Source organism: Aythya marila (genome assembly GCF_965140915.1).
Source record: "Aythya marila genome assembly, chromosome: Z".
NCBI lineage: Eukaryota > Metazoa > Chordata > Aves > Anseriformes > Anatidae > Aythya > Aythya marila.
Window position 1 is genome coordinate 56,708,176 of NC_139080.1, and position 144,179 is coordinate 56,852,354.

Below are 144,179 nucleotides of genomic sequence, written 5' to 3' on the forward strand. Positions count from 1 at the left end.
GCACCATTTTCTGGTTTCAGTGCAGTCATTTATGGCTGGTTATAAGGCTTTGTGAAAAGCCTGGCCATCCATGTCCCTTGAGGAAGCAAGGTCCATCCATGCTAGTGGACGTGCAGTGATAACACCAGTGATGTGTGAAGCACATGTTCCCTACTAGCTGGATCTCTGAAATGCCTTTGCCAGCATGACCCATTTTCTTGGAAATGGCAGTCTGAAAACAGAGAAGAGTGTACCAGCACTGAGCTGAAACTGAGGGCTCCCAGCCTGAAATACACCCAATATCACCTCTGCCTTACAAAATCAATACTCCAGCACCTGCAAGATGATGGCTCTTATGTAGTTTGCATATACTCTACAGATCAGCCTCAGCAGAATGGAAAAAAAAAAAAAATCCTTTAGTAATGCTAGGAAAAAGATCAAGTTTAGAAACTGCATGTGGGACAGGACACCAGTGCGCCCTACATTTGTGTCCAACAGAAGAAGATTCAGGCCTGCCAGCAACCATGATCAAACAAAGTGAGATGCAGTCACTGGAGCCAAAGAGGAAGGGTGAAAGAGACTTATTTTGAAGTGCAAACATGTCATTTGTTTGCTATGTGTCACTATGTCACACCTCCTCAACAGGACCTTGTTCTTCCTATTAATGATGTGATCTTCAGGGGCAGTAGGTGCTTTCAAATATCGTAAAAGGTGAAAAAGTATTTTGTAGGCTGTGCCAATTTGGAGTTCAGATTGAAAGTTTAACCTCATAGTTTTCACAGTATGAAATCTTCAGACAAGTCAGTATTTACTGATCAATGATTTGTCAGTATTTACTGATCAATGATTTGTCAGGAGAAGGGACAGCAGGAGGAATTGAGATGTTTAGATTTCCATCTGAGCCTGAGTGTAGACTAGGAACTGCAGTCTGGTTAAGCTACTGTTTCTGATGCAGTGATCTGTCCATGCAAGCTCTTGTGTCTAAGCAAAACCGATTTGAAGCAGAACCCATAGTAGCAGTTGCCAGGGTACAGGCTGAAGAGAAACACAAGCAGCAGTAGTAGATACACAGTTCTCTAATAACTGTAGAAAATATAGTATAGCAGAACCTATAGTTCTTCTTGAAACTGCCTTGTAACAGGTCCTTAGATTTTTCAATACATTTGCAATAAAAAGAGAGAGAAAGACAGAGAGGAAGTTATGATGAAATAAAAACAAATGATTCCATTCAACCTGAAGTTGAACGGCAGCACAGTCCAATACAGAACTCCCTGCCCAAGATGCTGGTCATCTGAGCTCAAGGCAAGACAAGAGGCTTCCATGATCAATTTTCCAAATGGAAATTTCTACCACATACCAGACCTTAGTCAATTAATCTCACCTATCAAGGATCATCTATATCATTTCTTCCTAGAGAGTGATATTCTTTGTGCTCTATCTCTCTTTCTCTCTCTGTCTGTATTTTTTTCTACTTTATTTCTCCAGTCCAATCTATTCTCTCTTTCTCCTTTCTTCATGCTTTAATAACCTTTTCTGTAAAATGGGGCTATGCCTGAAACTGGATCTTTTAGAGACAAAGCAGCGCAGGCATGAAAAATTTGTAACAGCATAATTGTTTCAATAGTTCTACTGAACAGCAACGATAAACATATCCAGATTTTGCTTCCCTCCTCAAACTGGTGTAGCTCCAGAAGAACTGGTTCAACAGCTTCAGTATAGGACTGGCATAACTGCAAGGAGAATCTCAGCCATAATGCCCGACCTGTCTCAAACCTGTTTGTGGAGCCTATTATGTATTCAATCAAAAGTTATTCTTTATTTGTGCTACCATTACTGCTTTCTGCTTAAATATAATCCAGTGCTTGTCCTGGCTACATTTTTAATAGTAACAGCACATAGTATGAGCACCTGGGTTTTGGCAGTTCATTATTCCTGCAAAATAAAGAGGAAAGTCCAAGTCTCAGTGGTCACTGAGAACTTAACCTTGAGTTCGAGATCTAGGGCTGAATCCAGAACCATCATCTGCTGTCACTCAAAGCATGTAGAAAGAAACAGATAAAATAAGCAAGCTGGCTGTGCTGCGTGGAAGAAAGAACTGAATATTGGGAGCAAGTAACTTCAAGTCAACATTGTACATGGTCAGAAGAGAAAGAAACAAAGTGCAATACTACATGTAAATTTGACGAGTGGTTTGTGTAACTCTTTGGTAGTTCCTCTGTTCAGACAATATCTGATTGATTTATATTTTTATAGCTTTCTTTTAAAGTCAATAGCAAACTGGAGACATTTTAGAGAATAACAAAAGAATCGGAGCTTTGGACAGTTAAAAAGAGAAGTTATTCTAGACAACAGAATCCAAGTAGTCTAAAACCAAGGTGGAATGGAAATACATTAATCTCTTTTATAGCCATACAAAGATGTTAGCGTGTGTTTGGGATTGGGATACCTTCTGTCAATGACCATAGAAGTAATGAGATTTAGGTTACACTATTTAGTTAAGACTATGAAAATAAGAGTTATGCAATGGAGCAACTTACCAATAGAGGCTGCAAAATTGTTGTCTCTGCACATATTCAAGGTGATGCATGGCACCTATCAACTAAAATAGTTTTAAGAACACAGTAGTCAAACACACTGCTGTACAGAGGGGAGGACTGGATGACCACTCCAGGTCTGCTTCCTATAAAGACTTTATGTATTGCTTCCACTGAATGAATAACACATTTACTTTGTTGCATAGAAAATATTAGTATTCGTTGTTTATCTGACATTCACAAACTACTGTTTTCTTAAGTTTATCAATCTGTCCAGGTGTCTGGAGTAGAAAGAGTGGTTTCAGTGTAGTGCAGAGTAGAAACTAAAAATGGCAAATTCTAAATGGGGGTTAAACAGTATGTCATGTATTTTTAGGTCATCTGTCATCAAGTAGCTTTCAATACAAGACTGATCTTGTCACCTACAATGGAAAAATATTTCAAGCTTTGCTGAAATACCTCATTTAAACAAACCAGTACAGAAAAACAAGTGGCAGCAGCAACACGGAAGGGTGTTTTGAATGTAACTATTTCTGTCTCCTTCTAGTCCATTTTATATTTTCCTGCCCCTTAGGCAATGATCTAAACCATTGTTACTCATTTTTCCCTGCCAGGTTAGACGAAATATGGTTCCTCACAGGTTGTTTCTCTGATAAGGAGGTGGGGTCAGTTGCTTCTTTGATGTGGTCTCCTGAACTTACGAGGAAAGTACACAATACCTGCTTCTCTAACCATGGTAGGCTCAAACAATGGGAGAATCTGGAACTCTCATTCCAATTCAGAGGCCTCCTGACAGTTTGCTTTTTTTTTTTTTTTTTGTCTTTCTGTCAGGGCCACACTAGTTGTTCTCTTTCTCTCTTCTGATCTTCTTGTTGCTCTCTGGTTTGCTCTCCCACCCACAGTCAGGGAGCTGCAGCTGATGCTACCTCAGCCTTTGGGAACAGTTTCCACATAATTAACTACTGCTAAACAAAGGGTCACTTTGCTGTTCCCCCATTTAATCTCAATGGCAGGAATGACAGAATTTCTGTCAGGATCAGCACACTGAAGGATCAGGTGTATGCTTTCCATCCAATTGCAAGCATAGCATTAGGGCAAGGTAGCTTCAACAGCACGAAAAGCAAGTTTTCCTCAGGTAAACAGAAATCACACAGCCTCTGCCATATCCTGAAATGCAACTCTTGGAGGTCCAGCGGTGTTTCCACCTATGCACAGTAAGGTGCAGAAAAAGCCTCCTAATATAACCCCTGGTTTATAACCTCAGATCAATGGGCTCCCCCTTAATATTTAGCTTGAAAGACTGTATTCTTCCACGTAGGCCTAAGGACAGGAAGGATTCATAACACAATTGCTCAAAAGGAGTGTACGATTTTTGCTGTTTACCTATCATTAAGGAAGGTTTACCTACCATTTATTTCACCACACAGCATTTCTTAAGAGATACTTTAAAAAAACTAAGGGAATTAAGATCTTGCACTGTCATAATCCAAAGAGAATTGAGGTGTAACTTTCAATCACCTTCTTATATTACATTTTTGCTGGAAGTTCTTTGAAAAACAGATGCACTTCAGAAGTGTATAAGTGTAGCTACACAACAAAATGCATTAGTAATGTGCAATAAATAGGTATGTGGTGTAGGTTTGATCCCAAAAGTGCTTTCCAGGATTAACAGCTGAGAAAAGAGTGACCTGAAGTTTGAAATAGCTTCCTACACTGTTTTGCCAACAATAGACTATCTCCTCAATCCTTTTGTCACACTTCTATTTACAGTCACATTTTTTTTAATGAGGAATTTCTTAATGTTCTCTTGGCTCCCTGTACTATGCTGACAACAAGCTCTCATATGATGTTTATGAAGTAAAAATAAGAAGTTTTTGTATAAGATCAGACTTCTCTCACATAGATCTTCAGCTCTCACGTTGCCACAGGAGTTGTTCGAAATGATGCCCAAACTTATCATTCTACTCCAAGCATACATTGCTTGACTGCTACAAACAAGTACTGTAGGATTTGTTTAAGATTACTCAGACGTGGCCTTCACCGCTTCCATCACACATCATATACATCATTCACTAGACTATATTTACACAGCATGCAGAACTGGCCTGTAGACACAATATTGACATGACTGCTGATTTCTCTACTCGTGGAAAGACATTAGTCAACTGTGGCAAGGAGAACTTTCCTAATGCCCTCCCATTCTGAGTCTCTGCACCTAGGACAAATAGAGCACCCAAATTGTGGAGTTTCCAGATGTGGCTGCAGAAGTTCTGTGTTGGTTCATCACACCCCTACCATTCCCTCAAGAACTTGCTCTTTGCTTTATGAACATTAAAATTATTACATTGAATAGTGGAAAGTAATCATCCTTCCATTCCCAGAGGGTTTCTGGCCACAGAATTTATTCTTTCAGAATATCTCTTATAATAATTCATCATCAAGCTCTGAGAATACTCTAGGTAACAATCTGAGAAGTCATCTATCACATCTCAAAGACGACTCTTGGGAACTGTGACCCACAGAACACTACACAGTCACATTTTCACATGTCCTATAGTGCCTCTGTAAGCTGACAATATTGATTCTGGCATTGAAGCTCTCAGACTTTCATATTCCAGGATCTGCTTTTTTGACGACAGACTCAGTATCCCAAGAAAAAAAGATTATTTTATAACTTTAACCTGGCTTCCTTCATACTTGTTATGTTGTCCCTATAGAAATAACGTTTCTCTGTCATCCAAATCATTGTATTTGATGTTGGAAAGAAATCTAGAAAAAATTAAGTATTTACATTCTGCCAATAGAAAACAATTTAGAAGTTTGGACACTAGTTCTATCTTGATATCTCAGGTATCTATCATATTGGATTTCTAAACCCTTAAAAATCCTTTTTTTTTTTTTTTTCTTTTTTTTTTTCCCCTGCCAATCTCTATCTGATTATCCTTCTCTGCACCTGGCCCTTCTACTGGAAGTCATTCAGTATTTTGCCATCTACAGTCTCTTAATTGCAAAAAGGCTTTCTTCATGTTTCTTCCTGTACTGCAAGAACAAACCTTGCAAAATATCACTGGATATATTCCTGGGTCTCCACTTGAACCCCATATATAAAACCTTTTCTGCTTTTGGAAAGAATGAAAGAAAGAATGAGAGAAAGAAAGAAAAAGAAAGAAAGAAGAAGGAGGGAGGGAAGGAGGGAAGGAGGGAAGGAGGGAAGGAGGGAAGGAAGGAAGGAAGGAAGGAAGGAAGGAAGGAAGGAAGGAAGGAAGGAAGGAAGGAAGGAAGGAAGGAAGGAAGGAAGGAAGGAAGGAAGGAAGGAAGGAAGGAAGGAAGGAAGGAAGGAAGGAAGACAAATACCCAGAATGGCATATATCCACAAAGATAGCCACAAACGCCAGTGGCAGCAGAGTTATGTGTCACGTCACCACCTTTTAGGTCACAGCCTAAGGTATGCATAGGTCACATCCCTATCTGAAGTAACTGCAAGCTTACATCTAAATTAAACACCAATCAAACGTGTTTATCATGCCCATATGATGAACACTGCAAGCCTTGGATGTTGCAGGACGCTAACATTTAACACCAAGAAACCAAAACCCTTCTCACTACAATCTCCGGAAGGAGTGAATCAACCATATTCCTTACAAACGAGGGGTGGTATTTTAGAACTTGTTCTGAGCTCACTGGATGTTGGTGTTATGCCTTGAACAGTCTAGCTTTGACCTGCAGGTGTCAGTCCTCTGCCAGACATAGCAGATTTCCCTCCAAGAGCCACCAAGGCCTTTGTACTAGCTGCTGGCAGGCCATTATTTGGTTCTTCTTTTGGCAGGATTGTGCTGCTGTTTGACTCCAATCACACATCTCAAAAAATAAACGATGGAAGTAGATGCACTCAAAGAAGTAACTTTGTATTATCTGATGGTAGCTGATGGTCAGAAATGCCTTGCCCACCTCCATTTAGTCTGTGTGTCTGTGTTCAGGTGTCAGCCCTGAATTCTCTGGTGGCAACAGGACCTTGATCAGCATTATACATGTATATGTCTGTCATGCCCACTAGCAGAGGGATGCTCAGGATAAGACTCTGCAGATGCCAGCCCCGTATGGACTGTTTCTTCAGTGACAATAATTAGACTCCCTCATCTGGATCAATTTTCTTGGGCTTGTCCTCCACAGGAGGTGGCTACATTGCTTCTGGCTATCAAGCTGGCCCAGCTGCCACTAGCTCTCACCCTCCAGCTTTACGCATCAGAAGACTCTGACAAATTGCCTGTCTTCAAATGCATCGGCTGCCAGGCACAGAGCTAGACCATTTCAGAGACCTCCACCTAATGCCAGGAAACTCCTTAGTTTTAAGCCTTCCTTTAATCTTTCTCTTTTCATTTATTACCCGAGGGGACTGGGCATAACTCTAGCACAAGTGTATCAATGTAACCAAGGACCAAGCTGTTCAAGGAAAAATGTGCTTTGCATAGATCTATGTCAAATAATAACGTCCATAACTTGAAAACCAGTGCACCCTTAGCAGCTGCCACTACAGTCATGGAGCAGTGGGAATTCTGTAGAGAACAGCGTGGACTAAACAGTGACATTATTCAGGACAGTGGCTACATTAGCAATATGGCAATGAAGGATGCCCACCTTCCACCTTTGCCTACAAGAATACCACATTTTCTTTTGCATTTCTTCTCATTTCTTCCTTATTTCAGTGGCATTTAGGAATGCATTAAAATTACACTTTGCTGGAATCTTTTCTATAAACACTGATATTTTGAGGTATGCTCTGCTTCCCTTTCTTATCCCCTTTGCTGACAGCATGTATGTCATGGTACGCTGAGGTTCTGCTCTTGCTGTCCCAACAATTGACGCTTGTTTAAAGACAGCAGCTTGAGAGGAAGGAGGCTGTGTGAAACTGATGGCACATGTTATTGGCAAAAATCCTTCCTCTTAAATGCTCTTCTGCATAATATAAAAGGAGTTTGCATCATTACAATAATTTTCTAAGTTTCAAAAAAATGGAGGGGAAAAATGTTTGTTTGTTTGGTTTTTGTGTGTTGTGGTTTGTTTTGTTTGTGTGTGTGTGTGTGTGTTTGTTGCTTTTTTGTTTGTTTGTTTGTTTGTTTGTTTTGTTTGATGGTTTCTTCCACAGAATCTTCAGACTATTTTGTGTTCTCCCATCTGCAGTGTTTCTGTCACAGCAAAGAAATGAGGTTCAGAGCAGATGGGATATTTCACTTGAAATTTTGAGAGGCCTTAAAATACATATATATATATATATAATATATATATATAAATATATATATTTATAAATATAAATATATATATATATATTTTAACATGGTGTTTTTACATCAAAATATAAAGTTTCATCAGAAAATTTGAACACCTCTCTTTATTTTACTTCCCTCCTCCAGTTTTGCCTCTTAAAAGAGAGGACAGTTATCACTTTCTGCGTGTTGGGACAGTGTTGGCACAGCAGTGTTTCTCTACAGATAAAATGTGTAGGAGCCATGTCTCAGAGAGATATTCCAGAAGTCTGTTCCTCCTTGGGAAACACTTTAAATATCTGTGATATGGAGGTGAAGTATCACTTCCCCTGTCACCAGAGTCACAGTCAGAGGTACTTCTCAACCTGCTAATAATGAGCCTCAGGGTGAAACTACAGAGACGCTGGACTGCTAGGTAAATGATACAATACAGTCACCTCTGAAATGTAATGAAACCAAACAGCTGTCTACTCTTGATATTTATTTTTCCCTTGTTCTCTAGCACCTGAAAAAACCTGCCCTGGAGATAATAATGCTTCTTGGTGTCAAACGGCTCGGGAATCTGACAAATGTCAGAGGTGAAGAGATGTTTTCCCTGCCAGGCCCCTTGTCTTGATAACAGAGGAAAGGTCTGTTTCAGCCCCCATTCAAAGTGTTTATTTAATTACTGCATTTCTTCAACATCGGACAAGCTGGCTTCTACAACACATTGACTAACATATTTGGAAAGAAAAGAGCCGTGTCTGGCTAAATTATGTTTGTTGTGTTGGCACTTACTCAACAAAGAAGAATGGTAAAGGGCTGCAATTGCATCAGAGAACAATATCTAAGGCCAGCTCTCTGGGATCGCTTTGAACTCTCACTCATCGCTATTTTATGCATCCAATCTCCTTTGTGCTTATAGAAGGAAGGGAAGAAATGCACATGAATCTTGCCTTTAGGGCTTTTAATCAAAGCTGCAACTTTCCTGATTGCGACAGTGGATTTTCAAGCTCCAAAGCACTTTGGTAAATTCAAATCCCATGATTCTGTGGGCTGTGAACAGAACTGTCTGAAGCACTCTTTAACAAGAAGAGCCTGCTCCCACTGTCAAGAAAGCGCAGTAAGTTTCAGGGCTTCTGGGCTCCCACGGCGCTGCATGGTGCATGGTGACAAGGCACCACAGGCTGTGGATACAGACTTGTGCATGGACTGAGGCCTCCCTCCTCAACCAAAGTGCCTGTAGCATTTACAGACTTCTCAGCAGGCTTTCTTCAGATTCATCTACCGCTGGACCAAGTAACAGAGCAATTTGTGACTGATGCAGCTGAAGAGGTGAAGGGCTGGTCATCTCAGTATGTCCCTACACACAACATGGCTGCAGCCTCCCAAAACATCAGAGACACACCTGCTCTGAAATTGTGGGTAGCAAACTCAGGGTGAAATTTTGATGAAGTGCAGAAAGAGCAGAAGGTTGGATGTGTAGCTCTACCAGTAACTGAGCCAAAACTTTACTGACCACAAGGCCAAATCTGCAATTTTTTCCCCCTCTCTGCTCCCCTTTCTGCCCTGATGCTACATGTCGCCTCCACCTTTGTGAGTTTAGATCATCTCCAGCCAGATGTTGCATACTGGTCTGTCACTGTTACTGCTACAGGGACAGCCTCTGCGCTGGCTGCCAGACGTAAACCTAAGACCCTCAGCAAGCACAGAGAGAAAAGAATTATAGAATCATCAAATCATGAAGGTCGGAAAGGACCTTCACAATCATCTGGTCCAACCATTTCCATACCACCAATGTCACCCACTAAACTCTGTCTCTAAGCACAGTGTCCAACCTCTCCTTGCACACCCCCAGGGACGGTGACTCCACCACCTCCCTGGGCAACCCGTCCCAGTGCCTGAGCAGAAATGTCTCCTCATTTCCAGCCTGAACCTCCCCTGGCACAACTTGAAGCCATTCCCTCTGGTCCTATCACTGGTTATTTGTGAGAAGAGGCCGACCCCCAGCTCCCCACACCTTCCCTTCAGGCAGCTGCAGAGAGCAATGAGGTCTCCCCTGAGCTTCCTCTTCCCCCGACCAAACACCCCCAGCTCCCTCAGCCGCTCCTCACAGGACTTGTGCTCCAGGCCCTTCACCAGCTCCATAGCCCTGCTCTGGACACGCTCCAGGGCCTCGATGTCCTTCTGGTAGTGAGGGGCCCAAAGCTGAGCACAGCACTGGAGGTGCGCCCTCCCCAGAGCCGAGCCCAAGGGGACGGTGCCAGGGCGAAAGCCCCCCCCAGGGCTCCGCACCCCACCGGGGGGCGCTGTGTCTGCAGCCCGCAGCCGTTACGGCGGTTGGGCGGCAGGGGGCGGGGCCGCGCCGCGGCGGACACGCGACCCCTGACGGCGGCGCGTGGCAGCGCGGGCGCGCGCGTCACGTTCGCAGCGGGGACGGGGCGCGGGCACCAACGCCAGCGCCACGCGCGCGCGCGCGCGCGGGGAGGGCGGGGCGGGGCGGGGCGGGGCTTCCCCGCAGGGGCGGTGCCGCGCGTGGGGGGGGGGAGCGTTGTTCCTTGAGGGACAGCGCGGGCAGCCAATGGGGTGGGGCGACGCGGGGAGGGGCGGGCGCGGGTCGCCATGGCGACGGGCAGAGGGCGGAGGGCGGAGGGGAGGGAGGGGCTCCTCCCTTTGTGCGGGTCCCGGCGCGCCGCCATGCATGGACGGGCATGGGATGGGGAGCGCCGCGCCCGCCCGCGCCGCCGGGGCTCAGCCGCTGCTGGGGCTGCTGCTGGGGCTGGGGGTGCTGCTGCGTGCGGGTACCAGCGGGAGGGGAGGGGAGGGGAGGGCAGGGGAAGGGAAGGGAAAAGGGAAGGGAAGGGAAGGGAAGGGAAGGGAAGGGAAGGGAAGGGAAGGGAAGGGAAGGGAAGGGAAGGGAAGGGAAGGGAAGGGAAGGGAAGGCTGGGTAGCCGTGTAAAGGGCTGAAATGGAGGCTCGCCTGTTGACCAAGTGATTAGCTGAGGCACGGGGTTGCATCATCGCCTTGATAGCATCGGGAGAGAAATGCCGGGCTCGTGCTTTGCTGGGGTTAATGCTTTTAATCTGCTGCTTGCCATTGTCTAGGTGGAAATGAAGTCATGCTTGGGTCATCTCAGCCCTGCAGACCTCTTTTTATTGCTGCCTTTCTGCCTCATAACCCCCTTTTTTTTTTTTTCTCTAATACAGCAGGCGAGCACCGTAATCTGTCTTCAGGATGTTTTCTCCCGCAGGTGTGGGTGTAGAACAGGATTTTGCTGTGCCAGAGGTTCGCTTGATTGCTTTCCACCTTCTGTTTTTTGTGCTTAGGTGACTGCCAGCTGCAAACGCCTTGTCGGATTCAGAAGTGCACCACCGATTTTGTGTCCCTGACTTCACAACTGAACTCAGCCCTCGATGGCTTTGACTTGGAGTTCTGCAAGGCCCTGCGAGCGTACTCTGCCTGCACTTACCGCAACTCCAAAGTATGCCGTGGAAACCTGGTCTACCATTCTGCAGTCCTCGGGATCAGCGACCTCATGAGCCAGAGAAACTGTTCCAAGGACGGACCCACGTCCTCCACCAACCCCGAAGTAACCCACGATCCCTGCAATTACAGTGGCCACACAGGAGCCGGCGAACATCCCGGAGGGGAGAAAACTACCCCCACGTACCTATTTTGTGGCTTGTTTGGTGATCCTCATCTGAGGACTTTTAAGGATCACTTCCAGACATGCAAAGTAGAAGGTGCTTGGCCTCTCATAGACAATAACTACTTATCAGTGCAAGTGACGAATGTGCCTGTGGTCCCAGGATCCAGTGCTACTGCTACAAATAAGGTATGGATTGTTCTTAAACACTGTGTATGCATACAGAAGTAGAAGGCCAGGACAGTAGAGTAAGTGGCTCGGCCTGTAATGGTTAAAGGAGCATTGCAGCTTGAGAATCTTCAATTAAGTTGTCTGAGAAATTAAAAGTGCTAGGCTCCTCTTCTGGAAAAACTGATTATTTTCTCAAAAATAAAACAGCTCCTTTTCTTCCCCAGGCTCCTCCCTCCTTTCCTCTCTCCCCCCCTCCCCCCCAAATTCACCATACATCTCACAATATAAACATTTAAGAATAATAAATTTGATTGTCAAAACAGGTATCAAATTGCAGCATCTGTTTCCCTGCACTAAATAGAAATTCTAGGCAAGGAGAAGGAAAAGACCGTCTTTGCTTTTCTTAAACTCTCTAAGTTGTATAGCCGTAACAGTAGAGAACAAAAATCCATTGACAAAGTGGCAAACCTGTGATTTACCAAGATGTTGAGGATTCAGAGCAGAGAGAAGGAGAGGAACTGCAGAGAACTGAGAGGAGGTAGCAAAAAATGACATTAATGCCAAATGGTTGTTAAAAGGTTTTAGTGCTCTAGAAAGAACCAGCAGCCTGAAAATCCTGCCAAGTGTGTATATATACCTTTTCAGACAGGCGAGGCTTAAAATGGCTATCAGCTGAACCACTTCAAGTGGCTAGAGAAGGAAAATGTGTATTGATGGCATATGTCATTTCCTTCTTTTAAGAAAAATATTTAACTCTCTCTGCCAAAGGCAGGTAGCAGGTATACCTACAGAAAGAAAATGAGATACAAAGCATGAGCCTTGCTGAGATGTCCTGTGATTTACGTGTACCTTGAGTCTGGGGTTAAAAAAATGCTCTGAACTTTTGAAGGTAGCTTTTCATTAGTAAGCAGAATGACTTGAATGTATGTTTGAAGCTGATACTGCCACCTGCCTTGTTTGCTTTTTGTAGTGAAATAGCCTTTGTTTTTGCCGTGGTAGTGTAGCTCTTAGAGACTAATATACCTTGATCCTGCATGTACAAGATTATTTCAAGATTATCTGTACTGGAGAGTTTTCACTGTATTGTTAAGTTCAGAGGTAGGTTGGAGGGAGCACATTTTCCAAGGAGATGACTGTGCAGTATTGTTAATAAGTGAAAATCAGTCATGTCACATGCATTTCTGTTGGGTTCTGAGATGCCAACTTACGTAATGCTTATATCAGTGAAGCAAATTTTGGCATTTGAGAGAGGCCAAAGGTTGGACCGATACACTACGGAAATTCAAAATCACCTTTTCCTAACTTGTTATTGTTCAGCAAACAGTCTGTATTGTCAGTTCTTAAAGACTGTAAGATGAAGGCATGAGGCTAAGCTGAATATGCTTTGCAAAAGAGATTTAGACTTACGTCCCTTGAAATCTATTCTGTGGGTTTCTTGCAAGATGCTGAAGTACAAGAAAGTACAATTTCATATCTCCAGTAAGCTTCTTCCCTCAGTTTTGTTAAGTTTTGCAGGAAGCTCTTTATTTCCTTACTCATAGAGATAAAACTAGAGTCTTTCTGTCCACAGATACTGTGGCTGGCCAGAATGGGATGGTAGTAGATAGATGATATCTTAACATTTAACTGGCCACATTCTAGATGTGATTGACTACAGTAGCATACTATGCTGGTATATGTATTCTCATGCAGATAACTAAGAGGAGAATTTAAGGAGATAAATATCTGTACATACTGAGGAAAAGTGTATGTATCAAAGAATGTACCTTCTGTCTTTGTTTCTACTCTCAAAGTTTTTTGTTTTGTTTTTGTCCTGGCATTCTGGAAAAGGTGATAATGTATTTTTTTCTTTTATAATCATGGTTCGGTACTCCTGCATTTGTACAGATACAGTTGACCACAGAAACAATTAAATGAAATAAGATGTATGACTTAGGATATTAGAATTGTGTCTAATAGTAGTCTCTGTTACCTGGTATACAGTCCTTGAGCATTTTCTTTCTTTGGCAGGTAATCAAAATTGTATCAGTGCACCTGTTTGTAGAAAATGAAGGTTTTTGAATGCACGAGTAATTTAGCAAGATAAATTTCAATACCTCCAGTGCATCGTCATCTTAACTCCCTGATGTCTTTATGAAGCAGACTATTATAACAGATACAGAAAAGGCTTGTTAAAATTGCACTACCACTATTGCACTGATGCCTATAACATTTTCACTGCAAGTGTTCCACTCTGTGATGGTGGAATGTCTGCTGGATGTACTTCCCTTATTTTGGCCATGGGTGTGTAGCTTAAGGTACCCTTAAAGAGCTACCAAGATAATTTCAGTGAATTTTACTTACAGAGTATTTCCTCCTAGCTGAGAGCATGCAGATCCATTGTTTGCCTTCTCCGTAAGAAAAGCTTCCAGAATGCTATGCATCATTAGTCTTGGTTTCGTCATTGCCATTATTTGGATATGTCTTTAATGGGAAATAATAACAAAGGTTTATGCTGATCTTAAATTGTGCAGAAGCCAAAGCAAATACTAAACTGCTAACTAGACTACCTCAACCACCCTAAAGCAGACGTAATGAAAACAGAGATGAGAAGAATAGAGGTTTTAGTTTATCCTGAATGCCTATTTATTAGGGAAAGTAATTTAAGGAGCCATAGGAATGAAATGTTGCACCTTCATCCTATATACAGTATGCTTGTGAAAATGGCTTAACTATCATTTCGCCGTATGGGTGGTTATTGCATTCAGATTTATCATAGCATTCTGGTGTACCATGTTTTAAGGAATCGTCAGCAAAGTGATTATTGTTTGTAGAGTTGTTCTGTCACTCCAAAACCTACGAGACTCAAGTGACCCCAGCAGTCTGAGGGCCATCCAGTAAGTTCATAATGGAGAAGAGAAAGCCAGGAGGACATTTTAAACAAAGAATGCAGAATAAAAATCTGTTTCCCCCCAACTTACTCTGTGCATCTGGCTGGTAAGCGTGGAAAGCTGTAAGACTCCTCCTTTCATTCCTTAATTGGAAAGGTATGTCCTCCAGTGGGAGTTGTGTATATATTCACAAAATGCTCTGGGCAATTTTTTGGTAGGTGTTTTGCATTTTTCTGTTGCCCATAGTGAGGACATCTGTGTATCCAGAGTGAACAAAGCTATTGTATATTCTGTGGTCCAGCTGAAACTTGCAACTTTTTTTTTGTTTGTTTGTTTTGTTGTTGTTTTAGCTGGTCTGTTCTGTTTATGCCTCTTGGCATAGGATTGCAAGGCCTTTCAGATCGATAATAAGGGATTGTCACCAAGTAACTGGACTTAGGTCAATTTCTTTTTCTTTCTGGCAGACTTCTGTATGAGTTTTGTGTAGGTTACTGGCGTCTTTATATCTGATTTCCTCCAGCTTTAGACACAGAACACTGCAGACTTTGAGGGGCTTTCTGAGAATGGATGTAGGGGGCTGTAGAGGGAGCAGGTAGGAAGTATGTTGGAGAATGCATTAAATAGAAGGCATTATTGTGTGCTTCATTTAAGGGTTACAAGGCTTCCATCAGGATGACAGCTGTCCTCTGTATCACTAGTGCAGTTGTCCCAAATAGCAAATGGAGCAGGGGCGCTTGGGCTTCCCTACCCAAAACCTTCCTTGCTTGCAGTAATTGGAAATTAGCTAGTTTTCCTTATTTAGGTGCTTTGTAGTGGACAGCCTGAGAGTGAAAGAGTGAATGGCAGGACAGAGAAAGAAAAACAAATTGGCTGTGGAAAACAAAGAGCTCTTACTGAAGTTGTTTTACTGAGCATATGGATTTTAAACTGACTATTGGCTGTGTTAGCAGGGAAGTGTTCCTTTTCTCAGAGTCAAAACTCTTAAATAGTTCTTTTGCACCATGGTTTCTGTTGTTTTTCAGGAGATCAGTGCAGACTGAATACTATGTACTTACTCTTCAAGCAATATTAAAGAACTTGTCTTCCCGTTACCCTTCAGTTGTTCTTAAGTGGGAACATCAGATAACCAACCACGTGTGATTATTTTTTTCATCTTTATAGACATTCTTCCTAAGCTCAAGTTGAATTTGGCTTTATTTCTCAGAAGTACATGCTTCAGTTTTGTCGGAGGACATCAGTTAAAAGCTGCATTGTCCATGAAGAAAAGCTGATTCCTCTTCCTATTACCTTAGAGTGTTTCATTTCGGTGATTGAAGAGTAGAGAGGACTGCAAGCAGAAGGGTAAAGTTAAGGGCCTGGGGTTTTGCACTCCATGCAAGGTAGTGCCGTGCTTGGGCATGTAGTTGGGCATAAGCCAATCAAATGATTCAGCAGGTAGCTGTGGACAGCTTGAAAATTGCAGGTGCAGGAGCACCTGCAGTGGATTTGGGATATTTCTGAAAGGCAAATGCCTGCCAGTGCCTTTAAGACAAGCCGTCTTTCTCACAGCAAGAGCCTCTTGCCTGTGCCTTGACTAGACTTTCCAAACAGCTAGCTGCTGAATGTCCCCTGAACTGTGTTTGCACTGCAGTTAGGGCAGACTGAAACCTCCTCTCGGGTTTAAACAGTGTGACAGGTTCTAATTTAGAATCCTTTTCATGCATTACAACTATAAATTTACACCTGTTGGTGTGCTTTACTTTTCTATACCTGTTTTTTTCCATGAATAGTCAGCTTCATAGAAGACAAGGTAGAAGAAATAATAAACTTCTACTGTGCAACTGTGGTTAGGGCAAATTGGTGCTTTGGTGCCTAGTAACCTTTTGACCATAACCAAATGATGGTTAGTTCACAGCATGTGAAAATAAGTAGTTTTTTTTTGTTATGAATAGCAATGGGTGATAGAGAAGCTCAGGAGAAAGGGATGTTGGCACCATCCTGGCAGCAAGACAGGCAGTGAATGTAGTTTTGAGGTTAGCTTCTTAGGCAGAGGCTGCAGCAGAAGATACTGTCTGCTGGGTGCTGTGTTTTTTGGTTTGAGGAATTTCCTCTGTGCTCTACAGAAGATGCAGATAAGCTCTTTGGTCTTGTATTTGCTCTTGGAACTCAGACTTGTCAGGGGAATGCAAAGCTTCATTTCTGACACAATTTCTTGCATCTATCTCAAGCCTCAGCTCTGTGCTTGCGCATTCAGCACATTCCTCATGATCCTGTCCATCAGGAAAGCTCATTTAATTCTGTCATGGACACTTTCCCTATGTGCAAAGCTTTCCTAGGGTTACTTTGATGTGCAGCACGGTTTGGGACAGTCTCAGAAGAATAACACAGAAAAACAGCCACAGCTTTCCTGGGCACAGGCGATCTGTTGAGTTTGGTGATTTGCCAGCTTCATGAGTGTGAAGATAAACTGTGCTGTTTCCTGGTGTTCAGAACAACCTGGACGTACTAAAGGGTTTTTGTAGGACAAGCTGTGGCAGTTTGTCAGGCACTAAACTGTTTCTTTGTGTGTTACATCTGTGGAACTGCTGGACAACTGCTACAGGGACTTCACTGGCTTGAACTCCTTCCTTTAGGGAGAGGAAAACAGAGTACGCAGGAGGACTCACCCAGCAGCATCTGTATGAATGCCTTTAAAGCCTTGGGGGTCTTTTAGGCTTTACTTCCTTGCTTGTTTGCTCTCACTGCTTGCTACTCCCTCACTGCTGCGGAGGGAGAGGTCTGCTTGAAAAAAAGAGGTAGAATATTTTAGCTACTATTCACGTTGCTTTAGGAAGTAAAGTTGTAGGTAATTTTTAAATCAATTAACACTAGGTGTGAAATGGTTCTTGAGTGATTTATGAACAGTAACCTTGAGAGAAGCTTTCCTGAGTGATCTTGTCTTTCCTTTTGGAAATTCAGTGCTGAACTCCATCTTGTATTCAGATCGACCTCCTTTTTATTTCTGCTGTGCATGCAATCCATACACCTTCTCCTCTGAAGTAATTAACGTGTCAGGATAAAATGTTACACAGTGCTGCTGTAGGTGACCAGCAGGCTGAAGAGGGATTGCAATATTTTGCTTTGTAATATCCTCAACCCTCACTGATTCCAAGAATTTGGCCCCAGCAGCATCCCTGAAGTAGTCCTTAAGTCTTTCCTGCCCTGCCCCAAGACCTCTTGCCTTCATAGGACTTGCTGGTGTCCTTGAGCTACAGCTACTTCAGTCATGGCACACCACAAAACATGGGGATGTGGAGAGAGAGATTCTGCTGCCTAGTGCTGTCTGATGGGCTGAGCAGTCGTTAGCATTTGTGAAGCACCTTTTGGTTTTGTTTCATCCAGAAGGGCATGCAGTGCATCTTAAAATGCAGTAGCATGTGATGTAACTTGAAATTAGGATATTGAATCCAAATTTTACAATGAATCCTTTTGGTTCTACTTAATAAAGTCTCTCTAGCTCTACCTTTCTGCATGGGCCATTACTCAGGTGGTTTTCTTTGGGTGGTACTTAGTTTCTTAGATCAGTGCGTGATTCACACCTGTTGCGGCCCTCAGGAAAGAAAAGCTGTGGAAATATCTGTTATAGATTGAAAGTTATTTAATGCACTGGGTTTTAAAAAAATATATCCTTTTAATTATATGTATATTTGAACTCTGAAAGCTTTTGGATGTCATTTAAGGCCGTCATGTACACTAGGGAGTTGTCTACCTATGAACTCTTAAAAGCTACCTTACACATACCACATAAAGTCCTTCGCTGCCTTCCCAGGGATATTTGAAGACCACCGATCTAATACCATAAAACTTTCTGCTGAAACATCTACCTATTCTCCAGTGCTTAATTAAATTACTACTAAGCCATCAGGGCTGTATTTTTCTTGAGTTTCCTTCAGATTTTTCCAAAGTCACTGCTTGCTCAGTAGGTAGTGTCACCTTCTTGCATGTGATACTTCATGTGTGTTTTCTAACATCTGGATGAACTCTCTTTTTTTTTTTTTTTTTTTTTTGTCAGCCTCTTTCCTGAGGAATTTTCCTGCAGTAGGCATACAAGTGTGCACATGCTAAACTTGTTTGAGAAAGGCAAAAGTATGACGTAGTCAAAAATGTCACCTTGAAAACTTAAACAGGAAAAGCTTTGCAATTAAACTTGCTTCATCTCCCTTTGCAACAAGGTCTTCAGTATCCCTCAGGACCAAGTTACGAGGTTGAGGTAGGAACTGGTGAGAAGGGAAGGACCTTAGGCTGGGCTGAGAGAGAATGGGTTCAGAGCAGCCTTGATGAGAAGCAGCTGGGGCTGTTTGTTTATGAGGTGCTCAACATGAGCTGTCAATGTGCATCTACAGCCCAGAAAGCCAACTGTGTCCTAGGCTGCATCCGAAGAAATGTGGCCAGCAGGGTGAAGGAGGTGATTCTCCCTGCTCCCATGGGAACACTGCATTCAGCTCTGGAAGATCATGCACAAGAAGGTCGTGGACCTGTTAGAACAAGTCCAGAGGAGAGCCATGAAGATGATCAAGGGGCTGGAGCACCTCTCCAATGAAGACAGGCTGAGGGAGTTGGGGTTGTTCAGCCTGGAGAAGAGAAGGCTCTGGGCAGGCCTTCCAGTACCTATCAGAAAGCTGGAGAGGGACTTTTTGTCAGGGATTGTAGTGATAGGACAAGGAGTAATAGTTTTAAACTGAGAGAGGGTAGGTTTAGATTAGATACAAGGAATAAATTCTGCACACCTAGAACAAGTTGCCCTGGGAAGCTGTGGTTGCCCCATCCCTGGAGGTGTTCAAGGCCAGGTTGGATGGGGCTTCAAGCAACCTGGTCTGGTGGGAGATATCCCAGCCCGTGGTGGAATTAGATGATCTTTAAGGTCCCTTCTAACCCAAACCATTCTGTGATTTGATGACCTTACAGATCTCTGGTTGTATTGATCTAGATTAGAGCAATATGATAGGACAGAAAATGCAACATCCAAACTTCATGTCTAGAGTCACAATGTTTAAATATGGTTGTCCTTGGCAAGTCTTAATGGTCTCTTTGTTGATCCTCTTCAGGAGGTATCCTTGCAAAGTATTTGGGGGCCTTTGTTCACTTAGGTGTTCATCCCTCATTCAGCGTAAAGCTGTGACTGCTGATTTTGCCTTAGGGTGAAGGCTTCTGTTCTCCCTCTCTGTCTCTGAAGTTGTTTGAATTTCATTCTTTCAGAGGTAGGAGTTTTGGAGAGAAGACTTAGATGCTTCCTGGTAAACTTTGCTAGGTCCCTTGCTTAGCTGTTCTGTGAAGCAGCCAGTTCTGTCTGTCATTAAAACCATTGCCTCTTGTTATCTCCAGATTCGCTCTGTTGCTGAGTGGATGCAGAGCTTTACTTCTGCTGAAATGTAAATCATTCTTTCTTTGCAAAGCAACACAGAAGCGTCCCAGGAAGTAGCTTCTTCACCTGAGCAGGCTGAGATAGAAATCTGTTTAATTGAAACTGTTATATAAAATACAACACCTGATTTACTTCACGAGGCTCTGGATTATGTGCAGAAGCACTAATCGCTTTCCAAATCTCAAGTATCTCTTCTCTAGGTTGGTGAGTTTACTTCAACAAGCACAAAGATGTGAGGTGGTCTTTACAACAAGAAGTGTGCTTGAATGTTTTCTGAATCTTCATCACAAGCATTCAAGCCTTGCTTAGCTGTGGCTCACAGATATGCTTACCAGATCACTTGACTGATGATGGTCTCGAACTAGCTGCGTAACTGATTAAAGCAAAGGAAAAACGTTTGAAAATTCCAGACAGCAACTAGCAAGAACATATGGAATGAAAATAGCGAGTGCTGTCAGTGTGGGTGAGAGACAGACACAGACTGAGTGTGTCAACTAACCAGGACGTGCCAAATACTGAAGAACAATGCAGTACTGTTTAGAGTATGTCTGCATACTCCAGAGGAGGAATTATTGCAGAGGAAGGAGGGAAAAGGGTAGACTTTTGTCTTTTATGACTGGCATGGAGAGGTGAGGCTAAAGAGATTAGAGGTTTTATTCAGATTGTCTGTAGTGCAGCTGTTTACTTAACCTCTAGCTCTGACTTCAAAGCAGAGTGGTACGAAACAAAAGCTGTTGAGCAGAAGTGTGCAGGCTAAGTGAAATTATAATGTGAGGTTGCCATAAAGTAGATCTTAAGGAAAATTGTAACGTTAATTTGAAATACCCTCTAATGTGTTTTGGAGTACTCTGAATCTTGTAGCAGAGTGCTTAAATGACAGACTAATTAATTTTGATGTAATCAACCAGTCAAGGATGAAAATAATGAAAAATATTTATTTTTGGTACAAAATATCCTTTGACCTTTTCAAGAAATCATTATTTACTCTGCTTCAAAACTGTAAAGGAAGAAGTATCTCTGTTTGTAACATTTATACGTGATTCCTCGTAATTTTATTTTTTGAAAAAGCCACTAGGCACTCTGAGTTTGGTGTGCCAAATAGCCTGATTATTCCCTTCAAGTAAGACTGGAGGACCTACTCTTCCCTTTGTGGCGTATTCAAATAAGTGCTAAGGTTTAAAAGGCCAGTCATAATCTTAAAAGACTGAGTAATTGCTTTGTACTTGTGGTTTTTGTGCTGGAGCTCACCCTTCAAAGGCATGACTTGGAGTATCTTTCAGTGTTGCTTTGGTTCTCCATCAGCACATTACTGAGCAGCAGCAGACTGAAGTGTCAAATCCCCGAGCTCCTGGGCCAGATGAATCCAGGAGCCATAAGCACTTACATGACTAGCTGTTCTTCGTGCTCGTACATCTCATTTTGGTGCATGTTGTGTTGGTGGCTGATAACAGCACCAAATACATCTGTGCCTTTACAGCAGTCTCACCCTGCTAATCCTGGCAACACCTCCAGGAAGTAACAAGTACCCGACAAAGGTCAGTCACACAGTCACTGTGAGAGAGGTGGTGAGAATATTGTGGGTGAGGGAAGCTGAATTCTTGTGGTCCTTTCTGTGCTTTCACGCAGTTCAATCCAGTTCTGCTCTGGTGGCTAGTAGTGCAGGAATTATTTGGCACATCATTCCACTGTGATTGCAGGATGCATTCCAAAGTGTTAAGAAACCATCAGGCAACAGGGAGTTGTGATGCTTAATTAAATATAAGCCTTTTCCTTTCCTGACCTTGTTGCAGTTACCACATGCTAATACTGTTGCTTCCAGGCCAAGTTAAGAACAAATTTAACAATTGCCACCTGGGAAAATACTGCTTTAAGCATGTGTACAGGCTGTTTTCTGCTTAGGCATGAATGCAGGCAAGTGTCAAAGTCTGGACTAGCGGGTAGTCCCAGAAAATCTCAGCTGCAAAATGGAAAAAAGATTCAAATGACTCTTTTTTTTTTTTTTTTTTTTTTCCCCATGATCACTAACCTTTGTTGTTTTGTTTTTTTTTCTTATCTCTCCCCTCCAGATAACTATTATCTTTAAATCATACCAGGACTGTACGGATCAGAAGGTATACCAAGCAGTGACTGATGACTTGCCTGCAGCTTTTGTTGATGGTACAACAGGTGGAGGCGATGGGAACACCAAGAGCTTGCAAATCGTGGATAAAGTCAGCGGCAAATACATAGAAATGCATGCCAGGCATATTGGGACCATGGTGTACATACGTCAGCTTGGGCGCTACTTAACGCTGGCCATTCGCATGCCTCAAGAGCTGGCCATGGCCTACGAGGAGAGTCAGGATCTGCAGCTGTGTGTGAATGGTTGCCCTTCAAGTGAACGTATAGATGATAGTGGCCACTTGCCTTTACCCGTGAGGGGCCAGTTGCTCCCTCAGGTAGGCACTGCTCATCCCCGGTCTGTGTACACACTGGAATCTGCAACCACCAAATGCAACGAGAAGATGCTGGTGAAGGACATCTATTTTTACTCATGTGTGTTTGACCTGCTTACCACTGGTGATGCTAACTTCACGGCTGCTGCTCACAGTGCCTTGCAGGATGTGGAGGCATTGCACCCCAGAAAGGAGCGCTGGCATATCTTTCCCAGCAGCAGAGGTGGTGCTGTGGGCAAGGGTAGCCAATTCTTTGTCAGTCTTGGACTTGTGTGCTTGATCCTTGTTGTGTTTTTGTAGGTGTTGTTGTTTTTTTCTTTGTCTATAACAAAGTTTTGAAATATATATTGTCATAATATATTGAGTAAAGATGAGTATATATGTATATACAATGTATATGAAGGGATGTTTTGTCTTGGGACACCCACCAGATTGTACATACTGTGTTAACTGTTCTCATGTACGTTGGATGTAGTATTCTTTGTATCTATTTGTTTTGCAGTTGGTGAAATGTTTTATAATGTCCCTACATTGGGACCTGATAGAAAGCACTTTATTTTTTATATATTAAATATTTATGTGTGTATCTGAGTAACTATATTATACATATACACATGTACATACAGTACTCAGTGCTCTGCCTAGCTACTGCTTGGTTTAACAGATTTTTTTACTGTATTAATTCATGGGGATATTTTCTACACTTTCTCTTACTGTAGAGACAGCACCTCTCTTGTCCTGTAACGATGTCTGTATTTTACTGGGTTCCCTAGTTAAAACAATTTAAAAAGGAATCATATTCTGTCCTAATGGTCCTCCCTTCTTTGGAGGGAGAGAGTGAAGTGCTTCCCATTAGCTCAGAAGGCTATCTCAGATAACATGATGTACAGAACCTGCTATGTAATTCTGACATTTCATACTTCCATGGCATGAGTTTGAAAATAAGCTAAGTGAATGTGTTTGAGTGAGACTTACGTAGCTTTGTAGAGCCATTGGAGAGATGATTTTGAAAGACACTAATGGTGTACTTCTGTAAGTGTGTAACATTTCCTCTTCAAAGTAGCTGCTGCAGATGGTTCTGCCCTGGAAGGTTAAGTCATTCTGCACTTACGTGTTAATTATATCAGTATATTAAAAAGTGGGGAGGGAAATGAGGCACCTGACTGCTGTTACTGAGGAACTAGGAGAAGAACAAGTTGGTGGCTTAAAGGCTGGTTTTACATAGTGCCTTAATCTGCTGCAAGAAACTGCAGTGTTTGTGCATGCTACAGTAACTCCAGCTCCAAGACAGGCTTGTTTCCCTCTTGAAACTATTCATCTGAGGTTCATTGTTGGACTGATGCATTAGCCCTGTTCTGGACAAAAGACCTAAGTAGCATTTGCCTTTGCTAAAAAACAAACAAACAAACAAAAAAAAAAAAAACAAAAAAAAACTGAGCTTGTGTTTGCTTTGGTGGAGGGAGATGGACTTCATTCGTACAGCGAAAGCTCATGTTTTTTATGAAGACTGGCAGGGTTTATGAAGTTCTGGCAGCGTTAGGGATTATTGTGTGATATGGACAGCAGTAGTCTTCTCAAATGAACTAATTAATTCCTTTTTTGGATGTGTAACTGCATGCAGGTGTTACTCTGGGAACACATGAGATGAAAATAGTCAGAACTGAGTTAAGGCAGAATGTGAAAATTTGTTCTAGGCTAGATCCATTGGCAGCTTGTTTTGTCGGTCTAACTGTGTGATGGTGCTGCTTGAGCTGAGTTAGACTTGGGGAATTATGCTGTGTCTGATTTTGTGGTTCCCAGAGTTGCACCTGATGGTGACAGGCTTCTCCCTGTTTTGGGTGGCTGAACTTCCTCATCACTGCTCTGAATTTAAAGGTCACATGGCTGAAAGCTGATGGACAAGCCTAGCGTTGCTGCGGTGATGCATGTACTTTCGGGGCAGACACTATAAACTGAATAATGCCTCTCCCTAGATGCTTTGTGTATATACATATATAGTATATATGTATATGAGCATTGATCTGTGAGCCTCTCAGGTAAATAGTATTTCAGAAATGTAGTACTTCCCCTAAAGAGTTTTCAGTTTTCTTCCTCCCACTGTGGGGATTTCTTGAGAAAATGTTATTTGCACATGTTCGTTCTTGACGTCTGCCATCGCCAAGAGAACTTTAGTTAATGCCAAACGTGGATATCTTGAAGCTAGTGAATGTTCTCTGGAGAGAACTTAGGCTTACAGGGAACATTGTTTTTTTCGCATATGCTCCAAATGGCTGTCTTTTAGAAGGCTGCAGTTTTTATTTTCATGCCTGGAAACCCCAAATTGTGTCAGTCCTTATAGAGTCTTTTAGATACGGTTCATAAATGTACCAGTAAATATATGTTAGTGTGAAAGAGTGACTGTGCAGTGTGTAAATACTTTAAATTATTATGGTAGAAGAATAAAGTTGCCTGCCCTGCTGAGGAATGCCTGTGATGTGGTGTTAGTGACCCCTGGTGGGGTGCAGGGAAACTGGGGATATGGGTTAACCCACTGGGCAGGCAATCTGTAAGCAAAGCCCTGATTTGTTTCCTAGCCATCCTTTGTTGCATAGGAATGTGGTGAGTACCATTGCCATACTGCCTGGCAGATGCCTGCTGCCACTCTGTTAGATAAGCTGCATAGTGAAATCTGTGACCAGCCACTGCAATCCACGCCAGTTTATTGAAGACACTGTGTGGGAAGCCAACAGCAGGAACCATCACTTCAGGATCCTGCTTGTACACTTCCTTTGCAGTGTTTGCAGAGGTACGTAGGAGAGCTTTTAACACGGTGGTCCTGATACTGTGTTCATCTTGATGGGTCTTACAAAAATCTGCTTTAAAAGTTGCTGGAGAGCTCTCATATCAGAATAACCTTGGAAGAGAAAATTATCTGCTGTGAAACTGAAGAGGAAACAGGTGTCAAAAGAATTAAAGGTACAGAAGAGTCCATAATACTAGATAACTTTGTGTAACGAGATGATTTGATACATGGGAGCTGTAATATTTCAGCTGCGAGGCTAATCACACAGTTTGATGGAAAACTGAAAGCACCAAAGCTTACAAAGTTATATCAGGCACTAAGAATAAACACAATGAATATTGTTTTGCTAGGCTTCTGTTACAGTTAGAATTTGAGGGGTAGGAGGTAGATAGGTCTTTGAAATGCTTTGTGGAAACAATGGCTGTAGGAAGCGAAGTTCAGTGTAGTTATGTTCAGTGTACATGAGAGAAGGCCTTCATATCTGTAAGAGCTTATTTTCAAATGTCATTTACCACAACTAGCTCTGCAGAAGGCAACATAGCTTTATTATCAGTAATTTAATACAACAACTAGTAAGCTATTGTTGAAGCTTTCTTTGTCTTTAAAAAGGTAGCTGGTGATTTAGATGTCAGTGGCTTACTTAAAAGATTATTTTGAGTCTCTTCTAGAACATTTTAAACCAAAGTATTTCCTAATCCTGTGCTAGCAGAGCTCTTAACAGCAGCTGAGGATAGTTCTCTGTAGTTGGGACTGATGACTTCCCTAGGAAGCCCATCACAGAACTGAGCAGAGTACTGGGTGCTTAATCTTTCATTTTGTATGTACATATGGTTTCTGAAGGAAGCCTCGCCTTACAAAAGGGAATGGTACACTCAACTGACTGTCAAACCAAAAATTCTCTCACTTTTCACATCCTGGAAAACCTGGTTGGAAGAACAGTCTGCACTGAGCACCTAATAAGTGGGACACTGTTTGTTTTACGGATTTTGAGGATGTGGAGTGGCTATTTGCTTACATATACCCTCACTGAAGCAAGCAATGTTGCAAGCTTTGCCCCACCTCATGAGTGTTTTATTAGGGGACATATTTAAGAAAACAAACAAATGGCTAGTGGCTTTCCTCTCTTGTGAGACTCATAGCACAGTTTGAAATCTAGCATTCGTTTTATTCTTCATGTAAGTATAGCTGAAGTTTTACAGTGAAGCGTTCATGCTTTGAGTTCTTTTAATTCCTGTATGTGTCTTGACTGATACAAAGTGTATCCCTTTCTGTCTTTCCCTATTCTGTCTATTCCCTATTCTACAGCTATTAAAGACTGCTACATATAAAAAGCCTAGACGTGACTAGTAATGACTTTTTTTTCTTTTTTGAAAAGTGTTCTATGTTGTTGTTTACAAGCTAAACTTCCTTCTGTGTCATGCTGTTAGTTCTTTTCATCCATATTCCAAACAACTGAAAATTGTGTGGGCCAGTGTTGTTCATTAGATTTTATCATTCTGATTAATTAGCTTGTTTTGGAGAGCAGCATAGCCACAGATCAAGTACAGGTGTGCAGGTAAATTTGTGATGTTGATAGAAAGCAATTGTATCTGATCTGGTTCAGAATTCTTTTAATCTGGCTAAATGTTTGTAAATCAGACTTCATTGAATTAAAAGCTGCTGATTAGTAAATCAACTATGACCAATAAGATTGATTAGAGACTTTGGGTACATGCAGGGGTAATCTTCAGACCTGATAACTAGCTTCAAAAAAGACTTCTACCACATGTGGATTGTCAGTGGTTTTATTTGTAAGAATTATTTTCATGATTATTGTAGTTTTAAAGTTTGATTTCCTTTTTTTTTTTTTTTTTTCCCCTACACCATATCAGTAGAACTGCCCTTTATATATAGGAAATGTGTAGTTTTTACTGATTACAAATGTGATGAGGGCTGGATCTACAAAAGATTCTATACACCTAGATGGTGTGGGAAGTATTTAAATCCAAAGCATATTAACAGCCTTTTCAGCCTGAATCCAGAGTTTTCTCTAAGATCTCTACCTCTCTGTTGTATTAATCCAGTAAAGTCCCTCAGGGTGACTATATTTTTGCCACCAGAGTAAAATAACATGGTCTTGAAGGTGGTGCCTGCACCCTCCCCAGATTCATGTGGTTCATCTGCCTAGTTTACTTACAGGGCTTTTTTGGCAGGTAATTGACCTCCTCACTCCTCATGCTTTGCAGATGACAGTAAGAGTTACTGGCAAGCTGAAATTCCTCCTGTACCTGAACATATTTGATCTTCCACATTTCATGGTATTGCTTATGCGCTAAAAGCCTAAAAGCCGGGAGCTATTCTCAAATAAATGCTGTTCTGCCTTGCTTCAAAGTGACGCTTCTGTCCAAACAAGGTCTTAGGTGCCCTGAGAGAGGCTTGAGGCATACAACACTAGGGAGTTATTTCACCTCAATTCAGCAAACTTAACATGTGCTCAGTGGAGTCAGAGGCCCTGCTGCAGGCTGGCTTGAATTGTCTTCTGGAGTTGCTCATGGGTGTCTTTCCATAGAGATGGAACCTGGACCTGCAGTTTTTGAACAGCTGCAGTCAGTCAAAGTGAATCCAGGCTTGGTATGGTAAGTTCAGATTCCCACCTAGGTCTCTACTCAGGGACCTAATTTTGCTAGAGACAAGCTAGATGACCCAGCATTTCCCACCTGGCACCACACTGATCTCCCATAAGTGAGCGATAAATCTTGGCCTCTGCAATCTTCACAGCTGTCAGGGCATGGAAACCCTGATTTCTCTTCAAAACGCAACTGACGAAGGTAACAGTGGCACCACAAATAAATAAGTAAGCAAACAGATAAATAGAAAAAGCAGAAGCAGCAGAAGTCAGGGGACAAAGAGGAGAGTAGAGATTGTGAGCAGGATCATGGTGGGTAAGGCTTCTAATCTTGGTTTTGGCCTTCAGTTCCCTGATTGCATTTTCCAATGAACAACACAAATGCTGTAATAGGTGCTTGCATAGGAGCAAGGGTTCTGTTCTCAAATTACTGTGTTCTGTCTTTTAGGCTGCCCTTTGCTGTTTCCCATGCTGGCTCTGCTTTCTGCAGTTCAGCACTATGTTTTTGCAGAAATAAGAACATTTTCAGAAAGTGTGATAGCCAAAATCCTTAAAAGCCCTGTAGCCAAAATGACAGAGGATTTGCCTAAGTAAGGGATCCGTGCTGAGATTCCCAGTCTAAATTATGTAAAGAAAGTGTCTAAATAAAAGTTTTCTTCCTGTACTGATCGTTATGTTATTGCTTCTGAGAGCAATAAATGGAAGCCCAAACTCACTTAGCTGTGAGCTCTGGTGGAAGAGGGCACTACTTCAGAGCTGGAGCTGCCCAGTCCCATGAGAATTCACCCTGGCATTTCCTACTGGACAGCTTAAAGCTGCAAAGCCCTGCTGTGGATCCTGACACTCAAAGTATCTCAGTTGAATGTCTGCTGGATAGCAGCGCAACACAAATCTCTGCATGCTATGCTTAAATCACTGTAGTGCCTCATTTAAGGGAATTTATAAATGTATGATACAAGTGATTTTAAAAGCCAGCACACCCCTGAAATCATCGGAGATGGCTGTAATACACTCAGTGTAAAAAGCTTGGTACCTTGGTGACACCTGTGCTGTGGGCTAACACTGGTGGGTGGCTGAGCCCCGCACAGCCACTTGATCACTCCCTCTGGTGGGAAGGGAAGGAAAATCGGAAGGGCAAAAGTTGGAAAATGCATGCGTTGAGATAAAGACAGTTCAATACATACATACATACATACATACATACATACATACATACATACATACATAAAAAAAAAAAAAAAAAAAAAAAAAAAAAAAAAAAAAATTCTCCAAGAAACAGCAGTCTTGGCCAACTTATCTACAAGTTTATATTGTGAAGTTATTATGTGAAGTTTATATTGCTGATAATGACCCCCCATGGCATGTGACATCCCTCTGGCCAGCCTGTGCCAGGTGTCCTGGACGTGTCCCCTCCCAGCTCCTGGTGCACCCCCAGCCTCATTGCTGGCAGGGCAGCACCAGGAGCTGAACAGTCCTGGGCACTGTGAAAGCATTGCTCTGCAACAACTGAAACATCCCTGTGTTATCAGCACTGTTGTGACCACAAATCCAAAGCACAGCACCATAATAACTACAATGAAGAAAATAAATTCCATCTCTGACAAAACAAGCACAATCTGTATTCGATAAAAGTCCTTTAACTTGGCTCCCTTTTATAAGTCTCCCAGATATCTGATCCAGCACCTGTCCTTTACCAGAATTACCACCCAACTTTCCAGTCCACTTGGAAATACTAAGACCTACATTCAAAGACCAGTTAAGGGTTTAGGCATATCTCTCCAACTTTCTGTAGGTGGGATAGAGTCTCATTTTGGAGGAATAATTCTCTCTGTAACCATCAATTTTTGGGTACTACTGAATCAGGAATAGCAATGCGACTCTGAGGACAGTAGTATTGAGTTTAGGTGCCTAAAATCTTCAGTGATTAAAGGATGGAACCTCCATAAATTAACAAACTCTTAACTTTGCACATGGGTCTAGATTTTGCCCCTTGGTGTTCAATGCCAGCAGTTAGTTGGCTGGTAAAACTAGTTGCTGTACATTTTCATTTTGCAAGATTAGATGAGTCATATCCTGATGGTGGGATTCAATTAGAAGATGATAAATTGAAATGAAAACAATATGGGTTCAATAGATGATTTCCCAAATCTGAAAAGTTTTCACAAAACTTTACTATTATTAAAGGAATTAATCAAATCTTTATTTTGGTAAAGACATGGGATTGCATGTATCTTAAATAAAGTTAAGTAATCAGTATCTTTTAATATATGAATCCTGATGACTAATTAGAAGACAACTAATACGGATGAGACACCACAGACAAAATATGGACATAGAAACTTATTTTTCCTGTTTTCATATGTTCATTTCTCAAATTCTGAGTTGGCTTTATCCAAGATAACTTATTTTCTTGTTTTAAGATTAAAGCATTGTGTTTGAACCATATTTGCCACCACTTAGCTGGTACATTTATTTATTTATTTTTGCATTAATTTATTTACTCTACCTGCACCTCTTTCACTCATTTAGTAAAGCTAAATTCTGACAATAGAAGGCAAACAACCACAAAGTGCAGAAATGATGCTTGAGACTGTCATTCTGAGAGTATTGTTCTTGGTTGTATTCCTAATAGCTCTGAGGTAGAGCATGCATAATGAGAAACTTTGAACAACTGTATGAAACAGAGTTAGTTAAAGACAGGCTGGCAGCCATCCACCTGAACTTCCTTGCTTTTGACCACTTAGTAGAATATTAGAGTGTGTCCTTGGCAGCCTCCTAAAGCAACACTCAGGCTAGTAATCAAAATCAATATATCTATTGCCATTTTGAAGCTGGCATTTCAAGCATGAAGGAAAACCTACAGTGAAGGCTGACAAATTCTTCTGAGGGATGGTGGCAAATGAGCTGTAAAACATGACTCCTCTTGGGACAAGCTTTTTTTCTGTTACGTTATTACCGTGTCAAGCTTGTTAATTTAATTTCTCTGGGAAATTTGTAAAATTTGTAACCATATACAAAAAAATTTTAAACAAGAGCCAGGAACAGCCAGAGATTGTGGCCTCATCCAAGGAATCACCTGAAATCCACACCACCCATCTTCTGTCCTTATGCATGGGCAGTTCAAAGTCTGATCTAACCATTAAGTAATTTTGGTAGCATCACTTCCACCCCAGGGGAGACTCCGCTGGCCTTCTTGACACCTTGTCCTCTAGAGAAAAGGGTTTGGTGTGATATTCAGGTGGTTGGTGGATTTGAAAAGTCTCGGTCATGAGGCTGTTGCACAAACCAAATTTTGTCTCAGATGGGGCTGGCCCTGGTCCTGCCATTGCATCAATGAAGTTAAGCTTTTATAACCAACCTAATTTAAGATGATTTTGTTAGAAGTAGCTAAGGAAAAAAAAATAAAATAAAAACACACTGGAACAAAGCCAAACCAACCGAACCAAAACAAAAAATAAAGAAAAAAAAATTTGCAGTTTATTAATTGATTTAACAATTTCATTTATATTAAAAAAAGTGACAGTATGAAAGGGGGCATTGCTTTGTAGAAAGCCCTGGAAAACAGGGTGTGTCAAAATAGACTTTTTCTGAAATGCCTAGTGACACAGTGGGTAATACTAATAAAATTAACTAAATAATGATAAGCTAATGGTAAATATCCAAGCTCAGGGAGTTACCATGAGTGCACTCATGTCCTGCACTTCTGCCTTTCCAGTGAGTATCGGAGGAGTTCAAGTCCCCCATGGGGACCAGAACTTATGGATGTGAGGCTCGTTTCTCTTGCCTGAGTAAGGACTCATCTTCTACCTACTCCTGCTCTGATGGGCCTTTACAGATACACACCTTACATTAAGTCAGCATGGTCTTTGATTCTCATAGATGGTCCTGCAGTCATAAAAGCTGAAACCCTACTGTCAAAACCAGCTGCAAAACATCTGTTGACCTGCAGGGTCCATCCATTTCTCCTCAAGCTCTTCCCTGTCAGTGGTGTGACAGAGGAAACACCACTGGACCCACGGTGCCCTTATATCTAGAGCCATGGAGTCACTGGTGCTGTGCTCCTGGTCTCCCCAATTGCATTACTGGTACTCATGTGGGCGAGCAGCAGGAGAGAGCAGTCCAAGGGTCAGACAAGCTTTGGTAGCCTCCCCACAATGTAGCAGTCTGAGGTTTTGGCAAAGAGCAAACCTCCCTTGACCTTGGCCTAGGCCAGGTCAGCAGCCAGGGACCTCTGCCACCAGAGCAGGGAGTTTCCCATTGCGGCCACCTCCTGCTGGTGCTGCTCTGTGGGTCTCTTCTGTCAGTGCAGACCTGCAGGTGGGGCACAAGACCTCTCCTGAGAGCTAAAAGGCACTGGTTTCCAGCCTTTGCCCTCCTGGGAGTTTCCATTTCCCACACCAATCTACACAGACTCTGCTTGCCTAGATGAGAGGCACTGCCCTAGACCCTAAGATCTGTAGATAGCTGGAAAGACTCTCCTTTTCTCTTTCTGTCCTTTGTTCATTTTCAGATACCTTAATAACTGCACAGTGCTGTCATGATGTTATCCAGATCCATGACAAAAGCTCCATCAGCTTTCCGGGCTTGTTCAGCCTGGAGAAAAGGAGGCTCGGGGGTGACCTTATTGCTCTCTACAGGTACCTTAAAGGAGGCTGTAGAGAGGTGGGGGTTGGTCTGTTCTCCCACGTGCCTGGTGACAAGACAAGGGGGAATGGGCTAAAGTTGCGCCAGGGGAGTTTTAGGTTGGATCTTAGGAAGAACTTCTTTACCGAAAGGGTTGTTAGACATTGGAACAGGCTGCCCAGGGGAGTGGTGGAGTCACCATCCCTGGAAGTCTTTAAAAGACGTTTAGATGTAGAGCTTAGGGATATGGTTTAGTGGGGACTGTTAGCGTTAGGTCAGAGGTTGGACTCGATGATCTTGAGGTCTCTTCCAACCTAGAAATTCTGTGATTCTGTGATTCCTTTAACCATGAGCTGAAACATTCACTTCAAAGGTCTTCTCCTAGGCTCTATTATTCTTTGCTCTCTCTTTTCTTCTTTTTTCCTGATGCTGTAAGCTTTCCTAGAAATACGCATGTTAAGCAAAGCTGTCAGAAACAGCCATGATGACCTCCCTGTATTTGTTCCATAAAGATCATTTTAGAATCTGATTATTTTTTCACAGGGAAAATAAAACACGTCTAACATCATAGACTAGAAGGATCCAAAATTAATTGTGCCAACTGTCTCATTCTCAAATTTTCAATGCTGGAATTAATTTTGGGAAGATTAGTCCATCTGAAACTCAAAATTGAGTTAATGTATATAATTTACATATAACTTAGATTTAAGAGAAATGCACAGACCAGAGAAAGTATCAAAATATCACATATTAAACTGAATTATTCACAAAGCTGAAAATAAATGCAAAGAACCTTACGGCTAATCATTAAAAATGTTTAATATCTAATAAACAATCAAGCATCCCCAACGCTTCAGAAAAAAAAAAAAAATCACCCTTATTAAAAGTACTCATGGTAGTGTATGCTGCAAAATTATTTATCATTGACAGTAAGTTTAGAAAAATCACTATTTAACATTTATGTATGATTGTTCATGCAGAAGTCTGTAGTAAATACGCAGAAGTCTCTAGTAAATATTTTTTAACCATTAACTTTTTCCACCTATGCCATTTTAAGACCTAGAACCTTGATGCAAATTTTCTGTGGAGAGCATTTCAGCTCATCCGCTGCCTAACCCAGCTGGCCGTGCACCTCCCTCTAGTGGCTCAGGCTGCTCCCCTGAACGTCTGGCAAGAGATGGAACATCCTCTTCCCCCTCCATCTTCTACACAGGATGAAAAATGAAGCCCGGATTATAAACACGTATCTCTAATTTATGAGAAGATCGAATATCAGAATAAGGGAGAAAAGAAAGTATGCACTGTTACACAGACTACATGATTCAAAAATAATTTATAAAATAAGATGAAATGAAGCTTAATAAATAAAACAGTTTGCACTTCAAGCAGCACTTTCTGATTAGCAAATAGTGCAAGATTCTCAGTTCACTCACAAAAACTCTCCATATTTTCATTTTATAAAATCATGCTTAAAGGCATAAGTAAGAGCAGCTGGTATCTAAGGAATGACTGCAAAAGCAATACAGTATTTGAGAGACCTGAAACTACAAGCAAACACTTACAGTAGCCTTCACAGGGCTCTTTCATGGTCGCTTATGCCAGGAGAAAAATGACTGAAGAAATGAGAATCCCTGAGAACCTGTCTTTTCAGACATGTTCCAGTTAATCAAGCTGGCATGCTTTATACACCATGTGCATAGTCCAGTAACGTGTACTTATTTTGTCTGAATTGACTGTCAAAGCAATTACTTTTAATACAAAATATTTGGTGTAAATTAAGAGCACCTCACTATCTCATTAAAACTCTTACTCAATAAACTGAAATCTCCTAACACAGCTGGTACCATGGCATACCTTTTTGTACCCCTGTGTGGGAGTCCTGGATTGACTCTTAAAGCACTGGAATTGGCACAGAGGAGATGTGACATCCCTGCACTTGTGGGAGGCAACAACCTCACAAGACATACACAGGGTTGGGGGTGAAATCTTTCCAGTGCAGTTCTGCACTTTGTGACTGCTTTCCCTAGGGAAGAGGAAAACTATGTCTATGTTAGCAAGTCATGCAGCATGGTAGGAAGGGGTTTGCAGAGCAAAACATCTGGAATTGAGGACACAGCATCCAAACCTCACACCTTGAGGGAAAAGGAGGTTACATCTGCCAGGTTTTGGTCTGGTCTGGTGGCTTGTCCACTCAGAAGGTGTCTTCCTTTTTGGCTGCATCTTCAGTTAACCTGTCCTATACAGAGGGAAACTGCTTCCAGTGTAATTAAAGTGCAGAAAATGGAAGGCATCAGGAAATGCTCTTCAAAAACCCACATCTTGCCAAGCTAAAAATCTGTTGTAGATGCATGGGATGTGTGCTGAGTATTCTGCATTTTCTGGAATCTTCTGTACACCCACAGCAGAAACATCAGGCACCTGGCACAAAAGAGTCTGAGAACAGCGACCAAGTTTATGTGGTTAAATGGGTATTATGTCAGTATAATTACCGACTTGTGAGTGTTGTGGATATTTATCTATCTGAGTGCTAGACGTTTCATCAATGACTGTAGAGCAACTTCTTCCACAGATAGCTGAAATTCAGGTTTTACACAGTGTCTGTGGAACAGTTGTTTTAGAGCTAGTTTCCCAGACTTTGTGTCTGCCTTACAAGCAGGTTTGGTGTTTGGAAAAGGTGGAAAGATTTGAGGCTCTACAGGTTTACCGTGTCATCACACTCCCAAAGCAGATGGAAGATACACTGTTTAGTCAGCTACAATGTTTAATGAGACCACAACTAACTACGAAAATGTTTTCCACAGATGATTGACTACATAGCCTTGAAGTTACTTACTCTATCACCCTGTGTAGTTGTGTCATCAGGGAATACCAGGGTGTATTCACACTATGTGGGACTGTGGGACACTGACAAGGCCAGTACTTTGTGTGTAAATACAAGGGTGCTCTTGTGTTTAGTTTTGAGATTACATTCCATTGTGTTCCTTCTCTACAACAGACAGGAAGAGAGAACCAAGGGATGTTTGTGGCTGTTTCACATTTGCTCTCTTACAGACAAGTGGGCAAGAGCCTGAGTTGTCCTCATGACCATGACAGGTGCAAAAAAATTTGCAAAGAAGAAATTTTGTCTGAACAACACTGGTGCATTGGCATTCTGAAGCTGAATTTGAAATATTTTGTTTAACTTAGTGCTCAAATTTTGGTATGTGAAAAAGAGAGGAAGACAATTACACACACCTCCCTGCCATGGAGAAATATGACCACATCTGTTCTACATTGTTCATTTCCAAAATTTGCAAAACTTATGCGTAACCCAAACGGTTCTCCTTTAATATGCCTGCTTTTAGCTTTCTCATTTTGCTTCTTACTTCTGCTGAACAATTTATTTTTAAGCGAAGAACCAATGAAAAGATTTGAGTTATTAATCAGAATTCCCACAAACTTGCAATTTTTATGTCAATCAAACGAGCACGTTACACCTCCCTGCCTACCAAGCAGGATCTCCTGGCATCAGCTGTGCTCATCTTCCTGCTGGAACCTAAGGCTCTGCTTCTAGAGCTCTCAATGAGTTTGGAGATTGAGAAGGGCCAAAGTAAACAGTAAGATACCCACATGAAAGTATTGTGCTGCTCAAAAATTATGGTTGTTAATGACATTTCTGCTATCTAATATGTGCTATGTAATAATCTCACAAAATATACATTTTTAAGAGTTTGCAATAGTAAGCTGAATGCATCTTAGTGAACCTGAGGAAAAAAAAAATGATTGGATTTGAACTCAGTGATCATACACTGAATGATGATAAAATAAAATACATAGAGATAAATAAAATAAAATAAAATAAAATAAAATAAAATAAAATAAAATAAAATAAAATAAAATAAAATAAAATAAAATAAAATAAAATAAAAACATATCACTTGGTATTTTTCATGTTCTCTCCATCATGAATGAAGTGGACTTCCCTACAAAAAAATAGTTTGGTACTATTTGGTCATTAAATTTGCATCAGCAGGATTGTATAGAAGACTGAATTAAGACTCTGAAAGCACACTTAGTTCTGGAATGTCCAAACATTTGAGTTCGGACATTTGCAGTTGTGCAAATGTCAAGTTACTCTTAGATACCTGCAAAAGAAATTGAAAATATTCTCATCTAAAAAATATTCTTACTTCAGTTTTGAGTCCTTACTATGTAAAAGAAATTATTATTTATTTCTCATTTATTCTTATTTTATATATATATATATATATATATATTTAAAGTGCTAGGTTCTCAGTCCACAATTTTTTATTCTATATATTTTATTACACTACCAACATCATAGTCTTTGGATTATGAATGGAAAAAGAACTTACTATAGTTAAAGTAAGCAAATTTCAAATAAATAATTTCAATGTATTTTTGAAATTATGGAAATACCACTTTTGTTTTTAATAATACGATATGTTTTGAAATCTATTCTTAAATAACATTGTCTTCTCCCTAGTAAGACTAACTTTCTACCTAAGTGTGAGAGTGATCCTTATATACAAATGGAATGTTCAATAATTTAAAAGCAAATTGGATAAATTTAAATGCAACCTTTAAGATGTATCATACTTTGTTTTGTTTTGTTTTGTTTTGTTTTGTTTTTTCCCCAGTACTGTAATTTGAAAGAATGTAAATAAATAAAAATACAGTTGTTCTGTCATAGTTTAGGAGACACATTGGGAGAATATGTGGAAAGAGTTTATTTTCACCTGTATTCAAGATTATGGAGTTTCTCTAGAATTTTAAACTGCAGAAAGAACGTCATTTTTGTGATTTTCTGCAGCTACATCACTGGACTTCACAAAGGTAACTATTTCAAAAGATGATAGACATACCTGCAAACTGTAATAATTTGGCATAATGTCCCTTTTATTTAATTTAATTTTATTTTTTCTAATAATCTTGTTATACTCTTGTTGGAGTATAAATATTATCTCTCTTATTATGTGACTTAGTCAAAATAATAAGTGGAAGTCTGCATTATCAAAAATACCACACCAGATAAAATTGCTCTATATGCATTAAAATCTTGGCCTGAATATGCAGGACTTGCAGGGCAAACTATCTGCTAGCTAAGGGATGTACACTCTGTACAACTCTATCTCTCTCTCCAACTACTGGCTAGAGATTGTCCCAGTGCAATGCATTTGAAGGGAAAAACAAAGTTATAAAACACCAAACTGAAGGAAGCAGTGACTCTTTTTTTGTTCTATTTTTTATTTTATTTTATTTTATTTTATTTTATTTTATTTATTTTATTTTATTTTTAGTCAAAGCTCATAATGAGATATCTCTATTCTGAGCATGTTTCCTTGCATCAAGGTTAATGAATGACTGGATCCTAACTTGTCATATAATTGTCTGGTATTTGACATGACTTAGTGAACCCTCAAGATCTTGAGTAATTTTCTAGCCCTGATTATTTTCATGATGAGAGAAAAAGAGGCTGGGTTGAACTCACCTTTCTAGATTTTATGGATTTAATTAACTTAAGTGAGACAAAAATAGTTTTCTGTAGGCAATCTTTTAAAACAGATCTCCTCCCTATGCCATTCTCCAGAGAGAATGTATCTGCAAATTTCATTACATGAAGAACAAGATCAAACCCCCAAAACCTATTTTTTGCATTAAAAAAAAAATAATAATAAAAAAAAGAGCTATTGTTTGTATCAACAGCTTCTTTGTAAACAGTGCCAAAAAGGGAATGCAGTTCCAGAAAAATGAACCGAAAGGCCTTGGACTTCTGACAGCTTTATTATGGATGGTCAGTGCCCTGGTAACTGTGTGTATTGCTCAATTATCAACTACATTTTGTGGTCCCCAAATTCATAGGACCTAGCTCTTAATTATGATACCAATAAGCATAGTTTCACAGAATATATTCTTAAGTATTTCAGAACTTCTAAAGTAACATTAAATTGAGCTTCACTTAAGAGAACAATGATTTGATATGCTCACAAATACCAGAGCTTCAAAGTTATTTTTTCCTTCTCTGTGGTGTGCAAGCAATGTTAAAGAAACATTTGATAATGTTAATTGGGCTGTGCACTACAGGTGCAGCCACCTATTAGCAGCAGGGTTAATGCCAACCAAAGACAAATAGTTTTAAGTGATGAACACGAAGATTCTTTTCCAAATTATTTTTCCAAATGTTCCGATTACTTCAGCAAGTACTAAATTTATTGCAATTAAATCTCAGTGGAGGTCTTGGAGTGCATGAGTACTAAAACCTCTTTACTTCATTTATTGCATGTGATCAGATGTGTTTTTCTGACACAGGGTGTTTATTTTCAGAGAAGATAGGCTTAAAAACTGAGTTTGCTGAAAAGCCTGTGACAAATAAAATATTTACCTTTTACAAATTAATAACTCCAAGTATGTTCTTTGGGCTTCACCCTGAGTATATCAACTCAAAACAGATGCATATACCTTTTTCTAACAGGACCTAAAGTTTACGTTTTAAAATCTCTTCAGCTCTTTAATCAGAGATTTCCATAAGGCTTTAATAATTATTCATTTTTTTCAGATCACTTTCAGTGAAGCTCAGGAAAAGCACTTTCACAGTAGCTCCTCTTATGATGACAACATTTTAATTTTAGTATTTCATCCATCGTCAAGTGACTCTGACAGTCTGTTAAACTGTCAAAAAGAGGGCTATTGCAACATCCTTATTAAACCTCTGTGCCCTGGAGCACTCTGGCTTAACCAGTTCTAGCAGTTTTGCCAGTTCCTTGTTAACAGTTTAGGAACAGACTTGCCGCACACCACATTTTTAGCCTGACAGTTATTACAGCAATCCCCCATCTTAGCTGTATGAACTTAGATCCAAGCTCTTCCTTAAGCATTTCCCAGGAACACAGCACACAATCCAGAATACATGTTCCCTTGGGATGTCCTCTTGTTCTCCGTGAAAACTTCCTCAGTGGCTTTTGGGGAAGAGGGATTTATTTATTTATTTTACAAAATCCTCAGGGAAATGAGAACTTGAACTTGGGCTTTCATTTTACAGGGATGCACAGGTTTTGCCAGCTGCAGCAGCCAGACTGGAGTGAAGGTAGGAGCTGGCTAGTGATAGAAACAGCAGCACGTTCCAAAAATGAAACTGCAGGCTATGCACATGAGGGCACTGGGTTGGAGGCTTTGGTGAAAACCAATTGGAGTGTGCAGTTGGCTTCTGTAGGAAACTGAAATAGACCTGGGGATAGGTAGCCATGAGGATGGCTTTCCTTCTTTGTCCCTGGCATGGACTGACAAAAATATACGGTGATGAACTCTGAGGATGAAGCAGTGTGCTGTGAATTTGGGCTGAGAAAATCAAGGCCATCAATGCCAGACTGGGCTGGGATACCTCAGGTTGGGACAGCAGGGGAAAAAAGACAGGGTCTCAGGGCACCATCTCTGGGCTGGTACCCTAGAAGCACATGCTCACCAGACTCCTCTCCCCCACAGAGTGTTGCTAGGCCCCCCAGCCTGGCATGGGACCATCATTCTTCCAGCAATGCCCTCATTTCTGTTGTTATGAACGTGGTACCTCTAGCTATAAGAGAACAACTGTTCCCAACTTCCACAATTAGAAACACCAATTTGCTCAAATTTACGATTAGTATTTTTGGCAGAAAATACTAAACAGGAAAAGATTTCACATGGCCTTAGTCACTAAAGTGTATTTTCACTGGCTTTCATTTGCAAAATTCACACAGAAAGGTACTATATGGTATTAAAGGTTTGCAAATCAATTCCAGAATAGAAGTGGTACTGCTGGGCTGATTTTCTCGGCAAGAATGTGATATTCTGTGGTTTGCCAGCCAGATCTGGCACATGGCCCATTCATTGTAGAATTCTTTACCAGATGTCCTTCAAATGTGGCCCAAGATTCATTTGTCCAAAGTATTTATTTTTTCTGGTGGCAGTCTGTGTCCTGCTGCAGTTTTCCCAAAGAGCTGCAGAATATTCTGCAGCCAAGTGGTGGGCAAATCTATCCATTTCTACAATCATTGTAGAAGATGATACAAAAAAAAGAAATGGATAATTTGTACATATATATTTTCTACAATCATTGTAGAAGATGACATATGCTCCCAGGACATGCTCTAAGAGGACTGAGTAAAATAGAAATCCACTGACTGTCTACTGATACATCTTTTGTATGTGCAATGTGGTAGTTCTGTGATGGAAAAAAAACAGGTGTATAGAAACTTCCACATGATGCCAGATCACTGACTGCGACTGAAGGATGTGGGACGCTTGTTACAGAAACTCTAAGCAGCTAATGTTTACATAGCTAGCTAATAATAAATAAATAAATAAATAAATAAATAAATAAATAAAAAGTAGTGTAATGGATCATGATTGGACTAAGTAGTTTGGGGTTACAGTTGGGTATCAGGTGTTGACTAAATACAGAATTATAATTAATCATCATCCTGGTTTTGTCTAGGATAGAGTCAATTTTCTTCACAGTGGCATGTGATACTTCGCTTTGGATTATTTTGAAAACAGTGTTGGTAACTCATGATGTTTTGTTTGTTGCAGAGCAGTGCTCACAGTGCCCAGGACTGTTCATCTCCTGGTGCTGCCCTGCCAGAGGGCAGGCTGGGGGTGCACCAGGCGTTGGGAGCGGACAGAGCCAGGACACGTCACCCAGAGTGGCCAGAGGGATGTCCCATGCCATGAGGTGTCATGGTCAGCAATAAAATAGGGGTAAAGAAGGAGGAAGAAGGGGTGTTCGGAGTGATCATGTTTGTCTTCCCAGGTAACAGTTACACGTGATGAGCCCTGCTTTACTGGAAATGGCAAACACCTGGGGGCCTATGGGAAGCAGTGAATTAATTCCTTGTTTTACTTTGCTTCTGGGTGTGGCTTTGGCTTTACCCAGTGAACCATCCATCTTTATGTCAACTCATGAGTTTGCTCACTTTTACTCTTCTGATCGTCTCCCCCATCCCAGTGGTTGAGGAGTGTGAGCAAGTGGCTGTGTGGGGCGCAGCTGCCTGTGAGCTTAAGCTGCAGCAGTACTTCTTGTTGCTCAATATGAGGCTCAAAGATGGGCTTAAGGGGCTTGAGACGATGACAGTTTTGATTGCAGTGTGGAGTGTGCTAGACAAAATTTATATATGTTGTACGTGCTAGTTGGCAGTCTCCTGTGCTTGCCTTACTGTGTTGTCGACGGGAGGAAGACACAGACGCTCAATATGAGTGAACAGTGAACTTCAACTTTAATGGATAGCTCAGTCGCCTTTTATCTAGTTTGAACATAATCAACTCATACATATTGCAAAAACTAAGCTCAGGATTGGCTAACATTTTCCCGCTCTTTTCAGGTAGTTCCTCCTTCTTTTAGCTACCTTCCCGCCTTAGGGACTTTCCCCATCGCTCAAGGGCATCGTGTCCTTGAGCCTGATTCGCTCTCAGCCAGCTGCGTACGTGCCAGACTCATGTGAGTTGAGTACGGTACTTCACTAGCCCATTGCCTCCTAACTGCCCAACATCAACATGTCCTATTTCACTTAACCATTCCTCCACATACTGTATATTAGAGTCTAGTGCTTGTTAGTGGCTGCTGTTGCTTCTGCTGTTTGCTATACTCCTTATAATCCACTCTGTTGCATCTGGGAACGTTTTGATTACAGCCAATGCTTTGCACTTGGACTGGCAGACTTATTCCTGCTGCGGGACAGTGAGCGAGCAGCTGTGTGGGACTGAGCTGCCTGCCAGGGTCAAGCCAGACCAAACCCAACACCTTGAAAGTTTCTTCATAAAATCCAGTTAAAGCATATCTTGAAGGACTGTTGCTTGTTTTACTTTCTGTGAATGATTAAGATTCATGAAGACAAGACATACTATAGAACAGAAGAAAATAAGTTAGAAACACAGTCTTGATAAACTGCAATATATGCATGCAGATTTCATTATCAGTGTGGATATATAATGAAGTTCTGGAGTAAACTGAAGGGCAGATATTTATACTTTCAAATACAAAAAAATACACCCTACTGCTGCATTTCTTTTTTCCTACAATATATCATACAGAATATGAGCAAACATTTAAGATCTTTTAAAAATTTATTCTCCTTCTGTCTTTTTGTATCAGTGCAATTCCCACTTAAAATATACATTAAAGACCTAATGCTTTCTCAACTTTTAAAACAAAGTAAGCAGCTTCCACATTAGGTTTATAAAAATGCTACAAATAACATCACATAAATTTAAAAAAGCAGAACTATCTTGTTTGCATATTAGCCTGGCCCTACCATTTTCTTTTGAAAACAATAGAGTTCCTTTCTTTTTTGATGAAAATAAACAATCACTAAATGTCAGTATTCACCCACAAGTAACTTCTCATTTGTTTATAGCTTTCAAAATTATTTAAAAAGATAATTAGAAATAAGATTGTAGGGTTAGCAGGCTGCAAAGACACACCAGAAATAGCCATTTGCTTTAGTATTAGTCATGTACAAAGGGAAATCTTTCACAGACTCTAGTCAGTGTGCTAGCACAGGGATGAAGGGACCAGAATATGCTGTTCATGACTGTTATTCTCAATTTAATACCTTAAGATAAGTGACTGGACTACAGAGGAAAATTAAAAGGATAAGAAACATTTCATGAATTCCAGGAGTCTTTTTCTTTCTGCTGTTAGCATTGCCTCATATAATCAAACTTCTTCACTACCTCTTCTGGAATATTTCACAAATAAAAGCTTGACCAGAAACTTTTAAGAAAACAGCTTAAATTGCAGGTGCAACCATACTGGTCTACTGCTTGTTGAAAGAATGAGCAGAGATACAAGTGACAGCATTGTACATTTATCATGACAAACTTCAACCAGTACAAGTGGCTGATTCATACCAGTTACCCGTTACCAGTTAGAATAATAATATTATTTAATAGAGATAATATTATTATAGGTATAATATTATTTAATAGAATATTAATATTAATAGCATGAGTCTTATTTCTATAAAGTAAAAAAAAATAAATAAAAAACAGATGATCTCATTTCATGCTTGGTACACAAGAGGGGCTAAGATTCTGTTAGTTTTCTGCTCAAATAAAACATGATCACAGAGATACTTGTAAGAAAATACCTCATCAGAAACAACAAAACCAGCATCACAATGTAGTATCTTTAGTCTTCAGTATCTTTGTCTACATTCCTAAGAGGGAGGTCATTTCCTGCCAAAAAAATCTCTTGTCATTTACCATTGACCATATAACACATTATATATATCTATATTGAGAACATAATACTGAGCATTGAAAAAGTGCTCCTTAAAATACACTGCTACAAGAATACTTCATTGAGATTTTACACTTTAGATGGGAAAACTACAGCTAAATGGTAACATCTGTGGAAGTAACTAATACCACTGAGACTCCTTTGTTGTTGACAGAGGATAGTGCAAGGACAAAACCAAGCTCTAAAAATAAGGAAGGCAAATGTCATCAAATTTACCCAGCCTAGGGAGGCAGCCCTCTCTGTTACTGTGCTATCCTGGTCTCAGACAGCAGTAAGGACACACTCCTTTTTGTGGGAGTGCCGGGTTTCTGCAGAAACTGCCATCCTTTTGTGGTTGGTATTTGAGCCTGCAAGTCCTCTATTTGATAGTAGTGAAAGTCTCTCTCAGAAACCACAGGCTCTTTGAGTGTTGCTCAGATGACAGGGCACCTGCATTAAGATCAAAATAGGGAAAACACGGTGACTGGTAAATGGTGATGCCAACACAACAGCAGATGAACTAACATTAACCAGTCATATAATGCATTTCTGTCATGAAAACTAACAGCAGCAATGCATTTTTTACCATGCCTTCCCACCCACCCACCCCCCCTCTCCCTGGCTGACCATCAATCTCATTTTCTTAGGTAGTATTGGGAAAGTTATATTAGATATATGTACATGATTAAGATGGAAATCTTAAGCCTCCATGCATGGTGGATGAAACAACTGAATCTTTATCAACAGCCATACCAGGAGTTCTCTTCCAGCCAAGAGAATTCTTTCTTTCCTACACGTCTTACAGATAAGCAACACCAAGATCTGAAGCAAAAGGCTAACGTAAAACGGATGCTTCAGAACTGGTCACATTTCTCAAAGATCTTTCATTACAAATGAACAAAGGCCTTTCATTACAAAATAAAGGTTAAAACTGAGTGCATAGAAAATGAATCCTAAATGGCTTATCTGAGGAGGATATGGGATTCTACTAAACAGGTAGGTATACACCATTAACAGTCAGCCTCCTAAGTAATGGAGGTCATCTCCACCACCAAAATTCATACTTAAGACTAAATTGGAATAAGCATGGGAAAATTTAAACCATTGTAAATGTGATTTGTAAATCTCTAAATGCATTCGTATAAAACCAGGCTAAACAGACAAATTACCAAAGATCCTGACCATCAAAGCCACCAGTTGTGTTGTCTTGCTTATTTCAGACAGACCTGAGATGCCTTAAACAAAAGCAGACATAGACTAATCATATCACATTAGGCATGATGAATCACAATGCCATAAGGTAGCTACACTGATAGCAAACCAGATTTGGTGGGACTGCTCTCCATGCACTATTAATAGGTTCATGATTCATTTTCACTACCCAAGCAGTAAGAATTAGGCAGTGGTTTGAGATACTCCATATTTTAGATTTTTGCCATTGGATGTTGAAAATGAATGACAGAAATGCATAGCCTTACAAGGCATCACTGGCTGAACACTGCTTCAGCAATTAAGCCTAAAAGCAGAAAAACGCAAAATCCTCCCAGACCTGGGAAGATAAAAAGCTAAGATATGAAGAACCATTAATCGAGTCCCAGCCTACTTTAAATTAGTTTAAACGTTATCAACCTAGTGGGCAGCAACTGTACCTACAATATGATCCCAAGATACTGGGTGGAAAGATTTTGGTTCTTTATTAATGTGTTCATATAGATCCGGTTAATTGGAAACAATGCTCAACATTGCAAAAGAAATTGGAGGAACAGATATGGATTCAACCACATGATGTCAGGCTAGGTATCTTCCCAAGTTATCATGTTATGTATTGAAATTTAGTATTTAAGAGATTAATATTTTTATGGTTAAAACAGGAAAAGGTATGCTGTACAGCAAAACACTGCAGAAAACTACAAGAGCCCACATATCCTTTTAGTTTAAATTTAATTTTTCAGATAGAAGTTATCTATGTACAATCAGTGTGCATTGTAACAATTCTGTTAATAAAGTCATTCAAATCTTCTAAAATATTAACTGGCTGCATAGCACATTTGACATTATTGCCCATGTTAAAGAGGGAAAACAAATGGATTTACAACAAATTTTGGCTGATTTGGGTTATGAAGTGTTCAGATATTGAACACTCCTTCTTTAAAACCAATGCACCTGAAAAGCTTTCCAGAGCACAGTTTAGCTGGATATTTCTCACGATTTCATTACAACAATCACAACACTGACAGTTTAATAGAAAAAAAAAAAAGTATCTAAAGTATCCAATAAAAAAGGAACACTAAATGGAATAAAATATTCCCTTTCCCCATTTTTTACATTCTGATTCCATCAAGATACTTTATTAAAACATTTAAGTACACTGACTTTCTTTCATACTTGTGACAAGAAGGCCTGAGTTGGTGGGGAAAGGAACAGTCAAAAAAAGCCTGAGTGGGGAAAAAGCTCATTTAATTAATTTACAATAATTTACAGCCATTTGTTGGTGTTGATGTTTTTTAATTTTTTGTTTGTTTCATAAAAAGGCATTATAGCTGATCACAAACAGGAGAAATCCTGGCTATCTTACAGTTATAGATACAGAATTTAAATATTCAAGCTTGTGATGAAAAGCGGCAAGGTGGTCGCAGTGTACAATGTAAACAAGTAGCTTTGGAAAGTGAACAAAGTCCTTGAGAGTTCTTTACTAAGAAACAAAACAAAATAAACTCCTCATTCCTTCCTGAAACATGAGCACAGGTCAGTGTTTAAAAGTTCATTTACAAACATAATTTAAACTGTGTTCAGCCTAAAACCACTTTGACATGAAGAGTTTTATAGTAAGATCCAGTCTGAAAGGGGCAGTGTTGAGGTCCCTGTAAAAGTAAACATCTTCCATTTCTTAAAAAAAAGTGCCACAACATTTGCAGCACAGTGCAGCATAAACTTTAAATACAAAAATATTTTTCTTCTGTTGGGATAATAGACCTTGCATCCTGGAAAGAAGTAACAATACTGCTACTGATAGAATATCCAGTCCATATCTTTCAAGTCATGTAAGGCAATTACTGTGTTAGTTTACTGTATATGGCTAAAAGAAGGTCCAGAAAATGTCAGTCTTTGTTATGTCTTCCGGCTACTCCATGTATGTTCAGGTGTACTTTTGTGATCTGATGAGTGTTCAAATGGAGACCTGTGTCCCAGGGGAGATCTTGAACCATAAGGAGACCTCTGATCTAGTGGTGACCTTGGGCCACTACCAGAAGCTCTGTGGTCCATTTGCCAGTCTGAGTGGTACCTATAATCTCTGGAAGATTTATGATGGCTGTACTCTGAAGCAGAACGGTGATCTGAATGTATCCTGTGGTCTGAATGCGAACGGTGATCTGAATGAGGCCGGCTGTCTTTTAGATTTCCTTCCAGGTTTGACCTGTGGTCTCTGCTCCTGTGGTCATCTAACTTCCTATGTTTACTATCACTGTAGTATCTAAAAAATACAAATTTTTATATTAGATTAATGTTAACTGAACACACAATAGTAACTACAGTTACGTCAATTCAACAGAACTGCCTTAGAGATATACATGTATTCTCTTTGTAATTTTGCATTACTCAAAATACATACTTTGGTGATTCCTATGAGCATACTATAAGAACAGGAAGGGAATTCTGAAGAGATTTTACAATTGCTGGAGAAACTCACCTGCTGTCTTGTTTGTAGTGATCCCAGTCTCTGTGATCTTTCCCATTGCTGAAGGCTGAATATGGCCTTTTCCTAGAGTCACTTTTCTTGTAAGCATCTCCCTGATGCCTGTCTTTGTGATGATCATGGTACTGTGACAGATGTCTTTCAGAAGAGTAACTGTCTCTGCTACTGTCATCATGATTTGTAGTCTCTTTCAGTCTTTCTACATCTGTTTAATAAATCAAAGGTTATGAGGAAGTCTCATACACTATAAATTCTCTTCTTCACCTAATTCAAACAGCACTTCTACTTATCAGATTCAAAAGAATACGACAACATTATAATTTGGTAGAAATATGATCTTAGTAGCTCAAAGACAAACGCACTACTGTGGATGATGTAAGAGGGAAGCAATCTAGAAAAGTAATATGTAGGGCTCAGAAACTGAGCTTCTCAACCTTACAAACTGAATGGACAGGCTAAATGCGGTCCAAGTAAGGAGTGAGTAGAAATGTCTTTGGTAGAGCAACTGTAGACAGAATGGCTGCAACTTCTTCTCTAAGTAGGAAAGGCCCCCAGCAACAAGACAGTATTTTAAATGTATGAACTAGTAGCATTACCATAGTATTTTACTTTTAGCAATTTACTAATAGCAATTATTATTACTATAGCATTACAAGCATTACTAGTATTCCTATACTGTTCTAAAAATGTTACATTGATTTTAAACACATGATAATATAACCAAAATATTACATAAAAGTATTACAAGAATGCAGGTGTGGGAATATAGGAAATGGTATCTTGAAGTCACAATTGAAGTCACAGTTTGCAATTAGTTATATGGGATATATTTTATTTTTGACAATAATGCTGTTTTTTTATTTTATTTTATTTTTCTCCTCTAAGGCTTTTTTTTTTTTTTGACTCTACAATGGCTTACAAATGGGCAAAGAATTTCTATGAAGTTTAAAGGTTTGAGTAGACTTCTCTACCTCCTCAAAATAAAATACAAAATGTAGGTTTCCAATTAGTTATTTTTAAAGGATGTTCAACTAACTTGCTGCTCAACCCACCAGGCTACCTACCAGGCTCAGTCTGTGCTCTGCTGAATTTCTTCAAACTACTTTATTTATACTAGTGTGCCCATCTCTACCATATTATACAGTATAGGACAGAGATCTAGGTGATAGATAAGGGTATGTGAAATGAAATATACTAAAAAAATAAGATATCTAGCACAAGATTACATTTAAGATTTCTTACCTGGATTTCTGATTACATGTGTGTTCACATTGCTGCTAATATTCTGGTCATTGTGTTGCTAAAAGAGACAAGTACATGAACTTACTGATAAATCTCAGTTTATCCGAATACTTTAGAAAAATATCATAGAATCATTAGGGTTGGAAAAAACCTCCAAGATCATCTAGTCTAACCACCCCCATACTACCAATATCACCCACTAAACCATGTCCATAAGCACCATGTCCAACCTTTCCTTAAACATCCCCAGAGACAATGACTCCAGCACTTCCCTGGGCAACCTGTTCCAATGACTGACTATTCTTTCTGAAAAGAAATGTCTCCTAATTTCCAACCTAAAACTCCACTGGCGCAACTTGGGGCTATTCCCTCTAGTTCTATCGCTAGTTACCTGCAAGAAGGGACTGACCAATAGCTCCCCACACCTTCCTTGCAGGTAGCTCCCCTGAGCCTCCTCTTATCCAGGCTAGACAACCACAGTTCCCTCAGCCGCTCCTCATAGGACTTGTGCTCCAGGCCCTTCACCAGCTTTGTAGTCCTTCTCTGGACACGCTTCGGGGTCTCAATGTTCTTCTTGTAGCGAGGGGCCCAAGGCTGAACACAGTACTCAAGGTGTGGCCTCATCAGAGCTGAGTACAGGGGCACGATCATCTCTCTGGTCCTGCTGGCTACACTATTTCTGATACAAGCCAGGATGCCGTTGGCCTTCTTGGCCACCTGGGCACACTGCTGGCTCATGCTCAGGCAAGCATCAACCAACACCCCCAGATACTTGTCCTCTGCACAGCTTTCCTGCCACTCTGCCCCAACCCTGTAGCATTGCACGTGGTTTTTCTGACCAAAGTGCACTTAGCCACTCAATGAGGTTCAACATGGCTAAGTGCCTATCAAAGGAGACTACTACAAACACAAAGCAAATACTTATTTAAAGTGTGTGTGCCTTGCTGTGTTTCTGATAATCCTTTAAATCTAAATGAGTTATAACACTTGAACATTTTTATATTTAGAGAGGGTCTTAAATTACCTGAGACTCTTGGCGCTTTTTGATTGCATGCTTATACAGTTTGTGCAACTTTCTGGCATCAAATTCTGTAAACTTAGAGACAAAAATCCACAAATTTCTGAGGAAGAAGAAAAGAGATGTTGTAGTTCTTACATATATATATATTCATATATATATATTTTTTGTATGACACAAAACAACATAGATTTAACTGAAATTAATTCATTAACCTCAGTAAAAAGAAACACTAAAATCTGTTACACAGAGTAGTGCCTAGCTGCACAGCAAATATTATTTAGCTGTACATCAAACATCTGACAAATTAACTCCTGTGACAATTTGACACTTTGCATTATTTATCATCATTACTTTAGAGTTTGAAGTGCATGAACAGTACAATTATTATCAATTTCATTAATGCAATGATTTGTGGAAATGGTTAGAAATGTTGCTTTCAGTTTATGCATGCCTTTTGAAAGATTGTTAGAATTCTAACAGAAATTTTCAATATTCGCTACTCAGTAACTAAAAATGCAAGTAAGGTACAGTAAGTAAAACTTCTTCCAAAATTGAAGTTTCCTGCAGGGGAAGGCATTTGACTAACAAGACTTATTTCCTGGAAATGTCAGAGAATTCATCCACAATTCCAAATCCTGGTCAAAGATTTGAAAACAAATCAATCTGAAAAAATGACAGAAGTGACATGGTTGCAGCGTCAAGCCTAATCTGTCCTATGCAGGAGCAAAGAACAACACTAGGTCAAGTATAGACGCCAAAACCTGAAAGAAAATGTTTGTTTCTAAGATTACAGATAACTAAACTGAAGTCTAAAATTCTATCAAGACTACCAAATACTACAATCTAGAAACATTTGAATTTTTCAGGCTCAGGAAGCATCAGTCTGATCCTTCACTCCGACTACTTAAGTCTCATTTTATCTTATTTCAACATTTAACCAAATGGTACTGCAGTATTATTGTGAATACTAGCTCTGTTATGCATTTCCACTTAAAAAAAAAAAAAATTACGTTACATTATGTGTTAGACGGGTCTTATTTTTATATTTCAGACCATCTTTAAAATTTTCAAGTAAAGCAAGTAAAAACAGCTGAAGCATTCTACAGTAGCAACAGTCTGTAAGGAAATTATAATGCTTAACTGACTTGCATACGGAAGTGTAGGATATATTCTCAGCCCAAGCTGTAGGATGTATTTTCAAGACTTAACTGCACATTCTGATAAATTCTTAATGCAATTTCAGTTACTTTTAAGTGTAATATAATGATGGGTAAAGACATTTAAGAACTCTTTGTTTTAAAACACATCTAAGTATGTTATAAATAATTTTATTGTGTCATATATTATTTGAGTATATTTAAAAAAAATAAATATTCTACAAACAAAAATCAAAGTTCAGCACACACGTCTGAATTTCCTGTTTTTAGCATGAATTAAAAAAATCCTCAAAGCTGAAGAAACGGATCCTTAAAGATAAGAACTCTTTCCCAATAAATATTTAACACTACATAAAAGTTATCTAGTGTTTACTTTAGGTTGTAAGAAGTGAGATTACGCCACCTACTGGATAAAGTGCATTGCTATACAGTATGAAGAAGTCAATCTATTAAAAGCCAGAACCATTTATAATCATCTTGTATAACACTTACTTAAGACAGCAGAAAAATACAAGAAAAAGAGGGTAAGAAACAAGAGAAATAACCGAAAACTATTATCCTTAATACTAGCAATTAAATATTTTCCTTTTCCAAAACAAAAAATCATGCAGAAAAACTTACTTCCTCCACTGTTTAATTTGTTCTGGATTTGTGTACTCCTTTAGGCATTCAGTAATATGATCCCCAATTTTGATTAGACACTGTCTAGTATGTTCCAGCTGCTCCCTTTCAGAAAGACCCTTCTCTGGTCTATCCAACTGTTTCAATGCTGCTTTGACAGGCCTCATTCTTTCTTTGCACTGTAAAACGCAGGAAACATATTTATATATATGTTTATATATAAATTTTAAAAAAATTAGAACATGACCCCACCCATTACTGTGATATCTATACAGGCAAGACAGCATTGTTACAAGCAAAACAAAACACAAGACCTTGCTCACAGGGTGAGAGGAACACACTGAAGAATACCACAATCAATGTGTCAACATCTGTGGAGAAAAATCAAAGAAGCTGTTCCTTGAGAACAGAGAAGTCATGATGCCCCATTCCTGAAGAGTTCAAGGAAGAGAGTTCCATTGCTAGTTCATAACACTAAGCAATTAATCAGCTGCAATACATATTGATTTAGCCACAGCTTAAATTAGATACCTTGCAGAGATCACTGCTTAAACCTAGAAGTGATCGGAAAAATCTAAGTGTACAGAGAAATCAAATGATTTCCTGTCACAAAGCTATCCACACATCCACCTGAATCACTTGAGGCTCATCTTGGGAATCACAGGTAAGTCACTTGGAATATTTAGTTTAAAAATATACAAAGACGAGTCAAGGACATACTCATGAGAATCTAATTTGCATGTCACAGCCAGCACCACAATAAATCCACTAAACCTGACCAGCAGAAACAGATAATCGTTGAAATCTGTCTGATAAAACACATAGAAGAGCTTACGATTGCTAAAAAGAACTCATTGGTACCTTTCCAAAGGCTGCAGTTGACCTATACAACTCTACATATCTTGCGTCTACATACTCTTTTTTTTTCTCTAATATTGATTCTGTTTTTAGACAAGTAGTAATTTAAATGAAATTCTTTTGGTGTCAACGAGATTACTCTGGCCAGGTATTTCTAAAGGCTTTAGAATTTGTTCATTCCTGTATCTAATAATTTATGTCTGTGATACTGCAGGAGGGAAGTGCTGAAACTTAATTTCTCTTTTTATCTTACTAAGAGTAAAAGCATTTATGATAAAGTGAAGCCAGAGACTCCATCAACTGCATTATGTATTCTGCTCTTGAAGAAGCAGTATACATAACTTTTTGTTGAGGATAGATCTTTAAAGAGTATATTTAAAATCTATTCAGTATACAGACTGCTAGGTAAGTTTTCTTACTATACTGCATACCTGCAACAAACAACAGAATAAAACTTCTGGCCTGAAGACAAAAATAACTTCAGTATAGTATCAATATCATCCATTGATCTAAGACTTTACTAGCAAGAGATTGTCTGGTACTATGTCTAATAATGAATAAAGAATCAGAAACTTCCATTTTTTAGAATATCAAGTGTAAACTTGTAAATCAGGTTATCAAAAAGGGACTTACCACACTAAACGTCTTCTGATCTAGTTCTTCAGATTCTTCTGATATAGGAACTGGTTCACTCGTTGCAGTAATGTGAACTGGAGTATCCAACAATGGAATTTTTTTATTTTTTTCTTTATTTTCTGATTTGATTTCATTTACCTAAGAACAAAATATGAAAATGTTTGAGTATATTTTGGGTCTGAAATTATCCTGTAATGCATGACAATAACCATAACTCTTGCATACTCTTCAATAACAGGAAGAAAAACTAAGATGGTATATTTTACTTTCTCTGTGGGATGGAAAAGGAGAATGGAAAAGGAGTAAGTTTCTTTTCTTGCACCCACGCATACTCACAATCCAATGAAGATACATATAATTAAGGAAGTAATTCCCCATTTCATATGCCTGTCTCCATGGTTGCAAGTGGTAAAAATATAACTTCAAATGATGTAAAAAGATTTCAATGAAATGACAACTGATCAGATCCAAAATACCTTTTTAACTCAAAATCATTCACAAAAACCTAGTGGCCTTTTCTGATGCTGTATAAGATAAATAAACCTAGTTACCTTCTCTTCCTTTACTTCTTTTTCTTTCTGTGTGGATTCTTTTACTTTGTTTTCTCTCTTTTCTTTAATATCTTTTTCTTTTAATTCTTTCTTATCCTCTTTTTCTTTTTTCTCCCTTTTCAAATCCCTCTTATTTTCCTTTTCTTTTGTCTCTCTTTTTTCTTCAGCTTCCTTCTTTATACCAATATCTGGCTCAGGCTTTTCTTCATTTTCTTTTTCTGCTTTTATTTTTTTATGTAGATGTTTCACTGAAACAATCTCATCCTGCAATATGCAAGCATATATGTCACATCAAACTGTGTTTCTAGCTATACAAGTTTTGCAACCATCAGATTAAAACATATTTTTTATCTGTGCATTTCTTTTTTTCTTTTTTTTTTTTTTTACATAGATTTAACATCTATCAAATAGAAATAGATATAGTTGTGAAGAAAAATGAGGGCTATTTACTCATTTCCTTGATGTGACACAAAACAAGTACTGATTTGGCAAGTGGGTGGAAGAAGGGAGTGAAAAATTAAGTCACTTCAATTTTTGTATGCCAAAAGAAGTCTGCCCCTGTAAAAAGCTCTAAAGCACTAAAGACACTAAGGAAGTACGTCTTGAAAACTGAGCTGATTGTTCAGGACACTCAGGTGATAAATGTTAGAAGACCTCTGCTCTAGTTAGCTTTGTCTCAGTAACTTTTTACTGATCCCACATTAAACGTTCACAGGAGAAGCAGAGTCCTATCTTCCATTCTTTTGGAGCTGTTCTTTTTACTATGCTCAAATAAAAAGCCTTACTTACGAACTAATAGAAACCTATTTAATTATTTGATGATGAAAAATACATCAAGTGTTTGTAATATTGGTTAATGAGGTCAGAGATGGAAACTCATATCCTTTCAGACAGAAGAATACTATTAAGTAACAAAAGTAATATTGCACAAGTGCAAGAATCATCATAATCTTTTAATCAATTTAAAAGATAATCCTGGACAATTTGCAAAAAAACAGATGTAAAGAAACCTAGTACATGAATTACAACTCATTACTTAGATTAGGCATCAAGTTATTAGCACTCTGGCAGTTATATAGTTAGAGCCAATCATTTGGGTGTTTAAAGCTTACTTTGGGATCTAGTCTTTTTTTTTTTTTTTCTTCAGAAGTGAAATTATTTGTCTCTGACCAAAAGAATTCAAGTAATGCATAACCATTACTAAACACATGTACACAAAAGCATTTTAGGCACTCTCCCAAACAGAACAGTCAATCAACAGACTGGCAGTGTCTTCTATTTTGAATGAAGTCTGACACTTTTTTATTAATTTTTTTAAGTAGTCTGAATTTATGTTGTTTTATCATTCAGTTGCCAATTATCAATTTACTGGGAACTGTGAAAACACTTCTTGGTCTTACATTCTGAACAATTATCATTCAAGTTATCGTATCTACAAAACAAGCCAGTCTACAAAGAAAGGTTATTTTTTTGTTATTTATTCATTTGTTGGTACGAATTAATATTTATACTTTGTAAAACAACCTGAATAACATACAGAAAGGCTTCAGTTAAAACTTTTTTTTTTTAAACTTTTCTGTAAACTGCATCATAGTTCTTCTCAGACTTAATCTATTTCAACTATATATTTCAATTAGTGTTTTATCTTTACAGAAAAAGTTGACAATTACAATGGCCTGAAATAGTTTTAAATGGTTACAAAAGACACTTACATAATTTGGTTTATGTTAAACCAAGTAGGAATAATTTTAATGATATTTACAGATTTGCAATTACTTATTTAAACTATTTCAAAATTATAAAATTATGTATGACACAACCCTAAATATTATGTTGTTCTCTCTAGTGGTTTCTGCTGTGTAATAGATACAAGAAATAGATCCAACAAAAGCAGAGGCCTAACAGAGTACTTCTGAAGTAACACAACATAATGAGGCTAAGTAGTCTTTTTACATAATTAAAGTCATGACATATGCAGAAACTTTCACTTGCACATCTTGAAACATCATTTATTCATGCTGCTCCTTCTAATTGGGTTTGACTTTTTTTTTCTGCTGGTCCTGAACTAAAAAATACCTTAAGAACCAGTTGCTACTACTGTAGCAACACTGTTTACATTTCTAATAGATACAATGCTGAAGTCTTTAAATAACATTGAAATTGATCAATGACACTTTTAATTAGACTACAACATTATTTAATAATAAAATTTGGAAAACTACTTGTAATTCCTCAGCTCCTAGGTTAGCACCAAATCACAATAGATAGTCCATGCAATTGTGCTAATGGAATATTAACAGTAGCAGCCACAGGAAGAAGACACCATTCAGTTGCTTCAATTTTACTAGGTCAAGCAGAATACAAAATGGAAATTTCTAGCAGTCACCTTCACCATATGAAAGATATTTACCTTGTTATCCTCCTCCTCATCATCTTCATCAGATTTTTCTGAGGGCTGTGGTGATGAATCACTTTTTACTTCTTCTTTTATTTTTGAAGCCTTTATCTTATTCTTCTTAGTTCTTGTTTTCCTCCTCTTTGAATTGCCCTGAACGCAAATTAGTACCTTTAATACAGCAACTGGCAAGCATCTCCTCACCAGAGTTGCAGGAAAAAGTTTTGGTTTTATATGAAATAGGGATTTCATTTTATTTATTGACAGTAATGACCACCACTGTTCTCAGGACCGGAGGGAGTACAGTTCAACAGTAGAGAATACTAAATAGGAAAGATTAATACGATGTGATATTTGTGATTCATTTGTTAAGTTCATCTCATGTAGTACGATTACCAATATTCCACAAAATAAAAAAGGAGAACGAAAAAAGGAAAAGGATCTAACACCAAATGGATATTATTTTATCTTGCTACTGAATGCCAAATTTTACTTACTGCACCAGCAAGCCTTTGTGCTTCCTTTCTTGCAAGGTCTTTATTCAGTAATTTTATGAGGTAGTCTGCACGGGTCTGTAACTGCTTTGCCTGGGGTTTCTTATCTGGATCATCAGGTAAAATCTGAGGAAAATGTTGGTAGTATGAACTATGAGTACGCATTATCAGATTTCAAAGGTATTAGCCTAGAGCACTCAGAAGCGAAAAAGTTTCAAAAAAAAAAAAAAAAAAGGTGGGTCCTTCCACTTCAACTGTATCTAGCAAATATAACAGCATGCTTGTAAACAATGGAAAATTTATTGTTTTAATTTCCCTAAAAACAGCAAATGCTAAATCTTGGAAATTGCCTCACAAAATTTAGAACAAACTAGAATCAGATTTCTGTTCCGATTCTGATAGTTCATCTAAGAAATTCTGGGCTACCCTATCAGTCATTCACAGAACTCCCAATTCTGCCTCATGCAAAAGAACTAAATGAAGAACTCATTATTACAGTATATTGCAGATGCCAGAAACAAAAATGGGTGGTCTGATAAAAAAGAAAATGAATTGAAGACATATAGATCATTACTAAACAAATTTGGACAAAACCCAGCCTCCTTAAATCCCAAAGCTACAGGTTGTTCACACTGTCACGAAGTTTGCCTCGTCCTAGCTTTTTCCTAAATGTGTTGCTCACTATTGCTAATCAGCTCTTGCAGTACTTCAGTCTGACCAGACTATTTTCATGTCATGATTGTCCACCACCTGAAGAACCTTGGGATTAAGTGGTGATGGAGAAACCAAGACAAATGCCTACAACAAACTCCCTTCAAAAAACTCAAAAACAAAACAAACCCATCTCAAACATCTAAAATAGCAAAAAAGATAGAAAAGAAAGAATTCAAATGACTGAGGCCCACAGAAATAGGGAAGCATAACTGATCATAAGAAGGCAGACTTCAGTTGAATACCAAAGACTCCAGAGATCTAATGACACGCTACACAAAGGATAGATACGTGGAAGTACTATAGGTATGTAAAACCTATGCAATTTCACTTATGATACATATGCTCTTTCAGTAACTGTCACTAGCATTATTATTGAAACAAAAAAAGTTCTTGATAAAACATTTTAGATGACATACCTTCTGTGTCAAACTGAGATCAGGATCCATTTTTATCATTTCCCAGCTGCCATAACCATATTCATAGATGCCTACTAACAGATTGGAATCATCTTCTTTACCCCAGTCTATATCAAAATGAGCAGCCTTGGTGTGGCATGGGATTACATATCTAACAGAAATAAATTACAATGACAAATTATTTCTGAAGCTTAGGAAAGAGAAGGCTGACATACTAAGAATGAAAAAACACATCTAGTTACATCACTATGATGATGTTATGTTTAGGAAAGTAATCCAAGTATCTACCACTATACATTCTTAACATTTCCAGAAAATATTTGTTGAAATCAACACTGAAATATGTTTTAAAGCTGATCAAGATTACATCGATCATGATAGACAAAGGATACCTGTCTGTGGCCCTTGGTGGTGTCACAGGGTTGGCTAGTTGTGAAGTTCTCTTGTTTTATACTTCTGTATAAAACATCATCCAAATGAAACTCCTAACTGAATATGCGGATCATGTAAAGATTGTGATGCACAAGGAAAAGAAGTTCAGAGGGTGGTAACTACCACCAACAGTTACCATCTATTGCAGTTTGACATATACTGCTTTCTCTCAAGCAGATATGACACACAGAACAACTCAGCAAGCCTGACCTTTAGTCTGGATGTAGTACTATGAGTAACTGAACACAGTCCACAGTGAGTACAGTTCAGAAGCCAAAGCTGATACTGACCTCTTCCTTCCCTGAAGGAGGAAGAAATAATGAAAAACAAATTTGAAGCAGTTTGCTGCTGCCAGTCCTTATAGAGAATGGAGGGACAAGGCTGTGACAGTGTCCTTTGAGTCTGGGTTTTCTGAATAAAGCAAATAAAGCCTGAACCGTTTTCTAAATTATAACTTCCTTTAGGAAAAAAAAAAAAAAATACCTTTTCCTTTCTTCTGGATCCGAAGGAATGGATTTGTGCAATGGTGCCAACTCTTCTTCATGAGAGATGACTAGCTTTGCATTCACCTGCACTCCTGAGATTCTAAATGTTGGGCCTTTAACTTTCCCAAGTCTACCTCCTTAAAATAAATGATGGAAATATTAAAATGTTAGCTGTTACATGTATCTTATAAAAAAAAAAAAAAAAAAAGAAAAAGAAAAAAGAAAACAAGCAAGTTCACTGCTATAGCTATACTATATGACTTTGTCTTAACAAAATAGTCTAATTAAGCTCCAAAATCTCAAGGTCTTTCAGATAGTAACAGAACATTTCTAAATTTCACAGTAATGCAAAAACAAACTGCACTCTGCAGTGACCATTAAAAAAAAAAATAAAGGAAAGAAGTTGTTGTCTTAGTATAACCCTTTTTCAAAATCGCCCAGAATGATAACATTTGTTTTTTCCCCTAAGAATTGTTTCCTATTATGATCAGACTGCAAGAATACTTCAGACTTCTTAACACTTTTTATACCCCCTCACACACACAGACACCTCCAAACACACTGTACCTGCTCTTTCTTGTCCACATGAATTGTCCTTTAAAGCTTTAATGCATCCATTATGCACAAGCTCTCCCAAACGTCTAAGGTCTGTTTCAGATTTATCGACCAGCTCAGCATCCCTAGCTACAGCATCTAACCTGTAATAAAAAAATAATTAAAAAAGAAAAAACACATTTTTATTGCTCTGCAAGTTTAGCAATTGCATATGCCTCCTTCAGATTTTGAAACTAGAAAAATGATCATCTAAGTTATCAGTCACCTGCACTTGTTACCCATGCAGTTAAAAACAATTAAATAAAAGAATATAATAGTTACAAAAAGGAAAAAATAAAAGTGATTCAGATATCAGAAGACAATATAACAATTACTTTATAGGGTCCTAACTCTACAGTTTTGAGGTAGAATGCAGTAATATTTAAAAAAATAAAATAAAAAAATGAATAGGAACCATTACTTATGACACAATCATATCGAATATAAATATTCTCAAGGAAAATAAGGATGCCAAGCTTTTCTTAAGCTTTTTGCCTTATTCCATATCTTAAAAATGAAGTGGCAAAAGTAACTTGAACATTGGATAACAGCCAGAGTGGATAAACTGATGGTCTTTCAACAAGCTATCAAACAAGACAACAGCATGCCTATCACCAATGCAGATTAAACAAGACAATAGGTAAAATATAAAGAAAAAAAAACAAGCAGTCCAGCAAAACTGAAATACTATCCCAGAGACACGTTAGTCAAGTTAAAAGACCAAGCATATTATTTTCTCTCTAAGTCTAAGGTTTCTTAGTATATTGTTCTAATTTTTATGAAAACAAGGTATAAAGTTGCTACACAATTATAAGTTTACCTTTCAAGAGGACCACCAAATTTCTTGTAACTCTTGATAAACCTAATAACAGAAAATAATTTTGCAGTTTAAATGTATGCTTAACTAACTACATTACTTTTTAATTGTCCATAAAGAATTGCATTGAAATCCTATTAATATTTTAAAACCCACAGCTTGATGTATATCACGATAACCTGCACAGAGTCATAGTTATATTTGGTTTATGAACAGATATAAATAAAATGACAGAAGGTACAATATTTTTTTAATTAAAAAAAAACAAACTTCTTTTACTTTCACATGACAAAATACAGCAACTAGATGTGTTTAATCAAAAATAAAATGTGAATTTGTTGTAAATAGAGAATTCAGACATTATGTTATGTCTGAGCGTAACATAAGGAGCAATCTGAAAATCAATACAGGTGATTTTAAGATTTCAGAAAACATAACACAGAAGATAAAGGAATGTTAATGTTTTGGGGATAAATAACTGATGGAAAGAAATTAGAAGCAGCAAGATAAGGAGGGAATGAAATAAAAATAAAGGAAAAAAATAAATTTCCAGAACAATCAAAGATTCAGGTTGCTAGCACAAGCATTTGAATACACTTGAAAGAATATGCAATCCACTTTGTTAGATGAAACAGAAAGGCAACAATAATATTTAAAGGATTATTAAGGATTATTAAAGGATTATTAAAGGATTATTATTGTAATAAAAAGTATTTCGAAAGATCTAAATATTTTAGAGAAATGTGAACACCTAAATTTCAGAAGCAGAGTAGCATTTCACAAAGCCACGAAGTCAAAGTAAAGGCAATTCTTCTTCCTGCCAAAAATACTTCAGCACCAGATTTTGTATATTTTAGCTTAAAAAGGCAAAATTATGAAATTAATTCAATTACAGTTTCAAGAAGCTTACAACAAAACAAAAACCCAATCAACTTTTTTGTAGTTATCACCAAAAAGCTGGTATTCACCAGAAAGCTGTTCTTTCTGCAACCTTCACATAGAATCATGGGAAGTAAATTATTTTTCGTATGTTAAAAAAATAAGTTCACGCACTTATCAAATCTTTTTTGAAATCACTGTTCTCAGGGGATGCAGGAATTTAGAGTAATGATAATCAAGTGAAAAACAGTCAAGAATCATTTTCCAAGCTAATTCTATCCCTTACCAAATGGGTTCAAATGCTGGCAAACAGTTCAACTATGTCAACACGAGAAAGTACAAAAACTGCTTTTGTACCTTTTCAAGGTAAAACACTAAATAGAAAGAAAATTTTCAAATAATTTCACACAAATAGACCGTCTTTAGTATTTTTTGAACTCTATAATTATTTAAAAAAAAAAAAAAACATAACTGTTTTATCCCTTTAAACATGCACTTCACCCCGTATCTTACCGCCTGATCTCTGCATCACTAAATCCTTTAATATTTTCTCGAGGAATAGTTCGTGGTCTTCCACGCTTTTTTGGACGTTTTCTTTCTGTGATAGAGTCACTATCAGATCCAGAGTATCTTCTGCTCCTACTGCGTCTTCCTTCACTTCCATTAAAGCTGATCTGGAATTTCAGAATAAGCAGTTCAAAACTACATTCTTAATACAAACAAAATAAACTTTTACCTAGCCTGTCAAAAATATGAATTCAGAGAAGGAAAAAAAAAAAAAAAAAAAGAAAAAAAATAGAAAAACAAAAATATAAGTCAGTTAAAACCCAGAGGTACCTGTTTTGCACAGTTTCTCATCCTTGGGAGCATATATATTTCTTCAAGTTCTTTTTGTCTTTCCTCCTCTTCTATTCTTCGCCTCTGGACTTCTGGGATTATTTCTTCCCAGTTTCTTGAGTTTCTTTCTGGCTCCAACTCAATATCGTCTTCATCCATATTGGAAAAGTTGGCCACCTTATACATCAGAACGTATGTATTTTCATCACTTAAATAAATGACTTAATTTAAACAAAACTTAGCAAAAGATATTTTAGGAAACCTAAGTTCTTGATGACATATTTTATGCATCTATATTCTTCATGCATTTGTATTTATTACTGCTTAATAATACACATAAAATCTATACATATGTTTCAAGAAACACTGTCTCTAATGAAGATATTTTTGCTCATTTATGATACAGATGTACTACATGCAATATGGGCTCAGAAAAAATGAAAATTCTTCTTCTTTTAGAAGTTGACTAATGTAGAGCATAATGAAACACACTCCACAGTAGCTGTATGACAGTTAACTTCCTTCAGAATAAGTCTAATGACATTTGAATGCATCAGTTCATTTGAGACTGTAGTAATATAAAACTATCCAAACAGTACATCGTAGGAATCAAAAAAGATTGTACATGAACCATCAGCAGAATAGTGATTTAATAGCCTACTGATCTAAACACTTATCACACCATATATTTTAAATAATAAAAAAAAAAAATCAGCCACATGATAATATGTCTAGCTGGTAACACTTAAAGTTTCTGTAATTCAAGTTTACTTCAGTGCTGAAAACAATTTCTAAAAGTAATCAATTAAGAAATCCAGACATTATGTTTTGTGTTCAGAAGTACCACAAGTGCTTAACATTAAAGGCATTCATGCCTTTAGTACCCAAACAGTACCCAAACCTCTCCTCATGAACATGTTCATAAATGTCTTATTTTATTCATAAAATACATTATAAATATTTTTTAAAGTTTGTACTGAGGGTATAGTGAAAAGAAAATTATTAGAAAGAGACAATTAACTTATTGTGGCATCTCTTTTGTAAGAATGAAGGAGATAAGTACATAAAAGAAAAAATAGAAGTTTTTAATAAGGGAAAGTAATTATGACAGGAGGGAGACGACAGAGCAATACCTTGAACTGTGAAAGCAACTCATCTCCTACAGTTAATGGACCTGGCTCATTTTCCCGAGTTTCAGCTCTCTTCAAGATTTCATCTATATCCATTTCCTGAAAAAGATTGAATTTGCCTTTATAATGAAATAATTCATACATACTTTGGGTTGTTTTATATTTCAAGTCTAGAAACATTACTTACCTGGGGTTCCTGTTCTTCCCCTTCAGGTTCTTTAAAAAGTTCCTCTGCACCAAACTTTAAAATTGCTGATAATTCTTCTTTATTAAAAGGTGTTGAGCTGAAATACAGGATGTTTCAGGAAAAACATTTTATTTTAGTAGACTGAAAGAATTCTCTATAACCACTAGCCAGTTAAGATTTCTTTTTACTGTCAAGTAAAAGCTATATTTGATATGGAAACAAAAATCTACACAGACAAAAACACTTTGCAGTTTTTATTTATTTACCTTTGGTTTGCCTTTCATTAACAAAATGAAATTACTGGCGATTTTACTTACCTGCCAAATATAATTAAATACAAATTGGCATATAAGATAATAAAAATATACCTTGAAGGAGTAGAACCTGTATGTAGTACAGTTTTTCCTGTAGTGTCCATTCTCTGAATTACTAGATGATCTAGAACCATCTTCTTCTTGGCTCTTTCAAGAATATCTTCTTCTACTGACCCTTTTGTGACTAGACGATAAATATTAACCTATATTTTAAATAAGTGAGCAACAACAAGAAGAAATGTCAGTCTTGTCTGCACATTATCTGATTTTTATTTATTTTAGTAAATACTAGTTCAAATTTCTTACTATGGTCTTACATAAGCAGTTTACAAATAGAGAAATAAATTCTTAAGACATGTCTTTTTTAAGCTTCAGTGATTAGCCACAAACAAAACTCTTCTATTTCTGATTATTACCCCAAATGATAAAGAAACCCAAAGAGAACTACAAAATACTTAAGGGGAATGTGGCTGATGGAGTTATTTTCCAGAATGACATGATGCCAACAAAGATGGGACAGACAAGCCCGCAACTCTTCTCCCTCCCCATCCATAATACCACAGCTGCCATACTGTGTTTTAAGAAGATTTTAAAGTAAAAAAATATAAATATAAATAGAGCATTATTAACATTTTTAACACATCCAGCCAAGTACTAATTATTCTCAAAATACACGAATACTGCAATGGCCCAGTCAGTTGACAGCTCCTCTAGAGAGCTGTCCCTCAGGTTTGGAGGTTACAGCTGAATGTACCTGTTTCTTCTGCCCAATCCTATGAGCTCTAGCTTGTGCTTGCAGATCATTCTGTGGATTCCAGTCAGAATCAAATATAACTACAGTGTCAGCAGATGCCAAGTTTATACCTAATCCTCCAGCTCTGGTAGACAGTAAAAAGCAAAAGTCCTGAAAATATAAAATGTAACCGTTTTATATTTAGCAGTTCTGATATCCTTAAATGAACCACTATGACACTTATTTATGCATTCCATGTCAATTCTGTAATCGTTCTCTAGGGAAAGTTTCTTTATGTATAAAGCTAACATTCATAACTATTTTCAATAGACATTGATGCTCATTCCTTTGTGGTTTAAAGGCTGTAGCATACTAGATACCAACCAAAACACCAGACAAGCAGAAGACTGGACCAAAGTCTTCCTTCACCTACCCACTTAAGAAACCTAAGCAGCCATGGCATACTAGGAGAGATACTGAGACTACATATGACCAGTTGCGAGACAGGAGGCAGAATTCTTCAAGGGTCACTGCTGTTTAATATATTTATAAACAAGCTTGAGACATGCAATAAAACAACATATGAAATTCAAGAGGAAGTAAAATAGTAATTATTTTTCCTATAGTGACAGAGAACAGAAAACCATGACTCTTAGGAATGAGTCCTGGGAATTATGTAAAATATTTCCATTAACATCTTTGCTCATTAATGGCCAAAAATGTATGAAACATTATACACTTTTAGGAAAGAAATAGAAGATAAAGCAAAGAACATAATTTGGTTGCTGCACAAATATTAAGTTTGCCTTCACCGTTAAATACCACGTGAAGTTTAGGTTCCTCAAAAAATGTACAGTATAACTGCAAAGCAGAAAAAGGCAATGATGTCTACACTAGGGATTTAAAACAGAATTAACTTCTGTATTTAATATATTTCTTAAGTTTACTTCATGGAGTTAAGTCCTTCCTCTTCAACTGTAGCAGAAACAGAAGCTCAGCAGCAACTGAGAAATGCAATCCTATTACCAAGAAAAACAATTACTCCCTGTGCCCCCAAAAAAGGAGAACGATTTAACTTGATCAAATGGAACGGCTTGTGTATTTGGAATGTTATATAAGCTATAAATCCTCTAAGCTTTAAAAAAAAAAAAGCTGCAGAGACCCTTATAAATTCACAAGTCACACAAAGAATCTTCAGAAATCAGTTTTTCGCTGTTCATCAAAGACACACAACTTAGTTCTGTGCTTTGCATTAAAGCTAAAATCTAAAAAAGTAGACCTTTCACTCTAGCCATGAACATTGGATTTTCAAACTTGATGCATTTCTCATTTTTCTCAACAGTCATTTTTACAGAACACTTCTCATATTTCTTGGGAAAATATAAAACAGGAAAAAAATTACCATACCTCTGATCCTTCTGCGTTAAAATGATCCAGTGCTTGTTTCCTCAATTCCCCTTTTATTGATCCATCAAGTCTCTAAAGAGATTGAATACTACAGTTTAAAAGTAATTCTTATGCTATATTCTCATCAGAGCAACTTGAATTCTCAACAGCCAAAACAGTAATGTGAAGGAAAAAAAGGAATGTTAATGCTTCATGTCATCTTCTTAATTCAAGGACACTCCTTTATTAAGCAAAGTGGTAAAGATCAGATAATGGCAGAGAGGCTGAGGTTGGCAAGGACATCTTGTCTAACACCTCTGCTCAGACAGGGTCCACTAGAGCAGGTTGCCCAGGATCATGTCCACTTCTCTTTTAATTATCATGGAGAAAAGAGATTTCACAACCTCTAGACAACTTGCTCCACTGCTCTGTCACACTCCGAGAAAAGAAAAGATTTTTCTTAAATTCAGGATTAAGACTACTAAGGCTTGTTACCTGGAAGGGAAACTGACGATACTTTAGGTACTCTGCTAGGATGTCCAGCATCCTCACCATCTGAGAGAAAATCAGAACTCTGTTGCCACGTTCTCTCAGACGAATCAGTAGCTTGTCAAGAAGGATTAGTTTCCCGCTGCTACGTATCAAATGCTATCAAAAGAAGAAATATGGATTACAAAAACAGTTCACCTCGATACTAGTAAGTGCTGCAAGTGGTCAGACATTCTTTTAAGGTTTGTCTTCCTGTCTACTGATGTGGGAGAAAAACAAAAACATTTGTCACTCCTTATAATATACATACTTTAAAATATGCATGATAGGACTGTTATTTGTGGTGCCTAACAGACTTTAGGTGGGTTACATTATCAAGACTTCTTGGTTCCTTTAGGAATAACTGGAACAGAAAGCAAATGCAGGATTTATCGTTTTAAACATTAGGCCTCTTTAGGTTGAGAAAGAATTTTGGAGAATGTGTTCATTCATAATTAAGAGCTAACAGAACTTATTAAAGCGGACCAAAGAAGTAGTTGTTAAAAGTCTGCAATTAATAGAAATAATGTTCGAGCAGTTATAAGGAATTTAATTTTGTATGAGGTAGATGTAGAGTGTGTCAATTTATAAATGACACTTCCTTTAGCTTTAAAAAAGGTTTCATGTTGCAAGCTATCTTGTAATTACGATTGTCACTGCACAAACTAATATTTTGGGGAAAAATGTTTAAGTTATCAGAAGCTTACAGAAGAAAAAAAAAATCTGTAGAAAAAATTATGTTGATATAAATAGCATCATTGATAATTATTTATTTTTTTTTATCTGTTGTTGTGCTTCTGAGCAGTTTTGGTACAAATATTAATTAACATTTACTAAAAACAAACATTACAGCCCATCTCTGGTAGTAATGATAATTATTTTCATCTGGAACAAGAACAACAGCAAAAAAAATCAGACAGATTTCAATGACCATTACTTTCATTTCCTTTCAGTTTGGTTGTTTGCAGGCATATCTGGTTATACAAAAAGCTTAAAAACATTCTGCAGATTGCTTCATGCTTTCATACAGATTGCTCGTGCCAGTCACCTGCGTTTCCATTTACCTGTTTAGCTTTCATCTGTTTAGCTGCTTTATTTTTCCTGGGTTTAAAATAGGTCTTAAATTCATTTTGTGTGAAGATGCATAGACTGTTTCAAACTATATCTTTTTTGTGCTGAGTGCAATTAAAAATTCGAAGATATTTTATTTAGTAGAGATCTGTCTAGTGTTCAGTTCCAATAAAAAAACAAAAATCAATTCACTTACCAGTAAAGTCCAGGATACATGTTTTTAGAGATCTTGCTCTTTCCTAATATTAAGAACTAAAAAATTGCCAGAACACTATAAAATTACAGTGCGCACATTACAAAAATAAATTCCCCGAATTAAAAACAAAATGACATTACCTGTAAGGCCTCCTGTTTATTATAGAATTCATTATCATCTGGTGGTTTAATGAGGTAGCAATGGTTACAACACTTTTTGAGTTCCATCATAATGTTCAGAAAGCCAGAGGTACTGCCTTTTGAACCTTTACTGAGGGCTTTATAATTCCTTGTTAAAATCCACCTATGATGTAAGACATGGTGTAAATAACCATTTGTGGAAGCAAGAAAAGCTCTCAAAATATAAACAAACTAAAAAAAAAAAAAAAAAAAAAAAAAAAAAGCAGCTCCTAGTGAAAATATACAAATATGCCAAACAACAGAAGCAAAATAAACAGATAAGACCAATAAACCTCTGCTTCACAGAACATTACTGTTGTGAAATCCTAAAAAGGTGCTTGATTTTTACTGTTTTGTCCTAAATTCAGACTGCATTATGAAAAATATTAAACCAGTAATTTGCATGTAGACATATCATTAAAACAATGAAATTTAAAGAAAATTGTTACTTGTAATATTGTTTCTGCAATGCACTCATTTCCATCCTCAGAATTTGCTCAACTTTTGCAGGTAAAGACTTTTCTACATCTTTTTTAACTCTTCTCAGCAAAAACGGTTCAAGCTCTTTGTGAAGACTTGCATAACCATACTCTCTTCCTTTGCCATGCTCCTCTTCAAAATCTTCCCAGGAGGAAAATCTACAATATAAAAAAGTAGTAATATTTAAGAAGAATGCTAACAAAATTTAAAAAAAAAAAAGTATAAGCATTCCAATTTGATTTCTTCCCCCTCCTTTGTTTAATTTAACCAATTTCTGAATGTTGGTCTTTCGAGAAATTCCAAATACTTTGTATGTAAATAGAAGAATGGAAATTCCCAAACACTTTTACAAAATTATATTTAGAAATAAATTACTAAATGAAAGATTACATTGGCTTTGATTGCAAGACAATGGAATATTGCTTGGCATTTACAACATATATGATAGGAATGTGAGCTCTACACTAGCCCTCATTTAACACTAGATCTCATTTAATCTAGGTACAAACAGAGGTCAATAAAAAATGAGATCAATACAGGAAGCTCACTGTATTTAAAATAAATGGGAAAAATAGCCACCTGACTGAAATACAGGGTATCAGGCAGCTTGGTAAAAACTTGCTTCCATTAACAGCACTAATTAGTACTGTTAGACAAGACAAGAAGATATCCCTAATCTCACCCTATTTCCCCATAGTAAAGCTATACAGTTTTCCTCTTACATTAAGAGTAAGCCTTTTTTCTTCTGGGCTCTTACCAGTACACCTCAATCCATCATTCTTGTGGACTGCTCTAATGGTGAAGCAACTACTACTGGGGTTAATCAGCAACCGGACCAGCAACAGGACCATACATCTACATTGTACAGAATATTTAAACAATCTCACAGTATTATTGTCTACCTTCATTATTATACCATCATGTCTACAAATCATTACACTATTTCATATTATGAAACTTAACAAAATGTTTACAAGAACAATGCAAAACTCTTCCTTACTTTTCTGGCATGATGAAGTGCAACAAAGACCAAAGTTCTTTGAGGGAGTTTTGCAGAGGAGTTCCAGTAATAAGAAGCCGATGGTTAGACTTAAAGTCTATTAAAGTCTTGTACAGAAGAGAGTCGTCATTTTTTAAACGATGAGCTTCATCAACCCCTATGAATGCCCAATTCAGACCGCCAAGGAAAGACTTAAAGAAATGGACAACCGGGTGAACATTACACAGGTAAACATAGTATGCAATTTCTCACGTTTTATAACCATCATTTTCTTTTTTTATTATTTTAATAAAATACGGACAGCTGTATGTCTTTAGTGCTAATCATTGCTTTTATATTAGCCAGGTTCAAAGAAAGCATATGCAAACATCCCAAGAAAGTATAAATCAAGTTAGAAGATGAGAAAAGGGCGCACAGTCTGATCCACATTAATTTTCATAACAGAAAAACAAAACAAAACAAAAAATAAAAACAACAACAAGAACAACAACAAACTACCAACCACAGAAGCTATAGACCTCTTCTTCCCAAACAAATCCAGTCAAAATGTTCTTCTCATTGTCTATAAAAATTTTCATATACTCTTAGAAGGACTAACGATAACCCTGTGTACTACTGTCCTGGACACAGTAGTAATACCCTACTGTATGCATAATAATGAAGAAAAGTCATTTTGGATTTCAAAGTTTTGTTTCAAAGATGTTTGTGTAATGGGCTGGATTCTTTTTCAGCTCTTTGATGATACAAGGAAAGTATAGCTCCTGATGGGAGGAGATCATTACAGTAATGCGAAGCTCAAGCAAACTAGAAGCATTACCTGCTTGATGAAATGGAAGAAGGCTGAAAGCCTCATCACACATACAGAAAGGCAAGAAGTGCTTAAAATATATACACTGTCCAAAAGTAAAATCCATCACACTCTACATCCATTTAATGACTAAAAACCCAAATGTGCAAGTCGAACAAGAGTTCTACACTGGGCAATGGTTTCATCTCCCTGAGAAAGCTAGTGAAATTACCTTATCCTTCAGCAAAATTTCGTATGTTGTCAGAAGTATGTTAAACTTCAGTCGTTTGGTCTGTGGATGCATCCATTCATGAGTTCTTATCTACAAAAACAATTAAGTAAACAGTAAGCTAGGAAAAAAAATTGTACCAATCAATGAGACATAAGCACTACAGCAATATAAATGTTTAAAGATGTTCAATAATCTGATCACAAAACAGAAGCACAACACATGAACTGAATTTCCACAAGACTGAACTTCCAAGCTGTCTAAGCACTCCAAACCACTTTGTTAGCCTCTGAATAAACAGCAGAGAATTTCTACGAAACGTTTTTTGCTTTAATAAACAAGATTACTAACATTCAGAAGACAGCTTAAGGAAAAAAAAAAAAGAACTTTTCAGAAAATAAATTAAGATTGTGGTTGGCTTGCATACATACTATTTTTATTTTATCTGCATAAATAATTACATGGCAGATGACAATTTGTTTTCAGGTGCAAGACTACATTTTTAATCCTGTTTATTATTAAGACGGATGGAAATCTTTCATGCACATTTATATAGAATCATAATCTGACCTTTCAATTTGCATCTTAAGTGTTTCAGCAATTATTTGCTCACTCCCAACCAAAATATTGGAAATTAGTGGAGGATAGGAATATGAAACGAATGTGGTTTACAAATAAGCTTTTCTAATGATGAAGGGAAATACTCACCATATTTCTGCTGGTTATATCTCCTAAGTAAACTACAGCATTCATCTGAGGAGCCCAAGTTTGAATCTCTCTTTGCCAAGATGTCAAAGTAGAAAGTGGCACAACCAGCAGGAAAGGCCCATACAGTTGATGTTCATGAAACAGGTAGTTCAGAAAAGAAATTGTTTGTATTGTTTTACCCAGACCCATTTCATCTGCAAGAATACAACTATTCCCTCTAAAAAAAACAAAAACACACAAACAAAAAAGAATGAGGAAGAGGGGGATGAAGAGAGAGGAAGGGAATGGACAAGAAGACATTATTATCTTGAGTATAGAAACTACTTGTACAAGTTTTCAAGATTTTGTAACTATACATCTTGAAGAAGTTTATGAAGATACTAGTTCCTTAAATTAACAAAATTAACAAAAAGCTTGGAAGTATTCTTAAGGGGTCTATCTTATAAGTGTAACACTAACGTTGGCATTTCATAAGATTTTGCTTTGATTCTTTCAGTTTTGTAGTCTTAGTTATTTTTTTCCAATTGCTTTTTAAAAACATGACTTCTACACAGAAAGTGGGAGTACCAACAGCAGAGTTTAATTGTTTTTTGAAACCAACCATGTAATTAACTCCAGTAGCTTTAGTATTTCTTTGAGCAAAAACAGTCCTCTCAGGACTCTACTTTCAGCTTACTGTAGTAAGACATCTAGCCTCCATAAATATAGAAAAGAATAATGTTTACGTTTTTATGAATGCTTAGAATTTACAAACAAACTATACTTACTTGCACCACGAATGAGCAAGCCAATTCAATCCATTTAACTGATAATCTCTTAACTCCAAACTTTCCTGTCCTCCAATGTAAGATGGTTGCTTCTTTAGTGCAACAAATCTTGGTCTCTGTTTTAGAACCTGTCAACAGCAAACTAAACATCAGTTTTACTGCTGACTGCAGTTACCAGACTGGCTTTCTATAGAAAATGTAGTAGTAGGCATCTGTGGGATCACCAAGTCGTCTTCATCCACCACCAAAAACTAGGCCATGTGAAAATGAGTAATTTAAAAAACAAAAATTTGCAAACTGAATTCAGTTTGAATGGTCATCTAAATTCAACAATGGGAATTATGTTAACCCATTATTCACTCAGCTTACCTTTCACACAAACTAAAATACTAAACAAGCCATTTGAAAGCCAGTAAAAAAAACAGGGGATTAATCTATGAAAAGCCATTCTTAGTAGTAGATGTTTGTACATATATTGCTATGTATCTACCATTACTACTGTTCTCAAACAACCTTCAAGAACATTTTGTAATATGTAAAATACTCTTGATGCATAAGAAACTTTCACTTTTTTTTTTTTATCACTATGCAGTTTGTTTTGAACGAGGATGGCAGAAAAAACTGAAATGGCAAAAGTGAGAAAAAAATTGTCGATCATGACAAAGACAGTTTACTAGGTGAAGAAAAAAAATATAAAAGAAAATATAAATATAAAAGAGAAACAACAACAACAAAAAAAAAACAATAACCAACCACACATGACTTCCAACCAACAGACCCATTAAGTCTCCAAGCAATGGTCACCATTGAACCTCTGATTTTTCCCCCTCAGTTTTAATGACAAGCATGACATTACATGCCACAGGGTATATCTTTGACCAGTTTGGGTCACCTGTTCCATCTTGGCTATATATGTTCCCTCTCAAACACCTGCCCACCCCTGGCCTGCTTCTGGATGGAGAAGGGCACAGCGAAAAACAAAGAAGCCATGAACACTGTGCAAACACTGTTCAGCAACAGATCAAACAATTGTACCTTTTCTACATTAAGAAGAATTTGTTTACTGTAAGATTGGTCAAACACTGGAAGAGGCTTCCCAGCAAGGTGGGACCGACACCTTTGTAGGCCTGTTCCAACTAAACTATTCTATTCTAACTTTATCACAGCCAGAGCCAGTACAACTTATTATAAATCCATTGCATTTACATACTCACCTTGCAGTCCTTAAAAGGAGTGGTTTTGGATTGATTTCTGCTAAAATACTCATCAATGCGTGTCTGAAACTTTTTGGCAATGAGAGCACCATCTTCCCAGCTACATTCTGAATAAGGTAGACCCTGCCATTTGCAATAGTAGTCTGGATAACCAGCTGCTGACTTTTGATTTGAATGAGCTGTAGAAACGTATTAGAGATACCAAATTAATATTTTACTTCTGTATTTTAAGAATACACTCATTTTAGGTGATAAGACAACATAAATTAGCTTCATAGCACAACTTCTCTTTACCCAAAATTTGTTTTGAATTAAAAAATAAGTTAGTAACAGTCCACATTTTTAACTACAAATGCAACACACAAGCAATGAACATAAAATATTCTCAACGTTGCTTTCTGCAGGTTTGTAACATACCAATTATTCTTTCCACTATCTGATACTGCTTATGTAGATCATCTGTAAGCTCCTGCTGGCAGTTATAATATTCCACGTCTTCTGGAGAAGCATTTTTCAGCCTGCAATAGGAATTTATTTACAGCAATTATTACATTGTGTGGTTCTAAAACTATGAAAATCTAGCAACAATAAACCTCTGAGTGTAACCACCACAGGAATACTGCTTTGAGCATTTCTTTGAAAGGGGCTACAGCTCAGACGTTCCTACTACAGAAATGTTGCATCTGGCCGAGGTGCCTCAACATTAATGACCAAGGATGGTTGTCGAAAGACACAAATTCAATCACAATCTGATAATTCAGAATACCTGTCCTCAACAGCAAGTAGTATACTTTATAGGGTATTTTCAAGGAACCGTATTGAGGGTAGCTTATTCTGTAAGAATCCATCTCACTTAAGGTTGCTGAAAATATATTAAGTGTTGTAATAAGTTGAATACTAGAAAGATGACACAGAAATGTATGGATTTCTTCAATTCTTGAATTTCTCAGACTTGAACAGAGATTCAAGCCAAGAAAATTAAATTCTTAAAAACAATATGAAATGGCTAAGACACCAAGAAAAAATTAATCTATCTCTAAGGCAAGAAACCTGCATAACTGAACAAAGTTCAATAACAAATTCATTATTATTATTAAACACTACCCATCTTGTTAAAACTTAACTTATAAGAGATACATTAAAATCAGGTTCAGAAGATTATCTAATGGGATCAGGTTAAGGAGGCTTCAGCTTTCAAAGTTTTTGTCTTCCTGTTGTACAGACATTTGAAACCTTGCCCTCATGAAGAGGTAACAAGTCTCAGAAACATAACTGTTACAAAACAATTGTTATGGAACAGCCACATTGTTACAAAATATACAGCATAGAAGTCCTCATAAAAATATTCACCATCGTTTTGTTTCCTGATCTTTTTTCTTGTAGTTGTCCAGTTTCTTCATTCCTTTAACATTTTGTTGCTTCAGTGTTTCCTCAGTTTCCCAAGTGTTATGGATGTGTGACCAGCCTTTCCATTTAATAAGATACTGTATTTCTCCTGGCTCCTTTGACTTTTCAAACCCAGCATTTGGGTCACCATCTGCCTCAACTGCGTAGATAGTGGTTGCGGCACCAGTGGCTGAAAAAGAAACCATACCAGAATGCTTAATTAAGTGTGCAGTCATAAGTTAACCAGTAAGACAGCAATTACTGATGCTTTTATATAAGCATGTAACTGGACTAATATCTACAGTTCTTATGTTATTACATTTATTTGAATAATTACATAGATATGTTAATACATGCACAGTAGTCAGAATCGGGAAAAAAACAATCCAAACTTCTGTATGTAATCTATGACATCTAATCATTTCTCATGAGAATTTTCTTTGAATTCCTACTTAAATCAAAATGATCGCCAGGGAATGCTCCACTAATACTGCTTGTTGTCTTCTCTGCTACGTTATTCTCATCACTGAGCCTATAAAAGGCACTTGAGACATCAGTAACCTATTGCTTATGATACTATGAATCTATTTCTCCATAAATGTGTTCTACTCCATTTTCTGGCTTTGGAATCTTACCTGGGAAAATTATTAAGTACAGTCTGTATCACAACCAAACCATCCTAGCAGCAGGAAACAGGCTAATTTCTGTGAGGATAGCCAAGTAAGGAAATGAGCCCAGCAAGCTGCAGTGACCAGATAAAGCAACAAAGTGGCAACAACAATATAAAGCACAAGCAGCAACAGCATGTGGGCAGGTAGAATATAAGAAGCTTAGTCCAGAAGACTTTGAACACAGCAGCAACACTACGCACTCCTGGCATTGGGGCAGTATATGCTAGAATTTAGGACAGCATGGGAGAAGAGTTGAGAGGAAAGTGCAAGCTCTGAGACGGGTCAGTAATTTAGTGACTGGGTATAACTAATGGAGAAAAGAAGCTCTGAAGTGCAAGGGGACCATTTTATATATTTTTATTTAATTATTTACTTATATAGATAATTAGTCTGTTTTGCAGCCTCAAACTCAAAACAGAACTGCTGGACAATACATGACAGCAACTGATGGAAATACAACATGCCTACTACCTTTGATAAAAATACATCTAGAACTTCACGTGCAATAAATTTTATATCTATTTTGTAGTGATTCTGTGTATTGCATTGTATTGAGACAATTTGTACAGCAATAACTGAAATCACAATCTCAGTGGTTCATCCTTCCTAACAGTCTTTCAGAGCTCAGAGCTCAGGCTACTGGTCAGCAGACTTGTCTGTCTTGTCTGCTTTCTCCACTCCAGTAAATACAATTTATACAAATCAATTACCACTGAACTGTACAAACAGTGGTGTAAAAATATGATGCATATTTATACAATATGAAGCTCTCTTCTTTTTATTTATTTTTCCTTCTGCTTAGACTTTCTTCTACATTTTACTTTGAAATGCTTAGAAGAGGCTTTAAAAAGGAACATCTTTATGAATGTGAGAAACAAAAGAAGATGACTCTCTGGCGTTTTAAAATGATTGCTGTTTTTAAACATCAGAGACCTACAGCTAAGAACGCTAAAGTTGCACTACAATGCACTCCAGTATCTTAAGAACACTGTTAAAAATTACCTCCTTTTCGGCCAACTCGACTATCCATAAACTTTTCTATAGTTTCAAATTCATCTTCTTCAGTTTGTGGGACATCTTCTCCACAAACTTCCAGCAAATCATCAGAATCTGTCTTGGTTTCTTCAGCTTCTTTGTAACTAATGTTGACTGTTGCCTGGCGACGAGATCCTCTCTTATCATAATCCTCCTCCTCATCATCATCATCCTCAGATGAATCAAGTTGCCTCTTTTTCTGTCCTGCAGTCTTTTTCCCACTTTTTGGCTTAATTCTTCAAGACAGTAAGATACAACACAACAGTGGCATATCAAATTGGACAACCAAAAGTCTTCTGTGATACTTTCTGAATACATGTGTTTCTCGAATGCACAGTTACAACACTTTTAGTTACAGCAGACAGGAAAAGGCATTCAATACAAACTACTGGTATTAGTAATATCTTTAATAGCTTAAAAATATATAATTTTTAAATATACATTAATGATTTCATTTGCATATGTATTAGCGGTACAATACTTAACTACTTGTTAGACATAGTACCAGAGAAGAAAGGACTTCTTACCTGCTTGGAGGTTTCCGGCTTTTGACCTTGTTTTTTGGCTCATAGTCAGATTCACTTTCTTCACAACTACTTTTATCCCCATCTTCCTCTGATTCAGAATCAGAACCAGTTCCTGATACTGATCCTGACCCTGACATTTGCCAGTCTTCGCTGTAAAATCAAAAGAGAAAAGAGTAACTCACTTTGTTTTTTTAAAAACAGATATTCAACCATAATCATCTATTGTAATTCAAGCATTCTTCACAGAAATAAAAGCTATTTTAGCCAATGGACAGAAAGTTGTAAAAATTATTGTCATAAATGATAAACAAAAATGCCCAATGGCTTCAAAGGGAATTGAAATAAGTCTTCCATTACCAAGAGGTAGCAGTAAAATTCAAAACAGAAAAATCTGGATTTCTACATAAATTTCAGCTTGAAGTAATGAGTTAAGAATGACATTAAGAAACTTAGTAAGTCTAACTAGAAAGATAAATGTTTATTGGAACTTACGCATGCTCAAATCATAAAACCTTGTCATGTACATTCTGGAAAGTCCTGCATTTTCTAATACCTATGTTCCCTGTGCCTCGGGAATAATCAGCAGCTTTGGCACAAAAAACAGAAGATAATGCAAAAGCGGATTTGAGAAACATGCCAAAAGATTTGAACCACAGCACCTGTGAGAGGCACTGGCTCCCAAAAGCTCCCACTGAGTTCCTAAATCAGAACTTCACAACCAGACAACATACTATGAATAAGTCACTTGTGACTCTGAGCAGCAGCATCTCCTTGTTCCTGCTTAGCTGTGATCAACTTTGCAATAGAGAAGATAATGAATAGTACATGTACATTGCCTCAGACTCTAACTGAATATAGGCAAATTAATCTCAGTATCTTCATAGAGAAGAAAAAAAAAATGGTATGCATTGTGGAAAGGTTGCTAAATCTAACATCAGGTTTAGGTTTCTTTGACCAAAGTGCTAGAGCAGTACTGATGTTCATCAAAGCTGAAATATTACCATAAAAATCTCATCCATAAAATTCCAGTAAGGAAGCCTAGGAATCAGTGCTTTGACCTCTCTCTCACTTCGATATGCATTAGGTCCTGGCAGAAACTACAGTCCCATTGTTCTGGTCATCAAAGACTTACATATGTAAGCATATCGTACAGATGGTACAAGGGCAATGGCAAGAAATCATGACTTATACTTTTTCTGCAAGCAGTAGGTTAAAAAAAAAAAAAAAAAAGAGGGAGAGAGAGAAGTCCAAAACATACGTCTATTTGGAAATACAGACCACAGATATAAAACACAATCCTCTTGGCCTTGATCAAGTTACATATTGAGAAATCTCTGATCTGCACGACATCTAGCAACTGCAGACATACTTGTTCAGGAGAATCGTAGGGCAAAATCAAAGCACTGAATATATGACGGATTTGGTTATTTGTTCTTAAACATAAATATGCTTCTTGTAATGGAGGTTGTTATTAGGTGCACTCAAATTTTTAAATAGCAGAAGACTATGAATAACAACTCATCATTAGAAAAGTACTATTTTGCATAGTTTTTTTGCCCTTTTTCTTCAACTACCATTTCATGAAGACAATATAGCAGCAACCATGGGAAGTGCAATGATTCATTAATTGTGAGAAGAAGAATGATACAACAGTTCATTTTCTACACAGCATTCATAAAAACCACAGGTCACTATGCCTATTCACTTCTCATTGCTATATGCCATAGTATAATCCTTCTCACAAATTTTTGATCTACTTAACTGATCTGGCAGAACAATTTCAATGAAACTTTGTTTTCCAGTCAATAAAGCTAATTACTGTCAGAAATATAATAACTGTTGAACTTTTCAGAGGAAAAAAAAATAGAAAAAGTTGGCACTGATTAGGAGATTCCATCTTTAATTTTATGAGACAACCTAAGTAGATTCCAATTCCTACAAAAACTTTTAAGGAGGGCCTTAAACTCAAAAATATGTTGCAACAAATTATTTTAAAAATAAAAGCACTAATGAATGTTTTTGAACAATACTGCAGACACTTTTGCTCAGAAATGAATATGATATAGATATTTCTTTAAAAGTCTGTGTTGTTTTTTTTAATATTCCAAAATGTCAATCAAAACTGAGAAACACAAGAACAAGAATTAGAAAGAGAACTTAAGCATTTTCAGTGTGGAAAATAAGGCATCAGTTATGAGTACACATCACTGACAAACAATTATGTGATATTACTTATGAAAATATCTTACTCTTTATGTTTTTTCTTCTTGGTTTCACTGGATGAGTCATCAGCAGAATCTTCACTACTGGATGACTCCTGCAGATGAAGAAAAAAAATATACCATTAATGACAATGACAAGAACGAAATACTTCTAGTATTCAGTTCCCACATTCAAGTTGACATCATATTGTTCATCCCCCTGTCTTCATCCCCCAAAGGGACTAATATAGAAGACTAAGATAAGGACTGCTGTTGTTGTAGTATCTAACTATCTATGAATATATTGTGCCAGCAGAGCTCTACGGAACATCATGAAGAAAAGCCTTAAAAAATAACTATTGTGCCTACATAAAATAAAGCCATGGCTTCAGATGCTCCAAGTTCATCAATTTGATGGTTCTACCAAAAAAATAACAAAACCTCCTAACCTTTCAGAGCTCTCCCACCTTCTATAATCTTTCACATTTAAACTCCATTTTAAGAAAAATCTGAAAATGTGTTTGTTCTTCTCTCTACTCTCAGAAAAAGAAAAAAAAGAATCTTCTAAAAATTAGATTTTCAAAAAAAATTTCATAGGAACAAACTTTAGATCATACAGCTGTAAATTAATGTTTTATTGATGTGAGATTAAGTTAACAATGAGTTGCTAAACCAGACAAAAACAGATCTAGCCAAATAAGTGTGACCAGTGTAATATTTCCAATGAAGGAGAAAAACCTGATTTGTAAGTACCATTTCACTGTCACTAGCCTCCTTAGAAGATATTCCTACTGCTCAAAGTCAAGTTTAGCCAATGGCTTAGGTATTAAAATATCTAGAATTCAGGTGTGGTTCTTAGAATACAAGAATTATTTTGTAGTAACTGTACAAAAATATGTAGTTTTATATTCCATACTGAGTTTTTGAAAAATATAGCAGCTACATTTCCACTGAAAAAATAGTTGAACAATTTTCTAGCATTTTTAATTATCTTTAAGAAATGCAATAAGCCAAAAATACAATACAAGGCAGTACAGTGTGGCTTGAAAATTTTGTCCATACATCACAGAATATCTACTTGAAAATACTCATAAATCTAGGCTGCTATAATTTTGGCATAACTCATCTGAAGACAAGTAACTAGAACTATTTTTACCTTTCCTTATAAAAAGGTCAGTTATTTGAACATTACTTTTACAGGCTAGGACTATAACACGCACTTACAGAATACAGCTTGGCTCAAAAAAAAATGTTGCCTATCATATAAGACAATAGAACAGGCATGTTTACATGGTAAATAAAACTAATGTATATTATTCACCTCTTCAGAAACACTGTCTGATGATACTGCCTTTTGCTGTTGCTGTTGCTTCTTGAGCACTGCTGATCTCTGTACAGCAAGTATACTTGGACTGGACTTCCAAAACTGAGTAGGAATTGACATATAAGTCAGTTAAACATACTGAGACTCAAGATGATCATTATTACGACTAATCTCAATTTTATTAACATTATTTATACCACTACAAAATACTGCAGACACTAATAATATTGGATACCATTTTAAAGCAGTGAGATTTCCTGAAAACAGAAAATTATGTAAGAATTCTTGAGATAGTTCCTTCAGTAAGTTTAACAATAGTTGTGTAGGCATTGTTAATGTAAAACATTTATAAAGAAAATTTTTAAGCTGATCCAGATAAAACTGTTCAGACTATTTACCTGGTATGTTTTTGTTTCATATGGGAATAGTGAAATACACAAATAAAAATATAAAAGACAATCCATAACAGTCTTAGAGTTTTATACAATGATTATATTATTGCCTTTCGTATCTATAGTATTATATACGTATAGTACTATAATAACATAATACTACAAAACATAATGTATATATGTATATGTATATATATGTATATGTATATATATGTATATGTATATATATGTATATGTGTATATATATATATATATATATATATATATATATATATATATATACGTATATATATATATATGTATATATACGTGTGTATATATATATATATATAGGTGCTTATCACCTAAACAAATCCATACAACAGAGGAGAGTGCAGGTAATTTTGGCCCACTTGATTTAGGAGGGCAAAACATCACTTTTTCCTAAACACAGCAAACTTTTTGATACAAAAAGCCATCTCTATGTAAGCTTTAATTTTTTGTATGACTATTTATTGATACAAGGAAACTAAGTATTACTGGAACAATATAAAAATAGAATTTCAGAAACGGCAACATTTCATCTGACTTTGCCTTTGGTAAGGTTTAAGTAAGTTAGTGCTTCTGCATAACAAAATTTACGTAGGCATCTGATCCAAAATACCTACACAAGTGAGAATTTAAGAACATCAATTCAAGTACTTGTCATGAGAAACTGAGACCAGTATTTAAGACAGCTGCAGTACATGCAATTAATAACCAATTAAATTAAAATCTAAACATTTTTCATTTTAAATTAACATCTCTCTGAAACAAGAACAATGCTTTTTTCCCCACAAAGACTTCATTTGTATATTTTGTTTTACCTCAGTTCCATCAACTTTTGGTGGTTTAGCTTGTACTTGTTTCTTCTCTCTAGATGTGTCGGACTCCGATTCTGATTGACTGCCTGACTCTGAACCAGAGTCAGAGTCACTGCTCCCTGACTGGCTGCTACTTCCATCGCTACTGCTTCCAGAGCTTGAACCAGATCCAGAACCTGATGCTGACCCAGAATCATCATCTGATCGACTGCAATTACAAGACAGGGGGACATGACAAAGTGGATAAGGTACCTAAAAACAAGTTACTTTGACTTCACCTACAAACCAGCTATTACATTAGACCAGATACATGGGTAGCACACAAAAATACGGAGTTGCTTGAATAAGATGAGATGGATAAAGGTTAAAATAAATAAGAAACAAGAATTCAGAGTTTAATCAGATATTTTTTTCTGAAACCTAAAAAAGCAAGGATTAAAACAAGAATATTCTGATTAACATGCAGAGTCAAGTGAGAGAAATAAAGGTGATACCCATGTTTCTCACCTACTCACACTTTCCACCCCCACATCCAAAAAATGCTTGTTTAGATCTATCAATTTATATATAAATGTATACACACACACACACACACACACACACATATACACCTTTGAATGGTAAGTATACTTCACAGGTCTTTACCTGTCTAACTAAAATATAAAGAATTCTTGATTTTTTACAGATCAGCAGCCCCCCTTATTTATTTGTTTATTTAAAGGAGAACACATCTCTTTAAAACAAATGCTACAATCTTATTTTGTTAAAAATAAGAAAAGTACAATTCCCTTTGCGGACAAACCTGGATTTGTCACTGATTATACGACTCAAAACTTAAAGTGCTGAAGCACTTTCTTTATTTTTGAGCCTCCAAATTATTCCACCTAATTTTTCCACCTGCAGTTTACACCAGATTTAACATACTTTGAAATCACAATATTTCAATATTTATTTTATGACCATTCCAAAACATAAAAACTTTTTTTTTTTTAACAACTTCATAAAGGTGCCAAGCTAAAACTTTAATCAGGTTAATATTACTGTATTTAAAGGATATCATGAGGAAAAATATTGTAATCATATCACCACAGAGAAAATTATTTCATTTTATGTACACATTAACTGCAAGCATTGGAAAAGCACTGTAATGACATTGCCAAAATCCAAAATGATTAAAGCCGGTATCACAATCTACCCCTACCTCTGTCAGCGCAATTTACCTGGCTGACAGTCAGCTGGGAATGGGTATACCTCAAACAGCCATCTGCACCTACCCGCTTTGAAACAAAAAGAAAGAAACAAACCATGGTGAAGCTTCCTGGTTCTGAAAAGGGGGTTGGATATGGAGAAATCCAATGCTTCTGGGCTTCCTCACACTTGTGGAGGAGAAAACTATGAAGCTACAAAGCTGCTTCCAAACTTCCCTTTTCTATCATAGAAAGTGGATTTCCAGGATGGTGCTTCAATTCTAACCTGACCTGCAAAATAAAGCAAGGCTGCCTCTACAGAAGATGACCAGAGTTTAAACTGTTTACCAGAAATTAAGGGCAGTCCGCCATGATTTACTGAAGAGAGTTTAAATAAAATAGTGTTCTTGTACACAAATATTATCTTACCTCTAATGCTGGTTAAATTACATTAAATTACAGTATTACAAGCATGCTATTTTATTACAAACTTCTGCAGCATTGTATCCTCGACCTGTTAGAGCAGGTCCAGAGGAGGGCCACAAGGATGATCAAAGGGCTGGAGCACCTCTCCTATGAAAAGATGCGGAGAGAGTTGGGGTTGTTCAGCCAGGAGAAGAGAAAGCTCTGGGGAGACCTTAGAGTGGCCTCCCAGTACCTAAAGGGTGTCCCTCAGGAATGCTGAGGAGGGACTCATTTGTCAGGGGGTGTAGTGACAGGACAAGGAGTAATGTTTATAAACTAAAAAGATAACAGGTTTGGATTAGATATCAAGAAGAAATTCTTCACTCGAAGGGTGGTGAGGCACTGGCACAGGTTGCCCAGAGAAGCTGTGGATGCCCCATCCCTGGAGGTGCTCAAGGCCAGGCTGGATGGGGCTTTGGGCAACCTGGTCTGGTGGGAGGTGTCCCTGCCCATGGCAGAGGGGTTGAAACTAGGTGGTCTTTAAGGTTCCTTCCAATCAAAACCATTCCATGATTCTATGATTGTAAAACAACAGTGTAGTGAGATGCTGTAAGTACACGTAACAAGAACTGCAGACATTAGCACTAACTACAAATGAAGAGAAAAAGAAGAAAATAGAGAAAACAGAAACGTTGAGAGACAAGTAAATACCAGACAGACAAGTACACGACAAAAAGCCAACAAAAATGTGCAAATTCTAGATAGTCTTGGAAGAGAGGAAGGAAATCAAATACCTCAATGCAGGACAAAGCTTGCTCACAATTTTCACATGGAGAGCAATAGTAAGGCAGATTATCCTATTTAAGAAAGATGCAAAACACTGTGCCACACTGATGACAATCAAGTCAGCTTTCCAAAGAGTGGTAAAATATATCATACAAAGTAACAAAGTTCTAGCCACAGGTTCGAAAGCACATAGAGCCAAAGGCAATCAAAATAATGTACCTCTATTCTAAGGTTCCATGGAGGAATTTGTTTCTAGAATAAGCCATCTAAGGCCAAACAACTTGCCAACATTGTGAAAAATGTGTAGTTCCACTACACGTTATAACAGTGGAGAGGTCAAAGGAAAAATGTATTTCCAGTTGATTTAGATAAGTAAGAAAAAATTATGTCAGTCAGATTCACAGCTGATGGGAAATTTTAAGTAATTTGATGTTCTCTGTGATAAGCACGTGGCAAGTTCAAAAACAAAGGGACTGTGAGAATAAAAAAAGTCTCACAGATACTGCTAGTTGCTCTGTAGTGAGATATTAAAAAAAAATCCAAATTGTTTCCTTATGAAAGGATCAACTAAATACCACTTAAGCTCTCTGTTAAGTTAAAAAAAAAAAAAAAATCAACAGGTTCCAGAGTTGTCTAAGAACGAATTCCATTGAAGCTTATTAGCAGGACCGGCAGAGTAAGAGTTCTCTCATAAACCCTGCCTCTCACAATAAACTGATTTGATATTGACATGAGCAACGTAGTATGACTCAGTTGCAATAGTAACTACCTGATGAGTAAAAATCTTTAAGTCAATATTCAACCCATTTACTAATAATATATGACAGTAAGAGATTTACAGCTTGAAACAAAAGGATGGGTAGAAGAAGAAAGGAGGTTACAAGAAAGAAGAACAAATAATAAGGTTCGTAACAACTGATTTGGAGCTTTGCTAATGATACCTTGCACGAATGACAATGCAGGATCACCAGTGACTCATTGGTACATAGAACAGAGAAAAACAGTAATATAAGATAAAAGGCTGTAGCATTTTATTAAACACTGTGGAATAAAAATAAAAAAATTAAGACAATACAACAAGGAGATGGGAAAAGACAAAGTGACTACCAGCAAGTAATTTTAAATTACGGAAAAGATTGCAATTTGCTCTTTTAAAACTAGTAATGACTTGGTAAAGCATTTATCAAATCTTAAAATGGTATGGAAGTATTCATACACATTTTTTAAAAAGTTCTGGATTGACTAGTAAAAAGCACTATGGGAGTTCAAGTATGTAAGACTAGGGTATAGTGTGCAGAGCTTCAGAGTTTACTTCAACTCTAGTCATCCAAATTAATGCAGATGTGTGAAAATACACTATAACAAAACCTCACGTGCACCATATATTCCCAGAGGTCGTGATGCAACTACCACACATTAAAAAAAAAAAAAAAAAAAAGGGTGAGATGAATAGATGTGCTTTTTTTTCTACCGATGTACAGAGAACTTAAACTGTTTACTAGCCACAGGACAAGTATAAATGGTAGGCTCTGAAGGCTATCAATAAACATTCATTTCATCTCATACTCTCACTGCAAAAGATTATCCATTTCAACCCTGAGCTTCAGTATAATTTTGACTTGGAGGTGCCTCTATGAACCTCTATGAAGACAGTACAATAACCCAAACCCATCAAGTTCTCTTTTGCAAAGGAGGTAGGGAATGGCGTAATACACGAGTAAGTTCTGCATTAAGTAGAATTGCATATGCAATGAAGATAAACCATGATGACACTACGCTGTCAAAATATAACTAGAAGCACACTGAGGCAGTGGCCTCCAAAGAAGTGCATACACAACCCAAGGGGTGCTCAAGACAATCCATGGGAAAACACAAAGAAAATGCTAGAACTCCTACTTCTTTTTCATCTAAAGAAAGAAAAAATATTTAAGTTTTACAAATATTTAATATATAGATTGCCACTGGTTCACTGACTTCACTAAGTCTGTATGTCAGAGGGTCACATACACTGGTGTCCTGAGGAAGAGTACGTGCTCCACGATACAGAGGGATGACAGAAGTGGCCTTCACTTTCATTTGCCTTCTGTGTATGCACGTAATGCAGTCTACGTGCACCTGGTTAAGTGGATTTATGGATTATATTACACAGTTCTAACCAAACCAAGCCTTACAAAATGAAGAAGTGACTTAAGAGTTCCTGCAAAAGAATAATGGACTGATGATAGATAATACTGTAAGGACAAGTGAACAAGAAGAAAATGACAGAGACAACACTTCTTTAAGTCAATCACATTGCAAGGTAAAAAACAATGACAGTCTAATCAGATTTGACCAGAAGTTAGCCAAAAGGAAAAGACAAAATTACCAAGAAAACTATCTCAAATATGTATTTACGTCAACTATCATTAACAACAAACGTCACCACAAGTTTATAGAACGTCTTGAGATATTACCTAATGATATTGTGAAGCCATCACAATTAGCAAGATGTTTAAAAACTACTAGAGCAAAAAACTACCAGAACAAACCTCCGTGACTTTTTCAGTCGTTTTTCAAGTGATGCAATACTTGAAAAGCGATGAGACATGCTTGCTAGAGAACCATGGGACAAAACCATGGAGGAAAGAGGGGCCAGGCTGGACGGGGCTTTGAACAGCCTGGTCTAGTGGGAGGTGTCCCCGTCCATGGCAGAGGTTTGGAACCAGGTGCTCTTTAAGGTCCCTTCCAACCCAAACCATTCTATGACTCTGTGATTCCATTCTCAACCCTGTACTTCACATAATTTCACTAAATCTCATGATAAACATTCAGAAGGCCTCTTTTAAGGTTCCTTGTTTAACAGTGAAATACTAAAAGCCACAGACTATTGGGTCATTTACTTCCTGCTGCTGTAAAAATTGCTGAAATAATGCACAGAAAGCAATATGGTGACAAACTAACACGCATTCCTTTGTCAGTAGATACTGCTGAAAGATGCATAGAAAATAATCATGAAGATTTGAAGACACAAACACTGGAATGAATTATACAGAGTGCAAGTTTGCTAGATGTCTGGATGAAAGTATAGATGTTTCTAACATCTCATCTCATGGATTCTGTTTCAGTGATGAAATACATTAACTACTTTTTTTGAGAACTACTAACGGAAGGATGTACCACAGAAGACGTGTTCTCAAAAGTAAATGAACTCCTTAATAAAAATAATGGAAAAACTGTGCTAATGTAACCACTGACGGAGTGGCTGCTTTGACTGGAATAAAACAAGGATTTGGTATAAGGGTTATAGAGATAGTACCATACATGAAAATCATCCCCTTTATCAACTACAGGCAAGCCATCACAACAAAGAATTTGGAGCTAGAACTGCACAAAGTGCTGAAGGATGCCATTAATGTGGTTAATTCAATGAAAACAAGACATTACAACACTTTGTAATGAGGTGGGAACTGACCATAAAAAATCTTTTGCATCACAGAAAGCTTCACTAGCTGATGGGAAAGTGCTTAAGTGTGATGAATTTAGGCTAGTTTGTTTGTTGCATAATGAGCGGTCACCAGTACTATGCTAACAAGCAAAATCTTTGAAGAATGTAACACTTGCGTATCCCTTCAGGGTAAAGGTGAAATTCTAACAGTAAGTGAAAAAGCAGCTGCTTTTTGAAAGGAATTGATGCTATAGAGAGCATTTTGAATACAAACGTCTCAAAATGTTTCCATTATTATGTGATGATATAGTGGGGTGCATTAGGAAGGCTGTTGCCAGCAGTTTGAGAGACGTAATCCTCCCACTCTACTCAGCCCTGGTGAGGCCACATCTGGATTCTGTCGAGTTCTGAGCTCCCCAGTACAAGACAGACATGGAGCTGCTGGAGACAGTCCAGTGGAGGACTCTAACGATGATTAGGAGACCAGAGCATCTCTCTTACAAGGAAAGGCTGAGAGCTGGGCCTCTTCAGCCTGGAGAAGAGAAGGCTGAGAGGCGACACAATCTAAAAAGAAAATATGTTTACTTTCTGTAAAACATCAGAAGTTAACAAGTAACAACTGAGAAGCATTTCACTCTCTTTGCTTTTAAATTTGACTTTAAATTTGATGCTACATTAAAAAAAAAACAAAAAAAAAACTGTATGACAGCCAGTTTAATTGCACTAAAGAAACAGGACCTAGGTTCTATAATAAGGATGTTAAAATATAAGTTCTGACAGATAGTAGCTGTCAGGTACTCATAACACCTTTGTCACCTTCCTTTCCACATTTGTGGGCTTCTTTAATTTTCCCTGCATTTCTTGTGGCATGGTCTACTACCAATTCCTTCTAACTAAAGAGCGTGAAATATTATCTGATGTAGTCTAAGCAGTGTCCATAATTTTTCTAATTTTTTCTCACAATCAGTAATGCTCATTAGTGCAAAGTAGCACTGCTGACCTCCACAAAATTCATCACCTGAACTGACACCATTAACTACTGAGATTCTGGTATCAAATCCCTAGGAATAGGACACAAGGATCATTAACACATTAACACTGAAATATTTCCTCAACTCAGAATACTGTTATAATTACCTGTTACCTAATGCTGTTATGCAAATAATATCTCAAACAGCAGCTCTGGTTTTCTGCTCATCAGCACTCCCCTTGCTTGAAAAGAAACACAAGTGCCCTCTCTCTCGCCCCCTTTTCTTCCTGTACAGCCCAGGGTCATTGCCTTTGCTTAATATGCTTTTATTGGAAACAGTTCAGCAAAAGGCAAAAGACAACGCCATACTCACCATGCTGTAGACACCTGAAGTAGCATAAAAGAAGGGTTTGGGTACAACACAACCAGCTTTTTGCATGTGCACCTGTATCCTTTTTTTCCCCTCTTCCAAAAAATCCTAAATGAAACTAGAAAATAGGAGGAAATCTCTGCTATCTTGCACCTAGCGTAAATTAGAACACTAATGACTTTTCCTTACCCTTTCTGAATATGGTCAAGACAGAGACTGTGCTGGACAATCCAGAGTCATAGCCTGCTTTCTTCTTTCAACTCTTTCCACAGAAAAATCATCCATACCTTACACATAATCAGTGAAAGAGGCAGCATACAAGGGTTCACTCTCAGTTGACTTTCTTCTGGGTTTGTCAGTTTACCCTAACCCACTCTACATGCTACTTCCCTTTGCTCTGGTCTTGCACTGCTGACCTCCTAACCAACTCTATCCTGTGGTCTAACTTGTTTTTTTTTTCCTACCTTCTTTACTCAGGAAGGCGCTTCCAAGCTACAAACATCAACAGAAATTAAAAACACTATCAAGACTAGAATATAATATGCTCATGGAAAATAACAGGGTTAGGCAACAGAAGCTACAGAACAGAGGTTCTGTTAATGTAATCTCTAAAGACAATATTCATTAACTTTAACTGCAGAAGAGCATTTGTGCTCTTCCAGGCACTTAGCTCCGCTACTTAAAACCGAATTCCTGCTTTTGTAAATCTCTTTTTTAAATTTAAGAGTCTTCTACCCCTTGCTCCAAGCAAATTATAGGTATTACTTGATGATAGATGAGTAGGGGCAACAGTAAAATGAAAACAGCATCATGTGATAAAAGGTATTCCTTAGTAAGAAATCATTCATTACATACACTGTACTTTGTTCTACTGAAAAAAAAAAAATAATAAACAAAGACAGCAATACACAGGGTTGCACAAAACAGTTACTGGAGCATCACAGGAATATGAAATAGAAGCAGGTGTGATAAATAAAGCAATAATGGCGTTCTTTTTGGTATTGCTTGAGTGAGACTCCTTCTCTACTATGCAAACAAATCACAGCAATGACGACAAAGTGAACACATAGCAATAACCTGCAGTAGCAATTGTATACATTAAAAATGAACAGTGTATTCTCACGATAGAATTTCTGTGTGAAAAAGTATAGTTTCATGCATGCTGACAAAATGAGGTCAAGTTTATAAAGTGTACTTTTCAAAGTATATAGTCAAGAAGCCTCTCTCACCCCTCGTCCTTGAGTCAACTAACTGCATTTGTATAGTATCAATGTCATATCTGATTTGGTGTGGAAGTCTGACACTGTGACATTTTTGTTTGTTTCTAAAAACACTAAACAAGCAAACAACAAACAAATGAACGAAAACAAAACACACTGTCTCTAGGTACATCCAATATATTTAAGCAAAAATGCATCCCTAAATGCAGTTATTTATTTTCAAACTACTTTGCAAGAAAAAACAACACAGCTTACTCAAAGTACAAGACTGAGTAATTTTTGCACGTGTTTTTTACCGGCTAATTTTTCAACCACCCCATAAATATCTGTGAAATGAAACTAGAGAACGCTTTGGAGAGATAACAGGCCTAAAAAGACAAATCGTTAACACCAAAACAGAATAAAACCAAGTATTGTGTCACAGAGTCATTAGATCTTTTCAATACCCTTACATTTAGCTTCAGTAGCTTACCCCTTAAAACAAGGTCCATCTGATATGAATGCACAGTGAGAAACAAAGACTGCTAATTCACAAACAGCACTTGGAAGCCCTGTGATGAAAAGCAACACAAATTATGCTGCAAAAGAACTATCTGAGCATTCAGACCTCTGTGTGAGGGCTAGGTTAACAATGGACCCAAGAGACAACAATTTATCACTGCTGATTTAGAGTGCACTCATTAGGTTAAGCTTCCTTAAGAGAGTCTTCTGTTTTAAAAACATCAGGAAACAGAGTATCAATTTAAGCAAAATAAAAGTTCAGTGAATTCAGTGAATTCATTGAAAAAGTTCAGTGAATTTCTGCAGGGTCTACCAAAAACATGTGAGATGATGGTGGACAATTATTTTTTTTATTTATATAAACCAGAAGTTGAAGGAAGACAAGCAATTAGATATAAAAAGCCCAATCAGAATGAGCAAAAGTAATGTTAAATGCCAAAGTTTTAAAACTTAAAGTTCACATTTAAGTTTCTTCAGGGAAATGTTATCTAAGAGATTTAAAAAAATAAAACAAAACAACAACCACAAAACCACTTGTACTCAATTTGATTTAGATGCATAAAGAAGAATTACCTTATTCATCAATACCAGTAGAAAGCAAAAGGGACAATAAGTACAAGGTTCAGTCAATTAAACATTATTTCCTGTCCTCAGCCACTAGGAAGCCCGAACTCAACTGTATTTCCTGACAAATGCCAACAACTCAAAGGATAATAAAAGATACGTTTTATTTGTACATAGTCCCATAGCCTCTCTCATGCCACTACTATAAACTTTCCCCAAAGTAAAGGTATCAAAATTGTATTCTCCATCCACCAACTTTCACCTCCGTGAACCACATCACAAGCCTTTCTCTTAGAGCCACAAGTCAGAAATATTAAGAGCACAAAGGATTTCTGGGAATGCCTCACAGGCAGGAGGAGCTATCAGTGGTTCTCCAGGCCAGTTAGGTTAGACAATGACTGCGACATAGTAAGCTCTGCAGGGGTCTTAATGTCAACTCTACACCACATACACAGTGAAAGCTGTACTGTGAATTTAGAATTTCTTCTTTAAACTGGAAAGGTTTCCAGAAAAAAGAAAAAAAAAAAAAACAAACACTTTGTATTTGATATATATTCTGTCTGAACTTTTTAAGATAAGCAAAAAAAAAAAAAAAAAAAAGGTGTTTAACTTAGATTGGGATACCTTATCATGCTTTAGTATGCTTTATTCCACAAAAGATAATTCTTGATAGAATGGCAACTTACTAATCAAAGAGCATATTACTGGTAATAGAAGAGAAGCACTTACTGCTTGCCCTTCACAATTAATTCTACAAATAGTTTGCTTATCATTCGAGAATTTTTGTTGATCTCAGAATTTTCCCGCACTAAAGTATATCTTTACATGCAGTTACAAACTCTGTCTTGCTATACACACACATTTTCCTTAATACTACCTATTAAACTTCTACAAAAAGGGAAAGGAGCAAGAGGGGGAAAAATCTCTCCAAACACATCTGAGGACTATCTGTTTAACTCCAACTTATATTTCTTAAAAGTAAGAATCTGGAACAGTGGTTTTTAAGGTATGAATTTATACAGCAATCTGAAACCTGTTGACAAAGTCTTTAGTCTTTACTTACAGATCTTTTGTGGTCCACAAACTACTACATGCATGAAACTAATTAAACCAACAGAAATCCCTATCTCCTGTTAACATAAGCTTTCAAATGTGTAAAGAACGGTAAAATTCTTTGGTGTAAGCAGCTGGTTACTGGACTGCACACCAGCCAGCCACCTTCCAGATAAGCTGCCCTGAGCACATCACTTTCAGCCTACAAAGAAGTAAGGTCTGCCCAAGTCCTCCATACCTTGTTCTACAGGAAACATAGGAAGAGCAAAGAGACGGGAAATCAGATTACTATTCAATTAACACCGATGTTTCACTTTCGCAGTCCCTGTTCTACCTGGAGCTTGTCTTGCTGTTCAGGTATAACTGCCCTTCCTTGCTGATTAAGCTTTCTTATTACTGGGTAACTAGTATGCATTTACTTGTATTCAAGTTTGCAATGAGAATGCTTTCAAGAACACTACACAAAAAAATGCATTGCCTAACTTTAAGACTCAGCTTCTCAGAGAATTGCCATTAAGTTTTTACATCTAAACTCACCTGCTAACTGAATGAACAGTACCTGTAGTATTTTACCTTGAGCTACTTAAAATATTCCATAGTAGCGATTTCAAGTGAAGAAGAAGCTGGAGAGTAGACTCTACTGTGATTATCACACAGAAATCAGAACATCAAGCAATAAGATTAAACGATAGTGTTTATCTTAGTCTCAACCTCGATCACATGTGGTACTAGAACTGAAACTGATTTATAGCTTCACAGGTTGCTAACGTAGGCAAGGAAAATCCAAACAGTGCCCAACTTATTCAACCATGAAAACACGAGAGATGCACTTTGCCACCTGTAGCAAAACAGAAATTCAGGCTCAGTACCTACGACAACGGAAAGTGTTCTGCTCATCTGCCAGATGAATATACACAGCAGTGGGAAGGAGAATAGCAAATCAGCCGTTTCTTTCACCCGCTTCAGAAATGCATCCTCTTTACTGCCAGTCGCATGGAGCAGAAGACAGCTACCATTCCTTACCACGATGCTGGCAACGTATGAAATACATGTATAAGGCTTATGGCTGGTCCTTTCTCCAGCCCTCCTAATACTGACAGTTCTACAGGCTTTCCACACTTTCTGCAAATCAAGGTATTTCCTTAAAACAGTATCAAGCCAAATCCATGAGGCCTGTGTGTCTTTGTTAATAGTCTGGATCCAGTGCAGTTCTTAACTTTGCAAAGCAGTGCTGGCGGCTCCCACAGATCAGGCTGTATTTCAGTGACCAGGGTTGTCACACCAGAATGACAGCTACGCAAGTTTACAGGAGACATCAAAGAGGGGAAAATGGACTTTACAAGTATAGTATGTATCATATTTGTAAACTGAAACAACTTTTAAACATTTGTTAGTTATCACCAATGCTACTGCTTGGATTATCACTATATTCACCTCCACATCTTCCTTTCTACCTATTCTTGAAACTTTGATCTTTGCAGTTTCTTCACAGAAGCAACTCTCAATTGCTTTCTCATTTTGCTTCTCTCCCTAGTTTAGTTAAGGAAAACGCACTAAGCCCTGTACTATTTTACCACTGATCTTCCATTCTGTAGAATTCACACTTCCAGATTTAAAAGTTAAAGACAGCAACACTTCCCTGATTACAGATGGGCATTTGTTTGCAGTAGGTTGCAGTTGACTTAGGCATTTTCCTTTCTATTACAAAAATAAAAATATTTAGAACTCTGGAAAGTTATGAAGATGACAAAAAAAAAACAACACACACACACAAAAAAAGACTAAACAACAGAGGGAAGTCAGCTTAAGCTATCCCATAAGTGGCAAACTCCTTTTGCAATAATTATTTTAATAATGGAAATAGGGAAGAAAAAAAGGGCTCCATCACTTAAAATTGAAAGTTTTCATCTTTCATTTACAAAAACAAGAGTTTCCTGATGATACATAGCAAACGTGATTAGGCTTTCCAATACATGCCCATGAAACAGGCTGCAGTATTAATAATTGATACAAGTCTAGCAACAACAACAAAAAAAGTTTTCACAAAAAAAAAAATTCCATTTTTAAAGATGGATTCAGTAGCAACTTTAACTTGAAAAACTAAGTCTTGTAACGACCAGGTTTCAAGTACCAGGAACGTTCCTGATATTTACTTGCAACAAAGTTGCTGGAAGGTTTTTATGACTGTTACTTGTTTTAGTCTTATGAATTGCTACAGATTTTAAATAGCCTTGGTATTTATAGGCAAAGTTTAATATAAAGTAGTTTTCCTACTTATCCTTGGCAAGGTGGCCTGCCTGCTTCATATAGTAAACAAATTACACAAAAATTCATCAGAGTCGTCTCCGATAAATTAATGTTTGAGGTCTTAGAGCTCAGAAGACCAACCTTGCTCACACCATCTTTTTTGTTTGTGTTCCCCTTCTCATCTGACAAGGCTCGTTTTATTTTATTCTTCAAAGTAACCAGCATTATTTTGCCACATACTAGAAGAAACTACAAATTAATCCACTAACTAGAACAGTATCATCTTTACTAGAAGCACAAATCTTCAAGAACTACGTATTAAAGAGTACAAATTATTCACAGCATAGAAAGGCTATCATCTTTCTAGAACATTACTTCATGCAACAGAAAGCTTGAAACAAAAATACCCAGAAGTTATTGATGTTTGTCTAGTTTTACAGATCATAGGTGTCTGCTGAATGTCACCTGAACACTCCTCTCTTCCCTTGCTTTCCACTCCACCACTCACTGTGGTGTGTGCAAGCTTAATGGCCAGCCAGTGCTGACAGTGGGCAATTACCTCCTTCTTGCATTCCTTCACCTGAAGCAATAATTCAGATTTCTGTCTCCTACCTGAATGGATGTTTCCATAATGTCCACAGAACTCAGTTTTCTTTATGACCTTTGACTTATGGAATCAACTAACAGGCTGTGATCAGAAAGAGGGGCAGAATCACAAATGGCGAGGCTAACAGCAAGGTCACAACCATCTTGTAGAAGAGAAGTCTAAAAACACTTTTTATTATCAAGTTTGCCTTGTTGTCTTAAAACTCCAGCGTTTACCACATTTCCAGTTTTAGAAATCTGAACTTCTTAGTGCAGGAGACTCTTGTTAAACTTTACACTGTTCTAGTAAGAGAACTTTTAATTCCACCCCTACAAACTGTCTGCCATCCTGCACAGTGACAGGGAAGTTCTAACTAGGGTATTCCAACCAAGTGAACATTCCACACATGCTAGAGGACTACTATTCAGTATCACTCCGTATTAGAAGCCTGGCTTTTTTGATTGTTTGTGTGTGTTTGTTTTTTCCAGATTAAAAAAACAGCTGGAAAATTGGACTTCCACTTTGGAAAACAAATACATAGTCCACATTTTCTGTAGTTACACTTTGACAACACCATGGAAAAGGAAGCCTCAGGAAGTAATACATCTCAAAAGCTAAAATAACAGCTTACTACTCCTGCTTTAGAGACAGTCTAGCTAAAGTTTTATGCAACACAGATTATGTATATGCTCCTTGCACTTTCACAGACTCCAGCTTTACTTTATCTGTCCAATCCTGTTTCAGCTTTTGACACTTTAAACATTTTGTTCCCTTAAAAGCGTAAGGCTGTTCTGTTGGATGCTGACGCTGCTTTTTTTTTCTACTTAAGTTTTATTGTATAAGTTATCAGCATAATCATTACAATTAGTAGTTGCAGCAACGTGAACATAACATGCAGATTAAGTGTGGCCAGTCCTCCTAAGTCTGGTCTGCTTGCTAACCAGGAAGCTTTGGCACAAAGTTCAAATGTAAATCAGTTTTAGTAAACAAAATACACGAGAGTACACATCCAAGAATAACTGAAAGGAGTGCTTACCTTGACTCTCCACTGCTGTTTCTTACACTTTCTTCATCACTGTGCCCATTCATTGTAAATATTAAGAAGTTTAAAAGATAAATAAAAGTCCACTCAGGTTACAAGGTGGATGTCAAGAATCCACTTCCTGGTACTGTACGTTTTCCGGGTGATATGTATGGTCTACTGTTCTCTGCAAATAGTCGAGTTTTTTTTCCCCAAATACCTAAAATGGTAAAGAAAAATATTAACAAAATTTGAAATGAGGTTTTCAACTGAAAAAAATATCAAAAACAACTTGCTGTGCCATGCTAATACTGAAAGGGAGCATCTATCACATTTGATATTATATCTTTTTAACCGAAAAATAGCTTTTTGTGTTACTCATTCCTAGTTGTTTATCACCATTTCTCATCTGAAAAGAAAATCTTTCCTGATGTCTATGAAAATTAGAAATGATTCTTCTCAACAGGTCTTTTTGTCAGCTGCACTTAATTAAAAAAAATACAGAAAGAACCAAGATACACAAAATGCACAAAAGGAAAGACCTGTCTCTTTTTTTGCCCAACTGCAGTCAGATCCCAGCATACAGGCCCTTATGTGCCTTTATGTAACTTCTCATTGACACTACTATAAAGATGACAGCTCTGCTGAACCACCAGCTGCAGAGCATGAAATGTTATGGAAATGAACCTCTCTTCAGCATTGTAGGGCAAGAAGAATGGTTTACTGTTGTGTCTGCACCACACCTTGTGGCATAACTTTTGCCATAGTTCTGACTTCAGGAAAAACTCGATGTAAATTGTTGTGGAAAGCTGCCTCCCTAAACATACAGGTAAAGAATAGAGACGTTAAACGATCTGCTGAGATCTGATCAGTAAGATGCATTTAGTGCAGGCAACAACCGCAGTGGAAGCACTTCCAGATACACACACACACACACACGTTTACATCCAGCGAGGGGGAAGAGGCAGGAAGATAAATACTGCCCTGTTAAAAACAAAAAATAAAATATAAAAATAATAGAAAAGACTGAACTAAATCAAGCCAGCCAGCTCCCACAGACGGCACATACGAGATCGCCTTAAATAATCCGATCGCTGCAGCATCAGAGGCACCCGGCGAAAGTTTAGGCTTCACGGTGCACCGGCTGCGCGCACACAACTGCCGGGGACCGCCAGATAAAGCGCAGCACCTCCCGGCTCCGGCGGCGTGGAAGCCACCAGGGGCTCGCCTGCGGGCTCCCTGCCCCGCGGCGCCCTCCTCGGCCTGCCCCAGCCCCACCTCGGGGCCCCGCTCACGGGGGCGAGGCGGGGAGGGAAGGAGGGAGAGTGGAGGGGGGGGGGGGGGGCGTTGGGGCAGCCTCGCTGCGGGCCGGGAAATTCCCCGGGCTCACGCAGCACCGCCGCAGCCACCCGGGGCCACCGAACAAAGGCGGTGACGGACCCAGAACGCTCGGGAAGGGGCCCGGGGACCCCCGCAGCGGCGCCGGGGCCCCGCTGCCGGCTGCTCCCGCAGGAGGCCTCGCTCCCCGCCGCCCGCGGGCCCGGCGCTGCCGGGAGGCGCCGCCAGCGGCTTCCCGCGGGGGCTCCGCCGCTCGCCGCGGGGCCGCCCCGCGCCCGGCTCCACCGGCGCTGCCCTCCCGGCCCCGGGGCCGGCGGCGCGGCCTGCGCGGGCGCCGCTGCCGGCGGCGGCGGCTGCCGGTCCCGGCGGCGTCTTCGAGGCCGCCGCCGCTGCCCTCCCCTCCACGCTTCCCCCGGCGCCCCCCATGGCCGCAGGAGCGCCAGGGCCGCGCTCCGCCGCCCGCCCGGCCGGCTCGGCACGGGCTCCCCCCGCAGGAACCTGCGAGCGCCGCTCGACCCCGAGCCGCCCGGCCCGGCCTGCCCGCTCCCTCGGCCGGCGGGAGGCAGCCCGCGGGCCCCGCGGCCGGCAGCCACCCGCTGCCCCCGCGCGACCCCGCTCCGGACACCGGGGGGGGGGGGGCGGAGGAGCCATGGCGGGGCCGCTGCCTACCTGCGTGCAGCCGGCACGGCGCGGCCAGGCCAGGCCTCGCCACGGCCCGAGCCTGCGCTACGCCCCGCGGGGAGCTCGGCTCCGCGCCGCAGCCCTGGGTCCCAGCCGCTCCCGCGGCCGCGGCGGGGCCTGCGCCGCCGCCGCCGCTCCTCCCGCTGGCCGCCCTGGGCCGGCTGAACAATGGGGCCCGGCAGCGGGCAGGGAGGGGCGCGGGGAGAAGCGGGGCTGGGCGCCGCTCCGGCTCCGGCTCCGGCTCCGGCTCGGCTCCGGCTGCGGCTCGGCTCCGGCTGCGGCTCCGCTCCTCAGGTCCTGCCGACCGCCGCCATCACGCCGCCGCTCCGCTCAGCCTCCCCCTCCCGCGGTCGGATGGAAACCCCGGGCGTGATGTCAGCCCTGCGCCCTGGGAGCGAGCGGGAGGAGGAGGAGGAGGAGGAGGAGGAGGAGGAGCGGGAGGAAGGCGGGGAGGAGGAGCCCCGGCCGGGAGGGCCTGAGCACCGCCACCGGGGCCGCCGCAGCGCCTCCCCTCCTCGGACGGGGGACGGGGACGGGGCCGCCGCAGGGCGCGGGGCCCGGCCCGGAGGGACGCCATGGTTTTATTATTATTTTTTATTTTATTTTATTTTATTTTTTTATTTTTGTGTTCGCGCCAGGTTTTTTTGCTGTGAAAGTCGCGGCCCGGGAGCCCCCGGGCGCGCTTCTCGCTCAGCCTGCGCAGTCACCGGCGGTGTCGGGGCGTCCTTGGGCAGGCTTGGCTGGAGGCAAGACCTCCCTCCCGCCCTGGCGCCCGCGGTCTCGTCGGGGAGCCGCTCGTGTTCCTTCATAAAAATAAACAAATAAATAAATAAATAATAACAAATAACAATCGTGGAAGTCCTGCGGGGTTCAGGGCAGGGGCGACGAAGGGCCGCCGGGCGGGCGCTGCGCCGCAGGCAGCAGCAGGGCTCCCTCCGAGGCCGGGCACCCGCTGGAATGAGGAAGCGGAGCGGCTCACCTCCCCTCCGCGCCTCGGCTACACGCCTTGCGCCTCCACGCCGCCACACCTCTGCGGGGCTGCTGCTGCTGCCGGTGCCAGAGCCGGGCATTTCTTCAACGCCCTGCAAAAGAAGTCAAGGTTAACACGAAAACACAGCTGGCCCATCAAGAGAGGGAAGACTAGAAAGAAAGATTCTGGCTGCCTGGTTGCAGTAGAGCAAGGTGGTTCCAGTAGCTGTCGAGCTAAGTCAAGCTTGAAGCGCTGTGTTGGCCAAGGGCCAACATCTGAGCCACAGTCAGTCAGCTGGAGACCTCTTGGGCCCATGGCTTACCTCATGGTTGCCCTTCAAGGGTGAGCAAAGCCACGCGCCTCTGTGCTTGCTGGAGGGTGGACTGCCAGTGCTCCTGCAGCCCCTTCAGCTGGATGGCTGTGGTTTCCTGGACCTGCTCCTTCAGCTCACCACATGGATTGTGCCACATGCACCAACTCTGAGAAGCAGCAAAGGCTAGATGAAGCATATCCACCAACCCGTCTTTCAAGCAGCTTAGGACAGTACACCAAAATCTCAGGGGCTAAAGGCAGAATACATACACATATATATATGCATATATATATACATGCATATACATGTATATACGTATATATATATATATATATTCATATATTCATATATATATATGTGTGTGTGTGTGTGTGTGTTTTTCACCCCTAGATCTGCATCTTAAAAGATGCACCAGGAACTGCCGGGTCAATAAAATGTCTTCCAGGTCTACAAAAAGGCTATATCAGACTCTTTTGCTCATTGAAGCATTTACGTCTGCCTAAGTCAGCTGAAAGAAGAATATTTTTGTGACAGACAAGAATGCTGCAAGATCAATGGACTGAAGTTTCAGTTCAAGTGTCAGAATGGAAATAAATTTTAAATCGAGGTAATTAATTAAAACAGCAACAACAACAAGAACAAACCTTTAGCAAGGATGATTCTAATCCTAATAGTTGAAGGATTTTTATTACTTTTCTGGATTTGTTAATTTTAAGGAAAACCATAGAAAACCATATCAACTTTGTTCAACCGGCAGTTACAGACCTTACACAGAAATTCTGGAATAAAGCAGTTACCTGCAGCAAGCAGGAGATAGGACAAAATTGATAAGAATTTTGAAACATGCTATGTGTTAGGTACACAACTTATGTGGCTTACACTGATGAATAATCTGAATCATATATAGGTGATGAACAATAGTCATAATAGTTTTCAGAGGGTGTCCTTAGAGCTGGTTGCAAAACTTTTGTAGGTCAGTATAGATACATAAATAGATAACTTGCCTGTATGATATCAATATGATCCACAGAATCAGTAAAACCTCTAATAATGAAACCACACCTAAACAGACGTAAAAGGAATACATGAATTTAGCATCCCTTTCCGTTTACAGAATCTGCCATACAAACTGCTACACATTGCCTAGCTGGAGATATATTAAAAGTGCTCAGGTAAGAAAGGATGTAGGGGAACAAAACAAAAGAGAACATCAAATACATTCCAGCAATTCTAGTTGCTTAGCTACAGAATGCACTCAATTCTTATTAACTATCTAAAAACCTAAACATCGTTAAAGGGGGCAGATGTTAGTCAAATTCCTCTATTTTTGCTTCCAACTTCCTCTCTTCAAGATCCTAATTACTCACAGAGATAGTCTTTCTTTTTCATCCTTCTCTTTTCTTCATTTCCCTTCCTTCTTACTCATTTGTAAGAAGCCACGTAAAGAAAATAGTTTTATTCAGTTAAAAAATATCTTCCCAGGCTGCTGTTTAGAGTTGTGTGCATAAATTCATTTTGATATATGTTGATTTTTAATCTGTCAACAACAGTAATGTTCCCTAGAGGAAAAGACATATGAGGAGCAGCTGAGGTCCCTTGGTTTGCTCAGCCCCGAGCAGAGCAGGCTGAGGGGAGGCCTCACGGCGGCCTGCAGCTCCCTCACCAGGGGAGCAGAGGGGCAGGCGCTGAGCTCTGCTCTCTGGGGACAGCGACAGGACCTGAGCGAACGGCATGGAGCTGGGAGAGGAGGGGGTCAGGCTGAGGGATAGGGAAAAGTTCTGCACACAGAGGGTGGTCAGGCAGTGGGACAGGCTGCCCAGGGCAGTGGTCATGGCACTGAGCCTGCCAGAGTTCAAGAAGCATTTGACAACACTCTCAGGCATATGGTTTGATTTTGGGGTGGTTTTGTGTGTAGTTGGACTCAATGACTCTTGTGGGTTCCTTCCAACTCAGGATATGCAATGATGCTGTGATTCTAATCAACTCCTGTTGATAAGTGAAAGTCAAGTACTATTCCCATGAGTCCATATGTTGCTTTAGTCATTAGTACAGGAGTTAACAAAGAAAGCTCTCTTCTTTCAGGTTAAAAGTCAAGGCCGAATGTCCAAGTTTATTTATTTATTATTTTGTTTGTTTTTTGTTTGGTTGTATTTATTTATTTACGTTTTAATGAATTTTCCCATTTCACATGACAACTACTAATTTTTCTTTTGAATGGTTAGAGTCCCTCTGGTGACAGATCCTACATTTAGATGTCATTGATCACACTGCACATGCACAGTTTCCCTTGAAGGATAATACCCTGAATCAGCAAAAATTTTTAATACATGCACAGTTTTCTGGCATTCTCTGTGTGCTTTGGGCCTTCGTTTCATTAAGAAGATGGGCGTACTCTTTGAGATTAACTACACAATAAGAAGATCTGACTGTACGTAAATTAATTGCATTTGCAATAGTTTATTTTAGCTATCAAAAGTAACACTGAAAATATGATAGAATGAGTATTAGCAGAAATTAATAAACGGTGTGAATGCTAATGAATTCTACCAACAGTACTGTCAGGATTGTAACATCCTATTTCTGGTGCATTTACAGGTTCACAGCACCTCTACCAGCTTTACAGTTAAATCCAGCCCAGCATACCAGATGTCATGGAGAGCTGCCCTGTGGTTGCTAAAAGGTTCTGGAGTGGACAATACTGTTTTAGACTAATTAAGCAATAATGCACATACTTGCAGCTGCCACGAATACCTATTTGCCTGCAAGGCATTTACATGTAGTCTTTACCATAATCTGTTACTATTGGAGAGTGTGCTATAAACTGTCCTTTTATTACCAGGAGTTCAACACCAGCAGTTATAGCATTCAAATTAATAAGTTTAAACCTACATCCTTTCAAATGAGAATCAATCTTTAGCTTGTTTGAACAGTTCTGTATTTTAATTAGAACTGTGAGAAGTCTTCCTGCTTTCTGTCAAACTAACCTGTGCTTTCACTAATAGAAATTGTTTATTGAACACAACACTTAGAAATCCTAGTCTACACTTTGCAACTGAGGAGATAATCTCCATTTCCTATGCCTTTTACACATGTGCAGTTCTCTAGGATGTGTACTTGCACATACCCTTTCATTTGTGTTTATGAAATGAAAGTGCCTCATATCTTCTAACTTCACCTGGTATCACTGCAATACTAGGCAAGATTAAGATTCAAGCAGAACAAATTTCTGTTTCAGCAAGACATTAATCAGACTCCTAATTACAGAACCTAGAAGTCTCCATTTTGCTTCATGTTTTGCGTAATAGGCTTCCTAGCTTCCTAGCTTCCTTCACCTAAATCCTTTCAGTAGAATTTCTCAGTTTTCTGTAGCTTGCATTACAATTCATGAAGTCACATACCCTGCTCACCTCCTCAACAATCTCTAGCTAAAGCAAGCCTTTTGGTTCAAAGAGTACTTCTAAGGTACATGAGAAATTGACATCCTGGCTTTCCTTGGAACCAAGGTATGGTTTCACAATGGTTTAAATGAACTAGAGTTAGAGCTGCTGTGATCCCATCCTCTCTTTTTCCATGCCATTCAGAGATTAACCCCATTAAAAAATAATTGCTTTCTGGACATTTTGACTTTCTGAACTTGGTCACCACACAGCTGCACATGCAATGATCCATGTGTAATATATCAGCAGCAATTGTGATTTACAGTGATTAGAAATTGCCACAACAACCAGGAGATTTTTCTCCACACCCGCTGAGAGAAATGGATTTCTCTTTCACCTTAGAATTTGTTTGTATTACAACTCCGTCAACTCCTTCTTGCCCAGATGGCACAATAAAGTATGCACGACCTTCCTATCTCAGCAGCTTTTCACACCATAAGTAATATTGACTTCTGTTAAACATATCTTCTAGTCTGTATCAGGCAACAAATACACGTGACACACAATGTTCTAAGGACAGTTGCATGAAGCTTTTTATTATGACAGGAAAGCTAAAACCTATGGGAATAAGCTGCCTTTTTTTTTTTTTTTTTTTTTTTTTTTTTTTTTTTTTTTTTCCTGACTGTGTATTACAGGTTTCTGGCATCTAAGCATGCCTCCAAGATGTAGGTAAGAATATCATGCCTAAAGTGTCACTGATTTAACTACTGCTAACCTCTGGCTATTCTCAAACTGTATTTGTGCTTGTAAACAATATAATCAATACACAATCCAAGTTAGGTGCACTGCTAAGTATTTAATACAATCCATTTCAATGACTACATTTTCAGGTCATTCATCTTAACTCCCCACCCCACACACACTAGTAGTGGGGACTAAAGTTTATTGCGGTATCTTTACATTAAAGAAAAAAAAATCTTCATTGTTTTGTTTTTAACATATAGTTCTTCTGAGCAAATAACTCTTTCCATTTTAAATCTGTGAAGCCTTAAGTACTGCGTCTATCAGTCTTTAGTGATGTAAGATATACACATGAAATATCCTCAATGTTTAACTTGGTACTTAATTACATACTTAGTGTTTTGTATCCTCTTTCTTATTTGCTTTCTAAACAACTTCCCTGTCCTACTTAGTGCTTCAATTTTAATCCTTTCACTCTTCAATTAATTCTAAAACATTTCCTGAAAAGCTCAAATACCACAAAACTATAGGAGGAAAAAAAAAAAAAAAAAAAAAAAAAAACGAAAAAAAGTAGAGTTTAGTAGAGCTTACATGCAGAGCAGGGATAGCCTAATTTGCCTGCTTTTCACTTGTTATCCCTGTTACTTCACTTAATTTTATATTCTTCCTTCTACATTTAAAATGTTTACTATGAGATCCTCAATAATAATTAATCATCCAATGATATTGGTAAAAAAATCATCATCCTGCCACTTAACTACTACAGCTTTCTTGCCTGTTCCTTCCCTCCTCCTAGCTTTTTCATTCACCACACTCAAAACCTCTTCTCACTTACCTCACCTCCCCTACTTGGGCCTCATCAACCAGCCAACTGCACAATGCTGAGGATTAGAGTGACTAAGGTTTAGTAGAAAACAAAGGTGACAAAAATACCTGTTTTTATAAAAATTGCTATGGGATCTATCAAAGTAAAATCAGTAAGAACAAAGAATAGGATTCGATAGTGTTTCTCTGTTTCAAAAAGTTGAAAAAACAAAATCACTTCTTGTTTATAGGAGGAAAATCTAGTCTAAATTTCTTAAAAGTTTGGCCTGTGGGTCACTTGTAAATTACTCCTGCTAGAAAAGTTTAGTTTGCATCTGCTACTCACTTAGCTCTTCACAAACAGCTGATTAGAAATATTAATTTCTAAACATTTTCATGTCTACTTACATTATAGTAATATACAAGTTTTTGTTAGGCTTAAATGTCATTATCCTGTAAATACTTCAAATGCATGCAGATTTGTTAATTACAGAGCAGGGAAACTGGAAATATGGAAGAAATCATAACAGAATCCTACTGGCTAGATAATCAAAATGGCTAAATCTGGCCAACTAAGTGTAGGTTTTTGAATAATATATTTATAAACTTCTTAAATTATTTTTGCTATCCCTTACATATAGGTGCATCAGTTTAAGGTAAATGATTATTTATAAGTTACTGAACAGCAACATTGGATCAATGTATTGGCTGAATATTTTGCTGAACAGATCAAAGTAGTAATAATAGCATTGGAATTTCAGTGTCTATAAGGAAGCTTCAAAGTTAGCATCCACCAGGACAGTTGAGAAAAGTTCACACTTTTCTTTTTACTGCTTTTTAGTTTGGTCTGCTCCTAAATTACTGTTGACTCACTGGAGCGATTAACTCTCTCTAAAAGCAGATGAAGTGTGTAGACCTTGACTGCCTTATAAGCCTAACCTTGATGCTTAGCTAGACAAAGTATAAACTGGAACTGAAGTAATTGTCTCTCATCCTCCTCAATCTTAGACACCCTTGGTATTTTCAAAACAAAGATAAAGCTATGACTACTTTCTGCAGAGACTAGGCACTTTTAAACTATATTTTGGACTAGCAGAAAGGAATGAAATCCTGAAGATTTATTTCATCACAATAAGCACTTTATTTGAATAAGTCTAGAATCCTGGCCTGAAGAAAAAACTTACAGTGATAATCCTTCAAGTCATAAGTAGTCTTTGTATAAATAATTGTCAGGTGATAGTCTTAAACATGGCTATATTCTTATATATATATATACTTTTTTTTTTTTTTCTTTAAATTCAGACTGATCATACTAATTCTTCCAGAGGATATTCAAAATAAACAAGGAACTTTCATACTGAGAAGAAGAGGATCTTGTCATCAGGCAGTTCAAGAGTTTTTGTTCATTTAGGTTTAGAATCTGATAATGAAAAAAAAAAAAAAAAAAAAAAAAAGACTGTTTTTCTTGATAGTATTTTGTAGAGATTCTATGATGATATCATTCTGCAATGATACTGCCAGTCTTTAGTTTCATATAGTTTCTGTGTGTCTGGAAGTTTCATATAGTTTTTGTGTGTCTGGAAGGGGAAGGGCATTATGTATGGCTTCTGGTTTGTACCTGCTCTAACAAAAATTTCTACCGAGTTCTGGTTTATTGTTGTATATTATTATGCATGTGTATAGTGAATTAAAGTTAAAGAAAACTTTTAAAGGACAAAATAAATACTGCAAATGCTCAGGTGAAATGAACAAGCCCCTGTAAAGATGTATGCTCAAATTAGCCTTTGCTTCAATTAGTAGACTTTCTGGTGTACTATTTAATACTGAAGCCAAATACATTGTTTCTTGATATTAGTTATCAAGATCATAGGTAGGTAAGTAACAGTGAAATTCTATAAATGGACCAATATATCACCAGTATATTAACTCACAATTTGAAGATCTAATGTTATTTGTTTTCAAATTGTGCCATTTTCTAAAACAATACAATCCACACTTAACTAATTTTCTTGTGTTCTAAATTTACTTTCTCATTCTAATTTTAGATGAAAATTAGTTCATAATTTAAAGATTAATAAGTTTGCCATTGGCATATCTAGTTTTTGACCTAGATCAAAGGAATCAAGAGAAGCTGAAGAAGGGTGGGAAGCAACAGTCAGCTAGATAAGAATGACTTCAGACTATTGAAAGCTCCAAGCCTTACTGAGGCTACTCTAATTTGCATGTGATAATCATCACTGTAAACAGCCTGGTAATTCCTCATCTGCAGCTGTACAAGTGCTGTGATTATGTTTCCTGTTGCTGTACTCCAGAGCAATTCCAGTGTGGGTGGCAAGCCATTGCTGAGCAACAGGAGCATCTTCAGAGTATGTCTCCATTTGTCACATTATTTTTCCTTCCAGACAGGTCGTGTTTTCTTGCAATGTTTATTGAGTGCTTCAGTTATGCAGAAAAAAAAAGTGTATGGGTTCAGCAGCAGCATCCAAAACATAATACAGCTCCAAGGTGTGATACAGCTATTTTGATTCTCACCTATTGATTTGCAAATCAGTATCTCAATTCAAAAGAGCATGTTGGTTTTAAAATCATACGGGCTTTGAATGTAAAATCAGAGCTGGTTATTTTTAGAAAAGAAAACATGATGACATGAGCAGACCCAGCCATAACCACAACAGCTAATAAATATCCTTTTATTGTTTACAGAGTGAGATTAGCTAGCTTTGTTACATGTTCAGCCTGTACCTGGCAGTCTCTGAATAATTCAAATAAGCGGGGTTGGGGGGAGAATGTTTTGGGAACAGCTGAGAACTTTGTTTCTGCAAACCTGTATCCTGTATATCACCATCACAATCTCTGTTATGTTCCCCGACCTTCCTCAGTCTTCAAAAACTCAGGTTTGTGGTCATGTCTGCTAACTGTCCTGAGAATGTGAGGTGAGGAAGAGGAAAGCAAGAGGCAGCAGATTAGGCTTTGCCAAATACCAGATGAGCTCAAACTACAGCTCTTTTCCTAAGGAGAAGCATTCTTTTAGATTTCTCTTTAAAATTCCAGACTATATATTCAGAGCCTCAGCACTTTTGATAGATTTGGCTGAACTTGCTAGCTGATCTTCAAAGTTATTGCAAAAGAAGGTGAGGAATGGAAAAGTAAATTGAGACAATGCACTTGTATATATACATAAAATAAAATAAGATAAATAAAATAAAATAAAATAAAATAAAATAAAATAAAATAAAATAAAATAAAATAAAATAAAATAAAATAAAAATTAAAATAAAATAAAATACATAGAAAACAGTACTAGAAGTTCCAGTAAAGCACTGAAAAGAAGCTACTCAGTCTTTCAAGGACATTCTATACAGTCTGCTTACAAAGCCCACCTGAAAATTTAAGTCTGAAGTTACTTAAAACATTCTTTGAACAATCCCAAACTGTCAACTCTTACATGTAGACTTAAATTATTGTAAGGCTGTTAGGCTGTTTTAGAGAGCTGTTATACTATTTCTAGTTTAGATTTAATTCTTCAGGGTATGCTGCACAAACAACATACAGGTCTTGTTCATCTGTCCCCTTTTTCATTTTTTTTTTTTTTTTTTTTTAGAATCACCCCTCCCACATTTAGCCTGTTTGGTAGAGTATTGACAAGATGAATGTGTCAGATCACGTGTGCCACAGCAAAAAACTGGGCAACTTTCAGGGAATATACACTTCTGATTGGTGAACTCCTAACAGAGGATATTTTCTGCATGACAGGCCCTTCTCTGTGACCACGTGTTACTGGGAACCTGTTCCTTATTTGATAAATGCTATCATTACATGACCTTATGGACAAAATGTCTGTTCTTTGTAATGTGTCACTGTAGACTTACATGTTGCAATTCAGTGGAAGTTAAGAGATGTAAAGCCACTATGTATATGGCATTATTTTAAACACTGTATTTGTACCTGGAACTTTTGTTTTCATAGCTATTTCAGTCACAAACCACCCCTAATCAAATCCCAGACTGATAGAGTTTACACTACAAACATTTACAAATGCAGATGATTGGACATTCCACTCAGTTACAGGAAGGTGACTCTTATTCAACAGTCTTAACAAACTAATATATTACATTGGTACACCTACTGTAATCAGCCAAAATGTGGAATGTTATGCCTCTTTCATAGTAAAATAATATAATTTTCTCACTAGAGCAACCATGCAGCTGCTCTGTGTGTTCCCCTTCCCCACAGCAGGATGGGGAGAAAGTAAGATAAGCTCATGCACAGAGATAAAGATGGGGAGGTAACTTAATACCACCACAAGAAAAAGATAATTGATCTGGGGAAAAATAATACAATTTGTTGCCAATTAGAAAAGAGTTGGATGGTGAGAAGCAATGCCACAAACAAAACAAAAAAAAAAAACAAATGAAAAAGCCAACACCTGAACACCTTCCCCTCACCCTCTCACTCAACTTCAGTCCTCAATTCCTCTACCTCACCCTCCCAACCCAAGTAGCCCAGAGGGGATTGGGAAGGGGGGCTCAATTCATAACAGGTCCCCTCTGCTGCTCCTTCCTCCTCACATTCTTCCCTCTGTTCTAGCCTGTGGCCTCCCATGGGATATAGTTCTACTGGGTCTGGCTGGGTAACTTTCCCTACAGCAGCCCATACAAGGCCAGCACAAGCATTGGTCATTCATGTTCTTTCAAGATAACCCTGCTCCATTGTGTGCCCTCCACATGTGTCAGTGTGGATAACTGCTCTGCCATGGTGTCTCCACAGGCTGTAGGGGGAACTCTGCTCCACCATGGAGTGCCTCTTCCCCCTTTTTCTCCTCTGACCTCCTCTAGCTTTGGTGTTTACAGGGCTGTTTCTCAACTTCCCTCTCCCCTCATTCCTCAAACTAATGTGCAGCATTTTTTACCCTTTCTTAAATCCACCTCCTTGAGGTGCCACCGTTTTGGCTGCTGGGCCCAGCCTTGCCCTGTGGCAGGACCATGGGAGCCAGCTGGAACTGTCTGCATGCAGAAGAAGGCAGGCCCAGCCTTGCCTTCCAGAGGAGACCTGCATGTTGCCCCAGCTGCTGACGCGTTGTCATGTAGACCCAATACACTAAGGTCTCTTTCACAGTAACCAGAACTCTGGAAATTCAGAAAGGTTTCACCTTGAACCCCAACTTCAGCTGCTCAGGCTGCTGGAGAGCTAGTGCTCCAGCACCCTGGAACTGAATTTTTTCTGGTGGTTGACAACGCGTATTCACCCAGGTGATAGCTGCACTCCTGCACCTCCAAGGGAATGCATAGTCCTTTTTCCAGTTCTAGATAGTTCTGCCAAGCACAGCTCAAGAGATACGACAGGGCTGATTTTTGCCCTGCGGAGGGACATGAGTTATGTGTTTTCAAGATGTAGGTTATGCAATGGGGATTTAGCAATTACCTTTCTCTTTTCACGGCCCTAACAAAGTAATTTTGTGAGATGCTCTTCCATTTCCTGAGGAAGTCCTAGTAAATTGCTAGCTGTGTGGCAAGACTTTGAGGGATCCAATGACTGGAAATAAGAACTCTGTATTGTGCTGCAGGAAGCTGTGCTGTTATAACACTGCACTTGTGTAAAAGAGAAAAACCTGCGCAGAAGCAGAAAGCAGGAGGTATGGAGCTGGCTGTAAACACAAGCAGTGCTCTGTTCCAAAGGAGTTTGGGAACAACTTGCCCCTCAAAAACTGACAGAACTTCATGTCCTTTCTTAAGGCATGTAAGGTTTGGAGGAATCTGGCAAAAGGTTTTCAGTCTGTTTCAAACCTGAATAAGAATCACTGTTTGAAATTTGAACAGTGATTAAACCCTTCCCGAAAGAGAAGGCAGCAGGGGACCCTGCAAGGTTTAACGTATACCTTTGTAAGGCTGGACTTGTGCTTGTTTATAGCATGATATTCAAACAACAAGACTAAATTAATGTGTTCAGGTGCTGACAGATCAGATCCTGGGTTTTTCAAATTAGGCTTGCAAATACTGGACATCTTATCCAACTTTCTGCAGTATGGGTCTCCAGATATAAAATGGAAGTAAAAGCATTGTTATACATCATAGAGACGTCATAGAATCACAGATTCATAGAATGGCTCTGTTTGAAAGGGACCTTAAAGATCATCTCCTCCCAACCCCCAGTTGGAATGGACCTTAAAGATCGTCTAGTCCCAAGCCCCCTGCCATAGGCAGGGAGGCCACCCATTAGATCAGCTTGGCCAAGGCCTCATACAACCTGGTCTTGAACAGCTCCATGGCTGGAGCATATACAACCTCTCTCGGCAACTTGTTCCAGTGCCTCACAGCCCTCTGAGTGAGAAAAATCCTCCTAACATCTAATCTAAATCTCCTTTCTTTTACTTTAAGACCATTCCCCATTGTCCTATCATTATTTACCCAAGAAAAGAGTCTTCCTCCTTCTTTTTTATAAGACAACTTTAAGTATTGAAAAGCTGACATAAGGTCACCCTGGAGACTTCTCTTTAGGCTAAACAGCCCCAGTTCTCAGCTTTTCTTCATAGGAGAAGTGCTCCAGCCCACTGATCAAATTTGTGGCCCTTCTCTGGACCTGTTCTAACAGATCTACATCCTTCTTCTGCTGGGGGCCCCAGACCTGGGGGCACCACTCCAAATGGGGCCTCACAAGGACAGAATAGAGGGAGACAATCACCTCCCTCGACCTGCTGGCCACCCCTCTGTTGATGCAGCCCAGGATGCAGTTAGTCTTTTGGGCTGCAAGCACTGCTGGCTCATGTCAAGCCTTTCATCCACTAGAACTCCCAAATCTTTCTCTGCAGGGCTGCTCTCAATGAATTTGTCTCCCAGTCCGTCTTTATGTCTGTGATTGCCCCAACTCAGGTGCAGCACCTTACATTTGGCGTTGTTGAACCTCATGCAGTTCTTGTGGGCTCACTTCTCAAGCTTGTCCAGGTCCCTTTGGATGTCCTTCTGTTGTATCAACTGCACCTCTCAGATAGGTGTCATCTGCAAATTTGCTGAAGGTGCATTTGATCCCAATGTCTATATTGTTGATAAAGATACTAAATAGTACTGGTCCCAGGACAGACCCTTAAAGGACATCACTCGTCACTGGCCTCCACCTGGACATAGAGCCATTGACCACCACTCTCTGGGTGTGACCTTCAAGCCTATTCCTTATCTACTGCATGGTCCACCTATTAAATCTGCATCTTTCCATTTTGGAGATCAGGATGTCATGTTGGACCATGTCAAAGGCCTTACAGAAGTCCAGGTAGATTACTTTGTTTGGTATTCCCTTGTTAACTAATGCAGTCACTCCATCACAGAAGGCCACCACATCGGTCAGTTACTATTTGACCTTGGTGAAGCCATAGTGGTTGTCTAAGATCACTTAATCTTGCATATGACTTGACTTAATTAAGTTTAGTAAACAAGAAGATATGTTTTTTAAAGAGAAGTATCACAGGAAATTAATACTTTTATATTGATTTGTACATTTGTCTGTTACATGTTTTTGAATTGAGAGCTTTCAGTAATGCAGATACTAGACATTCCTGTCCATACTGGGTAAAGCAGCAGTGTTGTGTCATTTCAATATGTGAATATGTCTGTAAGCACTCATAATCATTTAGAGTAACTGATAAATTAAATTTAGAAGATATCAGATTCAAGTATATACAGATATCCTAAATGTTATTTTTTAGTTGAGAAATTCATAGACAAATATATATATTAGAAATTCCACTGAAGTATATCCACAGTTTTGGGATAATTGTTATTAAAGTAAGTTATTTTCATGTAAATATATACACATATATTTCCATTGAAGAGGTAGAGAATATAGTAATATGACTAAATGCGTGAACTACTAACTACTTTCTTTAAAAATCCACTCCCTGATGTTAAACCATTAGTACCCAATTAGTTGATTACCCTGATCTTTATCTGCAGCATATAGTATCATGACGCTTGTCACCATTATTACAAATATAAAAACTGAAATTAAGTTTAAATGAGACAGCTCACTTTACACGTTCACTCAATTTGTTTATTATTGATAGAAGTTACTTTTGAACATGAGGAGTTCTACCACATGCTTCTGTACATAGAAACTTTAAATACAGAGATTCTGGTCTGACTCTTCTCTATATGCCAAGTTTGCTTAAAAAAATCTATTGAATTGTACTATTGAATTTGCAGTAGGCAAAGTAGATATGTTAAACTTCATTGAAGAAAAGAAAAAAAAAAACCTCTGAGATCAGAATAAAATGATAATTACTGTTATAACAGTCCAGGAAATATAAGTCCAATATTGCAATAGTGCTTTTAAATTTATTCCTTTTTGGCTGTAAATGATAATTAGACAATATTAAGAATTATGACTATTTAAAATGAGTGTTATCTTCAGTTTCATTTCATATGGTATCCTGAGCAACTTGATAAGTCATTTAAAATATATGCTGATTTTTATAGTATTAAGGCAGCAAATGTTCAAGGGGAGAAAACTATTTACGTATTCTGCATATTGTTAAATTTTATCCCTGAGTTCCAAAATGAGATAAATGTTAAGACTTGTAGGGAAGACAGAGTACTTCAAGATATAGAGAGAAATATGTGCATGTCTCTTGCTTTGGTACATTCTGTAGCTATGAGAAAATTCCTGAGTTGTATTTATGAAAGTGGCAAGATAGTGATTGTGAATTGCTTGAGATCACACAGCTGTCTTAGACTAATCTGTCAATTAAGCAAGTTTTTCTTGAGTACAAGAATAGAGGTGGATTATGTTTCGTTGATGGTATGAGACGTCCTGTGGTTGACAGCAAAGATTCACCTTCAGAAAGATGCAATTTAGGATTTCTCATATAAATCATTTATGATCTATAAAATCACATATCTTAAAACTGCTTTATCTTTTCAACTTGGTATACCAGAATCATGTGAGGTTAAGAAAGCTTCTTAAAACTTATCATTCCAAAACAAGAATACTGATGTTGGAAAATGAAGATACTGTTTTATAACAAGCAAACTGAAGAACTGAACTGCTTTGTTACAAATGCTTGTGTAAATCTAAATAAATATGCCTTAAAGTCATTATGCCTCTAGGCAGTATTTGCTTTTGCAGTGTATTATTATTATTGTTATTAGCACCTTAAAAAAGCTTAGGAGCCTATGCACAGCTTTTGAATGAGAGAAATAGCATGTATCTTTGTTCAAGAAGAATGTTTCTTTGTTCACCTTTGTTCAAGGTGAATGTTTCTTCCTTCAATGCACATTAATTCTTTCATGTCTTTAAAGGATCCAGGATTTTAAATTCGATATATGGTGCAAAAGGGAACATTGCTGGAAGTTGCTTACAAAAGATTATATTAACTCTGGTTCTTCTCTGTATTTATAAAGCCTGTCTTCTCCAAAAATGAACCAAAAAATGACATAGTTTCTTCTTTTTGGAAGAAAGAATGCTAGGCAGACAGCTACAGGAAATAGATTAGATAGATAGATAAATGATAGATAGATAGATAGATAGATAGATAGATAGATAGATAGATAGATAGATATTATTTCTTTGTGTAAGAAAGGGAAAGGTAAGATTCATCAGAAGAAATAGGAAATCTATATTTTGAATCCTCAATGGACTCTTAAAATATTGACTCAATTATTTTCTGTATCTGATTCAGAAGTGGAGTTGCTGTTGCTTTTTGTTTTCTTTGGTGGGGATGGGAAGATGGGGGTAAAAAAATTCCACTGTGCAACAGCTCCACTTTGGGAAGCTGTAGTTAAATTAAACATAATAATCCTTCACTTAGGGATTCTTGATTATTGTGTATCTGTTGTGCAAACTTCTACTCAGTGCATTCTTGCACTTCTGTGTGTGTGCAAGATGAAATGCAATTGTTAGTAATAAAATAGCAAAACGTAGATTCATTGAATTAGTAAAAATTTTTCATTATTGATTTTTTGAAATGAAAACTCAGCCTTATCTAATGCAGACAAGTTTCTTTATTAGGTAGCCTTCTTTTGAATTTGTTGAGGTAGCTGGTTGTTTAGTAGAAATTTACTTGGAAACTAATTTCAGCTAGACAGCATTTCTGTGTTTTAAAACTCTTCTTCAAATATTGAAGAAATATTCTTCAAAATCAAATATTGATTTTGAGTTTACAAAGTTGTGTGAAGGCTTGATTTTATCTGAATGATGTTATGAAAATGATGTTTCTGTTAGGAAAACTAGTAAAAATTGTGATCAATGATAGGAAAGTACGATATATGTCAAAATGCTGTTGGCATTAACAGTGTAAATTAAATCAATAATTATACATGAAAAGTCTTTGTATGCTTTTTATTCTTTACAAGTTATGCAGTGTTGGGTGGAGTATCATTATAATGTTTTGAAGCATTATTTGAAACTTAAAACTGTGCCAAAACAAAGTTAACAATTTTGTTTGAAGCAGTCATTTTTCTAGTGGAATAATGTAAACTACATAGCTGGTACTTGCTATTATACATTTTTAAAAACGTGATAGTGAAAGGCCTTGCTTATGGTTAACCTTATGACTGAATGATCGTATGCAACTCAAGTAAGAAAGCCTTAGACAAAAGGTATTCTGGCAATCTCTAAAATAAAAACAATCTCCATCAGATATTCAACTTTGTTCTTTTGTTGTTGTAACTGAAGTATACAGTCTTTTGAAAGTATTGCTTTAGTAATAATAAACACTAAGTACTGGTGAAGTACATGTAATAAATGAGGGTCTAGAGGACTAAGAATCTTTGTATATGTAAACAGAGCTATCAAAAAATCCATTGAAACAATGAAAATTTGAACCTCTCTGTATCTATCTGAGGAAAATAAAAAAAATCTTAACATTTATGACCCTAGATTAAAAGAGGTGTAGTTTTAATGAATGTTGGAAATCAAGGTCAGACTCAGCAAGAAGTTTCACATTTATTAGCACCTATAAAATTTCTTCTTGCCTCACTCATTCTGGATTTGTTAGTTAGTACTTGCTTGCTAATGACTTGTTAAAAATACACATATCATACTACATTTCCTACAGAAATTTTTCAAAATGTTTTTCTTTTTTCTTTTCCTTTCTTTCTTTCTTTTTCTCTTTTCTTTTCTTTTCTTTTTTTTTTTTTTTTTTTAATTGTGCAAAATATGAGGAAAATTGCTTTACTGAATCATTCATTTATTTCTTTCATGTGAAGAAATGTGAAGAAGTTGATGTATAAGATAAATAAACACCAACCCCCTCCTCTGTACTCTAATCTATTTTTACTTCCCAAGTGTGTCATTCTTTAGCTCCTGCCACTTAAGTTGGCATGATTCTGCTTCACTGGTAAACATTTTCTCTCCCTCCCTCCCTCCCTCCCCCTTTCTCCACCCTTTTTTTTCCTCCCTCTCTCTCTCTCTCCCTCTCTCTCTCTCTCTCTCCCCCCCCCCCTCCCCCTGACCTCTCCCCTTTTTCCCCACCTCCCTCCCTATTTCTCTCTCTCTGCATATATATAAGAGCTGGGAGGAAGGAAAGCAAATTTGAAAAAAGGGGAATGAGAGCAAATGGTTTTCACCATATTAGAAATTCTGTATTAAATATCAGCCTATGTTGAAAACATTGTCATTTTAATTGCAAATCAAAATGATGGTATAAAAATACAATAATATAACAGCTTGCAAAGATTTCTTTGCAATTTATTATGTGAATAATGTGACCTTCAGAACTGATTTAGTATTGAGACAATGCAGCCTTTTATTAGGCAAGAACAGATTAATCGTCTTAAAAATTCTTTCTTTTTAGTAATCAACAACTATCCTATGTATCATTTTAAAAGTGTTTGTTAATCAAGTAGCTCAATATTTACTGGGTATAGCAGGTGCATATGTAGGGCAGGCACAAGCCTTGATGAAAGCTTCAGAATCGTTGCATATACTGTTTGTATCAAAGTGGAAATTTAACTGTCTTTGGTAGGTTGCATGAATCACATTGAGCAGCTTCATGAGCTATGAATGGCCTCTTCTGCCCTATGTTGCGTAATCTTCCAGGAATTTCATATACATAAATTTATTGTTGATGAGACTTTGACAGAGTGGATGGATCTGACTTGTGAATACTTACTGCAGGTTCACAGAATTGAGATCTTTCCAGACACAAGGTAATAGACATGAACTAGAGCTTTGGCTTTATCAGACTTATTTATGAGCTAAGTTAAATGCTGAATGAAAACACAGAGTTGCTAATGTGACAGATGACCTTTCGTTCCTTTCTCCTTGTTACTTTGCATCACAGTTAAACAGTATTAATCCTTCAACCTTGTAAGAACTGTATAAGAAATTCAAAGAAATTAAACCTCTTTTTTTTTTTTTTTTATTAAAACCTCATGTAAAACTTTATAGTTCTGTGTACATGAGAATACAAGCTCAGCTGGGAATGGAATTCAAGGTATGGATTTATCAAAATTGGCTGATATTGTATTGTATTGTATTCAGCTGTATAAAAAAAAGAAAATGTTTAAGTTTGTAGTACTGTACTTCAATTTAATTTAATTTAAGTGACAACTTAGTGACAACATTCTTTAAATAAATGATAAAATGAAACTTTTATTTAAGGAGATAGTTATGAATTGACTGAAAACCTAGAAGTAATCTTTACTCTTTGACTTTTTGACAAACAATTGTCTTAATGCAGACTTTAAGCAGAAGATGCACCAAATTCTAACTTTTGAGGTCTGTTCTTCCTGAAGTTTTAACAAAGCCAATCAGTGACAGATTTGCATGGGGTGTCTGCAAAGGACTAGGGGATTATTTCTAAAGTATTCACATGGTGTGTCGAGGATAATAATAAATCTTACTATGCCTGACCAAATTATTTGCTCTTAGTCTTCTAAATTTCAGATGTTGGTACTTTCACTGATGTTTATAATATTGCTGTACATTATTAATTTGTTGGAACATGGAGAAGGTGGTTCAAATTTCAGGGAGATTATCTTTAGCATATGGTCAAAATATGTATTTTTTTAATAGGAGGGAATAGTACAAAATATGTCATTAATTGGAGTTTGGATAGGTTTTTATGACAATTTGTCTTTCAAGAAGATACTTTATTAGGTAGACATTTTATTAGGTAGCTGACAAACAAAGGGCCAAAGTCAGAAGTGTGCATGTGATGATTAATTTCAGTGATGATTAATTATTGCCAGATGGGGTCATCAGTCTTCTCATACTATAGGTGAGACTAGTGGCTTCTACAGCAGCCAGAAAGGAAAGCAGCACTCCCTTCATCTTTTGTCCAGGAGTGTTTTTTGAAGCAAACTCTGCACATATTTCAGGGTTCCTGAAACACCGACTTAATGATCTTTGTGGGTCCCTTCCAATCTGGGTGTTCCATGATTCTATGATTCTATGATCCTCAGTCACATCAAGAGAATAGTACAAAGTGAGGATTAGAAATTATGTTAAAATGACTTGAAGTTTTAGAAATAATAGTTAGGAATAGCCACTTATTTAGCTTCTTTAAAGTAAAAGTTATGAAGGAATTTAATTATGGTCTAAGTATATTCAAGGAATGGGTTTCTCATAATGAAGAGACCTTTGGACTCACTTGGAGGAAAGAATTATTTTGAGATCCATTGGGAGGAGGAGGCAGGGGCTGAAACTAGAAATTCAGACTAATAGATTAGTTTTTAATAATAGACTAGCTTTTCAACAGCAATTTGTACATAGTATAAGGGGATCATTAAAAAATTCCTGGTGTTGAAATGCCTATATATGTGCAAGATGCCTTACTTGCAACTGTCCTAGACTCAGTCAAATGACAAACTTGACACAGAAACTGCTGGTTACAATTTTGGTTTTTATAGCTTAAAATTTCAGACCGAATTCTCAAAATGTTTCCTTACTAGTCTAAAATACCCATGTTTCAATATCTTAACACCTCCAGAATAGACAGATTTCTGTACAAGTTTTTATATATGGGTATCAAAGTTTAATTCTGAAGGAGCATTTAACTTTCTTCACTAACTGGAAATTGGACAGAAAGCCTCTCTGCTCTCTGTTTCTCTCTAATTCATTATCTCTCAAAAAGGTTTTTCCTCCAATGGCCACACATAGTTTGCCTTCCCTTGTTTTTAGGTCAAGATGAGCTGATGACTGGGCCTCTGTTTTGAAGACAGATTCACATCATTAGTTTCTCTCTCTCTCTCTTTTTTTTTTTTTTTTTTTTTTTTTTTTTTTTTCCCCTTCTCTTTGTTCTTCTGTTCCAGAGGAGAAGAGAATGTGTACAGAAACACTAGGGCTTGTCCCCATACTTTGAGGAGCTGTTTATAGTAATACAAATATATAAGTAAATTGATTATATGACTTATCACAAAATGCTTTGGAATTGTTTTGGAGGGGAACACATCAAACTTGTATGAGTGTTTTGCTATTATGCCCTATTCATATAGATATATTTATCTCATTATTATTTGATTAGTCTAAGAGTGAAATGGGTCAGATTTATGACAATTAACAGTATCTACAAATAAGAGAACAAACTTTTGTTTCACACATTGTAGTAACCTCATCTTACTTCATGTGTTCCAACCAATTTGACGTTTCAACAATAGCATTTTCAGTGAAACAGAATTTCTGTTTTGGCTTTCTTAGATTGTGGTTATGGACAAGAAACTGATTCGGGGATTTTCAGAATGGATCATTTTTTTTTTTTTGCTAGAAAGCAATCCTCTGTAATTACTGCCAAACTGTGTTTATGTGGTTGAAGACTTTAGAATTACAGGAGGCTGACGGCTGCTCTTCAGTACTGCTTTACTCAAAGCAGTTTTAAACTAAAGTTTAAACCATGGTTTAAGTGAAACATACTGGACTATTTATATATGTTTGCTAAAATAATGAAAGTTATGAGTAGAGTTGCTTTAATGTCCACCTGTTGATCTTCTGACAGAACAGTAAAAATAAAAAAGGGATGTATTGACTTCCGTCTTAGCAAGTGATCTGTGAATGCATAATATTTTAAAGAATAGTTTTCACATTCCTAGTGTTCACTGCTGAACCTCTGTTTTATCTTGAAATGCACACACAAATCTAATACTTATTCCTGATATTACTAAGTCTAAAGTATCTGTGTCTCAAAACCACTAGGAAATGGAAATTCTGCAAGACATTTTCTGTATTGAATAAGCAAGATGGTTAAAAACATGTTTTTTTGCTGTTTGGATTAACTTGTCATCAGTTGTAAAACATATCAGAAGTCACACACATATAGGAAACAAATAGATAATGTGTAAAAAGACGCATTCACCATGGCTAACAACTAAGCACCTGGGCAATCACCCACCTTCCCTGTCCTTCCTTCCCAGCAGGACAAGGTACAAACTTAGAAAAGCAAAAGTAAGAAAAAATTATGGGTCTGCATAAAGACAGGATGTAAGTGAAAAACAGAGGGGCAAAAAGTGACATAAATGCAGTAACTCCACCATCTCCAATCAGCACTGATGCTCAGACATTCTCTGAACAATGGTTACTTTCAAAACAAAAACAAAAACACAGTTTTTATTGCTTAAGCATGACATTGTATGGCATATAATTTCCCTTTGGTCAGGTAGGATTGCCTGTCCTGGCTCTGTCTCCTCCTGTGCTTTCTTCCAGACTCTTGCCCAGCCTTGACCTTCTGCCTAGAGGGGCAGAGTGAGAAACAGAGCTAGCCTTGATGCTGTGCAAACACTGCTTGGTGATAGCCAAAGCACTGGTGTGTTATCAACACTGTTTTAGTCACAAATCCAAAAGAAAGTTAAGTTCATCCCAGCCAGAGCCAGTACCAGTATATATATCTGTATATATATATATCCCCTAGTGATGTTTTTGGACTGTGATGTGTAATTTAATTATTATGATAAAACACACTAGACCATTTTAGCATCTTTACTTCTTAGTTGCTTCTTCCTATTTTCTGTACACACAGAGCTTTATTAGAACTCTACAGTGCTTTCGAGCACAATTCAGTTATGCAAAGTAAGTTACGGTTTCTGTACGCTTCACTGAGACAGCTTCCTTTTAAATGATCTCCCACTGCATTACATTTATACTGAGCCTTTTGCAGTACAGAGGTGAATGATGGAGGAGAGAAAGCTTTTACCTAGTGTGCCTCAGAGGTATTCTAGACAAGGAATTTGTATAAACAGCCAAGAAGTTAGAGTGCTGTTAACTTCACTAACACAGTGAAAAGGCCAGAATGACTGTCACAAGTCCTTAGAGAAGAGGAACTGAAGCTGGAACTAGTATTTATTTATTGTGTAAGATGCTGATAATAGATTTGCAGTCTAACATCATCCTGATCTGAAAATTTAATGGATTTTTGGTATTGAAGTCAGTATTATGAATTACTTTTCTGGTTTTGTTTGTGTTATGATTAAAATTGGACTTTATAAAATTTTAAACAAATGTGGCCTGGCATTAATTCCTGTTATCTTTAGGAAATTTGTATTTTTAGATCCAATTTATTTAAAGCTTTTATTGAAATCAGATGAAAATCATGTCAAAACTTTTCAGAGATGTCACTGTAAGTTCAGAGCACAAATGCAGTGCAATCTTGACATCAAAGCCTACTTTCAGTTTTGAGGAATTTTAACTAGCTTAATTTAAACTATCTTAGTTATCTGTGCTGTCTACATGTTGAAATACCAAATCTTTAAGAGTTACTTTTCCCTGGTAAAAGGCAATTGTCTTTCCTTCTCTCTCTCTCTCTCTCTCTCTCTTCCTCTCTCTAATCTATTATAATAATAATCTATTATTATTATTTTCCTCCTAGACAAAGAGATTGAATGGCAGGAAAATATCATTTAAGGAAAAAATATATGAAAAAAAAAAGCACTGTAGGAAGAAACACCTAAAAGATGTCTTGATATGGGCAATTAACATTAGCCCTGAAACACAGCATGGCAATTTCCTTCTTTATTCTTGCTTCACAGACAAGAAAGATGTGTTGCTTTCAAGACTAACCAGTTGAGAACTAGCTCAGCTCAAGCTGAGAAAGAGATTCTACCTTCTTTTTTCCTTCTTTCTTATAGCCATTATTTCTCTTTCATAAGGTAAATCATCTAAAGACAGAGCAATTTGTGGTGCTGTATACACTCTGGCTGATCTGAGCTGTTCTTAGTTCTAGATATCACCATAGTTAATAGCCAAAATTAAATAGGAAACAGAAGAGCATGGCAACCTGGGTAACAAAATAAAACTCTTTTGCATTATATATTCTTAGAAGGATAAAGATTATATAGGTGAGAAAAGTAAATACATGTTTATTAATTTTATTTTAATTTATTAATTTATTTTTATTAATAACTTAAATGTTTTAGTATACTGAAGTTACTAAAAAAAAAAAAAAAAAAAGAAGAAGAAGAAACAACAAGCAACAACAACGACAAGCTGAAACCCCAAAGTCCTCAAATTCATTTCCTTCATCCTATATGTGAAAAATTTTTCAAAATACAAATTGAATTTATTATTGCAACACTATTGGAATTTTCATACACCCATAAAAGTGTATTTCAGGTTGGAAATTTTTTCTCAGAAAGAGTAGTGAGGCATTGGAATGGGTTGCCCTGGGCAAATTTTAAGTTTAAGGCAAATTTGGATGTGATGCTTAGTGACATAGTTTAGTTGATGAAATTTGTGGTAAGGGGACAGTTAGCCCAGATGATCTTAGAGGTCTTTTCCAACCTGAATGATTCTATGATTCTGTAAGTTCTTCGCACCATCAAAAAGATGTAAAAGATCAGTATTATTTAGCCTAAAGGTGAAGTTCAGCATTCTCCTTGTTACACTAGAAATGAATACCATGTTCTCTAGCTGTAAGCTAATGGACACTAAGCAAATTTTGGTTCTGTGAATTCCTTTTCTTGGTGAATACTGCCTTCAAGTTATTACAAAATGTACTGTGTAGCAACACAGCACCAACATTTTTAGCATGGATGATCTGGTAAAATTCTTCATTTGGTCTGTACAAAATTTCTTTGAACGAACAAATGTAAAAGCATAATGAGGAAGAAGTTATTCTAACACTGAGTTTGTTGTGGCTTTTGCTTTCCACATAATCAACATCCCTGCGTTGGCTTGGGTCCTCAGAGAAACTGAGTCTCAAATGTGCATATCCAATGCCAAGTATTAGCAATGCATTGTAAAGTTAGAGTATGTTGTGATTTAAGCTGTCACCAAAAAAAAAGTGACAATGAGACAGTCCTGTTCTGAACATGAATTAATACATGAGGTGATTAGGTATTAAGTAACTTCCTTACAAGTACTAAGATTATAATACATAACTTGTTGCTGAAAAGCTAGCCTTTAAGTTTTTATACTTAAAATCCGGTAAACTTGTAGCAGTAGGACTAAAACAGTATATTTTAATTTCCTCCTGTTCGTCCTGCAATATTTTATTTTTTATTTTTTCCTGAATTAAATTTTTTAGCTTTATCGCAGTAGCTGCTGATTTGGGACTGAACAGAAAACTTCAGTTTTGGGTCTTGATTACGTACTTAGAGATTTTGGCTCCCTCTGGTGGAAGAATGCATTTACAGTCAATGAGCGAGTTAAATCAAAAATTCAGGGACGAGAAAGGGAAAATCGTTCAAGGATGCTCTGTAGCACCCGGATCTGCTTATTACAAAACGATCTGTGCAGTACTTTGCTGACGTAGGTATCAGTACTGGATGATCTCTGATAAACTATGAAGACATCTCTTTCTAAATTTTCCTTCAGGGGATTTATTTATTTATTTATTCATTTCTGTAAAGTACAGAGAATCAAAGCCTGCTTTTAACCTCTTGGTTAACTGGTTATTATTGTTGTTGTTGTTTTTGTAGTTATTATTATTATTGTACAATTATTCCTGTTGTATTAAAGACTCTTTGAACTCATTATAGATATAGAAACATGTCTATATGATAGAAACAATATAGATAATGGGGAAAGAGAATTAAGTAGAATAAGGAAAAGAAGGAAGACCTTAAAAAAATAAAGAAATGGACTTGGTAGAAATGGACTTGGGTACACCTTTGTTTCAACTTTTTTTTTTTTTTTTTTTTTTTTTTGAGGAGAATAAGAAAAAGTAAGAGAAAAAAATCAAAAGACATAAGAACAGACTGTATATAAACAGAAAAATAACACTGGCAAAAGAGCAAGACAATGACTACTGTTGTCAAAAGTTCAACTGAAGAACAGCTTGTCAGATCTCAAACTCTTTGTATCATTAGAACTACTTGTTTCTGCTAGTTAGCATAGTTTTGCTTAAGGTGATTATAGAAACCTCTCAAAACCATTCAAAACAAAAAACCTCAAAACCTTTCAAAATACAGCACAGTACAATAAATCATCTTGATTTTGAACACTAGGATACTGAAAGAGGAAGGTAAAAGGAAGTAAATGTTGGAATAATATGTGTGCTATCACTCAGCATCAGCTTTCCCCAAAACAAAATAAAACATAACAAAGGATGACAACAATTTCTTTTCTTTCTCAAGACAAGAAATATCAGGGAACAAGGTTTCTCTATGTTCGATGCTGTTTGTAAACTTGTTTTTAGAAGTTAGCTACTAGTAATAGAAAGGCTGAAGAGCACTTCATTCATCACTTCATTAGCATAATGAGTTTATAGGCCTCTGCTTCATACTGTCTTTTCAGCATGGAAGAGTACCTAGGCAAGTGAACAAGAGCTGAAGGAATAAGAATGTAATGAACTCATTTTCTTATTAACTGTTGCACTGTATTTAACTCTTTTCAAAAGCCAATGGAAAGAACAACCACATTTAAAAGACATGCTAATGGTGTGGCTGCTGTGTCAGAAAGGGAAGGGAGAGCAAGAATTTTCTAATCAAAGGGATTTTTATTTTTTTTAATTAAAAAATGAAAAATTTCTAATCAAAAACAAAAATAAAAATTGCAGTGACACTTGCATAATTAAGCTGTGTGTCCCACAAATCCACAGAAATATGTGTAAAGGAGAAAAACTGAAAACATCTTAAATGACCTGAAGGTGCACAGGTCCATGGGATCTGATGATACATCGACGGGGCCTCAGTGAACTAGTGGGTGTAGTTGTTTCTGTCCATCATATCTGAGAAGCTGTAGCAGTTTCATGAAGTTCTCACTGACTGGAAGAGGGGAAACATAACGCCCAGTTTTAAACATGGAAAAAATGAGGACCCGGGAAACTACAGGCCAGCCAGTCTCACCTCTGCCTGTCAAGATCCTCCTGGAAACTATGCTAAGGTCCATGGAAAATTAAGAGGTGACTGGTGACAGCCAACATGCCTTCACTAAGGGAAAATCATGCCTGACAAATCAGGTGGCCTTCTACAACAGAGGTACAGCACTGGTAGATGGGGGAAGGACAACTGGCATCGTCTGCTTGGACTTGTGCAAAACATTTGATACTGTCCCCCATGATATCCTTGTCTCTAAAATGGAGAGATATGGATTTGATGGATGGACCACCTGGTGGGTAAGGCACTGGTTGGATGGTTACACTCAAAGAGTTGTGGTGAACAGGTCAGTGTCCACTTGGAGATCAGTAGCAACTGGTGTTCCTCAGGGGTTGTTATTGGGAGCAGCACTGTTTAACATCTTTGTTGGTGACATGCACAGTTGGATTGAGTGCACCCTCAGCATGTTTGCTGATTATACTAGGCTGTGTGGTATGTTCAACACACTGGAGGGAAGGGATGCCATCCAGAGCGACCTGGACAGGCTTGAGAGGTGGGCCTGTGTAAACCTCATGAGGTTCAACAAGGCCAAGTGCAAAGTCCTACACTTGGGTCAGGGCAATCCCAAGCACAAATACAGTCTGGGTGGAGAGTGGACTGAAAGCAGCCCTGAGGAGAAGGATCTTGGGGGTGTTGGTTGATGAGAAGCTCAACATGAGCCAGCAGTGTACACTTGCAGCTCAGAAAGCCAACCGTATCTTGGGCTGCATCAAAAGAAACATGTCTAACAGGTCAAGGGAAGTGGTTGTCCCCCTTGGTGCTTTTGTGAGACCCCACAGAGTACTGTGTTCAGATTTGGGGCCCCCAGTATAAGAAGGACCTAGACATATTAAAGAGAGTCCAGAGGGTCAGGAAAGTCATCAGAGGGTTTGACTACCTTTCCTACGAAGACAGTCTGAGGGAGTTGCGAATGTTCAGCCTGTAGAAGAAAAGGGTCCAGGGAGGCCTCATAGAGGCCTTTCAGTATCTAAAGTGAGACTACAGTAAAGCTGGAAAGGGAATCTTTGTCAGGGACATAGTGCCCCCACAAGGGGTAATGACTTTAAACTAAAACAGGGTAGGTTTATACCATATAATTGGAAGAAATTCTTTACTCTGAGCATGGTGAGGCACTGGTCCACGTTGCCCAGAGAAGCTGTGGATGCCCCATCATCTCTGGAAGTGTTTAAAGTCATGTTGAATGGGGCTTTGAGCAACCTGGTCTAGTGGGAGGTGTCCCTGTCCATAGCAGGGTGGTTGGAACCAGGTGGTCTTTAAGGTCCTTTCCAATTCAAACCATTCCATGAGTCTATGATTCTACAATAGCCTGTCTGTATGTGCTTGACTGCACAGTGCATGGACCTGCTTCCAGGAAAGTTATTAGTTCTTCTTTCACAGCAAACAGGAGTAAGAATGCACAAGAAGACATGTCTAAGTAGCATTTTTCTTTGGGCAAGACGGAAAATTTGAGCCCAGACTTATCAGCAAAATAAGGAATAAATAAATAAATAATATATATATATATATATATATATATATATATATATATATATATATATGTATGTATACACACATATATATATATTCTGGAATCTGCCCACAAATGAATGTGTCAGTAAAATAAGTTCATGTTACTGTTTACCTATGGTTGGATATATATATATATATATATATATATATAATTGTTAAGGAAAAAAATTGATTTGTTAGTTTTACTAGAAAACTGGGAAAGGCTTAGAAGATTGTTGATTGTTGAAATTTGAGGGTTCTGCATGTCTCAGGAGTGGACTGCTCATGACAAAATGTCCCTTTTAGGCAAAGGTACAGGACCAAACTTGAGAACTTTTCTATGTTCTCTTCAGAAACAGAATGACAGTGCCATGTTTTCCTGCTGTATGGCTAGGATCAAATGTAAAACAAGAAAATGAATACAGTAGGAAATATGAGGTAGCCCATTCAAAAGCTTTGCCTGAAAAGATTATCAGTTTATACTTGTTCCTCAGCAGCAAGGCAATTGCTACTGACAGTAATGAACAAAAGATGAAAGTTGATTAGTAAATTCAATTGTGAGTTTGATTCATTGCAGTCAGTGACAATAAACATGAAACGAAAGAAGCTTGTTCTGACAGGTGAAATCTTCAGAGTTAGTGGGAATCGGGGAAGGTGTTGAAATCTTTGTGTGTCATACTGAAGCTAAATTGTAAATCATTTTGTAACTACCACAGTACATTTTAAACTAAGTAAGCCTATTCTAATATGTTTTATGTGGCACAGTATTGTGACAATTTGTAATACTTTTTAGGACTTTAATAAAACATCTTGCCTAAAAGCCCAAGATCCTTAATTGTATTCTAAACATTGTGAAAAGGATTCTTTTTTTTTTTTTCTTCTTTTTTTTTTTTTTTTTTTTTTTCTTCCTCTATTGTTTCTAAACTACATGACACATCTGGATTACATTTTCTCCATAACCAAGGGAATAAAACTATCCTGAGGAAACCAAAAATAGAGTTTCAGAGAAACACTAAATCCAGTCTGTATCAGGATAAGTGAATGAATGAATGAATGAATGAATGAATGAATGAGTGAATGAATGAATGAGTAAAATGCCATATGTTAGTAATGCAGTTACCAAAACTAGGACACTTGTACATGAGTGTAATAATTCCGGGTCTGCAAATACCTGAAAGGTATTTGTGGAGATCTGGGGGTCAGCTTCTTCTTGCAGATAACTAGTGATAAGACTAGAGGGAATGGCCTCAAGTTGCACCAGGGGATGTTTTGGTTGGAAATGAGGAGACATTTATTCTCTGAAATAGTAGTCAGGCATTGGGATGAGTTGCTCAGGAGGCATATAAGGAAAGGATGGACCTGGTGATTAGAGACATGGTTTAGTGGGTGATATTGGTAGCAGGGGGATGGTTAGACCAGATGATCTTTGAGGTCTTGGGTGATATTGGTAGCAGGGGGATGGTTAGACCAGTTTGAGGTCTTTTCCACCATTAATGATTCCATGATTCTATGATTCTTTCTCTATTCAGAAAACAAACCCGAGGTTGTATTCTTAACCGCTGTTTCTTAGAATTAGAGAATCACTTTGCAATCAGGGGCTGCTTTTATAATGGCCCTAATTAAACTCTAACTGGACAAAGTTCTGAGTAGCTATTGACTTGAGCCATATGGGTAATTTCTTTCCTACAATTTACCATAGTAAAAGAAAACAAGGATTATGTAATTATAAATTTTAGCAAATTCTGATTTGTAAATGTAAACAAAATTGAATATTACTGATTTATATCCTGAATGTCAGCTCATGAAAAGGAGGATGTCAACTAGTTTGGATGTTACTTCTCAATTGAAATGGGAGTTACAGGGGAATTTATTGTATCTGAGGAAAAATGAAGCAAGCAAGAAAGAAAGATGAGAGGAGACTTGGAGCTTAAAAAAAAAAAAAAAAAAAAAAGATGCAGAGGTGATTAAAGCCCTGAAACTGTTTTAGAAGCCACATATGGTTAAATCTAATGCATAATTTAATTGAGAGAAAGACATATGGTTGAAATGAAAGACAAATGTTATTTGTTTTAAGGACAATTACGAGTCAAAGATGCTGTAAATAGTGGAGGTTTTATAACAGTGAGGACTATAAAGTTTGGAAGCAAAGGAATTCATGTTCTGTTTACATTTTTTAGACTACCTCATTAGAGCTGGATTTATTTATTTATTTATTTACTAAAAATGAATTCTCAATACAAAATAAGATATTTTTTATACCAACATTATGAAACAGACTTGCAATATTTGGATGTCAGTATAATATAGAGCAATGATGTTTCAGCAGAAAAGAGAACATAGTGTATATTTTCCTTCTGGTTATATAAGGATATACAGTTGTCTTCCAATTTAGTGTCTAAGCTTATCTCACTCCACAGCAATGTAGATTTTAGAATATCATTGAACATGCACTATGGTGGCATTTTTAAGGGAATGTGAACATAGAACTTTCCGAGTATACTTAATAGTATTTCTTCATATTGTTTTTTTGGTTGTTTCTTCGGTTTTAATTTTATTTATTTATTTATTTATTTATTTTTATTTTATTATTATTTTTTTGTAAACTGTATAAACTACCTTAGATATTGAAATGAGATTACTAGTTATCTTAATGTTCTACAACTTCTCAGCTGTGGATATAATATTCCCTTAGGAAGGAAATGTCTTTTTTTTTTTTAACTTAGAAAATATCTAGTTAAAAAATAGTTTGCTACTGGTTTAATCGATTAGTCACAATAGTGGGATGCACAGCAGAACCCAGTCCACAGGAGCTTTGTTAGAGTGAAGTGTCTATTGATGTTTCAAAAAAAAATTGTATTTGCTGTTGCTCTGAAGTAAAGATGAAATATTGGTCTCTTTTCCTTAACTTGTTTATTGTACAATATCTATAATAATCTGTCAGTCACTGCCTAACAATCTTGAGATGGAAATTTAGAAAAGCTCTACTGTATAGTCAATTTATGCTTCTGAAATTGAGGTTTTGTTTTTCCTTCCCTGCCACCAGTCTTTCCCTTGTCCTTGTCCCCTAAATCTTCACCACCTTGTCCTAAATTGCTAAAATGGTAGGATATCACCCACTGTTTTGATGAATTAATTCTCTATCATTTTGATTTTTTAGACCATTTCACAGAGAATACAAACTAGGTGGTGGTACCATACAGCTGGGGAGACATAGGAGAAAGAAGTGAGGAAGAAGTGGGAAGTCTTCTCCACTGTTTGCCTTTCTCACATCATTCTACCTGAGGACTTTTTTCTGTAGTTCAATTTCCCATCATAGATTTTCCCTATGTTTGTAATGATACACAGGTTGTCAGGCAGCAGAGAATTCTTTATCATGTTGTTCATAGCTGATAAGCATTAAAACAATATTGCTAAGTAGTATTGCTCTTGTGAGCAATAGGAAATGTTTTATTCAACACGCATTTGTAAATAAATTGTGAAAAAGGTTTTATGGTGTTGCCATTATTTTGCAAATAGTACCTAAAGAACTAGCTCTTGGAAAAAAACACCTGATAATGTAGTACTAAAGCTACATAGGGCTGGGGGAGTGCTGGTGTTGTTATACTATCTTTCAGTTGAATTAACATCAATTCAATCAATACAATTTAGAAGACATCATCTCCCTAATATCTCCAACATAACAAGATTTCTTCTTGTTTATTTATTTATTTATTTATTATTTTTTGCAAGGCCATTTTCATGTCATGTATTTATAAAAACTTTGAGAGGTCAGTATTATCCTAGACTTTCATATAGAGCACATGAATTGAGGCCATCAAGGAACTTCTTCAAAAGTAAAGGAGGATGCACTGTCTGAATCAGTTTTGTTACTCCAGAGTCACAGACTCTTTAATTTGGTCCAATTAAGTAGGCCTCTAGGGCTCCTTGTTACAGTGGAAATGAGTTGCTGTTCTCTCCTCTCCCTCAGATAAGACTATGTGTGCAGCTGAATAGCACATTATTGTCCTGTGAATCAGTTGTAGGAGAAAAGTGAAAATCACAAGTCCATAGCAGCAATCAAGCAACTAACTAGAGTAAAGGAATACCGCAGCTCATTTGCAAGCAAATCCTGACACAGGAGCTTAGGAGAACCTAAAATTTGAATCCCAAAACACGAAAACTTGTTGGAATATGTTATCATGAAATATATACCATCACCTCATTCTACAAGTGTCTTGTTCCCCAATTGTTGTATGTTTTAAATAATATACAGTGTATGAGCAACAGAAACATCATCTTCATCCTGCTTTTTCAGGCTTCAGTGCTTTTAGAAATAATCTCTTAGTAGAATAAAGAATGGTTTTAGGTATTGGCATTATTATTGCTTAGGGAAAGGTAGATTATGACTTACTAAAAGGAATACATTCAGAAGAGGATATGACCCAGAAATGAGTTTTCAGATCAAGATAAAAAATGACTTGTGTAAGTGGTTATTTTGCCGTGACAGAAAATGCATGAAAATTCTGACTTTGTTAAAGAGAACAGAGTTTTACTACCAACTTCATCAAAGACAGAATTAGGGCTTAATTTAATGGAATAGTACTAAACTAGCCAAGTCCACCGAAAATGTTAATTGGCTTTGCCTGGTTAGTCTGGGTTCTTTTGTGTATACCTATCTCAAAAATCCTTGTTCTGGAGAGTATGACAGAACACTGTCATCTGCAACATCTTAAAAAGAACAACATTTGGTTTTGCTTTATTTATTTATTTTTTTAATATTTTATTTAATTTTGTAGCCTATGCCTCAAATGAAAAATGTTGAATTTCTGTGTGTGAAGTCAGGCTTTGCAATAACATGGATAGTAGACACAAACCTGAAAAAAAAAATAATAAAAAAAAAATACAGGTAATCCTGAATGAAGGCAGAGAAGTCCAGATCTTTCTTTATTCTGTTCCATCTCATAAACAGAGGAGAGTCATATGTGTTGTGTTTCGTTTAAGAGCAATCTTAATATTATTCTTAGCTTATAGATAAATAAACTTCAGCATTATTCTGACTAAAAAAAAAAAAAAGTAAAAAAAAAAGTAAAGCAAGTTTAAAGACCATGAGATCCCATCTTAGAGATATATTTCATCTTTGATTGATTTGGAAGGAAAACTAGATTTAAGAAAAAAAAATACATATTTCTTTTCCAATTTTATTAAGAAACGTGGATGACTAAGACAGTTAAAACTTTTCACCATTTCAAACCTGTTGTAATTTTGTCCATTGTGCATTCTTAGTGTCTCTGAGAATATTTCAGCATGAAGTTAATGACACCTTGTTAAAGGAAAAACATATAGCTCTGAGATGAGAATTTCATGGATGCTGTCTTGTTATTAACATACCTCCTTTTTATCTGTGGGTCTACACAAACTGTCTCCTGTTCACTCCTGTTTAAAGCAGTCATGATCTTTGTATGTGAAATGAATATCAACATTAATTTAGGTCTAAAAAAACCAGTAGTTCAGGACCTGTCAAGTGTGTTTCTAACTGTTAAGAATTCAGTTCAGAGTTGCATTCTTTTTTAAAATTCTGGCCAACAAACATTAACATCATAGATTTCTTCAGAGTTGCTAAATTTTTACCTCTGTTAACTGATATGCATAACTTAAATGTCTCAACAAATAGGAAGAGCAAAATTTTTTCTTCAAGTATAGTTAGTGAAAGTAATGTATAGGTAGTGAAAGTAATTTCCCTTCTCTCAGAAATAACTTAGATTCCTTCACCTTTACTTAAACTGTGTGATAATTTGCTTTTAGTATGCTTATCTCTTTATTTTTCAGGAGTCTAAAATTTACAAGTAGGTTGAGGAATTTAAGGCTTTTAATATTAGCAAGATGCCAAAACATGTTAAAACTTTGTGGGAACTGTTTGTTGAATTTTTTCTGGTCTCTTACAATTCTGAGTGCAACATGGCATGAATATAATTGTGTCCACAGAAATGAGAGATTACTTGGATACAGCCAGCTGATCTTCCAAATTATATAGCTAGTGTTCCCCAAACTGTGTCAGTATGCATCCATTGAAGGACAGCACTGCTAAATGTTTTAGCAACATTTCTGGACCGTGAATTGTGATTACGGAAGTGCTGGCAGACATTTGTGCTTTTTCTAGTACAACAATTTAAGGCCTAGAAGGAAGGATTATGTTTCAAACCATTGCAACAAGTTTTTGTTTTTGTTTTTGTTGTTGTTTTGTTTTGTTTTTCCCCACAAGCCATTGTGTTAGCACACTCTAATCCTCTAAAAGGTCAGTTATGAAACTGATCAATGGGAATTATGTAAGGTGCATATGTAATCTGAGTGGAAAAGCTCAAGAGCACATCTCCACAGTACTTTCATTTACAAACTTTCCATGTTTTTTTTTTTTTTAGTTTCATGATTCTAAAACATGACAGCTCAGTGTACTTATTATACCTTCAAAACTGTTATTAAGACAGACAGAGGTTTGTTTCCCGTTCTCCTTCACCCTCAAAATCTCTGCACCCCTGCTGAAAGCTGCTGTGTTAAAGATAGAGTTTGGTTAATAGTGAGTGAAAGGAAAATGTAGTTCTTTTCACTTCGGGGAATACTGTCTGAAGAATATGCGAATTTTCTTCTGAGGTATTCTGTGTAATACAATGGGATGGCAGTGCCCTTCATCACAAACAAACAAAAACCTTCCTGTCAGTTTGGTCACTAGGTGGCATCTGAGTTCATATATACAGCTCGAAGCTTCAGGAAACTACTTTCAATTTCAAATTTCAATGTTCCCGTTGCATTCTGTAAGCCTGTTAATAGAATTTTTATAACTGTAATGATGTTGCAATGTGAGTTTATTAAGTAAATTCAACAGGGGTATGGGGAATATCAACTTACACTTTTTAAGAGTAGCTTTTATTTCTGAGCTAAATTTTCTCTCATTGGAGAGATTATTAGAGAGATTATTTTAGAGGCTATCAGGAAGAATTAAAATAGTGATTCAAAGTTAATTCTCATCTTTGTTCAAAAAAAAAATTATTTAACTGAGGTGCATGGTGCCTAATGGATTACAGGTTAGATACTGTATAAAATAATCCATTAAATAAACGTCACACTACAGTCTTTTACAGACTTCTACATGATTTATGTCAGCCTTATTACATATTTTCTTATTTTGTATTTGAAATAACAGGTGAATTTTTATTCACCTCTGCAGGTGACATTTGAACAAACTGTGTGGTATGCTTGCTATGTACTTGGAATTAATCTTAGTTCTGTCTTTGTCTGTATCTGCCTCCCCACCAATGTCTTGCTTTTGGGGCATTGGGGGGCAGAAAAATCTTTGAGTTTATAATAACATCATTTGACTGTTCATGTTGCTTATCAAGATGTATAGGTAAATATTAACATTTGTGTCTCACTATCAAAGGGAAAACAATAAAATGGAGAAAATGACTCTCAGAAAGAAGGGAATCAATGATGAACACAAGTTTAGAACCCTAATTTTTAAAGAATTGATCTCTTTGGGTTTTGATAATAAAGGTAAATTTTCTTAAACATAATTTAAAGTTAAGGTTAAGATTATCTTCTCAATTACAACACTTTTATTTCTTTCTACTGCTGTCTGTATACTTACATTTGTGGAGCTGAGTGCACGGCAATGTTTATTGTGATGACAATATGTTTAACTCTTGGACTATTTAGAGCATATTCAAAGCCAGACAGATTTTGTTTTATAAAACATATATTCTCCATATTTGTGTGATTTGTGTCCTATTTGACTGTGCTAGCTACCATTGAATTGTGCAAATGCTTAAATATATGCTCTGGTCAGCCTGGAGGTTTGTTTTGTTGTGTTTTCAGCTTCTGATTTACTTTGTGTTTGAACTGCATATTTATGTTGTCCTGGTGTAGTTTAGGACACCCCTCATTTTTGATAGTAGGTATTGTTCTGAGCCATGGGTAGGGACTTATTTTGTCTCAAAGAAAAATAAAGGTGACAAAAAATATTGTTTTCCATGTCAGGCTTTTAAAGTTGTGTTGCTCTGCTGATAATAGAACGTTTTGTCACCTTTTACATGTGTTTGGACTGGCAAGTTGTTCCAGATACCTTCTTTGCTGATGGTGGCTGAGCCACTCTTGTTGCCAGCTCTGTACCCTTGCACACCCAGATGAATAGGATCTGAATTTTCTTTTTTGAACGGAGATGAAGAGTTTGTGTTTGCGACTTAGTGCAACTGGCACGTTTGGAACTGTGAAGCAAACAGAACAATGGTGATTGTTTTACATTGCAGCTATCCCTTGTTCAGAAAAGCCCAATCCTTCAGGCAAAGTACCCCTTCAGTACTCCCTGTTTGAGACTTCATCTGCTTTTTCAAGGCGAAGATAACACAAACCCAAAAAGAGGCCCCCCTCTAAGATTCGGGGAGCCCGATCCGAGGTGCTGCCCGGTAGGGGCTTGGAGCCGGACCCTTAAAGGATGAGCAGCGCTGCAGAGCGGAGGGGCGCCCGGGGGTCCCCCGTCCCCGAGGAGCAGTTCCGCCGGGCTGTCACCAGATGTCCCCAGCTGCCCGCGTCGCACGGCTCCGTCCCTCAGCCTCCCGCGACCGCCGGGAGCCGAGCCCGGCCCTGGGTATCGGGGTGGGGGGCTTCCCCATGAGCAAAGACAATTCGCCCCCCGCCCATCGCTGGGCTTGTCGCAAGGGCCGGCAAAACAGGGGGCTTGACAGGCAGCCCTCGAAAATGGATCTCAAGCACGCTAAGATACAACGGTCACCTTGTTTTCTCTTCTCCTTTAGTTTCGAAAAGAAAGGAAGTGAAGTCAGCATATGGGTGCAAAGTGGAAATTCTTAAATAAATGAGCAAAAGGCCGACTTCCTATTACAAACAGAATCTTCTGCTACTACGTAATTTGCAGTTTGAATCTTTACTGACTATTCTGTCATAGACTGCTCAGAAGTTTAGTTTAGGTGTTTCACCAATAAAAAACAGCCAAACAAAGCTTTTTTTTTTTTTGAAAGTTATGTGAAAGGATTATAGCTCATTCATATTGCCTTAGTACACATACAAATGTAAAATGTGCACCTGAAGAATGTCGTATGCCTGAAGCACTTCATAGTGGTACCTACCTATGCAGTGATAGGTTTAGAAATAGTTAACAAACTGCAGCAATTACTTGTCTACTGTACCTGGTTAACTGTTTAAAAGAAAATGTATGAGCTATGCTTTTATTTAATTTAGAAGTGTTTCAATTTTAAACATGAATAAAAACCAATTGTTACCCACCTACTAATACAGAAATAAACAAACAACAACAACAACAAAAATCAAAAAATCTTTTATTAGATCCTGAAAAAAAAAAAAAAAAAGTTTTGGGTAGAATTTCTGTCTTATATATAGGTCTCACAGCACACTATGATTCTAAACTCTCAAAGCATATATGTTTCTCTGTTAATTGGTGAGGTCCTTTTCTAACTGTATGTTCTATAAAATATGAAATGGAAGGAAGATGTCATAAAATTCATGAAGTGGGTATTTCCACATGGATCTTTCCATGCTAGTATGTTTTGCTATTTTTCAGAAGTGAAAGTTATCTGTAATAGACAAGGCACAATGCAAAAAAAGGTAATGATTTAGATTAAGATCGACAACTAGAGAAATATATGATCGGTCAGTTACTTTCACTAGATAACGATATAATAGTGGCAACATAGGTGAGGCCACTGTGCAACCTGAAATAATGTGCAGCTGTCTGTGAAATGTGAATATCAACAGGAAACTAACAAACAAAATCTCTTAAGAACAAATCTCCATTTTCCTTCTCTTCAGAAAATTGTTAGTTCAATCTTTATTATTTTATTCAAAGATTTTGCTGTTGTTGCTGTCAGTGAATGCAAAAGCTATATATATTGTGTAAATATTGAAAAATAATTGAAAACCACGTTCTAGTTCTGTTCTTTCTGTATTGAGTGAGTGTTGAAATCTTTGAAAAAATCCAGATCTAAAAATAATTACCATTAAAATACATTGGAGGGAAATTACAGGGATAAGTGATGGAAATTATAAGATATTCATATTGAATCTGGTACCATTCAGGACACATTCAGAAATCATGGTTTTCATGAATCTGATTGCTACTAGTAGCCATTAAATAGAAGTGAATGTAGGCAATGAATAAATCTGTGGCCAGGTAAGACCTAGCTGTTAACAAATCACTGGAACATTGGTCACAAAATTTGGTGTTTTTGTTACAGAAAGACTTGCCATTGCTTTATGTGAGCTGGGGACTTGTGTTTAAGCATTATTCGAGCAGAACCTCAAATGCACTGACAAGTAGTTAAATTATAGAAGTACTTATGAACACTAAATGATTCCTTGCAGAGCCATTTATAATTTGGAACTATTCTGTTTAAAGAAAAACAGTGAAATTTTGCTTAAAGAAAGATCATGGGAAGAAAAGGTGTTGTTGTCCTTGACAAGAGGCAGAAGGAAGTAACACAGGTTTGTTACTTGAGTCTCTTCTGCCTAAAGAAGAGCGTATTTGCTTAAAGGTCCTTTATGTGAATCCAAAGTTATTTTTTCCTCTAAAATATATTGCACAATGTTGACTCATGCTCAGGGAAGGATGTTTTCTCTGCAGTCCCTGGAGTATACTAGCTCTTGGTCCAATAGCCATCAGATTAGCTTTTAAACATAGTACTGGAAACACCAAAAATTCTTAAGAAAAAGTGGGCTTGTGTAGACACCATGTCAATTTTTTTGTACATTTATGTGTGCCAGTGAGCCCAAACATAATGTTTAACTTGCTTAGGAAAGCAGTTTGTTCTTCATTGAGGAACTGGTTTCCTTTTGAAAATGGGATTAAGATTTTGTTGTCATGGCAGCAGATTGCAGTACTTGTTTCCAACAACTTATATTTTGTATGTTTCTACATTATCAGTGTTTATCAGTGTGTGATCCACTGATATTTCTCAAAGAAAGGCAGCTTTCCACAATATGTACATCCAGACTTTAAAGCTTTACTTCAGCTGTTTGAACATATAGTTGTTATATATGGAGTGGTAATTCATGTCGAGAAAATGGTTAATATTAATAAAGAAGGGGGAGATTTGGGAGTGTGGCCATGGGGATTGGAAAGGGATTGATGATAACATTAGACTCTTAATGATGAGGCCATCAGAAATATAAGAGTTTAGAGGGAACAAAGAAGGCTGATTCAGGAGGCTTCATGCAGTCTCTGGTTGCTTGTTCTCCAGCCCTTAAGGCATGGAAGTTTTAGGGTGTTTGCTGCTGCTGTTATTTGCAAAGTTGTTTGACCAATGAAAAGTTGTTTTTGAAAAGGACTGCTGTGGAGAGAAGTGTATAAGAGGGGAGCCCGTCCTCAAGATAAAAAAAGGCAACACAATGTGATGAAGTTATGTCATCAATAAAGAAGCAGAAAGAAGGAATGAAAAGGAACAGGCTGGCAGAATGGACACCAGGACGGGAACAGGGACATTGATTGCCTCATGAAGATAGGTTCAGCCAAACTCATCAAACTGCTTAAAGAAGCTCGTACCGAAAGTCGCTGGAAACAGGCACACTGGAGCTGCAAAGAAGCTCACGCTGAGAGAAGCGGAGCCGTGCACACAACTGTCCCTCGCTGGTAAGCAGTTGCGCATTATGGGGAATCATACGTCCTTAGAAACAAAGACTGTCCTGGTAACCTTACGGCTTATTCTCCTTCTTAACAATCAGACAGTTTACGATCCTGAAATATGGGACCAAATTGAGGTCAAGGCGTGGGACTCTGCAACTAAAAACGACAAGGTTGCAGTGGGATTGCTCGGCACCTGGCAAGCAGTCTCTGAGGCCTTCAAGAGCCATGTGGGACCACAGTCAGACACGTGTGCTTTGCCAGACAGTGAGGGAGCTGCGGGCTCCTTTACTGATCCGACTGCTACGCCATCGGCCCCTCTGCTGCTACAGCCATCGAAGGCCTTTGCTGTTCCGCCCCCTGGTGACCCGGACGTGCCTTTTGACCCAGGCCCTATTGGCCTTGAAAAGGAGATGGATATGCTTTTCTTCGATGCAGGAAGCACAGGATTCATAATGCCCGAAGACCAAGTTGCTTAACAACTTAAAGCGAGACATTTTGCTCCCACGACTAGCCCTGGAATTCTCCGGTGTTTGTAATCAAGAAAAAGAATGGAAAACGGAGACTGTTAAGTCATGGAACTTAAAGGATTGTTTGTTACCTTTCCTGATTGTACGTATGTATAGGCATACTTGGGTTTTGTATGTAAAAGCAATGTTCTGTATATTGAGAATGTCTGATGTTCGTGTGTGCGTGTTGGTGGAGCGTAGACTCCTCGCACACCCAGCGCTGTTTACTTGCCTTTTATACCTTTTATGAATATTTCTTTTATAAATATTACTAAATTCAGATTGAGTTGTATTGTCATTTTTAACATGGGGAATGTCAGGGGATCGTGCTGTACACAAATACTTAAAATCTGAAAATCATGTTTCCAACTCTTAATATTTAGAAAAATAAAATAGTATATAAATCTTCAGAAATCAATGACATTTTAAATTCTGTTCTGGATGGGAAGAAAAGGGTATCCAAATCAATAGGTGAGATGAATAGGGATATTATTGTGCATTAAAGCAAAAGAAGAAGGATTAAAAATAAGCAAAAGAAGGGAAATGTTTCAAACTTTAAAGTACCAGCTACCAAATATTATCCCTGTAGCCTAGAAAAAAAATCCTGGAGTTACCCCTACACTGCTCCCACAACTATCATAAGAAAGAGCTCTGCAATGAATTCCCAATAAAATAGGGCAGGGGTGTGAGATGTATGTCTCACAGTGAATCTGCACCGCATTTACAAAACACTACATGCTTAAACTCACTTACTGCTTCTCTAATTGGCAAGTTGTTATCAAAGTAAATAAATAAATAATGTAGCAAAGGGCGTGTTGTATACTATGCTACAGACCCCATCTCTGAAGTACTGAAACAATACTCGTTACAGGCGTTGCAAGAATGCTTTCTGGCTTTGATTGGACTAGAAAGAGATGTACATTTAGTCTGGTGTTAAATTTTCTTGCCATATGGTTTCTTTTACTGAATATTGTATTTGATTGTACTTATTTTTTCTGTAACCTGAAATTAGCCTTGCTCATTGGAACACTAGTTTTGTTCTGATACTTATGAAAATCATTACTTATATAACATCCAGCAAATAAAAGCACATGTCACAGGTTGTCTCTTATAGGATTACTTTGTTTAGGAGAGAATTTTCTCCTTTTCCTAGCTCTCAACCCTTTTAAATTCCATCTGTTATCAGACTTGTACAGACCAAAAAGTAATGTTTCCAAATTCTACACACTGAATGTTTCCATACTGTGCAGAGATTTTTTCGGAATTGTCCATGCATGACATCAATAAAAAAAGCTTACACTCTTAATTACAGTAGCGCAATGACTTAAATTAACTTTAGGATTCATCTGGTTGTTTTTGTCTTTATTTTGTTTTTCATCCTACCATGCTTTAACTATAAAATTTTATCTATAATATTGTGCTTTTCATGCCTGATCAGATTTTTGTTGTTGTAGTATACAGAAACTTGAATATATTAGTAGAGATAAGTGCCAGGGTGGTGGTAATTATGCCACATAAATGTTGAAGTGATAATTAAAAGTTTTTTCTTTCCCAAACATTTTTCAGTTTAAGAGACTGTAAAATGCCTTTATGTTTAATTACTTTGCTCTATCTATATATCTAACAAAATTATTTCTGTGCTGTTTAGCATATATGGAGACGTCTATCTTTGTCTCTCTGGTAAATCTTTCTAATAGCACTGCAGGAGTTTCAGACATATAGAATTTGGGCTGCTTTGTTATTTGAGAGAAGTAGCACACCAAATGCAACTTCTTTTGATATGCTAATTTGGACATTGCTCCCATTCAAATGGACTTAGCAATATTCTTAATTACCATTTTTTTTCTTCCCTCTTTCTAGCCTCTAGGAGAAGAATAAAATAGTGATCCAACCTCATTGATAAACATTTTTGTGCTCCATATGGTTTAATTTGCAGGAAGAAATTAATTCTTTTGACCACGTTAGTAAGGAGACGTCTGCATTGAACTTACTCTAACTGTACATGCAAGTTTGCAGTCAGAGTAATCTTCCTTAAGGCCATTTTGTCACTGACTCCTTGCTTCTCCTCCACTCATATGCATCCACACTTTGTGTGAGAATACAGTCAGATGGCTGAGAATGAACTGAGCAAATAATGAAAAAGGTTTAATTTCCTGCACATCAGTATGCTGGTCTGATTTGCTCCTTGGCTTCACAGATGCAAGATAGGGGTGGAGGGAACCTTGCAGCTTGGCTAAACTTGAAAGATGGAGATGACCTTCTTGAGAGATCATAGAGTGTCCTAACTGAGCAGGAAGTAGCAGTAAATGAGTAGGAGCTACTTTTTGTTTTGATGAGCGCTACTATCTGGTTAGCCACAATAACCTACATTTTAATGTATGTTGGCCATCCTGACTATTTTTAAGTCATCTGGTGATAGTTTCATGCTTACCTGCAATGTGTCAGAATCAAAAGCTGTTTTTTGATACTTGATCCCATTTTTAAATCAGCTAACAGACTGGGTATAAGAAAGGGAGAGGGAGGTTTAGACAAAATTCTCAAAGCAAAACTTTAGATGACAATCCAGTGTACTCTGGGAGAATGTAAGAATGGGTACACTGATTCAGAACAATTCCTTTCTATCAGAATCCTTTTCCAGCAGTGGAAATTGGAAACAATTAATGGAAAACAGAAGGAGAGAACAAGCAGATATGATAAAACTTCTGAGTAGTCTTCAGCCTCTGATCATTCCCAGGTTTATGTGCAATCTACTTAATGACCTTAACAGTTATCCAGAGTGCCTTTGAACTCATAAAATCTTTTTGTATCCACACTATTTTTAAGTAAGAATTATAGAATCTTTTAGGTTGGAAAAGACCAGTAAGTTAAATTGCCAACCTGAACTATGGAGTCCCATCACCAAACCATGTCCCTCAGTGTTGCCAAGAAGTTACACTTTGCTCCACTCTAGATTCTTCTCCTACCATTTGCTTTGAATCTGACTCTTCAAGTTTTGTGTGAAGATCATGAGAACTCATATTGCAAGAGACTGTTTTTTTTTTTCTTTTTCTTTTTTTCTTTTTTTTTTTCCCTCTAGCTTTATTACTGCCTGTTCATAGACTTCCATCACTTTGTCCCTGTGTTACCCTTTCTAGACAGAAGAATCATAGATTGGTTTGAATTGGAAAGGACCTAAAAGACCACCTAGTTCCAATCTCACTGCTATGTACAGGGACACCTCCCACTAGACCAGGTTGCTCAAAGCCCCATCCAACAAGACCTTAAACACTTCCAGAGATGGGGCATCCACAGCTTCTCTGGTAACTCATTCCAGTGCCTTACCACCCTCAGAGTAAAGAATTTCTTCCAAATATCTAATCTAAATCTACCCTGTTTTAGTTTAAAGTCATTACCCCTTGTCCTATTACTACACTTCCTCACAAAGAGTCCCTATCCATCTTTCCTGTAGGTTCCCTTTAAGTACTGGAAGGCAACTATAAGGTCTCCACACAGCCTTCTCTTCTCCAGGCTGAACATCCCCAACGCCATCAACCTGTCATCATAAAATAGGTGCTCTAGCCCTCTAACCATCCCTGTGGCCCTCTGGACTCTCTTTAATAGATCCATGTCCTTCTTGTATTGGAGGCCCCAGAGCCAAATTCAGTGCTCCAGGTGAGGTCTCACAAGAGCAGAGTTTAAGGTGAGAATCACCCCCTTTGCCTTGCTGGGTATGTTGGTTTTGATGCATCACAGGATATGGCTGGCTTTCTGGACTGCAAGTGTACATTGATGAGAAGCTCAACATGAGCTTCTCATCAACCAACACCCCCAAGGTCTTTCTCCTCAGGGCTGCTCTCAACCCACTATCCACTCAGTGTGCATTTGTGCTTGGGATTGCCCTGACCTAGGTGCAGGACCTTGCACTTGTCCTTGTTGAACCTCATGAGTTTCACACAGCCTGTCCAGATCCCTCTGGATGGCATCCCTTCCCTCCAGTATGTCGACCGCTTGGTGTCATCAGTAAACTTGCTGAGGGTGCACTTGATCCCACCGTCCATGTCACCAACAGATATCCTAGCCTACTCAGCCAGATCTCACATACAGCCAGTCTCTACTTATCATTAGCCTCCTCTTAAGGATTTATAATTTTAATATCTCCCAATATCTCCTTGTTTTGGAATTGAGGGCAGAACAGCATATAATATTAGAAGTTTGGAAGAAACATGAATTTATAGCATGGCATTTTGGTATCCTCTGTTTTGTTCTCTAAGCTTTCTATATTATTTCTAATATTTGGCTTGCTTTTTGACTTCTACTGAACATTTATTTGTTTGGTGGTTTAATCAAACTATGTGTTATAACCCCAAGATTTTTCCCCTCAATGGCAAAGGTAATCATAGAGCTTCATTGATATTCAATATTTCAGATAGAGGTATACCTCAATAAAAGAAATACCTTTGTTACATATGGACTCTTACATGATATTGTCACTTAAAGGAGATGTAGCAGGGTAAAAACAAATTTTCTTTTTGACTCCCTTGGAACTAGAAGGTAGCTTTGCTGCCACCGAATCAGGGAAATTATATTTATTTATTCATGAGTTAAAAGACATTTAAAGTTACTAAAGTGCTTTTTGAAAATAAGAGTGTTAGCAAAAATTCATGAAATGTATGGGAGAAAAGTCTAAAGAGACCCTAGTGTCTTTTTTCTCTTTCTTCTAGAAAGATTTAATGTACCACGATACATATGAAACTACATCAAGACTATTCAGAAAAGTTATTTAATGAGCAGCATAATTCACTGCAAACTTCTAGTCTCCATTCCTACTTCATATACTACACTAAATATCTGGTTCATTTTCTGGTGGAATATGGTCTTTTTCGACTAGTACTTGTGGCTTTATAATTTAGACATTTAAAATTAGTTTGAACTAAATGATTCCTTTTAATTCTCCAGGTAGTAGAAGTCAGGTACCAGTTTACAAGTCTAATTTTCACTCTTGAATAAGAGTGAAAACACCCAGCGCTGTTTACTTGCCTTTTATGCCTTTTATAAATACTCCTTTTATAACTATTACTAACTACAGATTGAGTTGAGACTTCACTTATAACAGCAGGAACAACCGCATGTATCAGTACAGGCTGGGGGATGACCTGCTGGAGAGGAGCTCTGCGGAGAAGGACCTGGGGGTCCTGGTGGATGACAGGTTGGCCATGAGCCAGCAGTGTGCCCTGGTGGCCAAGAAGGCCAACGGGATCCTGGGCTGCATTAAAAGGAGCGTGGACAGCAGGTCAAGGGAGGTGATGCTGCCCCTGTACTCTGCCCTGGTCAGGCCTCACCTGGAGTACTGTGTCCAGTTCTGGGCTCCCCAGTACAAAAAAGACAGGGATCTCCTGGAAAGAGTCCAGCGGAGGGCCACAGACAGGATACGGGGCCTGGAGCATCTCCCCTAGGAGGAAAGGCTGGGAGACCTGGCTCTGTTCAGCCTGGAGAAAAGAAGACTGAGAAGGGACCTTATCTATAAATACCTGAGGTGTGGGAGACACAGGGATATGGCCAACCGCTTTTCAGTGGTCTGTGGGGACAGGACAAGGGGCAATGGCCACAAAATGGTGCACAGGAAGTTCCGCACCACTACGCGAAACAACTTCTTCACGGTGAGGGTGACGGAGCACAGGGACAGGCTGCCCAGGGAGGCTGTGGAGTCTCTGCAGATATTCAAGCCCCGTCTGGACACCTACATGTGCAACCTGCTCTAGGAAACCTGCTTTGGCAGGGGAGTTGGACCCGATGATCCCTGGAGGTCCCTTCCAACCCCTACAATTCTGGGAAACGAGCCCCACAACGCCTAGGTTTCTCTATCTTCGGTTTAACCTATTGGAGTAACAGCTCCATTAATACAATGTTTCCACAGTCTTCTAACACTTGGATTACCCCTAACAACTGAAAAGAGGAAGATGCAGTCTTTCTAGACCTGGCTTGCATCGCTAAGAACCTCTGGTTTTGAAGATGACATCGAACGGTGAGTTGCACAGTGGGGCCTCGGTCCTTCCACAGTCCACAGCCTCAAAAGTCTGCAGAGCAGAAGCTTTGCAGAGCTGTACGAACACTGAAGATCCAGTTCTGCAAGAAGCTGATGCAAAAGCTACCTGGCACTGGGCAGTTTGGGTGAGGAAGAAAGAGACTGGCATTCTCACGGTGCATGGTGTAACCGAGTTTAGGCCTGTGGGCTGTGTCAACAGAACTGGCTTTGGTTTGTACCCTTTCAGAACACTGAGGACCGAATTTCATGTCTGTGGGCAGCACGGCTAAGCGGGCAGTATACTCTGTGTCACTGGGGACAGAGGAGGGATTGAGTGATGGGCTACATCAGTGTGCCCCGCACAATGCTGCCACCACCTTGCTGGAGCAGTTTGCGTGCTCCTAGCGCCAAAACGTGCCTCTTGGAGGGCTGGGGGCAAGGCGAGGCAGAGCTGGAGGTGGTGTCAGGAAAGCCTCATGGCTCCTGCCAGGCACCGCGCCAGGCCTCAGCCCTGGGAGGCCAGCCCCGCCCTGCGGCCTCCTGGCGCCCATCGGGTGCCACAGCTCCATGCTGCCTAGCAACAAGCGCCAGCGGCCTCGCTATTGTCTGCGCCCAGAGGCGCCAAGGCAGGTGGCCAATGGGGCGGCGCCTGGCCATGATGGAGCAGAGATGTCACAGGGCAGGGTGGGTGACGTGCTGCTGGGTGTGCTGGGGCTGCCGCACTCCGGCGATGGTGGCGCGCAGGCAAGGCGCGGCCTTTGGGCTGCTTGTGGCCCCTGAGGAGTGCTCCTGTGTGCAGCTCTCGGTGTTGTCTTCACTGTGTGACCCCGCAGGAGGGTGTCGTCGTGCAGCTTTCGGTGTTCTTATCACGGCAGCCCTGAGCAGTTCTGCATCGTTCAGCTTTTGGTGGTTCTCCACTGCAGCCTCTGAGGAGTGCCTTCTTGAGCAGCTTTTGCTCTTTTCTTCACTGCAACTTGCGGAGTGCTTCTGCATCCAGCTTCTTGTGTTTCCTTCACTGCGTTTCCACTGAGGATGCCTTCATTGTGCAGCTTTTGCGGTTCTTCACACCACGTTTCCCCTGAGGAGCGCTTCATCATTCAGCTTTTTGCATTTTCTTCACTGTGGCGCTTG

General features: G+C 38.1%; 2 protein-coding genes across 4 annotated transcripts; one reads left to right on the forward strand and one right to left on the reverse strand.

Annotated features, from left to right (window-relative positions):
- The first annotated feature begins 10,447 nt into the window (after positions 1-10,447).
- On the forward strand, positions 10,448-26,466 carry RGMB (repulsive guidance molecule BMP co-receptor b). 2 transcript variants are annotated; one of them, XM_082783688.1, is made up of 3 exons: positions 10,448-10,554; positions 11,081-11,589; positions 21,888-26,466. In XM_082783688.1, the coding sequence occupies exons 1-3, from the start codon at positions 10,455-10,457 to the stop codon at positions 22,554-22,556; spliced, it is 1,278 nt and encodes a 425-aa protein (XP_082639814.1). In that variant the 5' UTR covers positions 10,448-10,454; the 3' UTR covers positions 22,557-26,466. The 2 variants fall into 2 exon arrangements, with proteins under 2 accessions (XP_082639814.1, XP_082639815.1); XM_082783689.1 differs by having other exon boundaries at positions 21,915-26,466.
- Positions 26,467-44,201: 17,735 nt separating this feature from the next.
- Positions 44,202-97,380, reverse strand: CHD1 (chromodomain helicase DNA binding protein 1). 2 transcript variants are annotated; one of them, XM_082784389.1, is made up of 37 exons: positions 96,986-97,379; positions 94,994-95,198; positions 80,648-80,852; positions 79,408-79,512; positions 78,135-78,202; positions 75,886-76,035; positions 75,326-75,594; positions 73,617-73,842; positions 72,684-72,784; positions 72,267-72,445; positions 71,053-71,180; positions 70,286-70,502; positions 69,581-69,670; positions 68,562-68,752; positions 67,531-67,719; positions 67,043-67,205; positions 65,603-65,755; positions 65,129-65,200; positions 63,743-63,892; positions 63,043-63,191; positions 62,675-62,771; positions 62,491-62,586; positions 61,358-61,534; positions 61,034-61,194; positions 59,645-59,686; positions 58,798-58,928; positions 58,229-58,367; positions 57,314-57,464; positions 56,187-56,309; positions 55,705-55,842; positions 53,295-53,558; positions 52,741-52,881; positions 51,250-51,428; positions 49,475-49,571; positions 48,451-48,508; positions 47,203-47,413; positions 44,203-46,986 (listed from the first exon to the last, which is right to left on the reverse strand). In XM_082784389.1, the coding sequence occupies exons 2-37, from the start codon at positions 95,044-95,046 to the stop codon at positions 46,623-46,625; spliced, it is 5,427 nt and encodes a 1,808-aa protein (XP_082640515.1). In that variant the 5' UTR covers positions 95,047-95,198; positions 96,986-97,379; the 3' UTR covers positions 44,203-46,622. The 2 variants fall into 2 exon arrangements, with proteins under 2 accessions (XP_082640516.1, XP_082640515.1); XM_082784390.1 differs by lacking the exon at positions 53,295-53,558 and having other exon boundaries at positions 44,202-46,986; positions 96,986-97,380.
- Between the last annotated feature and the right edge of the window lie 46,799 nt (positions 97,381-144,179).

Coding starts and splice junctions, on each gene's coding strand:
- RGMB (XM_082783688.1), top strand. CDS start 10,455: ATGGACGGGCATGGGATGGGGAGCGCCGCGCCCGCCCGCGCCGCCGGG. Junction 10,555..11,080: donor GGGGGTGCTGCTGCGTGCGG/GTACCAGCGGGA, acceptor TTTTGTGCTTAG/GTGACTGCCAGCTGCAAACG. Junction 11,590..21,887: donor GTGCTACTGCTACAAATAAG/GTATGGATTGTT, acceptor TCTCCCCTCCAG/ATAACTATTATCTTTAAATC.
- CHD1 (XM_082784389.1), bottom strand. CDS start 95,046: ATGAATGGGCACAGTGATGAAGAAAGTGTAAGAAACAGCAGTGGAGAG. Junction 63,893..65,128: donor TTAACGCAGAAGGATCAGAG/GTATGGTAATTT, acceptor TTATATTTTCAG/GACTTTTGCTTTTTACTGTC. Junction 48,509..49,474: donor AAAAGCGCCAAGAGTCTCAG/GTAATTTAAGAC, acceptor TGTCTCTTTTAG/CAACACAATGACCAGAATAT.